Source organism: Chanodichthys erythropterus, chromosome 13 (assembly GCF_024489055.1).
Source record: "Chanodichthys erythropterus isolate Z2021 chromosome 13, ASM2448905v1, whole genome shotgun sequence".
NCBI lineage: Eukaryota > Metazoa > Chordata > Actinopteri > Cypriniformes > Xenocyprididae > Chanodichthys > Chanodichthys erythropterus.
Genome location: NC_090233.1, coordinates 15,473,787 through 15,617,965, shown reverse-complemented (window position 1 = coordinate 15,617,965; position 144,179 = coordinate 15,473,787). Strand labels below are relative to the sequence as shown.

Here is a 144,179-nt window from a genome sequence, read left to right as displayed (position 1 = left end):
AAGTGTTTAAAACAAATCCTTAAATCTTCCAGTATCAGGACTCTCGTGGTCCGTGATATACGTCACATAGATTTATTTTTATTTATAGATAGTGTGGGATTAGGTTCCACTGGTAACATTGTTGCTTTTTTGCTTTTTATGTTTCCCAGTTCTAATCTGCCACATATAACTGATGTTAATAAAACAAAATGTAATTCTTTGGATGTATATTAATAGAGGGGGTTATATTTGTTAGCATTCTTCTATTTGACTTGCTGCAGAATAAATCAGACTGAAGCATGAATCTGTGTGACTGAACACAAGAGAGCATCACGTGCTTGCCTTCGGCCACAAAATAAAACATTAAAAATATACAAAATCCAAAAATGAAAACTCTGCTCATTCACCATGATGCTTGTGCAGACGTCCCACTGTTCTGATAATAACACCAGGGTTATTAATGCTAGTGAAACATTTCTGTTATTTGAAATATGTATATATATATATATATACTCTAAAAAATGCTGGGTTAAAAACAACCCAAGTTGGGTTGAAAATGGACAAACCCAGCGATTGGGTTGTTTTAACCCAGCGGTTGGGTTAAATGTTTGCCTAACCTGCTGGGTAGTTTTATTTAACTCAACTATTGTTTAAAAATTACTGTATTGCTTAATTAAAATTAACCCAAAGTATGTTGGAAATGAACATTTATTAATGTTAAATGAATAATTATTAAACAATAAACATTTATTAAATTGCTTATTAATACATTTATATTAATAAACCATTAAACTATTACATTTATATTAATAAAATATTAAAGCTTATTAATAAACATTCACCTTTTGTCTATTATTGTTGTCTCTAATTGCATCTGGTTTTTAATTTCCCAACTATTTTGGGTTCATTTTAAGCTAGCCATATAGCAATTTTCAAACAATAGTTGGTTTAAATAAAACTACCCAGCAGATTGGGCAAACATTTAACCCAACCACAACCCAATCGCTGGGTTTGTCCATTTTCAACCCAACTTGGGTTGTTTTTAACCCAGCATTTTTTAGAGTGTATATATATATATATATATATTAGTTGAAAATCGTAAATTAAATAAAAAATATATATTGCATTGGCACTGAACTAAGTTGAAGCACTAAATTATTATCTGGTAATAAATGAAAACTAAAACTAAAGTTGAAATAAAAATAAATTAAACATAATAACAGTATATATAAAAAAACTCTTAAAATAACAAAAGCACATAACAAAATGACTAATTATCTAATTCAAAACATTAGTAAAACTAAAACAAAAATAACACTGGATCACACAGAACAGAATAAAATAAACTGAAAATGAAATTAAACTATAATAGGACAAAGAAATGCTTCACTGTCAAAAATTTACACCAATTTTAACTTTAAAGCTCAATTTTGCTGCCTTAAATTTTTAAGTATATAATCAATTTTGTTGTACAAGTCATTTAAACTTAATTATATTAAACTGACTTAAGAAAAATCAAGTTGAATCTCGTATAACTTATTAAAAAACTTGAAATTGCTTAAATGATATTGATGAGTATTAAAGTAATGTAAAAACAGGCAACAAGAGAATGTAGGCAGGACTAAACATGAGAGAGAGAGAGAGAGAGAGAGAATGGAGGAAGGGAGGGAGTCAGACAAGCCAAACATCAAGAATCACACACACACACACACACACACTCCCGCTGTAGCGTTCGCTCAGACAGACAGCAGCAACAACACATGCTGAAACTGTTTGAGGGAATATTCCACACTCTCCACATCTGTCTGAACATCAGCGCTGATCAGGTGAGCATCCGTCTGTGTCTCTCTGAGTCTTTATATGCCTCAAGATCAACGGCACTTTTATTTTGGTGAGCTGGAAGATTGTCTTTGTCATTGTATTTTAACCCCCTTGGATGAATTAATTGGAATATAAATTATATTAAGGCTATTTAACTATTATTATTTTTTAAAAATGTGTTTATTACATTTTCTCTGGCTGTGTTTGAGATAACAGGACTCAACAACTCCTGGTGTCAGTGTGACTTTAACTGTGTAGATTAACATGAAGAATGTAATCATTAATACATTCATAAGCATCTGTCATTCACGCGGTTTGTCTGTCGCTCGTGTTTTCTGATTCGTCGCTCTGTCAAATTTTCAAGTTACCTAAGCATTTTTGAATTGTTGATACCCTTCTGAGCAGAAGTGGGCCACGCTTCTCTTTAATGCATGTTTTAGTGTGGGTAGATTGCATAATGCTTGCACACAGCGAGTGTATGTGTGGGTCAGGTTTTACATACGTAGGCTTGCCTGAAGTTATCTACATAGACAGAACCAGCCAACCTTCTTAAGACACCTTAAACATCTTATTAAAAATTCAAAAAGATCAACATGAATATATACACATGGCGTCAACGTGACGAAGAGGGTTTCTGCGAAGAAAACTGGCCAACCAATAAAATTTGTGCTTTTGAAGTCCATGCAGTTACATAACAATTATGACTTGGTGGCGCTCACAAACAAACTGCTTTACCAAGTGACAATAGCTGAAGAAATCAGAACATTCCATTCCACAAACATTATGGGAATGTTACTTTTTAATGTTCTCTGAACGTTCTGAAACAAGTAGTAACATTTAAAAGATGTTAGATGAACATTTGTTCATAACTTTGAGACAACCTTGCCAGAACATTAAAGGGGTGGTTGATTATGATTGGAATTTTTTATCTTTAGTTAGTGTGTAATGTTGATGTTTGATCATAAACAACATCTGCAAAGTTACGACACTCAAAGTTCAATGCAAAGGGAGATATTTTCTTTTAAAGAAATCGATTTTTAAGAACTGCAACACACGGCTGGTAGGGGCTACAACGAACTTCTTCCCGGTTTGGTGACATCACTAACCCTAAAATTTACATAAACCCCGCCCCCGAGAACACACAACAAAGGGGGCAGGGCCATGTTGGGCTGCTTTAGAGAAGAGGAAGAGTTGTTGTAGTCGAGTGTTGTTCATTTTACGCCGGACTGCTTCACAAACGAGGTTCAATTCAACACAAAAGATGAACATGACGGCACATGCTAGTGGATGAGTTGAATCAACTCCACAGCAACTACATCAATTTATCCACTAACCATTCAGAAACGTCTAAAAGTTGTAACTTCTTCCTGAGTCTCTCCATCAGTGTCGACTCCGGTTTGAACAATGTAAGGCTGAACACTTTCCTCATTTTGGCTGCGTGAGATTCTCCAGCTTTGTTGTTGCTGAGCTGTTAAAGCTCCGCCCTCTTCTGGAGCAGCAGCTCATTTGCATTTAAAGGGACACACACAAAAACGGCGTGTTTTTGCTCACACCCAAATAGGGGCAAATTTGACAAGCTATAATAAATGATCTGTGGGGGATTTTGAGCTGAAACTTCACACACACATTCTGGAGACACCAGAGACTGATATTGTGAAAAATAGGTCCCCTTTAACCAAAGTTCTGAGAATGTTCCCTGGTTTACAGGAAAATAATGATCTGCTGAAAAAAAAGAAGAGATTTTGTAGTTTGATGATCTCCAAGCAATACGAAAATCTCAATAGGATTGACTAAATGGGTTGAATGGCTGTTTGGAAGCAATAATAATGCTTGGCTTCTTTTATTTCTCTGCACGAAAAGCAGCTGTCAACCGAATTTTGCATAGTGCTGAATTATGTGAAAAAGTTTTTTTTTTTGGCAGAAAACAGAAAACAAGAATGCATGATTAAACTTTCAAAGAGAACTGTGAGGAACTTGAAAAACTCGCCCTACACAGATTTGTTAGTTTTCTGTAGCAAGTGTGTGTGTGAAAGAGACACAGCCCACGACTCATTGGTTTTTATCTCTTCAGAAGCTGCTACAGCAAACCATGCTGCTGTCTCCAGCTCCGCAAACCCGGAGAATATGCAATGCTTAACGGTGAGTGCCGACATCCTTCTTCTGTTAATTGTGACTCATGGTCTGAGAATCACCTGACATTACATTAAAAACCAACTAAACCAATAGAATTCCCTCAAATCTTATTACAATTGTTGATTGTAGATTTGTGTTGAGTTCTACAGCCTTTTAAAACTATATCACAGATATCTTTGCTGTCACTCATTTACTCACCCTCATGCTTTTCCAAACAAATTTTCTCTTTTTTCCTTTGGAACACAAATGAAGCTATTCACACTGCTTCTTTTCCAGACAATGACATGTACGGCACAGTGATCAGTGCAGTCAAGCACCACAAAGGAAGCCCATGTGACTCATATGTTGTGACGAACAGGCCAACATTTTTTGTTAATATTCTCTGATAACCTTGGCCTCCATTAGCTCTCATATCTCATTCGCACCACCATATGTCACAATCTCCAGTCACCTCAGCATTATGTTTCCCAGAATCCCTCGTGGCCCACACCTGCACACAGCTCAGCTCATTCTCTCGTCCATCACTCTCACCCTGCATCCCGATGTGCATACTATACACCCTAAATAATACTGAATATTACTAGTGTCACATACTATTTAGGATGGATATGCACATTGAGACGCAGGCTCAGTGTAAGTGCACACACTTCAGCTACACTCTTAACTTGGACCTCAGAGATCTTCTCATGCCTATATCTAGTATCACCTGTGTTTATCCTCTTACCTTGATACTGGATTACCTGCTCCTGAGATCCTTCTCCAGCGCCTCTCCAACATACTCTCCATTCCCTGTAAGACAAAGACATTTCAGTTACTATTCAAGTTCATCGCCAACTATAAGCTGTGTGTGTTAGTGATGGGAAACCGAGGCTTTCTGAAGCGTTTGAGGCTTTCATCAAATTGTGCCGGAAAATGGTTCATTACTCGAAGCTTTTATCACAATGCACATTAGCGACATCTGGTGAGACAACAGTGCGTTGAAAACTGCATCTCAACCGTCCATCACTAGTGTGTGTGGCTGCACTCACCATTTGAGGCCCCGTTCCACTCCAACTTCAGACACGCACTTGCGAACTTCCCTAAGCACTTCCCCTCAGGGGAATCCCTGCCGCCATTTTTAAGTGCGTTCCACGTCATGAAGTGGACGAGGGAAGTTTATATGGACAGAGTCTACTCTGATGTACACTTCAAGCAGCTCTATATCCCACAATTCAACTTGATTGTGACGTCACAGCAGATCACGCTTAACTGAAGTGTAGGATATATTCATTATTTTGAGAATTAATCGCATAATTAGTGTATAATATATAATTTTGTTGAGATTCAATCGCATAATACATGTTTATGCTCACAATCAAAGTTTATATTATTTGATACTTTTGTTTCATTTGTGTAATTTGATTTTTATAAGCATACACTCTAAAAAATGCTGGGTTAAAAACAACCCAAGTTGGGTTGAAAATGGACAAACCCAGCGATTGGGTTGTTTTAACCAAACAGTTGGGTTAAATGTTTGCCCAACCTGCTGGGTAGTTTTATTTAACTCAACTATTGTTTGAAAATGACTATATGGCTGACTTAAAATTAACCTAAAATGAAATTAAAATGTTTTGGGTTCATTTTAAGTCAGCAATACTGTAATTTTTAAACAATAGTTGAGTTAACTAAAACTACCCAGCAGGTTGGGCAAACATTTAACCCAACTGCTTGGTTAAAACAACCCAATCGCTGGGTTTGTCCATTTTCAACCCAAATTGGGTTGTTTTTAACCCAGCATTTTTTAGAGTGTATAGAATGGTGCATAAAACAAAATCATAAGTACAAAGGGGGTATAAACAATAAATCAGCTCCATAGTGAGTTTCAAGTGATCAAGGGCTCAGTGCGTGTCATTTAAGCCTTATGCACCACTTCTGCCAGTAGTGGGCACTCATGCAACGTAAGCAATGACGCACATCCGAGTCCCCGAGATGGAGGGAAGTTAGTGAGTGAAGGGCATAAAAATCTGGAGTGGAACAGAGCCCAAGTCTCTGGTTGTTCCATTGCCTATCATCGACTACAGTGTTTAACTCAACCATTACCGTTCACTTACCTGCATGATAATCACTTGCAAATAAAGCACTGTGTTGAACTTACCTCATCTCTCTCTGCAAGATCCTGACCCTGTATATTCAAATATTGTAAATGATTTGTATATATATATATATACCCTTTCCCTTTCATGTAAACGGTATTCGCTGGTGGCTGTGGCCTCTTTCAGCAGGATAATGCTCCTGCCACGGATCTGCTGCTAACATGCAGTCTGCATTTACAAACATCTGTGAAAAAAATGGGTCGTTTTAAGGAGCTCAGAGAATTCAAGAGTGGTACTGTGATGGGATGCCACCTTTACAATGAGTCAGTTCATGATTCAACAGCTGAAGAGTTACAAAGTTCCTCTGGCATTAATATCAGCGCAGGAACTGTGCGGCGGAGCTTGATGGCCGAGCAGCTGCAGGAAAGCCTCACGTCAGCAGGCGTCGGATGGAGTGACTGGAGCAGTGGAAAGATGAATCACACTCCTCTGTTCGTCAGTCTGATGGGCGAGTCTGGGTTTGGAGGACGCCAGGAGAACGTTCCCTGCATTACTGTAAAGTGCTGGAGGAGGGATGATGATGATGATGATGATGGGGCTGTTTTTCAGGGATTGAAGGGAAATCTTAACGCTTCAGCATTCCAACAGATTTTGGACAATGCTATGCTTCCAACTTAGTGGGAACAGTTTGGGGAAGGCCATTTTTATCCCAGCATGACTCTCCCAGTGCACAAAGAAAGGTCCATAAAGAGTTTGGTGTGGAGGAACTTGACTGACCCGCACTGAGTCCTGACCATATACTTTTAAATAACTTAGAAAAAAGGGTAGTTTGGTTGGGTAGGGTAAACATGTAAGACAATCTGCTTCTGGATCTGTCTAATCGTTTAATATATTTAAGTTAAGACAACTCTCAAAGTAGATTTAAAGAGGATTTGTGGAGATAATGACCGTGGAGGAGGTGCTGTGCTCCTGTTGCTCCGAGATGAGGACATACTACAGCTACAGCACAACTAGAAAACCTTCAACGTAAGGCAGATCTAGACCTGTGGTGGAGTGATAGAGGATAGACACTGCACTGCTGAACAGGTACCAGTCTTCAGTGTTTTGACAGAAGGATATGAGATTATGATTGCGTTGCATAGAGGTGTGTACCTGCAACCCTCCAGCCTGACCTGACTGAACTTAATGTTTTCAAAAACTAACTTATGAGAGTGTGCAGATTATACATTTGTACTCATTTGAAAATAAATCATTTCGTCCCCAAATGAAAATCCCAAAGTAGAAAAACTTGTAATATTTGTTTACAAATCTATTCATTTTTTAGAGATCCAAGTAAAATCTACTTTTGTGTACCATGAATAATTAATAAGGCTGCACTTTTCACTGTTTGCCCATTTTATTTGCAATGTATTATTGATTGTTTTCAAGTTGAACTGTTTTAGGAAGTCTGGAGTTCTTCTCAAAATGTCTCATTCATACTCAGAAATAATCATTGATCGTTACGGTGTTTTGTGTACCAAGTATTGTGGGATGTGTGTACAACTCGGTCTCTAGTCTTCAAAATATATAAATAATATGTACCACTATAACATTTTGTCTTTGCATATAATGCCACATGCATTCAGCTTTCCACCAGGGCTGTGCTGGAAAACACATTTTGTTGAGCTTGCTGGTTCAGTTAGACATTGTGACACGACTGAAGTACAAAGCTTTGTTACTAAATGTTTTATCGACAATATGGTAACATTTGGATTTGTGCTGAATGACTAAAACGCATGCTGGCTTTGTATTGTCTTACGATCTGGTCACCTAATTTGATATGAATTATATAATATTCTAAAGCGGTAGGCCATAGCATATGTGGCGGGGCGGTGTAATTTTGAGACACAAGCCCAAGGTTTTGTTCACTAATAATGAAGTCCGACTACGCCACCCTAAGGATTAACCCCAGGGAAAATACTCAAACCACCCAAATTGGGGAATATAGCACACAGGTTCGGTTCCCTCAAAATGAGGCCAGAGACATGAGTATAAAAAAATACAAAAATGTTTATTAATACAAAAGTTAATTAAAATACAAAACAATGAATCACAGAAAAATACACGAAACCCCACTTCAAACACAAGAACACAAATTACAAAAAGAAAAAGATATCAAACAAAACCAACTTGAGGTAGTATGTATTTGTGTATGTATATGTAAAACAAAGACGGAGTAATACCAGCAGGGGCTGAGGTTCCCAACGGCTGGGATCAATGTAGAGTTTGGTTTCACAAGAGCACACTTCCACGCGCACACACACCCGTGCACTCTAATCACACTATCAAACACTCAAGGTGTACACCGCACACGATGAAGGAGAACCACCACCACAAGGAGGAAGATCAAACCACCCGTGGGACCCCAGCTCCTGCAATAAATCAGAAAGAAAATAAATAACTATAAAAACAAACTGGGCAGAAATGGCAATATAATCATCAATGCAGCAACTCCTCACATAAGTGGTATCAACAAACAGAAGTGAGGAGAAGCAACAATGTAACCAGAAAATCAGATAGTTAATCACCTGAAATTGTTACAAACACCAACTTCTATACAGTAGGTCACCACACGATTTGAATTGCATTCATAGATTAAACATGCACATATCGACAGATTGTAGTTTCACAAAAAAAAAGAAAAATCAAAGCAATACCATCAAACAAATGTCCACAAACTTAAAGAAAAAGAAAAAGGTTAACTGATTTAACCATGATAACTAATAATAAAATAAACCAAAACGTGAAGCAGGGCACTAGAAAGGCACGTAACAGAATCAAACCAGCAGTCCCCTTTAATAAACTTTGATGACTTCGTCGGCGCGGCTGTATGGACCGCCGCTCTGTTAACAGCGCGAAGACAGCAGCAAGTGCTCACGGCAGCAAACAATCACGGCATAAACGATCACGGCAGCAAACAATCACAACATAGAACGAGAGGAGAATCCATCAGGATATCACGCCGAATAGAATGCTTCATAGGCATGGGCTTGTCACCGTCATACCCACCGCTAACACCATGGGGTACAGGAAGTCATGTATACTGAGAGGCAAACAGTCATCAAAACCCACTAAGCAGCACAAAAAGGGCAGCAGCACCAGAATATAGAAACTGCACTCCACAGCCACCGTCAACACAGCCAAAACAAGAGAGGAAAACGGACGTGACGCATCCCAGGTAACAGCCAATCGGCCTTTAAATAGGAGGTACTATTCACTGATAGGCAAACACTGCTGTCAATCACCTAATCCTGTTACATTCCATCCCCAGTTTCTGCAACGTCGTCCCGACGGTGAATCAAACAAAATCCCACCTAGGAACTCAGTTCCAAGGCCGGAACAGGGTACCAGCTGTACTACTCACTATACTGGCCACTGAACCTGCCCCCACTGTTCGAGGGAGGTGGTGCAAATTAGAGTGCTGACCTGCCGTCCTCCTCCCAGTCCTTCTTACCGTAACCTCACCTACCTCTAATGAGTTGGAAGGCAATACAACTGGCTGTGAGCCCACCTCAACCTCTGTTACCCTAGGGGTTTCCACAGCTTGCCGGACACCAGAGGTCTGAGGAAGAGAAGGACCAATGTCCTGTAGCCTCGTCCTACCTCCAAGTTGTGGTGTCTCTGGCACTAAGACAAACAAATCCTCCTCATCATCATACCCCTCTTCCGGAGGCTGCAAAGACTCAGCCACCGGACTATCAGGCAACCCAGTAGGCAGATCCTGACAGATCTGGGCCTTCAGCAAGGACCGGTGCACATGCTTTACTTTTCCCAAATCCATGGTAGGAGCAATGGTATATACTGCCCCACCTTCCTTGGGTGCTCTCATGATCTGGTACACCACTGAACTCCACAGGTCTTGGATTTTACATCTACCCCTCACACTATGATCACGGAGGTATACCAATTGACCCTCCTTCAGTGGTGCTCCCTTACCTGCTGGTCATGCCGAGCCTTTCGCCGATCGGCTGCAGCACCCAAACGTTCACGAGCACTCTCAAACGCAACTTGCAACCGATCCTGCTGCTCCAGAATCCACCTATTAACGCTGCCGGCCAACGGCTCTTGGACTCTGCCCAGCAAGAAGTCAACCGGAAGTCTGGGTTCCTGCCCGAACATTAAAAAATACGGGGATTCCCCCGTTGTCTGATGGGGAGTGGTGTTATATGCAAAAGAGTACTTGTGGGAGGCAAAGTGGCCAATCACCCTTTTGGAAAGCGGCAAAGTGCGCAACAGATCATGCAACGTTCTATTGAAACGTTCGCACTGACCGTTTCCGGCCGGGTGATATGGGGTCGTACGTGACTTCTCGACTCCATACAAACTGCAAAGCTGTTGAAGTAGGACGGATTCAAAATTCCGACCTTGGTCGGAGTGAATACGACCCGGCACACCGAATTTACAAAACCACTCTACCACAAGAACCTGAGCTACAGTCTCTGCCCGTTGGTCTCTAGTGGGTACTGCCAAGGTGTATTTTGTAAAAACATCGGTCATAACTAACACGTTTTCAAGGCCAGACCTTGAGGGCTCTAACACTGTGAAATCCAAGGCCAAAATTTCATTTGGCCGAGCAGCCAACAAATGTCCCATGAAACTACCAGGTGCAGAGGGGACGCCTTTGGCACACTGGCACCGCTCACACTCCTGGCACCAGCGGGTAATGTCTGCAGACATGCCAGGCCAATAGCACCGCTGCCGCACTAGCTGAAATGTGCGTTCTACCCCCTGATGCCCATGCTGTTGGTGAAGCTGGATCAAGACATCCTGTTTCATGGCTGCAGGCAATAATACCTGGAAGATTTCCTCTCCACCATCTGAGCGCAATACACGCCGATAGAGCACTCCATCAGTCTCCACTAGGCGGTCCCATTGACGGAGCAGAATAACTGCCAATCTGGAGAGTTTCTTACGCTCTTCAGGAGTTGGGGGCAACTTGCGCCTCCAAAAAAACCAACAACTCACCTATGACTGAGTCTGCTACCTGCTGAGCACTCATGTCACTAATTGAAGTACAAGGAAATGAGGTAACCTGATTGACCGAGGTCACCAATCCACCTTGGGCAGCTTGCTGCAATGCCACTGGAACAGCCACAGCAGGACAAAACTCATGTACCACCCCTGTACCTGAAAAGTTTTGACGCGACAAGGCATCCGCATTGCGGTTGCTTCTCCCTGACCTATATTTGATCTCAAAATCAAATGATGCCAATTGGGAAGCCCAACGCTGCTCCATGGCACCCAACTTTGCAGAAGTCAGGTAGCTGAGGGGGTTGTTGTCAGTAAAAACCACACATTTATGGCCCAGCAAGTATTCCCTAAATTTTTCAGTCATGGCCCACTTGAGCGCCAAAAACTCCAGTTTCATTGAACTGTAATTGGATGTATTGCGCTCAGTGGGCCTAAGACTGCGGCTACCATAAGCTATAGGGCGTACTTTACCTTGTTGCTCCTGTGAGAGGACTGCCCCTAGTCCTCCATGACTGGCATCTACCTCTAAAATAAAAGGTAGCGAAAAGTCAGCATAAGCAAGCACTGGAGCTGTGGTTAACTTACCTTTCAACCCCTCAAAGCTACACTGACATTCCGCTGACCAGGCTTCAGCAAACTCCTGAACACCCTGCTTCGGCCGCTTGGGATTTGCTAGCTGAGCCACCAACCTATGAAGAGGGGCAGCCAACTTGGCAAGCCCTCCACAAACCGTCGGTAGTAGCTAGCAAATCCCAAAAATGAGCGCAACTCCGCAACACTGGTGGGACAACGCCATTGTGCAACCGCCTCCACCTTCCCTGGATCAGTGGAAACTCCATCTGAAGAGATGACATGCCCCAAATAATGCACTTCCCTTTTGAAAAAAGCACACTTCGATAATTTGGCCTTCAACCCTTCACTTTGCAAGCGGCTCAGGACTACCTCCATCCGGGCAAGATGTTGATCTACCGAGGAGGAAAAGACAACAATATCATCAAGATAAAGGAGGAGGGACTGGCACTGCTGATCCCCAAACAACCGTTCCATCAATCGTTGGAAGGTGCTTGGGGCATTGCACAGCCCAAAGGGCATCCTATTCCACTCAAAGAGGCCAAACGGGGTGCAAAAAGCAGTTTTAGATTTGTCCCCCTCAGCTACAGGTACCTGATTGTACCCGCTGGCCAGGTCCATGGTAGAAAACCAACGGGCCCCAGCCAGCGAGTCCAGAGTCTCCTCTATACGTGGTAGAGGGAACGCATCCTTCCTAGTCTTTGAATTTAGCGACGGTAGTCCACGCACATGCGCAGACTACCGTCCTTCTTTTTGACCAGAACAATGGGCGACGCATAGGGACTGCAGCTCTCTCTAATTACCTGAGTTTCCAACAATTGATTGATATGTGCCTTGACCACCTCATACTCGGATGGAGGAATACGCCTGAACCGCTGCCTAACAGGGATGTCATCCAACAAGGGGATCTCATGGGATATCAAATTTGTGCATCCCAAATCCCCATCGTTTGCAGAGAACACAGGCACATACTTCTCCAGTAGTGCCCTGACCTTACCCTGTTCTTCTTCTGACAACACAGATAAGTCTAACATGGCTATCTGTTCTTGCACAGTAGGGAAACCTGCACAAACTGTGTACTCACCTTAGCTGTAACGGTCTTAACTTCTGCGACCTCCGGGGGCAAACTAATCACATCAACCTTATTCACAGTGCCAATAACAGTGCTAGCGTACAATACCACATCTACAGTACCCACATTAACTACTGGCACATAAACTGTACCACCGTCCACCCTTAAGAGAGCAGGAGAGGCTAGCAAACCTGCCGGTAGACCAGAAACTGGTGGCTCAAACAGTACTGTACCACTCGAATATTGCACTGAACAGGTTGCAGCAACCAATTTCATGGTGCCACCCAAGATGCGCCACGCCCGACGTCCCCGCACTCTAACTCGCCCTCCGCCATCTGAAACTGGCTGAACGTCAACCTGGTGGCAATGCTGTAAGGCCTGAAAAACAAAATTAGGGGCCTGTGATACCACTGGTAAGTCAAAGAGAGCTGTGCCATGCTGGCCAAAGAGCTCCCGGTAGCAGCGGCTCAGGATGTTCATACCTAACACCCCAGGAACTTCTGCACACACACCACCGGGAGGATCTCTGACCACCAGTATGCCGCAGCCTGAAATTACTCGCCCACAGAGTTCCACATCTAATTCCAAATAACCAACATAAGGAATTGAAAGACCGTTTGCAGCTCGAAGTTGTAACCAATGACACGATCTAAGCTGTTCCTGACCCCACGACCCAAAATTTGTCACAAACCAACTCTCAGTAATGGTGGACACCATAGAACCAGTGTCCACCAGGCAAGGTATCTGAGCCCCACCCATAGATACAATAAGCTGTGGACAAGTAGACATAAGGCGTGACATAAAATCAAAATCAGTTACAGTTTTAGAGCCTATCCTTTTCCCAACCAAATTGTGGCCCTGCAACTCGGTGGGAACTAGTTTTCCGACGGCTGCGCGGATGACTGTCCACCCTTCATTACGGCAGAATTCACACGGGCTGATGGTGAAGCAGATCTCCGCTCCCCATCGCAATCTCTGGCAAAATGGCCAGGTTGCTGACACCTTCTGCAAATTAAGTTAGCCTTAAATGGTCGTGAACGTGACTGAGAATTTTGAAGCTGAGCCATACTTTGGGTTAACTGATTTAATTGTTGTTGCTGCTTTCTGAGCATGTCCCGTAGTTCACTCATTTCTGACGTTACTGAACCACTACTACTATTAACATGCTGATGTCCCTGTACCCCATATTGGATGCCATAAGCGGATGGAACAGACTGGCTCCGACCACGTACCCCCCCAGGCATACCCTCTCTTTCCCAACGAAGAGCTTCGCTGCGAATGTCAAACAATGTAGCAGTAGGTTGACGACGCACAAATTGCTTAAGTTCACGCCGAAGAGCACAATCGTTAACATACTCAACAAACTGATCTCTTAATAACACTTCGGCGTTAGGCATGCCGTGAGGTGACTGACTTTTAACCTTTTCCAGGAGACTCATCAGGGCCAGGGAGAACTCCACCAGCGTCTCCCCATCCTGTTGTCTTCTGGAAAAGAACGACTCCTGAAGTGCTACATAAGACTTTGTACAACCGTACAATTCACGCAATACCTGAATAATTTGATCTGGATCCTCCCTCTCGTTCCTCGATCGATAACGAATTTCTTCCCTCGCCTCTCCTTCCAGATGATCAAACAAGAAAAATGCCTGATCAGCTGTAGACAGATGGCGAAGCCGCATACAGGCCTGAGCCTCCTCCACCCACTCATTGATGCCAATGCCCGACCGACCGCTAAACTTTGGGCACTTGCGATCCCGAGGAATGAAAACAAACCGCTCCGCTGTCGATGCACCAGCACCAATAAGTGGGGGATTTTCAGCCACAGGAATAGCAACATTAGATGGACCTGGCTGCGCAACAGACACTGGCTCTTGCCGCAGCCTTTCATTATCAGCTTTCAGTTGAGCTACCAAATCTCTTAACTCACGCAATTCGTCCTCCATATCTGCAACTGCACACGCAAAGAGGGACTGCTGTTGTCTGGTTCCTACCAGAAGAGAGAGAGAGAGAGAGAGAGAGAGAAAAAAAAAAAAAAAAAGCAAATATACAAACAAAACCCACGTCTCTGGACTACACAAGAGGGGACCCTGCCGACTACGCCAGAATTTGGCGGGGCGGTGTAATTTTTATACACAACCCCACTGTTTTGTTCACTAATAATGAAGTCCGACTACGCCACCCTAAGGATTAACCCCAGGAAAATACTCAAACCACCCAAATTGGGGAATATAGCACACAGGTTCGGTTCCCTCAAAATGAGGCCAGAGACATGAGTATAAAAAAATACAAAAATGTTTATTAATACAAAAGTTAATTAAAATACAAAACAATGAATCACAGAAAAATACACGAAACCCCACTTCAAACACAAGAACACAAATTACAAAAAGAAAAAGATATCAAACAAAACCAACTTGAGGTAGTATGTATTTGTGTATGTATATGTAAAACAAAGACGGAGTAATACCAGCAGGGGCTGAGGTTCCCAACGGCTGGGATCAATGTAGAGTTTGGTTTCACAAGAGCACACTTCCACGCGCACACACACCCGTGCACTCTAATCACACTATCAAACACTCAAGGTGTACACCGCACACGATGAAGGAGAACCACCACCACAAGGAGGAAGATCAAACCACCCGTGGGACCCCAGCTCCTGCAATAAATCAGAAAGAAAATAAATAACTATAAAAACAAACTGGGCAGAAATGGCAATATAATCATCAATGCAGCAACTCCTCACATAAGTGGTATCAACAAACAGAAGTGAGGAGAAGCAACAATGTAACCAGAAAATCAGATAGTTAATCACCTGAAATTGTTACAAACACCAACTTCTATACAGTAGGTCACCACACGATTTGAATTGCATTCATAGATTAAACATGCACATATCGACAGATTGTAGTTTCACAAAAAAAAAGAAAAATCAAAGCAATACCATCAAACAAATGTCCACAAACTTAAAGAAAAAGAAAAAGGTTAACTGATTTAACCATGATAACTAATAATAAAATAAACCAAAACGTGAAGCAGGGCACTAGAAAGGCACGTAACAGAATCAAACCAGCAGTCCCCTTTAATAAACTTTGATGACTTCGTCGGCGCGGCTGTATGGACCGCCGCTCTGTTAACAGCGCGAAGACAGCAGCAAGTGCTCACGGCAGCAAACAATCACGGCATAAACGATCACGGCAGCAAACAATCACAACATAGAACGAGAGGGAGAATCCATCAGGATATCACGCCGAATAGAATGCTTCATAGGCATGGGCTTGTCACCGTCATACCCACCGCTAACACCATGGGGTACAGGAAGTCATGTATACTGAGAGGCAAACAGTCATCAAAACCCACTAAGCAGCACAAAAAGGGCAGCAGCACCAGAATATAGAAACTGCACTCCACAGCCACCGTCAACACAGCCAAAACAAGAGAGGAAAACGGACGTGACGCATCCCAGGTAACAGCCAATCGGCCTTTAAATAGGAGGTACTATTCACTGATAGGCAAACACTGCTGTCAATCACCTAATCCTGTTACACATACATTGATGTAGTTTGTCTGCATGGAAATAAAAGGCCGGTTGATTGGACAACAGCAATGAGAACTCTTTCTCCACTGAAGCGTCAGGACACGGCTGATTCTCTGGCTGCTCAAACACAAATCCCTGTAGGCTCTCTTTGTTTTTGTGCCGCCATCTTCATGGCTTTTGTGCATATGTTGAGTGACAGCATTGAATACTTCTGACTATAACGGATTCTGACTCCGGTCAGCATTTGTCCTGTTGAACTCGGCATCTCATATGCAGCTGCACATCAAAACCAGACATCAAGAGCCTCAGGTGTATTCGGTTCAGTGCTTGATTTTCTGAAAGTCCACCTCCGTTAACACCATTGTGGCAAGATGTTTTTCTCTTCTCCAATGAAAACGTTGTTGCTGGTGATACATTTGGGATCTTTTAACAGACCCCAGGATTGCGTTTATGCCCAGCAATTGCTTATGATCGACTATTGATTTATTACAGCTGTTTTATTTATGGTGATTTTATTTTAATATCTTTTAGATGGTTTATAAAGTGCATATTTTAGAGCTGCTGGAAGTCATAAAGACATTTCAAAATAAGATTCCTGGTGTATTTCAGCTTATAATTAAAAGTCCTGAACCCCCCCCGGGTTATTATTATTATTATTTGAAGTACAAAAACTTCAACATTACAGAAACTGTTTTAAATGTCAAACATAACAGCATTAACGGGTCTTTCCCTTCACTAAAAACAAATGAATTAACACTTCACTACAACATTTATTCTCCTTATCCAGTCCTATGCAAAGCATGCTGGGAACCAGAGATCCTAATTTACGAAGTTATCAAGACAATTTCATTAAGTTACTACAACTTATTTTTTTAAAAGTCAATTAATGCAGAAATTTGAGTTTAAATTACAGACAATTTTAAGTTGATGTAATGATCAACATTATTGTGTCAACAGAACTCTACAAAATAATGTTTGCAACTTAAAAGGTTTAAATAAAACAATAAATTATAATTTTTACCTTGCAACCTTTCATTTATTTAAGTTGTGGTAACAGGTGCCCTGAATTATTTTTTAGAGAGGCAGATCTCTTCCCAGGCGCGCCGCTGGCCCCGCAGTTTTGAAGAGACAGAAATCGACCCCCGCACCTTTGATAAGGGCTGCTTCAATCAGTCTCAATATATCATCTTTTAGCTTAGGATATTTTTTTTCAAATGAGACCATTTTCACGTTTCTGTGAACTTTTGTTTGTACATAATAATCTGTTTTGTCGCAGATGTGAACAGGAAATGCGCTCTCGAACAGAGAAACACGCGATCTCCAAGCAATCGATCACAGCGTGCTAAAGTTTTAGGTCAGGTCGATGGTAATCAATCGTGGCCGAACGTTAGCGTTTGTCAATCAAGCCAAACCGTCCAAAAGCGAGAAATTTGACACTTTAAGGTAAGGAGGCTGATCTCTCAGATTGACGCGCGAGCTGGCTTGACTGAAGTTTTCGTGAGGATTTGTAGTTTATGGACTGTTTTGATTTCGGTAATTACATCTAGAAAGTTAAAAGCATTGATGGCATCTATAAAAGAGATATCTGAAAGCGAAACGAAAGTTATTGCCTCGACCGGCGACACAGTGGGGAGGACGCACGAGAGGAGACCTGCGCGTTTAATTGGTATATATATACTGTAATACTGCATTTACAAAGCTTATCAGTGGCATGCACTTTGATCGCGAAAGTGAAAGTGCCCTTTTGCATCGCGGTGCCGCCGCGTTCCCATTTCTCTCGATGTGAACCGTGAGCTCCAGTCCATTACAATTTAGGGCCCTGGTATACTTCATTTCCCGCATTCCGCTCAGTCTCGCGCGCGAGCCTTTCAAAGAAACTCCTTTGCCCATGAGCGCGGTATGCACACGTGCACCGTCCGTGGTCATAACAATAACAATAACAATCTCAACCAACAAAATTACAGTTTCAGTGGAGCTTCAACGAGCTTTAAACGATACCAGACGAGGAATAAAAGTCTTATCTAGAGAAACGATTGGTCATTTTCTAAAAAAAATTTAAATGTAAATGCTTTATATAAACAAATGATCGCCTTGCATGTGCTTCCGCCAAAACTGCACTTCCTATTCCTCAAAAAGCTTGAAGAATACAAAGAACTGGCAGTGCCAATTCCGTTTTTTTCTATAAGTAGAATAGGGAAGGAGTAGGACATACAGCTTTTTTGAAGAATACGGAAAGCAGAAGCACGTGCAAGGCGATCATTTGTTTATATAAAGCACTTACATTTACATTTTTTTTTGGGAAAATGACCGATCGTTTCGCTAGATAAGACTTTTATTCCTCGTCTGGTATCGTTTAAAGCTCTTTGAAGCTGCACTGAAACTGTAATTTTGATCTTCAACCGTTTGGAGGCCAGTGAAGTCCACTTTAAGGAGAAAAATGCTGGAATGTTTTCATTAATAACCTTCATTTCTTTTCGACTGAAGAAAGAAAGACATGAACATCTTGGATGACATGGAGGAGAGTAAATTATCAGCAAAAAGTTTTTTGAAAGTGAACTAATCCTTTAACTACTTGGCACAAGCTGATTGGTTCATGTAGCATTAGCAGCACACTATCAGAGTTCCTCCAGCTCCACCTGGATAGATCTGCTGTGGGTCATTTTATATATGCTATTTGTGCAGCAGCGTATCAGCGTATGTATTGACAGTTTCAAGTTCCTGTACTTGTTCTGCAGCAGCAATAATATACAACTACAGCAATAACCAACAGATTTATTCCACCAAGACCAAACACATTAACACTGTCATATCCATTACCATGTTAAAATCTTCTGAGAGTTCTCATGATAGTAATATCATTATCATGAAATAAAACTACTCATATTGTGAAATAAGAATTTGGTCCCCCCAACTCTAGGTAATGTGCTGTACTTGGACTGTACTTTAGGTGTGGTATAAAGCGTCCACTCAAATGTGCTCCAAAATATTTTTCTCACATTCACACACATTTTTTACCCCTCTTGGGACACTCTAGCGGGACAAAACTGAATGCAGAGACATTCTGGTGAATGTCAGGGATGAACTACTTTTAAACTATTTAAACTTATAAACAGATAGTTTAAACTTCCATTGGTGAGTACTCATTGGGAAAACTAATGGCCAAATAAAATTAATGATATGAATGATTCATTTTTATCACCTTTAACTTGACTTTCATCAGGCCATTCCCTGCTATAGTTTTCCCTGAGAAGCGAGGCAGTGCCTGATCACTCTTTTCAGAGTTTTAGGTGCTTCTTCATGCAGGACTAACAGGAGGCAGTCCTCCTCCTCTAATCCCACTTTTTAAACAAAGAAGAGAGGGAAAAAACCTTCTGAATTCCCAGTGGAGGTGAAGTGACGGAGTGAATAGACTTCAGTGCCCGGTCGATGCCCCTCTGAGAGCTTGTTCTGTGTGCTTTTTATGGTCTCGGCTTTGTGTTGTAATGTGCAGCTTTAAAAAGAACGCAGCTATGAACTTGTCAGGGTCGCCAGGGTTTCCATGCATGCAGAAGTTTTGTCTTTCCTGCTTTTGTTTTTTTCTTTTTAAATCGACCTCCCATTTGGTTGTGAAAAGTCCCATTCTATAGAGTTGTTGAATAGGTTGGCACAGAGGGTGGCGTCAGAGTCCTAAAGCAGAAAAAGGTTGGTTTTATCCTAGTAGTAATCTGGCAAACATCCCTGATGCTGCTGTGAAGATAATGGTGTTGTTGAAGTGAGTGCATTCATCTTTCAGCATTTCTGCCCTTACAAATAAGTATACTTAAAAATATACTGTACTTGAACTTTACTTATGTATTAAAGTCCCCCTGTGCTGAAAATCAAGATGTTAATGTTGTTTATATGGTGTTTATAACATGCTTTAAGCATGTGCAAATTCATATTGCTGAGTGTTTTCTCTTTAAACGGCAGTGATCTAAAGACCGTCTCAAAAACACGGTTTGAAATCGCTGGCGTTTCTGACGTCCCAGACTGCCTCGTAACCAATCACGTCAGAGTGTGGGCGGGCTTTAGCATATCATTACCTGACCGCACAAGGGAGTGTCAAAAGAAGGTTATCCCGGTATATTTTTCTGTTGATATGAAAAATCATGTAGATTTATCAATATAGCGTGAGTATGATGAATATTACGATGTTATGATGAACTATAAGCCTTTCTCCGCTGACGTTCTGAGTTGATCAAAGCGTTTCTAAAGATACTGATAGTTAGAAAGCAGCTGTCTGACTCTGAGATGAAGAACGTTTGATAATGATCATTTTGCTGTTTGATAACGTAGTCAAGCAAAATGCTAATCATATTAATTACAGTTATGTGTCCGACATTGTAAAAAGTGATATCATTTACCTCAGTAAGTTGACCGAGTGGATCTAGTCTGAGCTTGTGCAAGTGAGTGGAGGCGGGGCTAATTATCATATTCATAGATACGCGTATATTAAATGAAGCAAGAGTATAGAGTTACATTCAAGCTATTTAAAGGCATGATTTTTTTCACAGGAAAAAATGTTTAAATATGTAATTTTGGTGATCAAAGATGAGTTTTAAGGGGTAAAATTATTGACTATACAGGGGCAGGGAGACTTCAAGTATACTAATATTAATGTTCTAGTAGTAGTATACTTGTAAGTGTTCTGTAAGTAGTGACATTTTCTTTAACATTTTAACACCACTCACTGGACATTTCATTTTTCCAACTGTTTTGAATATTTAATTTCTGAACAACCACGATACATACAACAACCAACATAATAAAAGCCAGATTCACTTTCATCTTTTAGTGCCTTTTGCTTTGAAAGTGTCACAAAACGTGCAAGTCAATGTAAGGTAATTTTGCAGAAATGTTTCCAGTGAGTCTGGGTTGTGTGTGGAAGAGCTTCACTGCGAGAGACGATAGCTCAGAATACAAAAGTTTTCTCTTCAGATGTTAACTCAATCTAATCATTCACTTACATGGAGAAAGTGCATGATCCGATGAAGAGAAAGTTCTTGTCAACTTCTCATATCCTGTCATTTTCTCCTCTTTACTCCTCTCATTCTTTCCTCTCCTCTTCACCCCTCCATCCCCCTTTCTATCTCTCTCTGTTTAATCCAGATTTCTGCTGTAATCCCTTCATTTCATGTAAGGATCAGTCATCGCACAGAGAGGCTTAAACACCCTCTGCAGATGTGCTGGATCGGCCGTCTCTAAAACTCTCACACTCAGGCCGGCCCTCACATTTAGGGGCCCTAAACAGCACTGAAAAAAAAGATGTGTTGGATTTACTTAAAATACATATGCACCATTTTTGCATCACACTTATTAAGTAAATCCAACTTGAAGCAAATTTATGTAAAACTAACAAGAAATCCTTTGTTATAGGCACTTAAATATATTTGTTTACTCAACATTTTTTACTTAAAAACACAAGTTGAATTTACCAAGTAATAGCAAGTTGTGTTAACTTAACATTTAAGCTAATTTACATCAAAAGACAGTTGATTGAGTTGAACAAACTTAAAATTTTAATAAATTTTAGACCTTGAGCTATTGAATAAAACTTACTGTACTGCTCTAGAACATTCAATGTCAACACATACAATTAACAACAGCATTTTACTTCATTTTTGGACAGCATTTCAACAAAAGGGTTTCACACAATTAGTACAATTAGTAAAATCAGTACAAAAATAAAGCATTTTAGGTTTTCTGACAGAGACGGCAATATTACTCTGGAAACAGCAACTTAAAAAGTCTAAAACCAAAAATCATGACTGTAGTACTTCTGAAAAAAGTGACAATTTCACCAAAAGGTCGTTAAAGTATCGTCCATGAAGCCACCTTCGTGACAATCCTCAGTGTGTGTGCTGTTCCAGTTCCTTTAGGTCCCCATAGCAAATGTGTATTTACTTACAACATCCCATGGTAGTTTCAGATTGTTTTACAGTGGGAAAAATATAATGTATTTATATAACACAAAATGAGATAAATAACAAGAAATCACCTTTATAACTCTTATTTTACTCTTTTACTCTAAACTTTTACTTTTTACTCTAAAGTCACGGGTGGTTGCAGGCAAACAAACGAAGATCCACAACGTTTTAATAACAATAATCCAAATGACAGGCAAACAGGATGCAACACGCTTAACTTAGGGGCTGTTTACACAACACCGTTTTCAACTAAAAATGGAAAACTTTTTTAGCCGTTATGGCCGTTCATTTACACTACAGCATTTTGGTGGCCTGAAAACACAAACTTTTGAAAATTGGTTTTAAAAAGCAAGTTTTTGAAAATGATACAATTGTCATCTGCGTATAAACTGCAAAAACATGAATCTGTGAAAACAGTGATAGCACGCACATGCGTATTACCTGTTTAGTCTATCCACCTTATGTTTCAACACAGAGGTGAGGTGTTTTCTGCGAGTGCTCTGTAAAAGAATGCGTATGGAGTTTCTTTACAAAGAATTACTTTGCATTATTACAAGAATTTCTTTACATTATTGCCAACTACTTGTCTGGTATACAGGTATACAAACCCGATTGCAAAAAAGTTGGGACACTGTAATGATGTGAAAGTTTCAAATGTCAATATTTTATTCAGAATACAACATAGATGACATATCAAATGTTTAAACTGAGAAAATGTATCATTTTAAGGGAAAAAAATAAGTTAATGTTAAATTTCATGGCATCAACACATCTCAAAAAAGTTGGGACAAGGCCATGTTTCCCACTGTGTGGCATCCCCTCTTTTTTTTATAACAGTCTGCAAACGTCTGGGGACTGAGGAGACAAGTTGCTCAAGTTTAGGAATAGGAATGTTGTCCCATTCTTGTCTAATACAGGCTTCAAGTTGCTCAACTGTCTTAGGTCTTCTTTGTCGCATCTTCCTCTTTATGATGGGCCAAATGTTTTCTATGGGTGAAAGATCTGGACTGCAGGCTGGCCATTTCAGTACCCGGATCCTTCTTCTACGCAGCCATGATGTTGTAATTGATGCAGTATGTGGTCTGGCATTGTCATGTTGGAAAATGCAAGGTCTTCCCTGAAAGAGACGACGTCTGGATGGGAGCATATGTTGTTCTAGAACTTGGATATACCTTTCAGCATTGATGGTGCCTTTCCAGATGTGTCCATGCCACATGCACTCATGCAACCCCATACCATCAGAGATGCAGCTTCTGAACTGAGCGCTGATAACAACTTGGGTTGTCCTTGTCCTCTTTAGTCCGGATGACACGGCGTCACAGTTTTCCAAAAAGAACTTCAAATTTTGATTCGTCTGACCACAGAACAGTTTTCCACTTTGCCACAGTCCATTTTAAATGAGCCTTGGCCCAGAGAAAACGCCTGCGCTTCTGGATCATGTTTAGATATGGCTTCTTTTTTGACCTATAGAGTTTTAGCCAGCAACGGCAAATGACACGGTGGATTGTGTTACTATATAGGGCTTATGTCTCTCTTAGTTAATGAAGCTCTCTCCTAACATGCTGAAGATCTGAATCAGGGGTCTTAAATAAGGGAGAGAAGCGGGTCCTCGAGACCAGGTTTAAAGACCACTGCCATATGTATTGCGTTCAATGTATTCCAGACACTCACCTGGTAATGCTTGATGAGATTATCAGCATTGTCAGAGATGTGCACCATTAAACACTGAATCAACTTCTCTGTGTATTTCCACAGACAGCATTGGACTGAAAAGAACATGAAACAAAAAAGTAGATTTTAATGGTGCTTACACACACTTTTGTACTGTATCTTAACTGACTGAGAAATTATAATGCCTTTAAAAGCAGACAAATCACCCAAAACGCAGAAAATATGCCACGTTCACCTTTTATTTTGGCAAACCAATTTATCAAAAACAATTAATAGTCAAGTGTGAAATTAACAAAAATTGTATACCTCCAAAAACAGGATGCACCATATCCTTCTGTTGTTCGCACTGGAAAGAGAGAAAAACAACAGTATTAAACAACATAAAAAATAATTAGGCTAGCTTTTTCAATTTTCATTATGTATTATTGTTGGAGCTGTGTGAAAATTCAATGCATTAATGCCTATGCATTAGTATTCATAAGTAACATGTTTCTGATTGTTGAATAATTAATATCAATTAAAAATACAAGTTTAACAAATCCCCATTGACTACAAATGCAATAAACGAGTGGACATTAAACAACACATTATTTCAAGCTTTATCTTACCTCTTTTCACCATCGTCACCACAATGCGCTTCTGTAAACGTTGTGAATAAAATTTGTGAATTTGTGAATAAATACTGCTGAAATATACAGTTTTATATTTTCAATTCTGTTTAAATCACACACTTAATGAATTTTCTAAATAAAATAATGTAAAGTGACTTTTTTCTTTTAATATTTCATAAATGTTTCAAAAATGTTTCATAAATGCAATGCCATAATATATCACACTATATGCGATGCAATACTATATTGTAAATATAGTCACTCTGTGTCGAACCTTATATGTACTACAGAGCACAAGCTTTTGTACTTTACTGCTTAAGTAAATCTCTGTAACACAGACACAAATAAACTTCTCTGACAGACAGCTGCAGTGTCTTACCTGTTCCAGCAGATGGCAGTGTTTTGTACTCATGAGTGTGTGTGTGTGTGTGTGTGTGTGCTTTAGGTGACCATTCTACGAGGAAAGGGCGGCTTCGGCTTCACCATCTGCTCTGACTCGCCTGTTCGTATACAAGCAGTCGATCCAGGCAAGATCTGCTCTATGTGTTTGGTGTGTGTGTGTGTGTGTGTGTGTGTGTGTGAGTGTGTGTGCCAGAGGATGCTGCTGAACTGAAGGCTGGGAATGTGTGTTATTTCTGAGTCATGGATTATTAAGCATCACAGTCAAACATGGGTCACTGTGTGTGAGTTTTAGGCTACATGATTCACAGCTGATTAAAATTCACTGTTATGTGTGTGTGTGTGTGTGTGTGTGTGTGTGTGTGTGTGTGTGTGTGTGTGTGTGTGTGTCCAGATGTCCCTACAAAGATGGCAATATCCAAAATCCATGTCCTTGTGGGGACATTTTTTGGTCAGCTCATAAATCATACTAATTGATGTTTTTGGAAAATGTGAAAATGCAGAAAGTATCTGTGATGGTAGAGGTTATGTTTTGTGGACAGAATATAGTTTATACAGTATAAGAATCATTATGCCCATGGAAACCCAGCATGTGTGTTTCTTCTCTCAGGCGGTCCAGCGGATCAGGCTGGTTTGCAGCAGTTGGACACTGTTTTGCAGTTAAACGGTGAAACGGTCAAACACTGGAAGTGTGTACAACTCGCACATGCTATTAGGTACATATAACACACTGTTACACTATAACACATTATCATTATTTTCTAACAATTCAACAGCCTGTCGTCAATTATTCCTTATGCCATGATTTAAAATGTATCTTCATCAGTCTTTTAATTTGAAATTATTGCACTTTTTAAAAGTGCTTTTACTTTTCTCTTTAAGTACTAATTCATTAATATATTTTCTGCAGGTTGTAAAATGTTTTCAAAAATATACTTTTAAGATTTTAAGTGCTCATTTGAAATAATCAAGCTGTTAAAGGTCTCTTACATTAATATTACACTATGTCAAGTACAAAAACACTCTTCTTTATATCTGCTTCTTTTGTTCTTGTATCTCTCGCTCGCTCCAGAAACAGTGTAAGTGAGATCACAGTGGTAGTTTGGCGTCCGGGACCGTCTGCTAAGTCCTGCTTTGAGGGGCTGATCCATCATCCTTCTTACAAGTCCTCGAACTACTATGATACTCCAGTTTCCCCGGCTAAAAGCAAGAGAGGGGACAAAACGCCACTGCTTCCACCTCTGCCCGACCACCGGACCAGCCGTCGGGTTCTAGTCAACGGCTCAGACGGAGGGAGTGGAGCGGGAATCCTGTGGGGAGGACGGAGGAGCGCGGTGGACGGCAAGACCGGCACTCAGACGCTGAGAGGGACGCGTGTGAAAGCGTCAAACGGAGACGACTATATCATCCTGTCACCTGTTAACCCCGGAAGCCAGGTAGAGCGGAGCACTGTCCATCAGTCCGGTGTCTCAGTATGATGTGCAGATCTGAGCAGACATGAGATCTAACCCTACAACAGCTTAGAAGTCCTAAATCACAATGTGAAGCATATTGTTCCCATGCTTCCTTTTTCATTTAATATTATGTTTCTTTATTTGTAAGTAGTCTTTTTTAAAATCATTTTCTGCAGATTTTACGCTCTGTTAGTGAATGAGACCCACTGTTTCCATTGAAAAATGTCTTTGTAACCAACTTTGTATCAGTAACTTATTTTACGCTACTATTATATTTTCAATTAAATCCATAAATGACAAAACATCATTCATGTTACACATAAAAAAGTACATTTCCGTTTGTTATAATGAAGTGAGCGTAAGGCCTATGACACTCCGCACATGTAAGCAGCACCACACCGATCTCACTGGGAAATGTGAATATTTCAGGAGGAGGCGATTTCACATGAATCCGTACAGCACATGAAGCCGAAGGTCCATTTATTTAACAGTTTATGGCTAAAGCTTGGGGTTTAGGTTCAGTTCTGTGTAGATTGATTATCATTTGGATGTAAATGAGGTCAAACTCCTCATGTGAATTGCGAGCTCTGAGCACTAAATTTATCACTATATTTTATCCATGAAGGAAAACGCTGCCATTGTAAAAGCACAACGTTGTTTCCTTTGCTTACATGCTGCTTATGCGTATTGTGTGAAAAAGGCCTAATAATATTGTAATAAACTTCTTGATCTTGATTCATTACAGAACTCCACAGAGTATCTTTACATGTACTCTGACTCTTCTACATTTTCAGGTATTGGGCTCTGTCTATGGAGACAAACACAGAACATTAAGTAAGTTCCCTAATGACTGTTTTCTAGTGCATGGTGTGGTGAAGTGGTCAAGGCTCAGGGTTTGGAAAGTTTCTAGTTTGAGTCCTACAAAAAGTGAGCCACAAGGCATCAGCATTGAACCCTTCAGAATGAAAATTTCCTGATAATTTACTCTCCTCCATGTCATCCAAGATGTTCATGTCTTTCTTTCTTCAGTGGAAAAGAAATGAAGGTTCAGGATTTTTCTCCATATAGTGGACTTCACTGGGGTTCAACGGGTTGAAGGTCCAAATGTCAGTTTCAGTGCAGCTTCAAAGAGCTCTACATGATCCCAGACGAGGAATAATCTAATGAATCATTAGATCATCATTCAAAAATGTTATTTTCTAAAAAAAAAAAACCAAAAAACGTTTTAACCACAAATGCTCGTCTTGCTCTGTGATGCGTAACGAATGACGTAATCACATTGGAAAGGTCACACGTGCTGACATTTGGACCTTCAACCCGTTGAACCCCAGTGAAGTCCACTATATGGAGCAAAATCCTGGAATGTTTTCCTCAAAAACCTTCATTTCTTTTCCACTGAAGAAAGAAAGACATGAACATCTTGGATGACATGGAGGAGAGTAAATTATCAGGGAACACATTAGATTGCAAAAAAAGAGAGACATGTTAGATGATGTGACATGATTCCCAGGTTCTTGCCGCAGGAAGAATTGCCTCATCACGGAGGAGGCTGGGATACTGTCCGAATGGTTTTACTGGGGCACAGCCGTGTTTCGCTGGGGCTCGTGTCCTGGTAAAAAGGGACTAGCGACGCCCCAGTTATAAGTGTGTTGCAAAATATGTCTCTGACTAAAATCTCACCTACAATATTTACTTTCTCGCAGCTGGCCGGATGTACCCCACACCTCAGACGTCTGCTCCACCCCCTCCGGCAGCTGGTTCCCAGTCAGCGCCTGGATTGGCCAGCAGAACGTGCTTTCTGCGTCGTTCTGGCAACAGCAAATCCAAAACGCAGCAAAGCGAACATTACCAACAGCCAACTACCAACTCGAACTTTGCCAACTATCAGAACTGCACCATTGTGAGGTCACATGTGCCTCACGCCAACTATGGTACCTACATGAAAGTGACACCTAAAATCCTTATCTTCCCCATCTTTGTGCAGGTAAGTCATCTTTATCTTCAGAATAAGCACAAACATTATAGAAAGATCTACTGGGCTCTAGTAGTGATCTCTTCTGAGATTCTTGTAACATATTAACATTGAATACCAAAGTCCCTTTAAGACTTCCATCTAGAAACGCCTCTCGGATGTGCAAGCGCAGCTCCTATCTCACTGAATGGGGACACATCCAATTCTCCAAAGCTGTTCAAAACTGTTCAATCCATCCATCCTGTTCAAAATTGCATATTTGAAATCACCAATGAAATCTGACAACAACTGTCTCAAATTTTGTTTCTAAGCGCTAGAATCATGACAAAAACTGCATTTTTCAGGCTGGACCAAGCTTATGCACATGCGCAGTCCCAAGTGTGCGTCTCTATAGGAAGTGCATGTCTGACTGTTTCTATGGGAACCGGAGCTTCTAACAGCCGCTGCAGTGACGCGATGACTTTACCAATCGACGATTGGCTCTTACTTAGAAGGCGGGACTTATTCTGCCATATTACCTGTTATACTATCTTCCATTAATAATATATGATACAAAATTGTATCATTTTATCATATTATGAGTGCATCGTCTTTATATATGAAGTCTTTGGAAATACAACAGATAGCAGGTTGTCGGTGGGTTTGGCTAATGTTCTGGCAAGGTTCTCTCAAAGTTATGTACAATTTTTTTTCTAGTAATGCTAATAGAATGTTTGTTAAACGTTATCTGGTCTTTAATTTTGCTCTCAAAACTTTAGCACAGAAATATTATTTTTTACATTGTTTAAATGTTTTTTTTTTCTGAAATTTTAAAAATGTTTCTACTTGTTTCAGAATGTTCAGAGAATATTCAAAAGTAACGTTCCCGTAACGTTTGCAGATTTATAAAACGGAATGTTCCCTTAATGATTGCATAACATGAATGTAATATTATTTATTATGTATTATTTTGAACGATCAGAGAAATAACTTAACTGGAACATCAGCAAAACGTTCTTAGACCATAATTTTGTTAGCTGGGTGGTGCAGATTTCAAACACAGTTTTTGCATGTAACAGTGTACTAGTTTAGAGAATAGTGTGGTGAGATATAAGAGGTTTGCTGTGGGGTTGAGTACTCTGTGAAAATCAGTACTGCTAGTTCAGCACTTTCTTCAGTCATGTAGATAATAACAGTGAATATTAAAAGCTGGCTTACCATAACTGATTCGGAGTCTGTCTTTTCTGAAGCCTGTAGATCTGTGCAGCCCAACTCGATCTCTGGTGATCTCTGAAGAAATGATTCTACATGAGAGCAAGCACTTCTCTATCAAGGTAAGAGATACTCTGCATATATTGTGCATGTGGATTTACGGCATTTCACACTTGAGTGTGAAGTTTTATAACTTTATTAATGTGGGGTCAGTTTTTTTTTTTTAATTCTCGCCTGAACTAACTTTTTCATGTAGAAATTACATTTGTTTTTTTCTGTAGTATTTACTTCACCAGTATCATTTTTTTATCAGTGTTCATTTTTGCAAAACGCAAGAAAAATGTACCAATATGAATCACTTCCATTTCAAACAGAAAAGAACAAGATTTGTAAACTAATACATTTTGAAGTTTGCATCACATGACCAGCTCCATATGTGTGGCTTTTCTGATGTAGTAAACTTGATGTCGGGAAACACGAGTCATAAAAGAGCTCAAAGACTCGTAGAAGCAGTTAGAATGGCCTGCTTCAGCAATTGCAGTTGCTTTCGTTAACACTATCGGGAAGGTTTAGGGCAGGGATGGACAACTCCGGTCCTGGAGGGCCAGTGTCCAGCAGAGTTTAGCTCCAACCCTAATCAAACACACCTGAACCAGCTAATCAAGGTCTTTAGGATTAGTAGAAAGTTATAGGCAAGTGAGTTTTTATCAGGGATGGAGATAAACTCTGCAGGACACTGGCCCTCCAGGACCGGACTTGTCCATCCCTGGTTTAGGGTTTAGTGTAGGAGTATGTTATTTTAAAACTCACAGGACATTTCACTTTAAAATGTTGTGAAATGTGAAAGACGCAACGTAATATCATTTTGCAGAAATGTCGCCACAGGCACGTTTTTCTAATGAGCCTGGGCTGGTGAAAAGATATCCATCTTGGGATAAATTTGGACCAAATCAGACCCAACTATTTTCGGGCTAAATAAAGAGCTTGACGGGCCGACCTGATTTATTCTTGCACACTGGAAGCTAGTTTCAACATGCTGTTACTTTCTTACTTTCCAGTTCAAGCACTGGCCGCATGTATCTGACTCTATCTGAAACATCTGCGCTCTCTCTGTTTAGGTAATGATCTTCATATACTCCGATCTGATGTTGGTGACCAGAGAGGATGAACTGGGACGATGTAATGTCCTGCAAAACCCGCTGTACCTCAGACAGCTGCAGCTGCAGGATGGTGAGTGACGACTGCATACATTCACACACACAAATCAGTGTTCAAATCCATGTTCTCAGAGTCCACAGTCCCGTCCCTTTGAGGCAGCATTCATTCATGCCACTGTCAATTTCTTTTTTAGGCAAAAGAAAAGAAAAAGTACCTCATGACATGCCCAATTTTACACTCTTTTCAGCAATATCAATAAGATCATTCATGAAATGGCTAAAATGGAAAAGATCACACCATTATAAAACCACTGTTTTGCCCAATAGATATTATTGCAATTAACTCAATAATTGATTAGATTAATTGATAAATAATTGAAAGAAGTCGTTTGTTATATTATCTGAGATGATTGTTGCTGTGTCTTTGCTCTGGAGACGTAGCAGAGCTATAAAGTGAACGATTGTGTAGATGTCCTGACTGATTTAGTGAGATCAGTGCGTGTGTGATCATGTGACAGGATGACCGTCACAGACTGTACAACTGTCTCCTCTGATAACTGTTGAAATAATGGCATTAGAGAATATGAAATATTTGATCAGCCATGTTGGTTTTATAGTAATGAATATTCCAGTAAGATTCTTGAAAGTCAGTATTGGTTTATGCACTGTATAGTTGAAATTAGTAAAAAGGTTACAACACAATAGCATTTTAATATTATAGTATTGCAAGAATCTTCTGTGAATGATGAATTTTGGGTTAAATGGAGAGAACCTACACCTGATCATGATGCATTGGTGGAAAGTGAGAAAGGCATAAATCGGAGTCATTTGTCATAATTATTCAGCTCATACAAAAAAGTATGGATAAAAAGTAGAGTTGTCAAAAGTATTGATTTTCGGTACTGAAATGTGCTCTGATTCACAAACATCTCTGATTGGCCATTGAGTGGACCGTGGACCGGTCCGTGACAGACTCCTGCTTCCAAACGCTCCCGTGTGTGTCTGTGTAAGCGCTCAGTGAAGAGAGTCATTGAGGAATATTTACAACGTTTTTGAAGCCTTGATCATTGAAGCCAATCACACACATATCTGATGAGTGCGTCAACACAACACGAATGAACATGTTATGTTGAAAAATGTTGCCCTTCCTAAATAATTTTATGACCTTATCATGTTTGTTTCCTCAGATCACACTGAAGATCTGCAATTCTACTTGATCCACATGACAGAGGTGAGTTACAGAAATATGTGGTGTAACTAATTAAAAAAACGCTTTGTTTATATGTTTATGGGTGATAATAAACAAACATTTCTGTCCCTTAGTATGATTTTCACAACCCAGCCTTATTGGAAATATACAACCGTAGTTGCGACCGTAGTTAGCTAACGATGCTTTTGGGAAACGCACCTCAGGGCATCTGCTGTGATGGACACTAGCAGGCTCCATCCTTGAGTAATGTAATGCAGGAATAATTCGATTCTTCTTTCTCCTTTGTCTCGATGGACACTCGTAGTAGCTGGAGATGTCACTGGCCAGAATCTCATTAGAGCAATATCTTTTGTGTTTGCATGTTTTTCTCTCACTCCCGTCTTCCTTGTGCAATCCGTGTCCAAGCATATGCCATCTCTCTTTCTTTTGACAAGTATAATGACATCGAGTCTGTGCATCGTGGTGCTGACTAGCAGATTCGTATGTAGAAACCAGGACAATTTCTTACTAGAGAGTTTAATTTATTTTGTTTGGTATGGAAGTGGATTTCCAATCTCTGGTATGCATTAGCCCAACTTTGCCTGAACTTATCGCTCTGTTGCTGGACGTAGATGTGATTTTATGTGGGACAATTTACATACAATGTAAATGTTGATTTAGTCGGTTAGACCATTTGCCATCATGTTGGATGAAAGCATGTTTTAAATCTCCAATAAGCATTGTTAACTGTGACCGGCTCTGTGATTGGCTCTGAATTTGTACAGGTTTGTTAGATACAATATAATTTTGTACAATGCAATAGTTGTTTTCATTGATGTGCAATCTTTACACATCTGTTAACATCTAAAAATGTGTTTCATGACACTTTAGCAACAGCAACAGACTGTAAAATATATATAGATATTTTACATGAATATTGAACCACTGAAGGTATATTGATGCACACTGATAATAAAATGACAGTGCTTTTTTTTTTTTATCGCTTTGAGAAGCAAAGGAGGATTTGAGGATACTCGACTGTTTTGGTCTTCAAAGTGAGCAGAAAAAAGGTTCATCAGGGAGGAAAGGGTCATTACTAATCAGTGGGGGAAAGTCTTAATGGTCATTAACAGCTTTTATCCCGTACCGCATGTTACAGGATTTTCTATATGCCTTTTTATACTTATGCTTCGTCTCTCTGATGCTTGATCTAAAGCATCCCGTTCTTTACACAGAAAGTGTACCTTCCCATCATGGCTTCTGGTTAGGGAAAACTTTAATGGTTTTTGTTAAATTTAATTATTTGTTCATTTCACCTACTTAGATACAATATATAATGGCAGCCGTGCACGAGAGAAACGTCGTCTTGCACACACTAACCAAACATACATTCAAATTTGAGAGTTAAGAGTCAAATTTGCCCCTATTTGGGTGTGAGCAAAAACACGCCGTTTTTGTGTGTGTCCCTTTAAATGCAAATGAGCTGCTGCTCCAGAAGAGGGCGGAGCTTTAACAGCTCAACAACAACAAAGCTGGAGAATCTCACGCAGCCAAAATGAGGAAAGTGTTCAGCCTTACATTGTTCAAACCGGAGTCGACACTGATGGAGAGACTCAGGAAGAAGTTACAACTTTTAGACGTTTCTGAATGGTTAGTGGATAAATTGATGTAGTTGCTGTGGAGTTGATTCAACTCATCCACTAGCATGTGCCGTCATGTTCATCTTTTGTGTTGAATTGATCTTCGTTTGTGAAGCAGTCCGGCGTAAAATGAACAACACTCGACTACAACAACTCTTCCTCTTCTCTAAAGCAGCCCAACATGGCCCCGCCCCCTTTGCTGTGTGTTCTCGGGGGCGGGGTTTATGTAAATGTTAGGGTTTGTGATGTCACTAACCCGGGAAGAAGCTCGTTGTAGTCCCTACCAGCCGTGTGTTGTAGTCCTTAAAAAGCGATTTCTGTAAAAGAAAATATCTCCTTTGCATTGAACTTTGAGTGTCGTAACTTTGCAGATGTTGTTTATGATCAAACAGCAACATTACACACTAACTAGAGTTAAAGAAGTGAAATCATAATCAACCACCCCTTTAAAGTACTCATTACTAGTCAAGTAAAGAAAGAAACAGAGATAAATGTATTATTTTTCAGTTAATTCTCACCCAGAATGATATAAGCGTTTCTTTCTGTGGACATTGAGAAAAATACTTTACAGGTTGATATTGCAAAGTATTTTTAAGATAAGCTGCTGTTAATCCTAACAAAGATGTGCAAATAAATATATATATGTCTGTCATGACAACTCTCTGAGTGTTTGGCATGGTAATGGATGGTAATGTTGAGATGTTTGGTCTTGGTGGAATAGGTCTGCTACGCTGCTGTTATTTCTGTTATTAGCATACATGAATTACCTGTAGCAGATCTATACAGGTGGAGCTGGGGAGGGTGGAGGGTTTCTGAAAGCGCTGCAGCTGTTAAAGCAGATACTGAACAAATATTTGAATGTTGAGCAGCGAGCTCATTGGCTGCTGATACAGCAGGAACCAATCAGCTGTGCCCAATAGAGAATGATGTGATTGCAAGTAGATTGAGTTAAGGACCCATCAGCCTGCGCCATCTAGAGTTTCACGACAGAACTTGTTATTCCAATGAAATTCATGCCTGGTTTTTAGTGAAGGCCATTTAACAGTTGAGTACAAAAGACAATGATTAACTTTATATTAATTTAATAGTGCATGATTTAAAAAAAAAAAAACGGCTTTCAAAGGCAGCTTTGGGTGTTTTTGTCAATCAACTGCAACATCGTAGATTTTTTTTTTTTTTTTTAGCTGACATTGTTAGAACAGACCTTTTTGGATTAAAAAAGGCGGGACTTTAATTTGGGCTAAGATCCTTCTTTAACAGCCTTCAAATAAACCCTGGCTGTGATATCGAAAGAGTTTGTCATGAGTTGGATTAACATGGATTACATAATCCAGAAGATCATCAGATGAAAATGTGCTCTGGTTTCCTCTGGCATGGACTGCAGATGTTTGAATGGAAACATATTTACATCAGCTTGGCTAGTCATTTGCCTCTCAAGGCCTGGAAAAAGTGTGCATGCAGGCAGCGAGTGGGAGCGCCTCATCCCCACCCCCTGCTGGTCCAGAGCGCCTGTGCCTGCGCTGATCCCGTCACACCAGCCTGACCGCTGAGGATCTGCAGACGGGAGGTAAGACACATCCTGTTGGTTTTCACGTGTCGAGGACCTGTTTTCCCAGGAAACGTTTGGACTGCTGACTGTGTGGAGGTTGATTTGGTTTACAGTTCAGAAATGGGAGCAATTTCTGTGCAGTTTCTGTGGCGTCTGATTATTGAGAGTGATTTGTAGTGTGACAGATGATATGGTTTACTGCTGTTTTATGCTATTTTATGCACAACACTTTGGTCCATTTTGATTGTTTTGAAAGTTGGTTTTTATGGTTTTGTAGATATATTTGAGTTGAGCATTTATGCATTTGTAAAATCTAGACTTAATAAATGTTTGGTTAAAGAAGTTATGCTAGTAAAAATAACCAGAAGGGGTTTTGTTTTTGGAGTGGGCTGCACATGAGCAAAAACATACCCTTACGGATGATAACTGTAATGATAACGATGAAGTTGTAGTTAAAAGAAATTGTTCTAAATATAAAAGAATAGCAGCTGTAATTATATAAAATCACTTTCAGAAAGGTCCCCCCCCCAACTGGTTTAATGATAAAAACAATGACAGCCAATCCGAACCCACCATACTTTAAAGAGACGGAGCATTTAAAGTGCAAATAAAGATGGTCATTTCTTCCCTATTGTGACGTACATTTAAGTGAAACAGCTTCTGGAACAAGAACAAATGTGGGGCGGGGCTTGATTTTGTCTGTAAGGAAATGATTGGATGGTTGTGGTTTGCTATTGGTGGATCTCAAGTGAGTGACAGGTTGCCCCGCCCTCATCATCAGAGAAGAGATGCTGCAAGACGAAGATATTCTGATTCAAGATTACGAAGAACATGAATAATTAAATTCAATTCAATTCACATTTATTTGTATAGCGCTTTTCACATTACATATCGTTTCAAAGCAGCTTTACAGAGAATGCATGTCAAAATTACACTATTAGAAGAATGCAGTTAGCAAATAATGTAATAATTTGTGCAATTAATTTACAAATGCTGTTAGCATTTAATTTTAAGGTAGAAGCAATGAATGAATGGAAAAATGAAGTACATCAACAATAATTAGGATATATAGAAATTTGGGAATGAGCATGATGCATCTTCTGAGGTCTTCGCAGGAGTTGACGCCGTCTCTCCATAAAAAAAAAAAGATGTGCACTGTAACTCATTTATAATAATAATTACGTCAATATTCCAGCATTGATGCCATGGTGATCTTAAGGCTTAAACATGTTCCAGGGCTCTTTTGCTTTTCTCTGTGCTTTGCTCAGAAGCATTCGTCTAATAAATGGATTTGATGGGCGTCTCTTATCTCACAATCGCTGGACACCCCACATGTGTGCTGGCAAGCAGTCGGGATATTTTCTCATCAGGCATTGGAGTCGTAACCGAGTTGGAGCGCAGGAAGAGTGAGAGTGCAGGAGTGACATCGGATATAAAGTAAATTCTCTCATTTTCTCAGTGTAATTAGCTAAATTACATTCAGTAGTGTGACAGTAACTCAGCTCTTTTCAACACGTAGAGGTTTAGTATCAAATGCTGCACTGCTGTTTTTTTATGTATGTAGTTTACAGTCAAACTGAATGAAGAACATTTTTTTTTGTTTATTTGAGCTAACTGATTGGTTCATCCTGGGTGATAGCAGTTAACCTTACTGGTTGATGTAATAACTAATATGCAGAAAATAAATAAATAAATAGTGAGTCGCTTGACCAACATTGATGCACTTGTAACATTCATTCTCAACATGAAGCACTTTATGACTGAAAGTAACAGATTATGAGGCCCTGATTGCTCAGCGGTAAAAGGCAACAGTGCGCAGCTCTGCAGCGTCAGTTAATGGTGGTCATAAATGTAATCTTGGTAAGATGAGTGTTTGACAGCATCAATTATTCATTGTGTTCTGAGACTGTAATCCATCCATAACATCTAAGCATAGTTCGATAAACAGCTCTATTCTCCGGGGCATCTTTGTGCAGTTCAGTCAGCCTTTAGTGCACTGATATATTACAGATGCCTCTGTGTTTTTTTTGTTTTTTATGCTTGGTTGTGTTTTCAGGGAAGTGTGTGGTTATTAGATTCTATGGCCTTGTCAGCAAATTTGCCAGGTTGATGGTTGCCATCTGTAGTGCTGTAGCGTCTTCTCTGCTCCGCTTGGAATGTTATGAGAACCCTTTACCCCTGCTTGATCCCACAGGCTTCGGAAGTTTGTCATTTTGGGAAATATACAAGACTAATAATCATATTACATAATATTCTGCCTTGGACACACTAAAACGCTGTTCCAAAACCTAGTAAGCTACACTCTAAAAAAATGCTGGGTGAAAAACAACCAAATTTGGGTTATTGGGGTTATTTGGCAAACCAGTGCAGGGTCAGAATTGGACAAACCCAGCATTGGGTTGTTTTTACCCAGCTGAATGGGTTAAATGTTGGACCCAACATGCTGGGTTGTCTTATTGAACTCAATTATTGATTAAAAATTACTATATTGCCAGCTTAAAATGAACCAAAATAGGCTGAAAAATAAAAATAAAATCACACACAGAATTACTTGAGTAACAACACGGGCAACAATAATAATCAATCATTTATTAATAAGCAAGACACCCAGCAGGAATGCACAAAAATATAGGTGAGATAAAATGTGTACATGTGTATGTGAGTGAAAAAGTGCTCAATTATACAGCTAATGGAGTTAAACAACACTTTTTTTTTTTTAAAGTAAAAAAAAAAAAAAATTGATTGATTGACCAGCATCTAACCCAACCCTTTGAAAAATAACCCAACAAAATGACCCAACAGGCTCAACCCAGCGCTTGGGTAGAAAAAACAACCCAGCATTATTTAGAGCGTACCTATACAGCATACATTCTGAACTGAAATGGAACTTCATAATTCTATTGAGTTGTGTTGAGCAAAACAAGACACAGTCACTATAAACAGTCTACACACCCTTGTTAAAATGGCTGGTTTTTAAAATGTGAGAATGAATGCATGATAAAAAAGGTCTCAACTAATACCCGGAAGCACCATTTGCTTCTATCACCACAGCCAGTCTTTGAACAGGAATCTGTCAGCTTAACACAAGTCAAGCTGTCAAGAAGACTCCAGCATAGGACAAGCAGTTTGGAGGATGGATTTGTCAATTTTTTCCCACTCTTCCCTGTAAAAGAGCTCCAGATCGATCAAATATCCTGTCTACAGCCCAAGCCATTCCACAAGTTTTTTTCCCAATGGATTTACATCTGGGATCTTACTCAGCCATTATCCTTCTTAAGCCATTCCTTTGTTGACGTATAGATGTGTGTTATGAAGCTGAAAGATGAAATTCATATTCATTTTCAACTTTGAAATGGAGGCTGGCAGAATTTGTGGCATAATGGTCTGGTGTTTGGCCTATGATTCCTTCTCTCTTGACTATATGCTCCAGTCTCAGCTGAAGAAAAGCTGTAACTACTAACATTTTGATTCTTATTGTGTACATACATGCTTTTACATTTAAAAAATGCCTGCATCTAAAATTGTCGACCTTCCCTTACTCCTTATGCTGACTTTAAAATGGGTTCAACTCCAGCAGAGGCGACTTTCAAATATACTTGTGTGATGACCTTGTTTCTAAAAGAGTAGATGCCTCAGAGACCAACAGCTTTAGCTTTCTGGTGAAATAGCCCACCACAAAAGACCAAAGTTCATTTGTTTCATATTAAATGCTGTTGATAAGGAGGTTTCTTGGTGGCCAGTGCTACAGACCAGGATTCTTTCAAAATAAATGCAAAACTGCCAACAACTATTGCAGATTGATTTTCTTAAGGCTGTGAAACACCAAAACACCAAAGTCGGGCCGCCGTTGACCGTCAGTCATGGTGTGTCTTAGATGTTTCCGTTTCCAAAATCCTTCGATAAAGACGCGTTAGCCACACAGGTCCTTAAAATAGACAGATCCGCAGTAATAAAGAACAATACTGAATGATTTCTGCAATCACGAGTTGTGAATGTGCCACAGCCGGTCTTCCCGTTCCAGGACTCTGGTCTGGGGCTGGATGAAGAGACCAGCAGCAGCTGGGAAATGTTGGATCAGAAGTCTCTCGGTCCCCGAGGCAGCCAGATGCAACCCATATCTGAGCTGCGGATCTGGCTGATGGTTGTCCAGGAGCACTTTTCTGGGATAGGACGTCCCCAGTTACTCTGTTTTGTGATGAAGGCTGTGTGAATCTGCTAATCTTTTGTCATCTCAGTGGAATAGTTGGACGTTGGATGACATTTTAGAGTCCTGTTTCATAAACTCCATTTAATGTAAAAGCATGTGATTATTTTATTAAAGTGTCAAAGCATCATGACATGAGTTCAGATGTTTCTCATGTGATGGGACAGGAAGAGATCATCCAGAAATCTATACATCTACTTTCATTGCATGGAAAACTGACATTCTTCCTTTTGCGAAAATGAAGAAAATGATACAGGGATGGAATGACATTTGTAAATGATGACAAAATTTCCATTTTGGGGAACTGGTCCTTCTCGAAGATGATGTCATCAGCACTGGCTATATGGAGCTTCATAGGGAGCCGCTTTATTAAGTTGAGAAGATGGATGGAGGAGAATGACTTGTATTGATTTCAGTGCTGGGCTGAGAAGCCACATCATTCTTCAGACAATAACAGAGCAGCTTCCTCTAGCATCTGTGCTTTCCCTTCCCTTCCATCTGACGCTGGGGAAATGTAAATATATCAAAACTTCACCTGTGATCTGTGACACATGATCTGGTATTAAGAACAAGATCAGATGATCTGAAGATAACTGCAGTGTTTACATCTGTAAACAAACAAAAAAAAAAAAAACAAATAACAGGTTTACACTGAAGCGTCTCTTAACGTTAAAACTACGATCTGACTTGTGATCAGAGGATCTCTGATTTCTTGACTTGACATGCAGATTGAAAAAAGAAACCTGTTCAGTGAATCATTTCTAAATATCAATGTTTTGAGCATTATTAATATGTGTGTTAAATGATCTGTTCTTCCTGCCAAACCAAAGTACTGCAAGCTGCTTCTGGCCGGCCGCTCAGACAGCACAACTAAGCCTCTGCAGATGATCCCGAACGTGGCAGCGTGTCTGATCTCCAATAAACCGGAGAGGAACCGCGTCTCTTGTGCTGCGTCCCGATTCCCCTTCCTATTCTATGCCCTAAAAATATGTACTCTTTTTGTGAAGAACAAGTAGATACTTTTGAGTGTGTAGCAGGAGAGTAGGCACGTTTTGGGATATATGACCACGTCATAAAATTAAAAAAAGAAGAACCATGTTTGGTTCCCCAAAAGATCTTAAAAGAACCATTTTTTTTTTTTTTTTTTAATTTGTGTGAAGAACATTTTAACAATCTAAAGAACATTTTGTTCACTGTAAACATCCTTTTGTGGAATGGAAAGTTTCCATGGAGGTTAAAGGTTCTTCATGGAACCATCAATGCCAATAAACAAGCTTGAGCGAAACGCTGCGCTCATCACTGTCACTTTTTAGCCAGCCGTCCAATCAGAGTGGAGGAGGGGCGGGACAAATACAACACTGAACAATGTACAATATCAACAGATGACGACAACAAGGAGAATAACAGAATTTAAATCAAGAGCCAGAGTAACACTTAAAGTACTAGTAACACTTCTCTGGATATTCATAGCAAGCAATGCATCTCAACTGGAAAAAAATAAAAAGCTGCGCTGATGTAAAACACCAGTCTTCCTTGGATAAACCCTTATTAAAGCTACTAAAGTTACTCAGTCAAGAGCGGTGGACGATTTCCTCTTTATCTTTTGTTGTTTGAATTAACAGTAAAGTCAGACAGCAGCTGGTTTAGGCTACTGTCACTTTAAGAACTAGTGTACAGATCCAAATATGATTTTCTTGCGTTTCCTTTCACTGAAGACTTAACTGACCGTTTACACGAATACTCACCAAAATGGGCAGTTTGATATATTTGTTTACAGTATAAAAATTATGTCTATGTCCCCATAAAATATGGAAACCCTTTGTGTGTGTGTGTGCGTGTGTGTGTGTGTGCGTGTGTGTGTGTGTGTGTGTGCGTGTGTGTGTGTGCGTGTGTGTGTGTGTGTGTGCGTGTGTGTGTGTGTGTGTGTGCGTGCGTGTGTGTGTGTGTGTGTGCACGTGTGTGTGTGTGTGTGTGCGTGTGTGTGTGTGTAAAGTGCACAGTTGGGGTCTCAAGATGGCTTTCATGAACTAAATGGATCATACCCATTTCTCTAATCAGTCCTGGCAGTGCTTGAAAGCTGTTAATGAGACAAACAAACAAATAAGAGCTTCTCCATTTCTTTCTGCTTCTCTGCACTACACTGGTTTGATTTTTCACTTCACCAAACCGCATAAGCATTTGCATACTGCAATATTCATCTCTGTCTCTCTCTGTCTGTGTCTCTGCAGAAATGTGATTGTCTTCTGAGTCTGAAAGCGACTTCTCTGGAGCAAAAAGCAAGAGTGTGTCAGTGTTTGAGCGAGAACATCCAGAAACAGCTCCAGCCGCACGGAAGACAGACGTTCTGCCCGCCTCAGCAGGTACATGCGTGATGTTTCTCTGGACATGATCAGCCATAAGGATTTGATGGAGTTGCTCTTCATTGCCGTATTCTTACTGTATCTCACATTTGATGATCATGAACAAACTAATTTATGACATGCGGGTGAGGGCATTTTCACACACTCCATGACTCCAAGAGTCAACATACTGAAAACTGCAAGAAAATTGCTCTGAAGTGCTGAAATCTGTCAAGTCAGGTCAAGAGACCTTTATTTATAGTACAGATTGTTCCAGAGCAGCTTCACAGTGACAAACAGGAAAATAACAGAATTCTGCAGAAGACAACAGCGTCATTATTCAGTAACAGTGCCGATGTTGCCAAATTCATCAATTACGAAACTAATTTGGTTCAGCTATAGAGCAACACGTCACAGTCTGTGGCACAAGAATTCTGCACGAACAAACAGGCAGATAATCTCACTGAGGATTGCGTCGCTCATCCAATCATCTCCAGATTGTAGGTACAGTGTGTTTCGACATAAGCTTGCACAGCATCAACAAGAACCACTTTAATTTTGCTCTGTTTATCACGCAAAGTGATTGTGTTCTGCAGAAGACTTTTGTGGAGATGTCTGATGTGAGAGCATGTTTTGATGCTGGATCTGTGTGGCAAATGTTTGTAGGAGAACAAAGGTGATGTCGGGCCGTCGGTGAGCATCTGTCGGGCTACTTTTCATGGTTCCACACGTCGTCTGTAGTCGCTCTGCGGAGCGTTTGGTCGTAAGTTCCGTCGAATCCAATAGAGTTCAGTGGGACCTACGAACATAGTTTGCTTTCGGGAAACGCACCTCTGATTGGCTGTTCAGTTTAGCCAATGAGAATTAAAGTGAAAGCGAGGAAAGAAGTCGAGACGGCACAGACAGAAGGCTGTCACCTGAGCTTTGCAATATGTGAACATTTCATAACAACATGAGCCTCTTTGATTTTCCTGTTGTAGGTCTTCTGTGTTTCAGCCAACAGAACAGAAATATATGGTTGCAAGCCTGAGATGTCTAGTGTAATGTTCCACAGAGACTGGAACACAGAATGAGTCTAATAGGCTTTCATTCAGTTCTCACACCTGCCATCATTTATTCCTCTGCTCTCCATTCACATGAAAGAGAAGGTGTGTGTTGATCACAGATGCTTTTATCAGCCTTTGAATCAGCTTTCACACTTTTTCACTCATTTTCTCTTCTCCTCTTTTGCTTTATGCCTCTCTTCACCTCTGTGTTCCGTCCTTCTGTCTGTCTGTTTGTTTGTTCCGGCCGTGTCTTTCACTGCAGCTGTGCCATGTGCCGGATCCATTTAAACGTCTCTGTGTGTGTGTGTCTTGGGTATGATTTAGGGCCGCGGTTCTCGGATTGACCCAAAATAGGTTGCAGGTTTTGTCAGATTGAGTCGCAGACAGCAAGGAAAAACAATGGAAAAAGAAAATAATAAAATTGAGCTAGCCATATAATTTATTGCAAATAAATTGACTAATCAACTTTTAAAAGGGAGGATAAAACATTGACATCGAAAGTAGTGCATCCAGTCAAACTGCGTCTGTCGTGTGATGATCTCTCATTGAAAACTGAGGAAACTCACATCATTACATTGTGTGCAACTACAAGAAACATGGTTTGCAGCACAATTTGTTTTGTGCAATAAATTATTGGCATCAAACCATTAAAATTCAAAAGATATTTATAAAACAAAAATCAAAATATTCAGCCTGCATCAGTAACAGTGTGGGTCATAGTTTTCCAATTATTTTGGGCCTGCTTTTAAGGACATTTGACTGTGAGAATCAGTGTTGGGACTGTGTTGGGTTGTCCAGAGCGGTGTGGTTTTTATAATTTTCATTGAAATAAAATATAAATATTAGATGAAAACCTTAAAAAAGCATCTGAAATAAATAAGTTAAATAAATAAAATACTAAAATTACTAACACTAAAACTATAAAAAAAATAGTTAAAAAACATGACAAAATTACTAAAACAATAAATAATATTAAAAACACTTTTTATTCCAGTAAATATTTCTTTTTTTTTTTTTTTTTTTTTTTGAAAGTCAGTTTCTATATAGGCACATGCAATTCTTGGCTACAACCAACAAACAAACAAACAAACAAACCAACCAACCAACCAACCAACCACCAACCAACAAACAAACAAACAAACAAACAAACAAACAAACAAACAAACAAACAAACAAACAAACAAACAAACAAACAAACAAACAAAATCCACCATTATTGTCCAAGAAATAAAATTCTAATATTGAGGCATGTTGTCACACCATATGGTGTAAGTTATGACAATGGGAACATGCCAGTTAAATAGCATATTATATACAGTTCAGCTAAATTACAAACCGTGAATAAAAAAAAAAAAAAAAAAAATCAAATTCAAAAGACATTTATAAAACGATGAACAATAACAAGCTCAGTTTAGAACAATTAATGAAACATCAACAAGCATTTTTTGTCCAACTGAAAATGCAGTTAATAAACTGAATAAAATTACAATAGTGTTTCCAGACAGGACTAAAACTCTTGTAGCTCATGGCTGGGGTCTGTTTGCCCCGTCACAAAAAAGACATAGATTAGGAAACATTCTTGCAAGTTTAGCCTGGGAAAGGACTTTAAACCATATAAAAGTACGTTTTGAGCAGATTCCCACTGCTCTGTAATATGGGAAACAGAGGGATCATGTCTACCCATAATCCCTGTATAAATGATTGAGACTCATCCCTTATTAGTCCAGGCATGATGATGAGGAGAAAATGAGCAAACTTGAATTAAGTCTTTAATAGTTCAGATTCGGTTGTCATACCAAACGTGAAAGCCTTTGTTTAATAAAGATGGCTGGAAATGATGATTGCCTACTTTACACTCTTAGAAGAAAAGTAGAAACTTCATGCGCTTCATATAGAGAACCGTTAAAAGGGCTCCCATCATGGGGTCATTTTATGGATTTAGTTTTAAAGGGGTCAAGACATGGATTTTTTTATTTTTTATTTTATTTTAAAGTCCCCCTGTGCTGAAAATCAAGATGTTAATGTTGTTTATATGGTGTTTATAACATGCTTTAAGCATGTGCAAATTCATATTGCTGAGTGTTTTCTCTTTAAACGGCAGTGATCTAAAGACCGTCTCAAAAACACGGTTTGAAATCGCTGGCGTTTCTGACGTCCCAGACTGCCTCGTAACCAATCAGGTCAGAGTGTGGGCGGGCTTTAGCATATCATTACCTGACCGCACAAGGGAGTGTCAAAAGAAGGTTATCCCGGTATATTTTTCTGTTGATATGAAAAATCATGTAGATTTATCAATATAGCGTGAGTATGATGAATATTACGATGTTCTGATGAACTATAAGCCTTTCTCCACTGACGTTCTGAGTTGATCAAAGCGTTTCTAAGGATACTGGTAGATAGAAAGCAGCTGTCTGATTCGCTAACGGAAACATGGTTTGTGTAACATTAGCAACATATTATTAGCTGTTTGATGATGTAGTCAAGGAAACGGCTAATCATAGTAATAACCGTTATGTGTCCGACATTGTAAAAAGTGATATCATTTACCTCAGTAAGTTGACCGAGTGGATCTAGTCTGAGCTCGTGCGAGTGAGTGGAGGCGGGGCTAATTATCATATTCATAGATATGCGTATATTAAATGAGGCAACGGTGTAGAGTTACATTCAAGCTATTTAAAGGCATTAAGAATTTTTTATTTATTTTTTTCACAGGAAAACATTCTTTAATATGTTCATTGAGGTTCATTTATAATGTTAATAAAGTTTTTTTGCACAAAAAACAAAAACAAACAAACAATATATATATATATATATATATATATATATATATATATATATATATATATATATGGTGCGATGATGTATAACTATTGGTCGATGCTCTGGAGGCAGTCATTGGCATATGCCCGTGTGATGTCACAGGTCACCCAATATCAAAACAAGCCATTTTTGAAACGTGATAAAATAAATGCTTTGCTTTTCTAATGAGGACGATCATTAGATTTTGATAGGCAATTTTGATTTCTCATGTCATGACCCATTTAAATAATTAATTAATTTTTGTTTCAATTCATTTTTAATTTTAATTAAATGTTATGAATTAAACACTTTATCACAAAAAAAAAGGGTTTAAACTTAAACTTAAATGTATCATGTAATAATTTAAGACATTTCTCCTTATATAGAACCCTTTTGACATAAATTTGACATTTATTTGAGTCTAGGAACCCATTCAACAATCCCCAAGTCTGTAGGCTAATAAGTGAAGTATTCAGAAAAATGCCATATTTTCCAGAATATAAGTTGCATTTTTTTTTTTTTTTTTGATAGAAAATATATGCTACATTCTGGGATCCTGGAAAACCTGTAAACATTAAACTACTGTTTCACTGAAACAAATAAAAACATAATATCAAAAGTCATGTGACATTCAAATCTGAACATTGATTGTTCAGTAGGTGTGGAAGCTGTACTATAGTCAGAGATGGGCATAAATACATGGAAATGTATTTAAAATACAAATACAAAATACTGTGTGGGAAAATGTATTTAAATACAAATACAGTATTTAGTATTTTGAAAATACACAAAATACATGTGAAATTGAAGATTCAGTGCAGGTATCCCTGATAGGCTGAAATCTATCTGGGCCTATTCTGAATGCCAAAAAGCATTTAGATGTGTGCAACTACTTAGAAACTTTTGTTTTAATTTTATAAACCTCTTCCGTTCCCCTGCCCTGTAGGAAATAAAAAACTATAAAAAACCCCCCAAAAATAATTTTTAACTTTTATTATATTTTATCACCATCATTAAAAGCCAATGTGACAATGTGTAATTTGTTAAGCTAATTATAAATAGTGACAGTGAATTAAGAAACTACATAGGCCTACTGACTTTTAATTCCTTACCTCATTTCTGCACTCTCTGTCATTCTCTCTCTGTCATTCTCTCTCTCTCTCTCTTAAGTGCTTGCTTCCTTGCTGGTAATTACAAATAAACTTATGTAGTGCAAAATAGCAGCCATTTATATACTTACTTCTGACAAGGTTACAATGTAGTCTATTACTTATGGTAAACACTATTAAAAAAAACTGTAAAACTGTGGGAACCTTTTCTGCTATATAGCAAAGAATAGGGATGGGTGATATGACAATATATGGCATGGTTTCACAATTATCAATATCCGTTATGATACCACAGCAAAAACTGAATTTCAAACTCTTTTGATGCTTTTTTTTTACGCAAGTAGTATAGTAACTTTTATATTTATTTAATTTAAAGTTTATTTGTTTCTATATACATAATTAGAAAATATAAAATTTATCTAAAATAAAAAAAAAAATTAATTAGAAATCATTTGGCACTTTTTTGGTGAACAATAAAACTAAAAGTGTAGTGTATCTTTCATCATTGTCATCACAAATGCACACAATCACTACACTAAACTGATGGAGACAGACAATGATTAACCTAATTATTTCGTCTCTACATAAACAAACATTTGCATAGATGGGTAAACACAATCACAATTTGGAAATGTGTCCAGTTACATTTTCATAAAGCACCATGTTTTTAAAATTTAAAATGATTACATTTACAAAATGAGCCTGCATAGCAGAAATAATGAATAAAGTAATGGTCGGTGTTTAATACAATCGTTAATTGAAATAAAATAATTAATGAATTAAAAAACATATATAACACAGTATTGTTCAATTTAGTGTTATACATATGTTATCATATTAATATGTTTTGTTCTAATGTCTCAAGTCAAAATTTCAAGTTTACTTGGTTTAACTTGATTATTTGGGTAGGGTTTAAGAAGTGTACTAAAAAACTTTTTCACATGTGTCGTCAAAATGACCTACAACCTAATCAGTTTACATGTGAAGAAATCCATTTATTCACAAACTTCTTTTTGGGGGGCGTGTCTGGTCTGAACCTGGTCTGAACTAGTTGATGCATGAAAACAACACCCTGATAAAGAGGTTGACTGTCTCAAAGTATTTTGAGTATTTTGAAAATACAAAAATACTCATATTAAATGTATTTAAATACAAATTACATTTGATTTTTTCCAAAGGCTTATACAAAATACAAAATAGTATTTTGTATTTCAAATACGTATTTTAAATACATGTATCTGAAATACTGCCCATCCCTGACTATAGTTTGTACATGTTTGTGTCAGGTATACGTGTGTGTGTCTGTGATATAAGAGGAAATGATGAGGCCTCATGAATCACGCAGGCAGAGAGAGCAGCGTGACACACAGACGCGCTCTGACAGCTGGATCGGCGGCCATGTGGCGACTCACGGGAAATGTCATCTAACTGTCATTTCCTTTCATAAACGTTTCGTTTCATTGTGCTGTGTAATGATGCTGTCTGTGTGCAACCTACAGTACAAGCCCAGATCTCTGTTACCCGTTCATTTCATTCTTTATTTCCCTCGCCATTGCAGACAAAGATATTAAGAAAGAAATGCTGCACTTAAATTCCATTCAACAGACACTGCATGGAGTTCAGTAGGTAATAAATGTTGCGTTTTTGCAACTCTAAACTTTCTAACATTATTAGAATGAATTATTTCATTTCTGTTTCAGACATGCAACAGGTAAAGAGAAGTAATGTAGCAGGGAAAAGCATGCATGAAACGAGAGTATATTTTTCTGTGGTCAACACACTTACTTGAACTAAAGGGATGTAAATGTCTCTTTTCATTGTTATTTCGTTGTAATTTTAGTGGTCACTTGCCGTTAGAGGTGCTGTAAGACTTGTATAACAATGTATACTCACCAAATTGTTCACAAAAATGCCAGTTACGTTATACTTAGTACTGCATGCAGACTTGCTGGATGTGTTTAGAAAAGCTTCTACAGTATCACTGAACTGTCAGTCGATCTTTTTATATGGTGAGTATTTGTAATTTGGCTGCCTCTTCCAAGGCAAGTATATCACATGATGGACGGTGATGTTCTGAACTTAATTTAACACAACGGTTCCCTGTCCTTTCCAAACTCGGACCTCTCTGATGAATTCAGATAACGCCACAGTCTCTGCAGACAGCTCTAGAGAAAACACTGCAAAATAATGGAAATGCATGCTGACTTCTGTCCAGAAGACATTCAAGCATGAAAGCCTGTTCTAGTAGAGCCCAAAAACAACATCAAGACTTTGTAAAAGGGCAGAATATGGCCTCTTTAATGTTTAATGTGTGTTTTTGTGTTTAATGAAGCCCGATAGTCTGTGGCTGAACAGCAGCATGAGGTCATGAGCAATTCATAAACATGCTGCAGTCTTTTCGACGTGTGATGTCCCACGTTTGACACGAGGAGTTTATGTCCAGGGATTAGAGAAACATTGTTTTCTGCAGTCGCTGCCCTGTGACACTCCTGGAAGAGGCTAAAAATAAGCCCTGACCGCTCGACGGACCTGCGTCACACTGGACACTCAGGGACTATCTTTACCTCACACTGGACACACACACACACACACACTCCTACTGTCTATCATTAGTGCGTGTGTGATAAGATGGGTAAAAGCAGCTTGTGACGGCAGATATAAATGATGTTCATGTTATCATCAGAAAAAACAAACATTTATTATGAAGTGAGTGACGTGAAGGTTAAGTTCGGTGACCCATTCTCAGAATCTGTCCTCTGCATTTAACCCATCCAAGTTAGTGCACACGCATTAGGAGGAGTGAGTAGTGAACACACACACACACACACACACACACACACTGCAAACCGTGACACACACACCCAGAGGCAGGCCATTCATTGCGGCGCCCGCGGAGCGATTAGGGGTTCGGTGCCTTACTCAAGGTCGTTTCCTGCTGGTGTTGAGAATCGAACCTGCGACCTTTGGGTTACAAAACCATTGGGCCACAACTGCCCCTAATTAGAAGTATTAGTATCAGTACTGAACCAATATTGGTAACATTTTTTAATAAGTATACAGTAATAAAGTACTTACAAATTTAATTTGCAAACTATTATTTTATTATTAGTTTATAGTTAATTCATAGTTAACCCTAAAATCTATTCGAAATGCATTTATTTTATGCTAAGAGTACTACAATTGCATTTACATTTACATGTATAAATACCATGCAATTGTAATTTTTTTGTTGAGGTTCAACTAAAGATATATTTAAGTATATTTGATTGTGCTAAAGTCAAACTATTGCAAATATTATTAGAATGAATTATTTCATTTCTGTTTCAGAAGTAATATATCTTGCATCCAAATTATACAGTGATCATACTATCCTTACTAATAGTGATATTAAACACATTGTAGGCTTAATATTTAGAAATATGCATTGTGCAATAAAGAAGAACTAAAAAATGAAGTTTAATTGTAAAATTAATGTCAGTATATCTGTAAATAGTCAACATTTGAAGCGGATCAAAACCCTTCATCAAAGTTGTCCTAAAATCAACTTTGATTAACTTTTTTGATCTACTTCACATGCTGACTACTGTATATTAATGGGTTTTTATTTCGTGTGAAATTATGTAGGCCTATTTTAAATATATTTTAGTAGGTTTTTTTCACTTGGACAGACTCTGCATCCATTGCCTCCGACATGTTTTCTCACCGTCACGTACTTAACTCTGAAACTCTTAAGGAAATCCAGAGTTACCTAAACTCATGAGTTGTGCTGATGATCATGTGCATTTCAAATACATTATTTCTGACATGACTTACTGAAGCTAAACCTTGACCTCTATTGGCCTGCCCCAACGTCCAGCTATTGGTTGATCCAGAATGATTGACATGTTTTGAACACGCCATAAAGCCAGTGCCATCACACTCACTGACAATCGGTTTGCTGTACTAATCGGTCACTATTGGGAATCTGTGTTGCAGATTTTGGCACATTTGTCAGAAGAAAACTTTAGAGTCTAGAAAGTCATTGTAGCTAAAGACACAATCTCGCCATGTGTTTCAAATCCGAGAATAATCAAATTATTTTTAGATGATGCTATGTAATTTTTTAGATGAGACTTTCTTTTTGTGCAAACCACAGAAAACATGAGGTATGAACTGAAACATCGAGTTTGTTTCTGCTTGTTTTGGTTGTAAAGGCAGAATTTTCAAACCCAACTTTTGCCTCCAGCTCAGACCTAACCATGAGAAATTTGCAAATAAATTTATTTAATTTGTTACATTTTTACTTCAGTAATTTATTTTTGTTGAACACTATGTTGTCCTGTTATGATTAAATGTCCAATTCAGTGAACAGTATTTGAGTTCTACTTGTTTAGTACAAAAAATAGTAATGGCCTAGATAAAGGTTTACAGGAAATGTGTTTTGAGCTGCAAAAAATAATCATAAATAAGTTTTATAATTATTACATTTACCTTTTTTAATAATTTGCTCACACTTTGAATGTCAGGCTATTGTTTAATTTAATTCAATAGCACTTTTCAACAGCTTAAAGTGCATGTTGGTGTTGTATAGCAACAGGCCATTTCACGTTTATTTTCACGCTCCACTTGCTGAGTGTATATTAATCATTTTGTCGGCGATTCACAGTCTTTTAATCCATATAATTATTGCTGTCATTAATAGTTGTCATTAATAAAGTCTGTGTGCTTATAGCTGTACTTGTAACAGTATAGAGAGAACACAAAGTAACACCAGTTTAGCGTAGTCTTTAAATGTGTGGTGGGGCAACAGGTAAGCCGAGTGCTCTTGTGCGACAGCGGCCCGCGTGACCCGGGTTCGATTCCAGCCCGTACTGATCCCTGCATACAATATACATATAAATCTGTTCCCATCGTCTCACTGATGTTCACTGGATCAGTAAGTTACTGGTATACTGGAGCTGTCTGTAAAGGGTATATTCTAAAACTGTAAGGATTACTTTATTGTAGTCTATTTGAAGCACACTATAATGATGCCATTAGCACACTACAAGTTCACTTGGAATGCCATTGCAATGTGTTTTTAAAATCACTAAAAGTTTGTTATCAGTATAATATTAATGTGTGTTCAACACTCTTATAATGTAATTGTATTGCAATTCTAATGTCACCAAAATTCTGCATTTCAAAACTTAAACACGAGTATATTTACAGTGTACTTAAGTATACTTGGAATAGTTCCACTTTAGCGCAAACAAGTATATTTAATACAACTTTAGTTGAACTTCAGCACTGCTTTTGGACAACTAAAATTTCATTTAATACAAAATTAGTTTTTCCAATTTAGCAGACTTTAAGTATACCAATATATAGCGTGCCACAAGTACATTGTTATACTAAAGTACATACAAATAAATTGTGCTTAAGTATACTAATTTTTCACTAAGGGTGTACTAAATAATAATATGGGATTTAATGGTTATTTTATAGTTTTTTGACTTCTAAAGCCATTTGGGTTTTAAAGCCTGTCTATAGACATACTGTTAAAACTACTCATGACCACCCTTACACAAACTGATCACATATTATTGTAGTAACATGTTGTAGCCTACAGTATTTTCTGGGCTATTTTTCATAGGTCATGAACTGTTGTTTTATTGTTTTTTAATGTTTCTTGGGATGCACTAATAATGTAAGTATGATTTTTACATCAAAATTGTCATAATTTAGAAATAAAAGGCATTTTTCTTACCCTGATTTTAGCCTCTGATTTAAACGCTCTGTTTTAAGGGGCGTGTCTCTGTGAGACTTCAGTGTAAACGCCCACTGCTGTGATTGGCTGACATATTTGTCTGTGAAACAGCTAAGTATTACTCTCTCAAACTTTTGGCACGTTTTTACTATCACAGCTCTCAAGGTGAACTAATCATGCAAAGTGTTGATTACAGCATTATATTTAGATCTATGGCATTATATTTAGATCTATAGCATTATATTTAGATCGTGGCATGAAAGGTTGCAGTGATGAACATTGTAGTCGATCACAGACATGTTGTTGAGCTCATGAAAGCAGTGAAATCGTCACTGAAACTCAGTTTCTGCACACTAACGAATGCTTTCATCATAACTAACAGTGCAAACACCATATAAATAAGAGATTTGTTGAATAAAACGTGAGTTTTGGCTCGAGTCCAGAACTCAGTCACGGATAAACACACTCTGTTTGATTGACAGCTCCAGAGATTGTAAAGGGAGCGTTCTTTGATCACTTTCTATATATAATTTAATCACACTTTAAATAGATTATTTTCATCCTACTAAGAGAAACAAGGTGAAGTTGAGCGTTTAGTCGCTGATTTGATTTACTGACACACACACAAAGATCATCTGGCTGTACATGAATCATTAATATCAGATCAGGCATCAGAATGAACACAGTTACTGACATGTTGTTGCATTACTGTCGAGTTCATATCGTAAAAGTCTGTTTGTGCCGAAATGAGATTGATTTACCAAAGAATCCACAGTGAAATGAACCGAACACAAATAAATAAAGCTCAACTGAGACATTCACATTGTTGAAAATAAATAACCATATTCCTGCATTAGGATCCTTTGAAAGGTAATGTTATTTTAGTCCTGTATCGCTCTTCTCTCCTCCTCATCTCACTCACACACCAGTGGGCGGGGCTAACGCTGCAATGATGAAGTAGGCGGAGTTTCAACATCTATAGACACATTCCAGGATCAGTCGTTCGCTGGATCTGGTGTCAATAAAAGGAGGAAGTTTTCAGTTCTGAAACTTACAGGATATTTTTTTTTTTTAGTACGATGACCTCCTAAAAGTTGATTTCTCAACTCATGACCCCTTTAAGATCCAGACCTTCATGAATGATAGACCAAGCTAGTTTTCTCTGTGTAAAATGTGTTCTGCTCTAATAGAATTTAAAATAAATAAATAAATTCTTGCAAGATTTAAACAGGAATATTCAGCGTTTGATGGATCTTGTTTGGTTTTCTTTAAAGAAAGGACAGTCTATAACTAATTATAACTTTAATGTGATGTCAGTCCTGCATGGCAGATGTGTTTTATGGTAATGAAACGGGTCCTGAGACTCATTTATTGCTTTCTGATGAATGAATTCATTTCAGCAGAGGGTCTATGAGACTTTAATGAGAATGATGTACTGCAGACATTTGATTTATATACTGTACGCATATAGAGTTTCTAAGTTTGCAATTTGATCAAGTCTCTTTTCAGTCTGTTTTAACTGTATGTGATGAATGTGATGTGTCTGATGTTGAAGTGAAGGTTTCACATGACCTTGACCTGTGATCCGTCACATATCTGTAGATCAGGTGGCTTCATTATTGCTCAAGCTGAATTGCAATAGCAAATATGTCTTGATTTCTCAGAGTAATGCAGTGAAGCTCAGTTTATGAGAACACAATGTACAGCCTCCTTCAGTAATGACCTCACAGAAAACAACTTGCAGTTTTTTATGCACCAGGGCTGATGAAATTTGCAAACAGATGCCTGTGCGGACCCTGCGTGTGTGTGTGTGTGTGTGACAGAGATCTGCTGGCGTATGACATGTGCCTGTTTCTTTTGTGAGCTTTTGATTCACGACTCGGCCGCTTCTAAAAATAACAGCAAGCAGAGCGGGACAGCGGCCTGTCTCCGGAGAGAGAGAGAGAGAGAGAGAGAGGGGAGAGAGACAGGACATGTGCAGCACTCCTCTGTTTCTCTCTCTCTCTCCAGTCATTTTGTTCAGCAGCACAGTCGCGCCTCAGACACACACACACTCACACACACACACACACACACACACACACACACACACACACTGAGTCTGCAGCAAATTGAGAGTGAGGCAAATCCACACCGAGAGAGCCAAAGAAACAGGTAGAACAAGACAGACGCAAAAAAGGGAACTTGCATTTCTAGAAGTACAGAAGGAGACGTGAACCGGACAGGATTGAGGATCAGCTCATGTGAGAGAGACGCTCAGAGCGGCCAGATGCCTGTATTCAAGGTACACCTGCTTTACTGCTAATGACCAGAGCTTTACACCTGTGTGTGTGTGTGTGTGTGTGTGTGTGGCCGGGATGACAGCAATACATGTTTCTAAAGCTGCACTGTTTACATTGTATCTATTAAATGTGTAGCTGACATTGACATTAACATGCAGTTACACTGAATATCACAATGGGTTTACATTGTATTTTTATTTTTCATATTCATATTATATATTTTATTAGTGTATATATACAGTATATATCAATTTTTTAAATTTTAGACTTAAAATATATATTTTTTAATTGCATAAAGTTTTTCTAATATAGATTTATGTTGCAGTTTAGCTGAATATGACGAGGTTTCAGTACATTTGACATTTTTCGATAATTAGAGAATTTAACATGTTTGGTTTGTTTTTAATTGCTTTAAGGTTTTCTAATGCATATTTTATGTTCGTATGAGCTTCATGTTTATGGACAGTATAGCCTACATATACTTTTGTGGATTTATTTCCTTTTTAGGAGGCAATATTTTATGATGAGTGAGGAACATCATATATGAAATGTTTAACATGCTCATATTTTATGTGTGTTTGTGTGTGTTTTATTGGTTATAAATGGTGTTTGCTGAGATAAGCAAGTGGAAAATTGTTAAATAAAGTTTCTTGCTCTGGTTTTCACATGCAGCAAAGCATACAGAGAGAGAGAGAGGAGACTTACATGATGATAGATTGCTTTATGAAGTTTATATGACTGGCCAGTCGCTGACATGCACATTTCCCACAATGCTCGTGGAGGCGAGACAGACGTGAGTGTCGGTGCAGGAAGATAAGAAGAGGAGATTTCTCAACTTGTTGTTCTTAAACACTTCCTGCTGTTGTGGTATTTGAGAAAAGTTGTGTCACAAAAGCTGAGTTTAAAATATCTCAACTTTACTTTCTGCAATTCATTAGTTTCACCCACATAATCTGTCATCATGTGTGTACGCTCATGTCGTTTCAAACTTGTTTTGATGTATTCTGTGAAACACAAAAAGTGTTCATACTGCTCTTCTCCAGACAAAGAAAGGGCTGTAAACGTGCTCCATATGACTGGTGTGATATATTTGAAGCCATTCGGCAGGTGACGTGTGAGCAACAAATCCAATATTCAAGTCCCAACTGATTCGAAATCTTCCCTTTTAATACTTTATTACACATTCAGATCTGTGCTGTCAGACATGTCAGGCCAGTAAGACGCTCTCAGTCAATGATGTTTGATGTCAGTGATGTTAAATGTGTCTCAGTGTGTCCTGAATGTACACTTGACATTAGATTGAAGAGCTGCTTGTGGTGCTTTCTGTCATTTTTGGACACATTTCATGTGTTGCATGGACAAGATTTGCTTTTGTGTTCCATGGAAGAAACGAAAACAAGCATCCAGAACGAAAGACCAGGGTTGTTCCAACTGACTTGACTTCAGTAGGTTAAATTTTTATGCGAATATATTTTTATAAAATAATTTCAAAACAATGATGAATGGCAAAATGAGTGATGTCTTTGTGCTTCCCTTACACAGTAAATCCAGCGTTAGCGTCAGTTCTGGCAGGTCACGTCAGTCAAGCTCGTGTCAGCTGACTCGCGTCAGCCTGTAGGAATACGACGCCTATCACAGCATCAGTGTATGAACTCCTCAGTATTATCAGCAGCTATTGCATTCTCAGGAGCTCCATCCCCAGCTCCTCCTCTCGTCAGTCAGGATTGGCCTCATGATTCCCCTGAATCAGACTAATTCTTGAAATATGTGTACGTGAAATCATTACATTAATGATATCTGCATATGTTGTTTGTGTTCTGTTTACCCTGGGGGTGTTAAAGCTGCTCTCCCTGCCCAGAACACAACCATTCTGCCAATACAAACTCTGTGCAATTTTCAATTATACTTGATGATTGTGTCGTTCGCTTTTGTGTGTTTGCGTCACGTCCGTGAACACAGAAAAGAAGGTCTAAGTTCTATATTGTGGCTCGTTGCTGCATTAAATAGTGTTGTTGCGTTAGTGTTGGTGCAGCATGACAGATCACCATCAGATATAAATCAACATCCTCCAATTCTATTCAAATTCCATCTTCATAAGTCCACTGGAACTGAGGAATCTGCTATCAGTATATTTCCTTTAAACTAAAATTAAGAAAGTACACTCTAAAAAATGCTGGGTTAAAAACAACCCAAGTTGGGTTGAAAATGGACAAACCCAATAATTGGGTTGTTTTAACCCAGCGGTTGGGTTAAATGTTTGCCCAACCTGCTGGGTAGTTTTATTTAACTCAACTATTGTTTAAAAATTACTTTATTGCTTAATTAAAATGAACCCAAAGTATGTTGGAAATTTTAATATGTTTAATAAATTAGCATTTATTAATAAGATAATGAATAATAAACAATAAACATTTATTAAATTGCTTATTAATAAACGTACACCTTTTGATTATTATTATTGCCTCTGGTAATTATGTGTCTGATTTTTAATTTCTCACCTATTTGGATTCATTTTAAGCCAGACATATAGTCATTTTTAATCAGTAGTTGGGTTAAATAAAACTACCCAGCAGGTTGGGCAATCATTTAACCCAACCCAACTTGGGTTGTTTTTAACCAAACATTTTTTAGAGTGTATACTTTCAGTCTACTTTTTATGTACTTTTCAGAAATATACTTAAAATTGCACTTGCGTATACTTGACTTATACTGACAGAAAGGTCTTAGTATATTTGGACTATACTTTAATCAATCTTTTGACCAAGATGTACTTAAAAGTATAATTAAGTATTCTAATTATACTTGACTTGTAGTTTTGATTGAGTTGACTATTAAATGATTTTTTACATGCTGTCTTATAAACTTTGTACATTGTTTGAAAACATCTGTTTTCTTTATAAATCTATATGTCCGGATCGGATACCGCGACAGAAAACATTCCTCTCGGAACATCAAAGTTATTAACACAAGCACAGAATAATAAAAGCACATTTCAACATAACACTCAGGCCTGCAAACATAAATCCCCCTAAGTATACTAATACATGAAGCAAAATAAATGATACCCAGGATAACAGAGGTCCACACGGGTTACCGAAGAGAACCAAAACCCTTTTATAATTCTCTGCAGGTGTTTAGCATTACGATCACCTCAAAGTCACGTCACAGAACGATAAGTGTGATGATATGCTCACTTAAAGAAAAGTATAGCCTACTTGCAGGATAAAACTGCTAGTTTACTGAGACTCATAAACTAAAAAAATATACAAGTATTAAAATAGTAAACTACTAGTATACTTTAAGTTCATTAGTACAGATGCAGAACAAATGAGAAACGTAGTTGTGCACTTAAACACAAAAGTGGGCCAGTTTAGTCCCAAGCTGTACTGAAATAGTACACTTAGTAGTTTACTACTAGTAGGGTGAATTCAGGGTGATTGGGACACTGTTTGCCATTGAGATGAATTGGAAAATGTGCCCCAATCAACCTGAACCGTGGATATTAGTATACTTACTTACTTAAAAACTATATTTTTAAGTATACTTCATAAAATGAACTTCTTCGTAAGGCCTGTACTGTGCTTTACTTCATAGCTGTAGCTTTTAGTAGCATTTCAACAAGTTTGCGCTTTTGTTTCCGTACTTAAGTTTCTGCTTTTCAGGCCATTTCCAGCAGTGCAAACAGAGCAGATAGGGCTACCGTTAATGATTGTGTATTCAGTCGGACATAGAAGTCCAGCCAAGTGGCATGATGTCTTGAGTAAGGCTGGGGTGAGCGATCAGCGCTTAATGGTGTGTTTGTGAAGGGCTCTCTCTCTCTCTCTCTCTCTCTCTCTTCCTCTCACTCATGATGTGTTTATGTGAAGAGGGTGTCGCCCGTCCAACCACTAGGTTTCTTCCTGTCTCTATTCTTTCTTGCACTTCTTGTGATCTTGCAGAAGAAGCTTGAATCTGCACTCTAACCCGGTCTGACACACACTGATGCACATGTGACCGGGGTCTGATTCTCGTGTCTCGGCTGTGTGTTCGTCCTCACGGTGAGTGTGTTGATGGTGCGGCTGATTTCTTTCTTTGTAGTGTTTCTGAGTGTGTACAAGTATTATTCCTTGTTTGTGAGGAAATTGTTTTTGCTCGTTCAAATCTCAGGAGGCATCAACTTTGTCTTGGCTAAACTGAGACAGCATACAGAACTGTAAAATATAGGTGGTGTCGAAAGAATGAACTTTAAATGAGTTTCTATTGAGATCTCTGGCTTCTGTCAGACTTTGGTTGTCTTGGCAAATCTGAACACCGTTTGAGGCGTTAAGATCTATTCAGACACGTGTGAGATACCGGGGAGATGCAGAAAACTTTAGTTCAATTACTTGCTTATGTTACTTAAGACAAAGATATTTGTAGGTCACCAATGATACATTTGTGGCATTTGACCATGTGAGACGGTAAGATTTTCTTGCCTCCGTCGAATAATGGATCGTCAGGTTTCTTGTGGAGTCCATGAAAGCTCAAGTTCTCATACTCTTGTAGGCTACACTGACAGAAGAAGTAAAAAAACATGTTTGAATTAGTGCGTTTTTACGTATTATAAATCAAGATTTCACATTAGCAGCCTGAAAAACAAAATGGTGATTCAAACTAGGAATAAATTTCATACAGAAAGGGAGCAAATAACGTTCGTCATCAGTGAAGTGGTGGATGATTTCAGTTCTGCACTCTCACGAACATCACTGAAGCTGTCTAATTGAATTTGTGACATTTTTTGCCCCAAACATTTCCAGTTCATTTCCAACTCATATCATACATGGCATCTCTGCTGTCCAATTGATGGAAATCCGTCGTTGCGATGGAGAATGGTAATCCCTGCGATAGTTGTTTTGACCATGGTCAAAGTAAAATTTAACACATAATTGAAAGCACCAGAGCAAAATCATTAGGGAACATTCCTTCATATTAACACAGTACATGTACATTCCATGCATTTAAAGAGATAATTCACATTATTCCCTTTTGTGAATTCTATTTACTGCAGCATGAGAAAGTATGGAGTCCCCCTAGGGTCACATACAGTGGCAGAATGTTTCCCCCAATAATCTGTGCCTTGAGTTTGCGATCGGTGCTCTCTGCTTATGAACTGTACTCGTGGATTATAACAATATGTGGCCACAAATTTGTAAAGTGAGCTTGTAGCCTCATATGTGACAACTCTACTCTTATGCCAGGTTCAGACTACACAATCTTTTTGTCTGTTACTATTTGTGTGATGTTGGAATTAGTATCAATTGATACAACTTATGGGTTGCATCATTGCACTTCCCTTCTTTCATTTAGCAGCCATAACCATGTTTGTTTGTGGAGAGCAGAAGTGCACACACATCGGTGTGATGGGGCATGAGGGATCAAGAGAATGAGGCTTCCTCGCGGCGGCCATGTTAATGACTGCAGCGGGCGTCTTTATTGGGCCGAATGTCTTTGTGATGGTTTGTGTGACCTTAATCAAGTATTGTGTGTCCCTGACCTTCTGTGTTTGATTAATCTTGCCTCCGTGTCCTTCTTTCTCTCTCTCTCTCTCTCTGAGAGCGGAGCCCCAGTAGCAGAAAGACTGACTCTAATAGCCATAAAAATGGTAAAGGTTGTTTTCTGTACTCTGTTAAATATTTTATGGCTCTATTTGTGGGTTTCCACAATCTAAAAGTGAGAAAAACTGCCTGATTCGACTACAATTTCTATGATAAAAGCAATTGCTGGCAACTGTTCAACAATTACCTCATATTTCACAGTGATGTGAATTTTTGGTTGTTCATAGGATAAAATATAGGAGAAAGAAACAGAAGAAAGAGAGGGCAAGTTATTCCACAGTCTGAAAAGCCTCCATCTGCTCCGTGTTTCAGCCTTCAGCTATGGCCTGTCCATAAATTAAGGTTACCAGCTTCTGGAGGGTTGTAGGGACAGTGCAGTCGGACAGGTAGTTTGTGGCAAGGTTATGTAAGGATTTATACACAAATAGAAGAATTCATAGTCGATCCTAAACTGGACTGGAAGCCGATGGAGAGCTCGTAAAATGGGAATGGCGTGATCATATTTGCGACTATTCTTGAGAAATTTGGCTGCAGCATTTTGAGTTGGAGTCGAGATACCTGGACTCAGAGATACCGTAGGACTGCAATAACCCACACACGAGGATATAAAAGAGTGGATAGCTATCTCAAGAGACTTTTCAGACAGAAAATGTTTTATTTTAGGGTACGTTTACACGACAACGATATGCTTAAAATGTAGAAGTTTTTCCTTTCAGTTTTCCACGCACAGACGACACCATTGTCAAAACGATCCCCATTCATACGAATCCGTGAAAACGACTAAAAACGCTGTATTCTGCTGACAGGCCATTAGATGGCGATGAAACACTATAGACTGAACATGTAATACACGTGTGCATGACGTCATCGTTTTCACAGATTCACGTTTTTAAAAGTTTGCATTTTCAGGCACCCAAAATGCTGTTGTCGTGTAAATGAACGGCCAAACGCATAAAAAGTTTTAGTTGAAAACAGTTTTGTGTAAACGACCCCTTAGCTAGAGTTTTTGTCTAATGTTAGGAAAACACCAAGGTTCTGTACACAGATTGACTTAAAAACAGACAAATGTTATTGTGCCGCAGTGACAAGCTGTTGTACCTCTGTGTTGATTCTCTCTGTTTTATTATTATTTATTTATTTCATTAATTAGAGTCAATCCTGACATTAGCATCATGCCCACATCCTAAGCACAAGTGCCACTTACTCCATAATGGTAACCACAAAACTCATAAACATTGCTGAAACTCCTCTAAATGTCCATTAAACACTAACATGAATACCAACATCTTTCCCTTTACTGAAAAACACATAACATATCACTTAATCCCTAAATTTCCTCTCCTAATGGAGGCTCTTGCAAAGCATCCTGGGAACTAAAGATACACTGCCAACAAAAATGTTTCATATATTTCAACACGTATAAATGAACTAACTTCAGTTTTAAATATATATTAGGTGAACTGAACACAATAAAATTAAATTGTGATGAAATGTAAAAAAAAATCATGCTACTTTCTTTAGCTCATTTTAATGAAATAAACTGAACAAGAGGGACATTATTTGCACATTTTTTCCCTCTGAGAGTGTGTGTGTGTGTGTCTCAGTATCTTCATTGCTCTTGTTAACTGTGGCGGATCTGGAGGTGTTTTGGTGTGCGAGGCACGTTCCCGCTCCATGTGTCCTCGTGGAGGTGTTTGCCCCAGCACATTCACTTACGCCTTTAATCTGCTGTTTCTAATGCTGTGCCGAAGCCACTGTAAAGACGCGTCTCTCCCAATGATTTCCCTCATTCTGTGAGCACGGACGCACCGGGACAGCAGCCAATTAACTTCAGTGTCCCATTGATTTATCAATCATCCCAACATTAATGTTCACCAACATTATTCACTGGTCGATTCCCGGTGACAGGATTCTTCCAAAACAGAAAGAAACGGTTTTATGATATTGTGATTAGAACAGATATTTCATCAAGATGATTGATTTAATGTCATTGATGCCTAAACATTCAGTCCTGTCAATCATCGTTACGAGCGTATATAAGCAGCAGTCGCTGCGTCACGCAGTGCAATTCTTCCAGCATCCCTCCTCCTCTATTTCTCATATTCCTCCTCTACGCAGTGCTGTTATAGTGGGGTTTAACTCAGAGCTCGAGCCGAGGACAGAAAGCCAAGTTTGTTTTACCATATTCAGACTGAATGGAAAGGCGAACTTGTGAATGTGTTTATGTTCAGTTCCTGCCAATCTCTCGCCGTCACCACAAAATCACCTGATGGCCTCTGTCTGACGTGGCCGACAAGACAACTTTGGCATCAATACTGTATCAATATTTGTATGATCATGAAGCCAGTTTATCAAAATATCATAATAATTTTGTTGGCTAAAATGTTTCTATGCTTGTTTGTATTTTTAAGAAATATGTAGGATATTATATATTGATTAGGATAATGTTTACTGTAAAAATAATTGTTGGTTTAACTTAAAGTAAGTTAGTGGTTGCCTTAAAATATTGAGTTAATTGAAATTAAAATAATCAACAGAAACTCAAAAAATGATGTTATCTGAACCACATTAATTATTGAAGTTGATTTGACTAAAGTAAAAATGTTGTGTTATCAAATCATGAAAATATATATTTTTACAGTGTAGGATATGATATTATCAATTAATTACATGCATTTAATCCAGTTCCTATATCTGGAAAAGTAGGAAATTATAATTTACCAATATATTTTTCAATATGCTGCAGACAAAGAAACAGAACTTAGTCTAACTTTGCTTTTTTTCAGTGTTTTGTTATTTTTGCACGTTTAATTCAAAGTCATGCAACATAATCATGTGTTTAGATAATGAATTATGTGAATGAGATGAGATGAGTCTGTAGAATAAAACAGATTCAGTGTGTTTGAATGTTAGGAAGGCTAGAGTTTTTGGCAAGTAAGGAAATGTGACCGAGTATACTATACTGTGATGATCAACTGCGGTAAACGACAGCTCTTGCTTGACCTGCGAGGTCAAGATCGCATGTTTGAGCTTCTGTTACCGTATTTGATGTGCTGCTATCATATGTGTGTGCGCTATCAGTGTTTCTATAGGCGAATAACATCATATAACATGATCGTGTCTCTTCAGAAGACTCATATGCGTTACTTTTACAACGGCTTTATGCTATTTTTGAAGCTTGAAAATGTTGATTGCATAGACTTTCATTGGATGGACAAAAATGATGAGAGAACATTACAAAATCTTAATTTTTGTTCTGAAGAAGAATGAAAGATGCTGGAACTACAGAGGGTGAATAAATGATGAGAGAGTTTTCATTTTAGCGTGAGCTCGCTCTGCTCTGGTGCTCTATGAATAGCAAATGGTGCAGAAAGCCAGTTTAGTGTTGATGTGGTTAACACTTTATTTCCATAGTTGGGTTTAGACATGTTTCCATGTTCACAGGTTATAAGTAACTTGTGAACATGGAAACTAGCAAGAGTATTAGTAGACTGTCTGCGTAATATCTGCTAACACTTTATTTTGATGTTCCCAAGCAGACGTTCTACTGACTATTAGTAACTTTGTAACTACATGTCAACCTGAACCCTAAACTATTTAATACACTAATGAGAGTTGGTCGACATGTAGTTCACAAGTTGTAGTTAGAAGAATGCACTTCGGTGTGGACTATTGAAATGAAGTGTAACCTTGGGTATTATGACATGTTTTGGAATCAAGCATGTCTTTAGGCCGGTCATGTTAGTCAAGCACTGAATCAGCTGCCGCTCAGATGATCACGATGTCTGTCAGTACAGTTGAGACTCGTATCAGAGCGGCTCCAGCCTTCACCCTCATGTCCTCTTCATATCAGTGTGTCCGGTACAAAACCATCATATTATTGCTTCAGCTGTAACTGTCTGTGATTATCATTTGATGAAAGATTCTTAACTTCAACGCCTGGCACATGCCAAACTCAGCAGAAAACATGTGGAAATGCACTATAAACCCATCAACACATTCTTTGAAATATGGGATTTTATGAGTCGATTTCTCACCCAGACATCTGTTCTGTTGGGCCTGATGCAATTAACATGCAGTTATGCACAAATATGTTTTCAGTAAATCTGTTCTTCTAAGCAGTTTATATTCTGTACTTGAGATTCTGTAACTTAATATTGTAGTTTTGTTTAACACATATTTTAATCAAACAATAATTGGAGTATTCCCCGCGGTGCCTCCACAGACACCGGAAAATATCACAAAGCAGAACATATTAATGGTCCTAAAAATAGCCGTCATTTTCTTTGAAGAAAATCGAAATGCTTTTTTCTTGTGTTTGATTCTTGACAAGTTTAGTGAGATTTTTCCATTTAGTTTACTTGATAAAATGTCTTTGAAAGGTTTAATGCCATCCTTGCCTGTGCACTCATGGAAATTGTATAAAGTTTGCCATTTTAAAAAAGATTTTGACATTTTTTTGTGCATTATATGGTACTTGAAAGGTTTGAGAAGGTGTCGTCTGAGACTCGGAGCTGAGAGACGTCTGAAAATTTCACAAAAACTGCCACTTAACATAACAAAACCTTGATTTTTCAGTATTTTTGTCTTGTTTTACAATATAAATATTTAAACATTCTTAAATCGATACATTTATTTGAGAAGAAAAATTAATTAAGTCATTATTAAGTGTTGTTTATTGAAAATTCTATCAAAATAAATTTGTATAGATAAAGGATTTTTTTTTCTTGTTTTAAGCACTCGTTTAATTTAGATTATTTTTCTTTATATCTTCAGTCATTTTGCTTCTCCAGTAAATGTATCTTGACTTAAGATTTAGATATTTGTGCTGGAAAACAAGAAATTCTGAGCAAGAATTTTTTTTGCTTTTTTTTAGTTATTTTAGTACATCAAGTTAAACTAAATGAAAATGTAAAATGTTTAAGTTTTTATATTTTATTTTATTTTATTTCAGTCAACATTTATTGAAAGTAACCATTTTTATATGGTTTTAGTTGAGTAGTTTCTGCGATCTATAATAACCCTGCTACTGGTTTAGACAATATTCAAGCACCATTATGATTATTGCACCAACTATAACACATATTGTTAATTATTATTATTATTATTGATTGTAAAAGGCAGTGTTTCCTTTGAAGTCGTTCAGTTTAGCAGCTGGTGTAGGAAACATGCAGGAGTGACGCTCTCTGAAGCTTGATGCTCCTCCTGTATGCGAGTGTCCTCATTAATATATAACAAGAGAGAGGCACAATTTTGTCAGAGTTTTGTTTCAGAGTCCTGATAACATCTCGTCTTTGTTTCAGCCTGACTCGTGACGCATTGCGAACATATGAAGCTAAAAATGCTTGACTCCCAGATTGCTTTCTTTAAAAAGAAACACTCCAACCTCCGTGGTGCCTGAGGTTACACACGAGCTACGCAAGCGACAGCAAGACGTGAATCACAAGGTCTCCAATGATGAAATATTGTAGTATGATATAACCAGTGTCTCATCTTCCCTAAAGAGATGTTGAACTTTCACTCTGCCCGTGACGATATGAACTCAGGAGGTTCACTGTGTCCGGTCGTGTTCGATGTGAAGATGAGAGAATCAATACTTGTTGTAAACTTCCAGTCCTGCTGAAAAATCCAGCATTAATTCCATGTTGGTTTATGGGCAAACCAGCCACCAGCATCACATGATGGTCCCAGCGTGCCAAACACATCTTATGCCGGTGACCAGCGATGCTGGATTATTCATCAGGGAACAACAAGAGCTTGTCGCTCTCAAATGAGACACAACGTTCTTCCCAGAGCTAAACCAGCAGCTTGAGACGACCTTGAAAACATACGCTGCTCAACTGCAGGTTTTACCGCGTTGAATTTTCAGCATCATCACTCCAGTCTTCAGTGTCACATGATCCTTCATTTTATGCATTTTATTGATGCTTCAGTCTATGACCAGGATTGGCAAATCTGCTCCTCTCACAAATTCCAACCCCAATTAATCTAATCAAAGTCGAATTGGAATTGAATAGATTGATTAGAATTACTTGAAAGTTAATTCTTGATAACATCTACAGGACAGTTGCCCATCCTTGATCTATATCTTTCATTCAATATATATTTCATTCACTATCATATTGTGTGTCGAGAATGAAAGCTATGTGCAATTCAAGACAGTTTCTGTAAAATCTGGCCTGGACTTTTCCTATTCTTGCTATACTTCATACTTTTGTGCAAAAAAAAAAAAAAAGTTTTAAATTTGTTAGAATATTCATTTTTGAATAAATCCAAAAGCAAAACAAGCGAAAAGAACTATAAAAGGGATTGGAACTGGCAAATGAGCTAATGAGTGGTCCTCTGCCGCCATCTACTGGTTATAGTGATAATTTCATGTCATTTTCATGTTAAAAGTGTTTGTTTTCCACCAGGTGACAGAAATCTTCCATTTTCCATCTTATCTCCATGAATGAAAATGATAAATTTAGATCGGAGCTAATTTAGTTAATTTTACTGCACAGATTAAAATTAATAGTATTTAAAACATAACATGTGTTGAAAAAATATTAAATTTTTTTAATCTAGACAATTACAGTAATATAAAAGTTTGTCTATACTCTTAATTAGCTGTTTATTTACAATATTCAGGGATTGACTTCATATGTAGTGTAGAATGCCTACCCTAGTATACAAACAATATATTAAATTATTAAATAAAATAATTTTTTTCATTTGGGGTTGAGTCCACTAATATTAAACTCCTCGAATTGCTCCTGGTGCTGGTTGTGTGGAGTAAAATCGTGCTGTAGCTCTTTCCGGCTCATTCGACAGTGGCTTTGACTCTTGTGTGAACACTAACTCTACACACTTTTGACATCACAGCTCAACACCAGACCGGTTCCTGAAGCCAGAACCACGCGGATACAAACGCTTGGCTAATGCTTGAGTTGCTCTGGCCGATTCAACGTTTACTTTAAGTAGCTTGCTTCAAACGGTTGCTTCCGCTGAGAACCCTGGAAATGTGGTTCATGGTGAAGTCGGAATTCTGACATTTTTTCTTTTGTGATATAATCTTAAAAAATAGTTGCCAATAATAAAATTCACAATCGGAAGATAAAATCTCACAATTGTGAGAAAGAGTCAGAATTGTGAGATTCAAATGTTATATGTGAAGTGTTTTATTATAAGCTGTAACTGTAGGGCTAATAAATCATTCCCCCGTGAACTGCATTCGTAAACACTACGTATATCTATTGTTTACATCAAATTCATGCTTTAATAGTTGACTAATTATCCCAGGATTCATCAGTCCAGTCTGTCTGTTTAATGGCTTACAACCATAAATGTCAGCGTTTATCTTCAAAGACCGTCTTTGATGATGTTGTTCTATAAAAATGAAGACATTTTTTCCCTCTTATTCCTTGGATCTCACCTGTTTTCCTCCACTTGTCATCACCATTTTTCCGCCACCAGCTGTGACGGCTATTCCCAAATGGCCTATGACTTTCCAAAAGAGAGAGAAAAAATATCTAGAGATTGATTACGGTGGTGAGAAGAGAGAAAGATGTCAAATTTGCTGTCACTCCCTCGGCCGTTTGTATTAGAAACACTCATGCAACCAGTTTTCTGTCATTTTATGCCAAGGTAAGACAACACAAAGTTTAATATAAACATAAAAATCTTTGCTGTATTTACAATGTTAGTAACTGTGGAAATGCACCACAGTCTGTGAAAAGGGTTCATTGCAGCGGTTGATCTGACAGAGAGAACTATATCCGCAGAAACAGTTTGTGTTGATGTGCGCAATAAAAACACGTCATTCCTGACTTCCACATCATCACCTGCATTAAGAACGGTTCTGGTTTCACATGCAGATATAAGTGTTCATCAAAGTCCCTTTCAAGGAGAGTCTGTTCACATATCTGAGACGCAGAATTTCGGGCATTGAGGACCAGGTCCCATCATGAAATCTCGAAAACTGCTTGCTGAACTCACATTTAAATGACGTATTTCAAACCAGCAACCAAATCTGATATGATCCGTCCTGTTGTTTCTTATGCTCAAATAGCATTAAAATCTTATTTTTTAGGCTAGGTATGATATGAGTGCACCATCTAAAGTCTTTGATGTTCATGTTCACAGGCACTTTCTGCATATAAAAGTTATCTCTGTTCAAAATATGTTTTCCAGTCATCAGCTTAATGCTTTGAATGAATAATAGATGAGATGATTTCCTGGGAGCGACTAAAAAGGTTGTACAAGCAGCTAGAATAAAGCAATACTGCACCCTTATTGATTAAATAATTAGTGGTGTTTGCCAAAGCAAGCATCACATCACCATTTCTCATTTCACAGGCAAAAAATATCTAATATCTGTCTTTGTATAGTCTGTTTCTCTCAAAGCTGTAGTTCATGTCACTCTCTTATTGTATACACTTCTTTTTCTCCCCCAAACACTTTTTTTCACTTCTTTCACATTACGCAACTATTCTATTTTCCTCTTCTGCGTCACGATGGGAGAGCGATCCACGTGGGACTCGGCGAACACTGACTGAACCATCCCGTCACGGATAACGGAGCAGAAAAGAGAGTTTAAGGGAAATCATCTGTCTTCGGTTCTTGTGCCCTAATTTCCTCCGTGTCGCTCTGTTCAGTAGTAACCTTTTACACAACCTAAAAATACCACAGGCGAGATAAGAGGCTCATTCTTAGCGGAGCTCCAGTTATGGATGGGAGAGAGCTAATATGCCGTTCATCATGTGAGCAGCGGTTCTATGAATTCCATCTTATGACTTCTGCTTTTGGCTGCATCAGCTGAGCTTGTTTTCTGTTGCAGGAAAAGAGGCACCAGAGGAGTTTATTTCTCAGCAGCTTAGAGAAACTCTCTGTTGGAGTGAGTGATAAGCAGCAGGAGCTGAGTTTTGTGAAACACATTAAATGGCTTCCAGTATCTCTCTGTCTGTCTTCTGGTCGTGCGTTTCATTCCCAAAGAGGACACATTTTAACATTTTAAATGCATTTTAAATAATGCTTTATAGATTCTTCTTTTCAGCTTTGCACGATATTACGGCTTGCCCTGAAGTGAGGTGGAATGAATATACTCCAAATATGTCTACGAACGATTATCTGCTTTGTTAATTCAGTTAACACACTCATTTTCTGTATTTTTACAGCTGATTTGATATGAATGACACTGCGTTTCTACATTGTCTACATTTCTACAACAGATCACACCCAGCATCTGTGGAACCGGAAACAAAGACAAAGACAGAAAATAAGCTCTATTCAGACGGGACTAGATTTCCTGAAAGAAATTAACGCATTTTTTCGCAGTATGTTGCGATTGTAATTCTGTCCCGTATCTGCCAAGTCTGTATTTTTCTAACACAACCTCTGCACACATTCCAGAGCAAATTACTTTTTGTTTTTCAACTTTCTCCTCAAGGAAAATCTAATCCCATCTGAATGTGAATGTCTGTTATTGCTGATATTATATTTTCACACCTCTTTTTCTTATATGCATTGACCAACATGTACAGCTGTAGATGATTCTTTTCAACCATACAACCATAATTCTGACCCTTCAGTGTTTGAATTCACTCACTTTTTTTTGTTTTGTTTTTAAAATATTTCTGCATTTTTTTTTTTTTTTATCGTGACAAAATGTGTGACAAAATATGCAGTGATGTGAGTTCTCAGGACCAGGATCGAAAATATGCATATTTATATTTATATTTTATATATGATGGACTGCCCATTCGTCCAGGGTAGTTTCAACACATTCTCACTCCTAACATGTCACATACGGACGCTTGGTCAGGACCTCTTGGCATCACTTTTTAACGCACAGTTGCAGTGACAACCTCAGTCAGGATTGTTTTTCTTGTGTGATTTTATTGCTCTGAGGGCATGAAAAAATAAGATTTGAAATGTAATTTTTTTTAACCTTTTTTTCAGAGAGATTTCCAGATGTCCACTTGAGTGAACAGTGTGTGTTTATGGTTAGAGATACTGAAGACTGAAGAGATACTGTATTAAACACAATACAGTAATAACACAGCAATATTGTGTGTATTTAACAAACCAATAAAATTATATAAAATCATGTGGTAAAATATATACAAAAAACATAAATGAGAAATATTGCAAAATTGAACTTCATAGAAGTTGAACTTTGCATATCTTCAGATTACTTTATGATCTAACGAGTAAACAAATGCATTACAAGTAACATGAATTATGTAATCAGATTACTTTTTTGATGTTACAAGTAATGCATTACATAATCAATTACTTTTTCATGTAAGGAATAAAGTAGCGCATTGCAAGAAACATGCATTATGTAATCACATTACTTTTTTGATATTAATGCAAATTACATTCTAATAACACAAATACATTTATTTACAGTAAAAACAGTGACTGCAGATATTTTCAAAAACAACAGTCACAGTAATAGTAGGAATTGTATCTGAAATATAGCTAGTGATGCATGATGTGGACAGATGACAGATGATTAATCAGAATTTTCTCCCAATCTAAAATCAATACTTGGAACATTTAAATGTGATATGATTTATCACAGACATTGTTTGATGCACTATATATACATACATATTTTTAAACCTGTAAGAGTCTTTTAGGATAGAAGGAATGGATGGATATTCCAGAGCAACTTGGTTTAGAGGGGGAAAAAAAATTGCTTGCCACTTGGTGGCAGTGTATAGGATGATGCACTAGGGTCCACTGTAGAGGTTGATGTGCAACTATGCCATCCAAACCCATGAATATACAATAAAATGCTTTGTGAATTTATACATTTTGATGTTTGCATCACACAAGCAGCTCCATATGTGTTCCAAATTTGCTCATTAGTTTATCTGGTACATCGTTGAACTTGCTTGGGTAAGAGTCCCATGAAACATGAATCATGATAAAAGAGATCAAAGACTTGAAGAAGCAAGTTAAAATGGCAAGGTGGTTTCAGCAAATGCATTTGTTTTTTTTTAACAATAAAGTGTAGGTTTAGGGTCGGGCTAGACGTCAATACAAAACATGGTTTTGGTGAGCGCTTTGTAATATGTATTCACATTAGATTTTAAAGCAACACAATTCGTTTGCAATAAGACAAACCAGATTCAAATTGCCCGGCAAATTCGTAAAGCAAAGAACAATCATTTGTAGCTGATCAACATTATGAAAACTGGTAAAACCTTTAGGAACTTCAAAAGATAAAACAGCGAAATTCCTAATATTACTTCCAATATTTCCAAATTATTTTCATTTTCATAGAGCGGGCCAATATCGTGACGATTATTTAAAATCAATCGAGAGAAGCAGATATCGTTATCGTGATAAAATACGATTAATCGTGCAGCCCTAATTTAATTTAATTTGACTTGACATTTATTCAACAGTGCTTTTGATCTGCCTGCATTGACAATATTCTTTAAAATGAAAAATTATATACCAATTATCACTGTAAAGCTGCTTTGACACAATCTGCATTGTAAAAAGCGCTATATAAATGAAGGTGACTTGACTGACTGACTTGACGTCAGTGCATGAAGTGTCCAATGTTCCAATGAGTGCATCATCTGAGTATTTAAAATACACTTGTTCTTTGTACAGTTTTCAGTGTGAACACTCTATTCACACAAAATTAGCGCATAAGAATGAGAACTGGGACACACCGATTGTAATATTGCATATCTCTTAGATTTGGTAATGAGACGGTGTTGCAACACTGTGTTCTTCTGTTGTCAGATGCTGGAACCCAAGCAGGATGAGCCATGTGACCCCAGGGGCCGGAGAATGACCTCTGAGGATGACCAATCCCTGGGAAACCTGTCCGACGCGTCGGCCACCACTGCGAGCAGCCCTCAGTCCAGGAGTCTCGCCCTGCTGGAGGATGTGTGCACCTCTCTGGAGGAGAACTGCCACCTGGTTCCACCAACACCTCCGCCTTCTACTGAAGGAGAAGATGAGAAAAGCACGGAGAGCAGCGTGAACGAGATATGGAGGGAGGATGAAGGCAAAGAGAAAGAGGAGGAGATGAGGAGCTCAGAGGAGAAAGAAGAGCATGATTTCTTACATGCACATCCCAGAGACTGTGAAGATGACAAACAGCTGCTCGTTGATGAGGACAATGCTTCAGAGGCGGTGGACACCAACGCTCCTCCTTCATCATCTTCTTCATCGTTTGTCATCCCCGAGCTGCGATTAGATCGCTCCTTCAGTGCGGACGCCCTCTCCACTCCCGGCACCGATGAAGAGTACGAGGAGGATGAGGAGGATGATGAGGAGGAAGAGGAAGACAGTGACGATAACTACCTGGAACGCAGTGACAGTAAACGGAGGAGCATGGTAGAGGCCTCTTCTTGCGAAAAGCACCCGGGTGGACTCAGCGTGCAGAATTCACTGCGCAGACGCACACACAGCGAGGGCAGTCTTCTCCAGGACCCCCGCACATCCTGCTTCACATCTGATAATGCCATCAACTGCATGGAGGGGTCAGGGACACACAAGGGCGGCTGGACGCTTCCGTCACCCAAAACCCTGAAGAAAGAGCTGACTAAGAACGGAGGGTCCATGCACCAGCTGTGTATGCTGTTCTCCGGAAGAAAAGTAAGTCCTTCTTGTTCTTACTCTGACAATCTCATTAAATGAGTCTGCACAAACAGTTTATTAATAATTTCCCTTTGTCATGCTGGCTGCTTTGGCTGATATATTAGTGGGCCCAAAGCAAGCATCACTATTACAAACATCATACTCAACGTTTGGGATTTGCACCAACTTTTTTTCAAGACAGATGACATTATATTACCTGTTCGAACCGCCTGCTCTAAGTGGGACTCAAACCCGGGTCTGCTGGCATGGAAGTCGGGCCCTTTAACAAGGAGGCTAAAGACCACAGTCTCTCGCATCAGTCGCTAGAGCGCTTCTTGAGATCAGGGGAGTGAGGTTTTGCCAAGTAAGACATGTTCCTGGATCTACATCTTTGTTGATCCTGGAACAACATTCCAATCAACCAATCAGATTTGAGGGACCGGGGTTAGGTGCTTCTACATCAATGTTATTCACCTATCTTTCCCCTCTGATTTTAGGGATAAGTTATGGGTAGGATTAGCTTTAGGGGTAGGAATAGGGTTAAGACTAAATTTTCAGACTGGAATGTTGTTCCAGGATCAACAAAATATGTTGATCCAGGAACATGTCTTACTTGGCAAAATCACGGTGACCGTTTACACACACAGCTCTCTCCGACCTACATCCATTACAATTACATATCTATTTGGTGAGACCTACGATTTTTTAGATGGAGAATGAAACTGGCATGAAATTCCCAAGACTTGGGTATCTTTACACATCAACGGTGTAGTAAAAATGGAAATGTTTTTCCTTTTGTGTTTCCTCAACATTTTCAAAACGATCCCCGTTCACACGAATCCACGAAAAAGACTAAAAATGCTGTAGTCTGCTGTCAGACCAGTAGATGGCAATACCACTTTGTAAAGAAACTCTACACACCTATAGACTGAACAGGTAGTGGGCATGACGTCACCGTTTTCACGTTTTTGTAGTTTACACAGAGACAATAACGGTATTGATTCAAAAGTTTACATTTTCAGGCCCTCAAAACGTCGTCAATGATCGGCCAAAATGCATAGATTTGAACAGAATTTGAACAAAAATAGTAAAAACAGAAATATTGTGAAATATTATTACAAAATGGGAATGAACAGTTTTCTATTTTATTATATTTTAGAATGTGATTTATTCCTGTGATGCAAAGCTGAATTTTCAGCATCATTACTCCGGTCAGATAAGCACCACTCACTTTCTTTAGAAAAACACAAGCACAGCACAAGACAAAGACATGAAACGTCTGAAAGGAATAGTTCATCCAAACATTCTGTGTTCATTTACATTTACATCATCCTCACATCTTTCCAAACCTATGATATTCTGATCAATGTAAGTCTATAGGATGTTTTTTTTTTCGTTTCACCATATGCCAAGTGAAAATCAAAAGTCTCACAGTCATTGTGTCTGCTAGAGTGATATAATTAATACAGTTAAATTAATTTGTAATAATGTGTCTACACTTCAACTTTCAAATCCTGCTGATATTTTCATCCTTCCATATGTAATTTGATCCTTGATATTTGTGGATATGGCTCAGAATCAGGCTGTGCTCTCTGTTTTGTCCACTAAGTGGTGTTCTGACGATTTATTTTTGCTCTTTAACCAGATTGAAGAGTGTTTGAAGATGTTATCTATTTTAAGAACACATTTATGTGCATGCCCGTGAATACATGGTAGACTGAGCTCTGTTTCTATTTGTGTAAGCAAGTGTGATTTCTGTTGACCCTATTTAAATATAAACAAGTACATTATATTGCCAAAAGTATTGGGACACTCCTCCAACTCATTGAATTCAGGTGTTCCAATCACTTCCATGGCCACAGGTGTATAAATCAAGCACTTGGACATGCAGACTGCTTCTACAAACATTTGTGAAAGAGTGGGTCGCTCTCAGGAGCTCAGTGAATTCAAGCGTGGTACTGTGATAGGTTGCCACCTGTGCAATATGTCCATTTGTGAAATTTCCTCACTACTAAATATTCCACGGTCAACTGTTAGTGGAATCATAACAAAGTGGAAGCAATTGGGAACAACAGCAGCTCAGGCATGAAGTGGTCGGCCATGTAAAATCACAGAGCGGGGTCAGCGCATGCTGAGGCTCACAGTGCGCAGAAGTCGCCAGAGTCAAGAGCTACAGACCTCCAAACTTCATGTGGCCTTCAGATTAGCTCAAGAACAGTGCGTAGAGAGCTTCATGGAATGGGTTTCCATGGCGAGCAGCTGCATCCAAGCCTTACATCACCAAGTGCAATGCAAAGCGTGGGATGCAGTGGTGTAAAGCACGCCGTCACTGGACTCTAGAGACGTGGAGACGTGTCCTCTGGAGTGACCAATCACGCTTCTCTGTCTGGCAATCCGATGGACGAGTCTGGGTTTGGCAGTTGTCAGGAGAACGGTACTTGCCTGACTGCATTGTGCCGAGTGTAAAGTTTGGTGGAGGGGGATTATGGTGTGGGGTTGTTTTTCAGGGGTTGGGCTTGAACCCTTAGTTCCAGCGAAAGGAACTCTTAATGCTTCAGCATACCAAGATATTTTGGACAATTTCATGCTTCCAACTTTGTGGGAACAGTTTGGGGATGTTCCTGTTCCAACATGACTGCGCACCAGTGAACAAAGCAAGGTCCATAAAGACATGGATGAGTGCGTTTGGTGTGGAGGAACTTGACTGGCCTGCACGGAGTCCTGACCTCAACCCGACAGACCACCTTTAGGATGAATTAGAGCGGAGACTGTGAGCCAGGCCTTCTCGCCAACATCACTGCCTGACCTCACAAATGTGCTTCTAGAAGAATGGTTAAAAATTACCATAAACACACTCCTAAACCTTGTGGAAAGCCTTCCCAGAAGAGTTGAAGCTGTTATAGCTGCAAAGGGTGGGCCAACTCCATATTAAACCATATGGATTAAGAATGGGATGTCATTAAAGTTCACGTGCACATAAAGGCAGGCGTTCCAAAACTTTTGGCAATATAGTGTATATACCATATCTAGCTTTTCTACACCCTACACACCTTATACATCACTTAAGACCTCATGAAAGCCACTGTACAGGTTGATGTTTCTCTAGCTTTCATCTCCTCATCATCTCTTATTTTTTCTGTCATGCCTTTTTATTATTTTCACCTTTTTTAAGGCTTTTTATGAGCCACATAAGGTTGCACACATGCAGCAGGTGCAAACTGATCATAGGTCAAGGGTCAAGAGAGAATTTTTTTTGGTCAAACGGATTAGCAAAATGGTCTGGATAAGAATCATTTGGACAGTTTACTCATCAGTTGAATCGTTTGGAGTGCTTTCACACTCTTTAAAACTGTAGCACAATACTGAGAACAGAAAGATAACTGTGGTTAAAGTGAATTTCTAGCTACAGTTGACTAAAACAAACCTGCAATCCATTCTATAGTGTTTACAATGCAAAAGGAGTATCATTCATTGCCATGGCAGGTATATATTAATGTACATTGGCATTACATGATACTGCCACAGAGGGCTACTATATGAAGTCCTTTAGAGATGGTTTTTAGTCAATAGTGACATTAATGCTACACAAAAGTTCTCAGAAAAATTTTAAAATGGTGCTCTCGACAAATGTTTTGATGCTGATTTTGATTAATTGAAAAAAGAAAAAAAATCTCAGGGACAGGGGGACATGAAACGGACACCTCTGGATGATAGGAAGAGTGCATGATGGGAGCAGGGGCGGCGCCAGCCGATTTTGCCGGGCCTTCAGCCCCGAATGTTTTGAGTCAAGCCCCGAATGTAATGACTGTCACTGAGCAAATATGAAACTGGACAATAGCCTATGTAAACCTCTGAAATCATAAGTTGCTTTATTTCATTGGCTTTGCATATACTGCATACAGCCTGTAAAAATAGACCTTAAAAATAATCTAGCCTATAGAATAGATTTCTTTGCTGTCAGTAGCCTATGGGCTATCCGACCATACACCTGCAGCGCTTTCTCTAGCCACCTTTCCACTGCACACGACATTCGCATCCGATTGTCGCGTTTCGCCCCCTAGCGGCAGTCGCACGGAACTTTGAAATTGGTAGTGAAGCAACCGTTACCCTCGGCTTATTCCAACCCAGCAACCACCATGGTAAACTGAACGATTTTAATGATTGTAATGTTAATGCATGTATGAATATATCCATACAAAGCAAATGACCCTCAATAAATCTAAAATAAAAAAACATACTAGTAGATTTTATAGAGCTAATACGTAAAAAATTGATTTAATCATAATAACCACCATTTGAAAGAAATAGTGTTTACAGAATAACATTAAAGTGTTAAAATAATGGTAATTATTAACTTCGCGCTCATAGTTTTGATTAGAATACAACATATCCGGTCGGCCAGTCGCATACGGTCTAGCCTCAGAAGTTCAAATATTTCAACGCATCCGAAGCTCAAATCGGATCCGAAATTTCCGCATTCGCATATGATCGGAACTCCACGCAGCCCCCGTACTACTCTCCATTGGAAATTAATGACTTCCGGTCCAACGGCTGTCGTTTGTCGTGTGCAGTGGAAAGGCGGCTTCTCCTCTCCAACGCGAGTTCACGCACACCGCAGTTGTACAGAGCCACGCCTCCTGTCACTCACTCAGAGCAGCGGCAGGCCTCGAGAATCTCTTTCGGTCCGGTGGAAGGGTTTTTGTAATATAACAACCGATATGACAACTTCAGCACATTTATCAGCTATACATTCATTCAGTGTTTCCCATTAATGACCCTCTACTGCCGCCACCATTTCATAATGAACTGAAAATGTAAAACATAGCCTACTACGTTTGCCAACGAGCTAAAAATCAAAAGTGTGATATGGCTTTGTGCCTTTATAAAACAGCAAAAGACAGCGATTAAATATACAGTCTGTCTGTGCTGCGTGTTTTAAAGAGAATTCTCTTTAAAACACGCAGCACAGACAGACTGTATATTTATATATCACCAGCTGATCGCATGCGCAAATGTGCGCACACATTTGCGCACGCGATCAGCTGGTGATCTGGTGATCAAAATAAAAGCTCAAGGATTTGTCTTTTAAAAAGAAATGCGTACAAAAGTATTGTAAAAAAGATGTTTGAACTCTGTCCAGGTACAAGTCAATGCTGTTTCTTTGTTGAATTTGCACACTGTTCATGGGTTGAAGCTCTTAATTTTGAGTTTCCAGAGTGCACCAGATTGATGCATTTAACCTTAAAATGTACAAAATTTTCCTCCGGGGGGGGGATGCCCCCGGACCCCCCTAGAGGAGGTACATCCAACAAAGTTTTACAAATTACAGTGTCAAATAATGTACATTTTCTGAATAAATACGACAACAAAAGCTCCTTTCATGTCAGTAAAGCTGTTAATAGAAAATTACATTGTATTTGGACAAACATAGATTTGGGCTAAGCCCCGAATGTTTATAATGTCTGGCTCCGCCCCTGGATGGGAGGTCTCTGTTCTAGTAGCTACTAACGAAAGGTGTGTGTGATTGATTCAAAGTGAGTGAATGAGGTGAAGGATTCAACGACTCACTCATAATGCTTCTTGTTGCCGACTGGCGTAACAATGTAACTTGCACAAATGATCATTGAAAAAAATCCTTGCTGACAGCCTGTCTTGAACATACAAACACAGACAAGTGATACCAACAGTTTGGGATGCCATGTGACCAATCAAATTTTTAGGAAATATCAGAGGAGGAGAACTGTGTGCCATTAGATGCTTTTGATTTAATTTGCTCACTTACATCAGGTAAAACATCAGTGGGGTTACAACTTGAACCATGAATTATGTTGCGGTTCCGTAAAGTGATATATATATATATATATATATATATATATATATATGGACTGTTAGGCAATGAATCCTCTGTAAACAGGGTGTTTTGAGGGTCACAGAGATGCCAAAAATCTGAAAGGTCTCTAAGAACTGACTTACGGATCATTCCTGTGACGAGCAACACAAATCATGTTTCTCCTCTGTCTCACACGGTGTACCCCAAGTATCAGTTGTTGGACCGCTTCTTTTTGTAATGTCCATCCTTAGATCATCCGTCAGATCCTCCATTGCCATGATCTGCTGCAGCCTGTTCAACATTTGTGAGATTTAGTCAGTTAGTTAGACAGTTTTAAGGTTAATTAATCTAATTTCTTGTCTCCAGATAAATAGTTTTGAAGTTAATTAATCTAATTTCATGTCTCCAGAAAATAGTGATCTACAACATTGTATTATGTTGAATATCAAAGTTTTTTTGTGTCTATTTGTTAATTATCAATTTATATATATATATATTGGTGGAGTAAAAGCATTGTTCATTTTGAAGTGAATCTTCACTTTTCATTCAAATCTATAGGCTGAGTGAAATCATTCTATGTAAATAGTTGCTATTATGTCATATCTTAAATTAAATTAAAAATCTGGGCAACTAAATATACAGGAATTATAGTAAATGTTCATAAATGTTCATATAAAAGTCATAGAATAAATTTCCCTTTCAGATAGATCTCTTTTACTATTCTGATTTGGTTTCCATTGGTTATTCAAGTTTTCAAATTAATTGTCAAAAACACAATTTAAATAGAAAAGCTGATTAGCGAGTTAAATTAATCACACACACACACACACACACACACACACACACACACACACACACACACACACACACACACACACACACACACACACACACACACACACACACACACACACACACACTCACACACTCACACACACACACACAGACACACACACACACAGACACACACACACACACACACACACACAGACACACACACACAGACACACACACACACACACACACACACACACACACACACACACACAGACACAGACACAGACACACACACACACACACACACACACACACACACACACACACACACACACACACACACACACAGACACACACACACACACACACACACACACACACAGACACACACACACACACACACACACACACACAGACACACACACAGACACACACACACACACACACACACACACACACACACACACACACACAGACACAGACACACACACACACACACACACACACACACACTCACACAGACACACACACACAGACACACACACGCACACACACAGACACACACAGACACAGACACACACACACACACACACACACACACACAGACACACACACAGACATACACACACAGACACACACACACACACACACACACACAGACACACACACAGACATACACACACAGACACAGACACAGACACAGACACACACACAGACACACACACACACACACACACACACAGACACACACACACACACACACACACACACACACACACACACACAGACATACACACACAGACACACACACACACACACACACACACACACACACACACACACACACACACACACACACACACACACACACACACACACACACACACACACACACAGACACACACACACACACAGACACACACACAGACACACACACACACACACAGACACACACAGACACACACACACACACACACACACACAGACACAGACACACACACACACACACACACACACACACACACTCACACAGACACACACACACAGACACACACACGCACACACACAGACATACACACACACACACACACACACACACACACACACACACACACACACACACACACACACACACACACACACACACACACAATTGGTCATCATCCTGAATGATTATATTGAATTGAAAAGTATCTTCCCCATTTTACTATTAAATCCAAGTCATATCAAAATGTGCTTTTTTGTTATTACTAACTCCGCTATTATTATTTATAATAATTATTAATAGTCACTTTTGCAGGCACTCTCTTGTCTTATACACGTCTCCAAGTATCTCAGACGGCTCATTAAAAATGAAAATCTCAACTAACGCAGTGGCTCATAACTCACTTCCAGCTTTGCAGAAAATATGAAACAAAAGCCATAAAGTCAGCGCTCCAGCGACGACAGTCAACTCTCAGCAGTTTGTGTAGGCCTGAGTCTGGTGTTTAATGAGACTATAAATATCCTGAACGGGCACATGATCCTGTGTGTCTGCGCATGCATGTGGAGGAAATGTGTGTAAATGAATGCCTTCCTGGGAGAAGATGATGATTAGCAGTGGAGTACGGAGAAATTACAAGCAATTTCATCATGTCTCGAAAGACAACGCTTTCCTTATATTTATGGTTAACAAGGATATTTTTGGATATATACCTAGCATATCGATTTTTTTAATTTGTAAGATTATTTATTTGGTTTACTTGTCTTCATCCGCTCTTTCCTCGTAGCTGTAATTCTTTTGTCATGCCATATATCCTCATCCTGGTGGAGGCGGCTCAGGACCAGTGTTTACACCAGGGACCGGCTGATGAGTCTCAGACAGTGTGTTTAATGGCCAGATCCTGGAAATCCACAAGGAGTTGAGGAGGGGATATTTGGCATGTTGGACCGGAAGAGACGATGCCTAAAGAAACGAGGCTATAAACCGTATCTTCCATCTGTTTTCATGGGGAATGTGAGATCGCTTGCTAAGAGTAAGAGGATTTTATGAGGGTTGTTCTGTTTAACTGGAAAAAATGTCTGTTTTTTTATAATAGTTACATACTGGCTAGCTTTATTGACTTTAAGACGCTGTAAGAGCTGCGCTGATTTAATCTCAGATTTTACAGTATTTAATATGATTATTATCTAACAACACATGACTCAGAATATGATTTCAAATTAATATCTCGTAACACTTTACTTAAAGCCTTTACTGGATGCATAATGCATTATAAAAGTATTTTAAATTCATTAATGATGCCTTGTCATGCACATTATGTATATTCTCATTAATAATTGTTACCACAGTTATAATACTCATCTATTCATTGTTTCACCTTTAGAAACTGTAATGCATTAAAACATGACAAACATCCAGTTTCAGATGCAACAGGAATCTGCAACTATTATAATGCATTTTAACTTTGGTTACAATTATTTATGAAAAGCTTTAATGCATTATAACATACATTATGAATACCTTATAATGCATAGTGCATAAATTCTTCAAATAAAGTGTTACCGAAACTTTTTAAATCAGCTGTACTTGCAGCGGTGAAATTACATTATCAAACTATGACATAAAGCAATTGTTTGGCCTCAGAAGACTTGAAATGCAAAATGCTTATTAATAGTTAGCAAGGTAGTTGTTAAGTTTAAGATTATGGGATGTAGAATATGGTCTTGCAGAATAAGGCATTACTATGTGCTTTATAAGTACAGCCAATATAGTAATATGCATGATAATTGAGAATAAGTGAGAATTGAACTCTAACATAAAGTGTTTGAATTCATACACCAACATGTGTCATGATCACCAAATTATATTATATTATATATAATATTATCATTATATTTTAACTTAATGTATAGATTCAGTTAGTATAATTCAAATAATTACATTAGTTTAAGTAAATATGTTTTAAACATAATTCTGCATATTTCACTCTTATTTATTTTGCTGTTTTTTTCTGGCCTGTTCCTGGCAGTGTCCTCAATTTCAGCTCATCAAGTAGAAAATTACTTCGAGCCTACGGGTTACAGCCTCAGTCATGAGGAGTTTGTTTTGACCCACAGAGGGAGCTGTTGTCGTGTTCTTCCTCCGATTATTGTCCTGCAATCAACAAACGTGAGCAGAGGCGGACTGAATGACCTTCATAATGGTTTGAGCTTTAGTTTGAGCAATGTGATGAGATACTGTAGTTTATCACAGTAGCATTATTGGAGAGTTGTGTTTCATGTACTTCGTTCACACTCTGATTCTGTCAAGACAACAAGAAAGATCTGCTCCTCAAAAGGAAAAGTGATGATAAAAGTGACTTTGTCTGTGATGCACCAGTTTGCTCAGCTGAAGAACAGTGTGTCCGGTGCGTTGTGTTTGTCCTGCCGCACATCTCTCTACATTATTCAGCACAGTACTGGAAAAGCTGCAGGAGTCAGTGGTTGAGGTTAAATCACTGCAGCCGTCAGTCGTCAGACGCAGGGTTATTTACTGCCGTGTGTTTTACCCCCGCTGTGGTTGCCGCAGCAGAGCCGGTGCCAGTGTCACTGCACAGATGCAGTTCAAGTGTTTGTAGAAGAGTTAAACCCACTGAGTAACAGCCAGTTACCGTACGTTTTGGGCTCTGTTGTCATGGTGTCAACATTTCTGGCTGGCATGGCACTGTTTTATAAGTGTGAAGAGGAGGATTTTTATTAGCTGTTTTTATAAATGTACAAGTTTGTTCCTTAAAGTTATAGTTCACCCAAAAATGAAAATTCTAATGTTACCTTTATATATATATATATATATCAAATGAATGTATAATATTTTAGTTTGATCATGTTTTTTTATTAACATTTTGTATTTTTAGGGGATGTTATGGCACTAAATGTTCCATTTATTCCCTTGTTGAGCACAGACCTACAAGTGAAATTTCCAACTTAAACAGTCATAAATCTTGAATCTCTGGAGCACAGACTTCAAGACATTTGACAGATTATTGCTAAGGTGAAAAAAATTAAAAAGGGTTAAGAAGTTTTAGAATTTTCAGTTTATTGTTATTAAAAATGTTCAATGTTTATATATGAAATATATATTTTCCAAAACACATTTTACTCCAAAACTGAGAGAAAATCATAAATCTAAACAGGTTTGGCTGTCTGTGCTGAGAGTTCAGGGCCGAGAGCGGTTTGTAATCATGCCGAACTGAACCGGGCTCAAGTGGAAATATAACTGGAACTGTTTCTTTCTGTTCTTAGAAGCGTTCGGCTGACAGTGGAAAAGTGGCTTTTTGATATAGTGTGAATATATATATGTCTAAATGCAAAACCTAATTTTTAATACAGTAAGTAAGTATGTCTGAAAACACTGTTTTCAGCAACTAGGGAATGCACAGGCCTGTATATGTTTATAAAGGCATCTAGTGGCTAAACAATGGTATTACAGATCATTTTTCTTTATTTCTTTCCACTTTTTATTTCATCCTTTCATCGGATTTTACATAGGTTTGCTCTATTTTTGATTCAAATACTGCATAAATTGGGAAAAATTAATATTAATAGTCACTACTGTTTGAACCACTCGCTCTAAGCGGGACTCGAACCCGGGTCTGTCGGCATGGGAATCGGGTGCTCTGACAAGGAGGCTGAAGACCGCAGTCCCTAGTGTCAGTCGCTAGAGCGCCTATATCCGTTACACATGCAACTAACAACATTGTGATTTTTTAAAAACACTAATTTACTTTCAGAGTAAGTAAAAAGAGTGCCTAATTTCTCATTTAGCATTTCATAGGAGAGTAAAGCCATTTTTATTTTTGTGTGAACTGTCCCTCGATTCATTAGTGCATCTGCTGTTCTTTTCCTCTTGGCTGTGTCAGTGTCTGAGTATTCAACATCCAGAGGTCAGCATGTTTGACCCCAGACTCCAGGACTCCACACACCTCTGCTCCAGTTCATGAATTATTGTTTGTCTGACAGGAAGCCCAAATTATTCACGTGCTTTTTGGCTTTTATGAGGCCTTGATGAGTTTGACCCTTTTTCCTTTTGTAAAATCCCAAATCCTGTACAGATGCTTTTCAAACATAAGTGAAAGAGTTTCCATGTATGTTTTTCTTTATTCTCAAATTTATATAAACAAACAAACAAAAACAACAACAACAAAAAACAACATAGTTTTATACTCTATCTTACTCTTACCCTGGGTGCTGCCCTGTTGTTGGCTCTTCTACCATAAACTGCTTGTGAAGTTCTTTATTTCTAAGTCACTGTGGATAAAAGTGCTGCATGTAAATGAAGATTGAGTGTTTCCTGGAGAAACCGCGTCACACTCTGAGCTTCAGGAATGCTGGACGATATCAACGGATTCACACTGGTAGTGTTCCAGAGCTTTGATGATGGCTCTTCAAAGAGTGTATCAGTGATTCTTAAAACATGGAGCACTTAGGAACACATCCCTGCTGGATTTGACCCATGTAGTCTTGAGAGAGGAAGTGACCCACACAGTACAGTATTCTCAAACATCCTTCATCACAGGATGCCATCACACAGACAGGAAGTGCCTATGTTCTGCTTTAACAGAGATCAATAACAGCAGGAAAGGTAGTTCTCACACACACACACACACGCACACACACACACACACACACACACACACACACACACACACACACACACACACACACACACACACACACACACACACACACACACACACACACACACACACACACACACACACACACACGCACACACACACACACACACACACACACACACACACTTCATTCCCAGCGCTATCTATCTATCTATCTGTCTGTCTGTCTGTCCGTCCTAAATTTGCATGACCAAATTGAACCCGATGCATAATCTGTGTGTAGCAAATTAGCTCAAAATAAATATGAATAATTAATCATAACTAGTTATAATTAATTATTAATATTTTAATCAGTCAATAAAATTAACTTAATGTAATAAAATTAATATTACAATCAATTAACCTGTTGTTCAATGAACACACAGTGTTAATTGTTTATTAACTAAGAAATGTTCATTTCCAGGTTATGGGAAATAACAATCTTATTCTACTAAAAGCCTGTAGTCAGGACCGACATGAATAGGGACTCCCGTACATGAGCGCAAAACACGGACAACCTTACGTGTGACATGAACAAGACTTTATTAACTAAACACTTAAACTACTCTAACATTCACACACATACATGCATACAGTTTACCAAGAGAGAGAGAGAAAGCAGAGTACAGGAAGCAAGAAGTTACAGCATAGTTGGACATTCAGCAGATCAACAGCCTTGAGCAAACCATCAGTTTAGTTTTAACAGGCCCTTCTTTAAAAGGGGTAAGGATACTCAATGTATCCGATAATGAGACTAAGTTTGATACTTGCATGTCTCTCCAAGTTGAATTAAAACTGTCCTGATGCAATTTGTGGAGGCTCCCGTTGAATCTTTGCTGATATTTTCTTGACGAAAGAGAACCGGCTGGATTCAGAGGATCTTTGGTGAATGGAAGGTCTAGGCCGAGGCCTGGCACAAGCTTGGGGTTCCTTAGAAGCTTCTAGCTTCTTAAAGCATCATCTTGACGTCAACATTCATCAGTAAAAGAGAAGAAGAGGAGGAAGAGCAGGAAGAGAAGAGTTTGATCTTGTGTTCAGTGAATATAAGAGGTGAAGAGGTCACACCCTCTTAAGGTGTCTGAGCCAATAAGGAGTTGCCCCCTCGGAGGGAAGTTTTACGAGTCTTTGTTCTGTAGCAAGATATTAGCATAAGACACTGGATTGGATGAATGAGAAAAGAACCCTCTAAATTCTTATAATACTAATGTGTCACAGAGTTAGTAACATGTAACATAAATTACCAAATAGGAAATTAAAGTTGGAGTCCGTAGATACCAAACATGCTGCCAATGTGATCTCAGTCAACTATACATTTGCAACTATGGAACATTAATACCAAAATAGTTCAAAAGAGAGAATTAATACATAGAATAAAGCCTATAAAAGGAAAGTCGTGATATGGGAAAATTGGATACATGTTTATACATTTCCCAAGTGGTTATATAGAGAATACATAGGATTAAGAGAGTTTATTTGTCCCTCTCAGAAAGAATGAGTCACTGGTCTCTGCAAAATTGTTCCTGATCGTAAAAGGTCCAAGTATCTGTAACAGGACACCTAGTTCTTCCTGTAGTTTAGCTAGTTTGGGATGCTAGTTGCAGTTTTAGGGGGATGGGTTCACAGAGCTTTGATAAAGTGAGTTCATAGGTAATTCATTAACTATATTGAATCATTTTGTGTGGCTGATTAGTCCAGACGCTACATATATCCCCCCTTTTGATCGTTGTTGTTCTTTCTGTGGACAACAGCGAGCGACATTGAAGGTGCAGAAAGATCAGGCACACCACTAGCACACAAGGCTGGAAGGCTGTGATGGACTCTGGTTGTATGTGTCTCCTGGAGTGGTGATCGTTCCATGGCGGTTGATGTAGCCAGTAGGCAAGCTCAGGTCTCTGAGCTGGTGCTGCAGGAATCAAGGCAGCCAGTGCCTTGACCGTGTGTCACCTGTCAGTTAGTGTTGGTACAGTTAATGCGGGCAAGATGTTTGCTGGTGGCAAGGTTCAGGTCTCTGAGCTTGCTCAGCAGGTGTCGAAGTAGCAGGTGCCTTGACAGTGTCACCTGTCGTCTGGACGCCTGTGGAGCAGGTGGTTGTAGGAGGAGGTTACAGGAGTTGTAGTGTGAAGAGGGTTTCAGACTCACCTAGGTCTGATGGCAGAGGAGCAACCGGTGATTGTAGCCTCTGCTCTCAGTCAGAAGCAGTCTGAAGTTTGCAGTGTCACTCTGCTCTTGTGGTGTGGCTGGCTTGAGCAGGGCTGCATGGTGTTGTGTGAGTGGTCAGAATCTTGTGCTTCTGAGTACTTCTCAGGTAAGACCTGTTCAAGAAGCTCTTTTACTAGCATTAGAAGCTCCTGTGGGTCCAATGCAGGCATGTCCATTCGTCCTTGTGCAGCATCTGGATGGCTGCTGTGTGGATGAGGAGGTGGTTGCTGCCTGCTGTTGGAGGTCCTGCGGGGTCTGCAGGATGAGGATGCTCCCATCCATGGCTTCTTCCTGTGGTAGGTCTGGTACCTGGGTCTGTCTGAATTAATCCTTCTCCTTCTGAAGCTGCAGAGGATTTCAGGAAATTGTCTGATAAGGTGTCAAGCAGAAGGCTTTGGCTCCCCCCCTCTGTACCTCTGTGCTTGGCTGGGGGAGGTTCTTCTGCTGACTCCATGTGGTGAAGTGAGATGTTTCTCCTGCAGTGGTTCTGTTTGCTGCAGGTAAGAGAGTCTCAGTTCTCTTTTCTTCTGTGTCTCTATTCTGTCAGGGTCCTTGTGTCTGTCCCGAGCCTCCATCTCTAGCTGGTCTATGTGGCTTTTAGCATGCATCAGCTCCTAGTGAGTCTCTGTGATCTGGAGTTTGAGGTTGTTCACCTCCTGTTTCAAAACAGTGAGGATGTGGGCCAGGAAGAAGTTGACTTCAGTCAGATCATTGTGACCATACCTCTGGTTTGAGTCATCTGCCTTTACTTCTCTTCCATCTTTGTCCAGTTGCTTTTGGCTCTGGTGCTGTAATTGATCAGCAGCACTGGTTAGGAGGGTGTTCCTCACGACACCTAGCCAGTCCTTTTGGTCTGCCATCTGGGCAGTTAGGCTGAGCATCTGCAACATTTAGGCACGCTTGTGGTGAGAGTAAGGGCAAGAGACTACTGCAAGATCAAACAGAATTTAGGGCTAAAGGCACAGTGAGCAGCCAGGTGTATAAAATACAGCTAGGTTTAACAAATGACTTAAGATGGTTCTTGTGGTCAAATTATTTCTTAGTATTTCTTACTGATGGCTCACGACAGGCTTGACCTCTGAACAAATAGGAAAGAAAAAGGGAGAGGAAGAAGAGAGCTTTCCTATTAGATTCTGCTTATTAGTGGTGCTCAAAATTATGCCCTAGTAATTGTTCAGATTACTTTTGTAGCTGGTTCATAAAATTGAAGCAACTGTTGTAAATAAACAAAATCAAGAAGGAGAGTATGTCTAGTTGCTTGTGGTTATATTGGGAAATTAAACCACAGAAGGAAAAAGGAAGATGTAAGTAAATCACAAAGATGAAAGAAATAATACTAGTAAAAATTAATAGCTGACTGCTATTATAATTAAAATCAATAAAAAGATTTAAAGAAGTGACTAAAACAGCAGAATGGGTTTAGATCAGTTCACACTGCATACACACAAGCTGTAGTTAAAGGCTTCACATAAATGATGCTAACCACTAACTGTAGAAGCTATTATTTAGCTTAGCCTGAGGTGCAGGGCTGCTAGGTGAGGTTAGCTTAGCCACCTAGCCTGGTTTGTTTACAATATGGCATCACAGGGTGATGAGTTAGCACTTCCTGTGACAAGTCGTTGTCATGGGAACCAATGCACATCTGAGCAATTCAAACAGTTTATTGAGACTGTCTGCTCATTTCAAACAAGTTACGTATAGAGTTAAAATGTGACGCTTATACTTTCAGATTTTCAAAAACTTGATTTTACATTCAGTAAAATGCAAATATGTTTTGCCATTTGCAAATTTTACTCATGTAAACTCTTCTCTCTACTTTAAACAACGTCTTGTACTTGTTTAAAGGGTAATTACACAGTTTGCTGTAAGTCAAAGCTTGTTTAAGCATGTATAGTTAAGTCCGTCTTGTGCATGAATACTGATGTTCCTTTCAGCGAGTGAAACACAGTTTTGGTCAAAAGGTAGCTATGCTTGTAGGTGCAGGCAAAGTTTAGATGAATGACATCAATCTTAACTATAACAGGGGAGCATTACCCAAATCTACATTTATATAACACTGTACTGAGATTCATTCATCAGAAACAGGTTAAGCAATACTGCAATTGGTATTTCTCCAACCAAAGCAGAATAATCAATTCTGGTACAGTTTACATGCCGCTGAGCTGAGATTCCTTCGTCAACACAGGCTTACGCTCTAATACTGAGATTAGGATTTCTTCGCTAAAATCAGATTAACTTTACACTGATACCATTTGAACATATGCTAAAATGTGTCAAGAGTAGACTCTTTCAGTTACAGTAGAGATGTCAATTCAAGCCATCACTTTATCAGCATCCAACAAACCAGCAATTAGTGACCAAAATGCGCATCGTCTGACATATTCTGACTGGAATTATCAAATGCACACTTTTAAATTGACAGTGGTTTAAGCTCATAACCTTTGTTTATTCATGCCCGCATTCTCCACCATTACTGTAGGGAAAACACCCTAGGAAGTAAAATTAGCTCAAATGAAATATTTAGGGAATTATAAAGAGTTGTTTAGATTACGACCGAGCAACTGATTCGTCCAGCGTTCATTTGCTCGAGCCGTAATAAGCTCTTGTAACGGATATAAATATCCAACAATCGTGAAAACACTGATTAGAGCACGGTAACTTGATCACAGTTTAAGACATTAAATCATAAAGCACATAATACAAGACACTTTCCTTTTAAAATCTACAAGAGATTTTATTTATTCTAACACAAACTAATCTAACACAAAGGCACGCACATACACACACACACACACATTCATACGCGTTGCAGTAAGAAGGAAATGAGAGAGAAAGAGTTTTGAAAGAGAGAGAGAGAGAGAGTGATCTGATTAACCGAATTCCTATCAATGCATTTCAAGGACCAGAACGAACCATGAATCATTCATTTATGCACCAGTTCAGTTTTGGTCTGGAGGTACTTGCTTGCGTTGACTTAAAGGTGAATTTCCCTCGTCGTGCAGAGAGGGGTTTCCCAAGTCGATGATTGGTCCAGATCAGGTCCGTGTGGAACAATGAAGGAAGTCTCTTTGTCGCTGGAGTTGAAGCGGCAAAAGTCGTTGGTTGAACTTTGCGGCGAAACGTAGGACACGAGACTTTCAGCGGTAAAGGAAAATTAAGTAAAGAAAAGAAAAGTGAGTGAAGGTTGGATGGCTTGAATGGGCGGCTGGTCTGTTCTTCTTGTTACTCCATTGTTTTTGGTACTCTGGTCATGGTTTCTCTTACCAGAACTAACCAACTCCAGTTCGTTTACTAACCAACTTCTCTCCATTCACTATCTTGCAATATGATCATTTAAACTTAGTTGTTTGTCACACCTCTGAGGAGTCTTGGCCAATCAGACATTGTCCTGTTTCAAGAGGGCCTTCCTCTGCCCCCAATAAAACATAAGTGTCACATCCTGGTCTGTCTCTGCTTTAGCAGATTGCCATTTTAACATAATTGCTGTTAAATGGGATACAATACATTTTAAACAGATTTCATTCAAGTCAGGATATAGGAAAGGGGGAAAGAATCAAATTAAGTCCAAATAAGGCATACTTTCAGTCATTCAGTCAAGAGTTAACACATTTACATGAATTGTGAGTGTTTCTAAAGCCTAACTGTTTACAGGTAGTACTTGTGGACACATAATGCAAAATGTATGTAGTTAAAAGATGTTTGATAAGTCCGTTAAAATTGTTGGAACAATTTTGAAGCAGATTTATTTGTTCAACAGTCTCTTTGGCTCTCCTGTGAAGTAAGGAAACAAAAGGGTCTGGATCGTCTCTCTGTCTTCTTGGGTGACCCTTTGGTATGTCGCTTCTGCTATCAGGAAGCATGTGTCGTAAAAGTAATCAGCCTGGCTTTATCTGCAGACGGTCCGGAGCCGGAACCTCAATTCTGAATTAGAATTATGTTTTGAAAGAATCATCATTCATTTGTCTGGTTCGTCCACAGTTGCTACATGTGTCAGGAAATTCATTCTAAAGTAAAATTCCCAATCCCGTGGACTCCTATTGAAATGTTGTTTTTTACTGTCAAAATGAGCTGAACAGGTTGAACTTTTCTAAGGTTGTTTTTACAATGGGCACATTAAATCTGTGTGTGATTTTCAGTTCTCCTCTGGTCTGGTTTCAATCTCACTTGATTCTTTCTTATGCATTTCCATTCATCTATATATATATATATATATCATTATATATATGTAAATGACATTTGTTTCTATGCCTGTCAAATATTATGCATAATTTGAAGAAAATCACAAAAATTTAACAAAAATCAAAAGTGGAAATAAAGAGCAGTGCACTACAAATGTGAAAAAAGACAACAAAAAAGCATATTATTGTGAGATAAAACCACAGCTTTACTGAGGAACGGCAAATGTTTCTGTCACAGCATGACCTTTAGGCACAGAAGAAGGTCATTTGTGACTGAAATAGTTCCTCAGTAAAGCTCTGGTTTTTATATCATATTTGTGTTTTTGTTATCTTTTCACCTTTAGTGTGCTGGTCTTTTTCACAACTTTTCACATATCACAATTCAACAGATGAATTATCCTCAGTCTGCAAGGAGCTTTTACAATACCCATTTTTTTAATGCAAACCATACTCTGTGTGAAAAGTCATCACACCTGAAGGACGAATAAACTCTTGAAGATTGACTTCAGTTTAAGTCTTTTCACAACCCTTCACCCGAGCCATGTCTAGATCAGAAATTCAGCCTAGAGCTGATGGCAGGTTTGCATGGGCAAACATCACTCACATTTGCGTCAGAAAATCAAGTATCATGCAGTTTGAGAATCTAACAGATGTGTGAACTGTGTTTGTGTGTTGGTTTTCATGAATGCACATGACACCTGCTCGCTCAGACCACAGGTTCTTATTTCTAGCTCTGCTAGGCCTTTCCTCTTCCTGCCTTTCTTCAGCTATGTCACGCTCCATTGTGAAACGGGAACCCTCGGGAGCATGTCTTCGTGGTTCTTATCCACATCAGTCTCACCCAGAATCAGCACAATGCAAGGAAACTCAGATCCCGAGCTCTCACAGAGACCAGCACGGATTGATACTGGAGAGGGGCTTTAGAAACTGCATTGTGCATGTTTGAATTGTGATTCTGATTAAGCTAAAGAGAGGAGGGAAGTAATAACAAAAATGTGAAGGAACATCTGCAGTCTGAAGATACTGTGATTGCTCAAAAAGAAATGGCAGGACTAACCAGTCTTTAGTTTGTCAAAGACAGCTAGAGGTGGATCTGTGCACGGTACGGAGCTAATACTCCTCTGGAAGTGTGGGAGGATGAACAGAATGAGAAAAGATGTTACAACAGCTGGCTTCTGAAAGTATGTTTTGCACACTTGGGATGCTCTCCAGCAGTGTTGTGGAAAGTTACTTTTAAAACTAATGTGTTACATTATTGCATTACTTCCTAAAAAAGTAACTAATTGCATACTTAGTAAAATAAAGAGGGATGCACACTTGCTGTGTCGTGTCTTTAAACTCTGAATGCATTGATCCTTCCATAGCAGATCTGTACAGGTGGAGCTGGGGAAGGTGGAGGGTTTCTGAAGCGCGGCGCACTGCTAAGGCAATGCAAACAAAGTATTTTGAAGGTTGAGCACACGAGATCATTGGCTACTGATGCAGCAGGAACCAATCAGCTGTGCCCTATAGATAACGATGCCATTTTGAGCAGGTTCAGTTGAAGGACCTATTAGCCTGCGCCATCTAGAGTTTCACGACAGAACTTTGTATTTGTTCCGTATATGAAAAGTTCAGATGCAAAAACCTCTAAGTCCGTCTGACATGTTTTCTTCTAAATGAGCATTTTTTTAATCAGGCTCGTATGTTTAGGTTCAGTAATTTCACTTTAATGGCAATGAAAAGGTTATTGGAATGCCTTATTTTCAGAAATGTCACTTAGTCAAATTCATTGGTATTTAACAAATTTTACTGTCTTTTTTTGTAAAACCAGCTAAGACCATGTGCTTTATTTTTTTTTGCAAAAACTTCTAAGTGCACCTCTTTGGACAACAAGACAAAATAAAACGTCCATTTCTGTCAGTTTTATCATGAAATAAAAGATTTCATCAAAGACTCGTGAAATCCTGTCATTGCCACTGTAACGATGGACAAAACATGATCAAAAATTACAGCCTGACAATTGAAAGCGGCTCATACACACTCCGTCACTCATCTTGAAATCATATGATTTGATTCGCATCTTCTGATTGGTTCGTTTGTGGATTTTTGCTGACGAAGGGAAGTGGCGTTTAGCAGTTTCTGCCAACAAACCAGTATTTCTGAATGAGCCGATGCGAGCGGATTTGAAGCGAAAGTATTTGCCGAATATATACTATGTGCGGAAAGGATTATTATCATTATATTATTATCGCAATATCATTATCTAATTTTTGACGGAGGTTTTGCATCTGAACTCTTCATATGTAAATTATGCCTGTTGTGTGGCGCCACCTACTGGAGGTACCAGGTCACAACACACTTTGACTTTGATAGTGTGGAGTAGTGGAGCGATAACAAAAAAAGGAGGACAAAAAACTCAAAGCTGGGAAATATCCTGAATTATATGGCACGGACCACAGACTCTTTAAAGTCAGCTGCGCGGAGGAAGATTGCGCTTCTCATCCGGTGTGCGACCGCCTTAATGCGTTACTTTTGTGTTTTGTTTTTTTCTCACCTGGGCTGAGCTTGCTTATTTCTTTTTTAATGGCGAAACAAACGAACAGCACCAACAAAAGTTCTGTTTTGGGATATTTTGTGTGGGAAAGCGCATCATTATTGCTCATAATGATCTCTCGAACCTGACGGAGGAAAGTGAATCATGCTGGCTCTCTCTGGGTTTGATGATCTGTTTATCTGCAGCTCCCATGAGCCACCTGCTCTTATCAGCTCAAGTGACCTTTATTTCTATAGTGCTTTAATACTGCACAGATTGTTTCAAAGCAGCTTTACGGTAATAAACAGGAAAATAATGATTCAGTGATGCAAACAGAATCCAGCTCTCCAAAAAAGACAATTAAATTCTAAAATAAATTCTTTAAATCTAGCTTTCTAGACATGTTTCTTATTTCCTTACACATTTCCCTCTTTGTTTGTCCTGATTTGTCTCCCTCTCTGTGTCTCCGCGGAGCGGCCCGTGTGGGGAGGTTATTTATAGCTCAGGGCCAGCGCTCACGCTGGGAGAGATGCAGACAGAGCGGTTCGGAGCATGTGTTTTGTGGAATGCAGGGAGAAGATGAGCCATCAGTGTTTTCTCAGAGACTTCATGGGATTCAGTGTCTTTCACAGTGTCAACGGCATTAGATTAATTTTACTGTTATTAAAGACATAACTGCCCCCGTGAAGAAGTATTTTTAGCATACTTTTAAAAAGAGAATACGGTAACACTTTAGTATGGGGAACAATTCTCAGTTTGTTTATTAGCACTTATAAAGCACATATTAACGTCTTATTCCGCATGACCTTATTCTACATCCCTTTATCCTAAACTTAACAACTACCTTACCAACTATTAATAAGCAGTAATTAGTAGTTTAATGAGGGAAAAGTCATAGTTAATAGTGAATATGTGTTACTGACTAATGTGCGAACTGAACGTAATGTTTACGGAAAACTAATTGTATGTTTCTTTGCAATTAAATTAAAATTATTATGGTTTAAATTTATTTTAAATGCAAGTAGTTGAACTTAAGAGTGTAAAGTAGGACTTAAATATATGTTTATGTAATTATAATAATGTTATAATGTAATTTCATAATTCTATTGTCTAAAGTGTACTGCTGAATGTACTGACAATCAACTAAAATGTAATGTTATTTCTATTGAAATATGTATGTCATGTATTTAAATATATTTGTAACGATGAAGCTGCAATTTAGTACATTTCAATATATTAACTTTAAATCTAATATCGAACAACACACTACAGTTGATAAAATTAAAATCAAGTACTTTACACGTGCTTTAGTGTGTTAGTCGACACATCGAAATAAGTGCCCTTCTTTAAAGCATGGGAAAAGATTATTAAAATACATAATGATTTAAAATGCACTTTAAAGTAAAAGTGTACTCTCTTTAGTGCAGATTCAGTACTATTAAGCACACATTTTCTCAAAAGTGAAAAAGAAGTGTAGACTGACTCAAAATTGAACTTTGTTGAAAATTGACACACACACATTTATAGAAAATAATGTAGAAATTTAAACTTGGCTGCATGATTTGGTAACACTTTCTATGAAGACCATGCTTATATTGATTTATAGGCCCATTTATACTTATAAATAAGTAATTTTTACTGTTCTATAAATATATTTATAAAGCCTCATTAAGACCTATGCCGCATTATAAGAACAGTTATAGTTATAGATGTCTTTAATGGCTAGTGTTTGCATTAGAGGTCATGAATGGAGATTTTGATTTGTTCAAATCTCCTCATGCATGATATTGCTTATAGCAGTTTGGAATTATACTTTAAAAATATTGTTGCAGTGTTTTGCTAATATGTAACATTTAAAAAAAGATACCATTTTTCAACTGTTTGTTTTAATGATTTTTTTTTTCTCCCCCCCCCCATTATTTTATTACAGGAATTGTTGTTCATTAGTTACATTTACAAGTAAGCAACTTAAAATGTATAATGAAAACATCTTCACAATTTCTGAACATTTTTCTTTAGGAAAATTGCATTCTGTGTTTTCACTTTACTTAAAGCCATCAATGATGCGTTTATAGAGATTAGTAACTATTATTACTCACAATAAGTATTTATAAGAACACAATATACAGCAATTAACAATAATTCACTTATTTTGACAGAAATAAATCTGAATAAAATGTCATTGTAACTTAATATAATAACATTATAGCAATGCAGGTAACATCTTTATAAATACATTCATGGGATCATATGACTGACTAATTATTACTTATAAATCAGTGTATAATAGATTAGGAGCATGAACATTGAAAAAGCAAATGCATGACTTATAATTAATTATATAAATAATATAAATGTATCTATAACTGTTATTATAATGCAGTATAGGTCTTAGTAAGTCTTTATAAATACAGTACAGTCCAAAAGTTTGGAACCACTAAGATTTTTAAAGTTTTTAAAAGAAGTTTCGTCTGCTCACCAAGGCTACATTTATTTAATTAAAAATACAGTAAAAACAGTAATATTGTGAATTATTATTACAATTTAAAATAACTGTGTACTATTTGAATATATTTCACAAAGTAATTTATTCCTGTGATCAGAGCTGAATTTTCAGCATCATTACTCCAGTCTTCAGTGTCACATGATCCTTCAGAAATCATTCTGATATGCTGATCTGCTGCACAAGAAACATTTAATGTGTACAATTGTACAAAATATTTGTGTATAATAATTTTTTTCAGGATTATTTGATGAATAGAAAGTTCAAAAGAACAGTGTTTATCTGAAATCTAATATTTTGTAACATTATAAATGTCTTTACTGCCACTTTTGATTGATTTCATGCATCCTTGCTGAATAAAAGTATTCATTTCTTTAATTTCTTTTCAAAAAAATAAAAATACAAATTCTTCCTGACCCCAAACTTTTGAACGGTAGTGTATAATGCTACAGAAGCTTTGTATTTCAGATAAATGCTGTTCTTTTGAACTTTATATTCATCAAGGAATCCTGAAAAAAAAAAAGTACACAACTGTTTTCAACATTGAAAATAATCATAAATGTTTATTGAGCAGCAGATCATCATATTAGAATGATTTCTGAAGGATCATGTGACCCTGAAGACTGGAGTAATGATGCTGAATATTCAGCTTTGATCACAGGAATAAATTACTTTGTGAAATATATTCAAATAGAAAACAGTTATTTTAAATTGTAAAAATATTTCACAATATTACAGTTTTTTTACTGTATTTTTAATTAAATAAATGTAGCCTTGGTGAGCAGACGAAACTTCTTTTAAAAACATTAAAAATCTTAGTGGTTCCAAACTTTTGGACTGTACTGTGTGTGTATATAAAATAGTAATACTTGCTTATAAATAAGTATAAATATAGCTATAATTCACAATTAACTCACAGCCTATTATATATATTATTATTATTACATTATATAGCTCGATCATCATTGACGGGTCCATACAGTATGAAGCTTTGATTGAGGATCAGCATTATAAGATTCTAGCAGCTGCAGAGGAGCGTGTTAAAGCACTCTGAGCTCCTCAAACAAGCAGAAACAGTCCTGTTAATGAACAGCTGTGACGTTCTCTGTATTGGAACATAACTATGGCCACCCTTTAGTGCGCCGCTACACACACGTCACCATAGTTAGGAATACGGCCCACCTGCTCTGGAATAAATAAATACACACAAATGGTTGTAGCAACATGAACTGTGTTTACTTCAATCTGACACCACAATCTGTACCAGCCAGAGGTTTAGGATGGACCTCAACAACTATAAATTAATCCTTATTCTTGATGTTTAAACATTATCCTTACAAGAGTAGTATTACACACGTTTGACATTTATTGTGATGTGTGCATTGCTCCTCTCAAGTTTTTCCTAACAATGTTATGTATTTATTTATGCTGCTTTTGGCTTGTTCACTTACGATAGTTTTCTGTAAAGTTCACGTGAAACAGTATTCATTTGTAAAAAATGTACATGACGACTTGACATAAACATCACCAGAGTAAATATTGCTCCATCTGTATTCCTCCTGAAGATTGTTTTACAGAAGCTGCTCGTCACACTCCTCTGACGTCATTTCACACGTGTGTGTTCACGTCAGTATCAGCCTGATGTTTGACATTTAGTGGGTTCTCACTGACAAACAACACTTTAGCTGCAGGTGAACATCTCTCTTTAGTGTTTTCTGCCAGTTTCTGAGTCACCTTTACTTTTGGGACAGAGTCCAGAGCATTAAAGGAAAGGCTCAACCATGACCTAAATTAAACTCTGTTAACATTTACTCCAGCTAATGCAAAATAAATGTTTTTTGACTCTGCTCTTTTATATATAATGGAAGCATAAAATGACCAGGGGCAATCAAATTCTTTTAAAAAAGGACACAAATATTTAAAAGTCTATAACTGGATCATTACTGCTGTGATTATTATGTTTCTAGCATGTTTGAAAACTATCCCTAATTAATGGAGTGTGTAGCTTTTTATTCCTTAAACACATCATGGCCATATTCCAGGATTCATCAGGCTCAAACAACGACTTTTTTAAAACTTTTTTTTAGTTTGAAAGTCTTTAGTTCATGTTTTCTATGGTTACGTCATTATGAGATGGTTTGTTTCAGCTCTGTTTGATTAATTACCTCGTTCTGCATTCACAGTCGTTCAGTGTCCGGACACGTTTGCATTACGGTGTGTCTCTCTGCCCTGTTTTTGGATTATATTTTGGATTTTTATTAAAGATTGCATGTGAACTTCATCATCTGCCTCTTCAGTCTGTTCCTGATATTTTGTAAGAAACAGCAGAATTTCAGTAGTCGTGTCTGAAAATCTTCCTCTCTATCACAGCTCTGAAACACCATTCTCCATCATTTTGCTATTACTTTAACTCTTAAATTCGCAGACATGAGGGTTTAATATAGTGCCATTCCAATGCAATGGATTCCCATCTATACTCATACTGTATATGAAAGCTTACATCATCTTAAATGCGATCCCAAATGCATCTTCTATGTGAAAATAGAAATACATACTAATATGAAACATGCAACATTTCTGTTATGATGAATAACTAAGTGATTAAAAGATGACCTGATTTCCAAAAGGCACAAAGATTACACATTTCTTTAATGTTATTTATTTATTATTATTTTTCCTATAATAATTTTACAATTCCATACTGTACTCTGCATTGGTCCATACTCAGAAACCTTTGGCAAGTGTCACAGCTTGTAAATGCCTTTTGTAGCCAGCTAAGAGTTTTTCCTTGTTCCAAAAGGAATCTAGTTCTGTGAATTCTTGGGCCGTCCTCCACAGATTTTCGATGATGCTCAGGTCGATGGACAGTGAGGGTCAGGGAAAAAGCTTCAACTTGCACATCTTGAGCCCTATTGAGGATTTCATTATACTGTTGTAGAAGCATCCTCTTTTCATCTTCTGCTTTTTTACAGAAAACTCGCTGGTTCTTAATTAAATCCATTCTTTGCTCGACCAGTGAAATGTTGTCTGTGACACTGGCTGCAACACAAGCCCACAGATCCACATCTGTGCTTAACAATTGAAGATGTGATCTTTTCATGACATTTTTCTCCAATCATACCTTTGCTCATTCCAGTGCAAAAGTTCTGTTTTCTCTTTCAAACTTCATGAGGGTGCAGGAAAGGTTTTCTTTGCATGATTCATATATGTGCGGAGCAGAACAGTGCACCATCAGTCCATTTCTCTCTCAGAAAGTTTTTTTGGGGCTTCCAGACCTCAAATTGACCTCCACCGCTCCTGTTTACTGGCAGGTCTTAATTGCATTATGAACTGAGGAAATGGCTGCTTAGGAGAGCACATGGATGTTGATTGTTGGGACTTTTGAGAAGTCACAGTATTTATAAAGCTTTGAAATTTGCATCACCTGGCCTTTCCGAACAATGATTGTGAACAAGCTGTAGACCTAAAAAAACTGAAGTCTGAGACTTTGGTAAAGGTTAGCTGAGATCTTATCTGAGAGGGTGCCTGAAATGTTGAATGGTGCTCCTTTCCTTCTTTCACATACAACAAAAATAACACACCAGTCTTGCTTGAAAAAGTTTCAGAATGTTTCAGCTTTATACCTATTGGAGATCAGTTCATCTTCTACACACTTAAAAAGCCTCATGTCTTAAAGCGTGTAACATTACAATAATAAAGAACGTAAACAACATAGAGAGCTTGTACCTGACTGCTGCAGATTCATTTGGGTGTTGATACGGTTGACAGGATCATTCCAGGTCTGAGGATCTGAACAGCTCCGAATGCCACGGGTTGCCATCTCTTAAAGCAGTCCTTGATTATGATTTCACTTCTTTAACTTTCGTTTGTGTGTAATGTTGCTGTTTGATCATAAACAACATCTGGAAAGTTACGACGCTCAAAGTTCAATGCAAAGGAGATATTTTATTTTAAGGACTACAACAATCAGATGGTAGGGACTACAACGAGCTTCTTCCCGGGTTCTTCCCGATCTCCATCAGTGTCGACTCCGGTTTGAACAATGTAAGGCTGAACACTTTCGTCATTTTGGCTGCGTGAGATTCTCCAGCTTTGTTGTTGTGGAGCTGTTGTTGTTGGCTGGAGCAGCAGCTCATTTGCATTTAAAGGGACACACACAAAAACGGCGTGTTTTTGCTCACACCCAAATATGGGCAAATTTGACAAGCTATAATAAATATTGCACCTTTAACTTCAGATTAATCAAAACAATGTTTTTTCTATGACATTCCTTTTGGACCCTTCAGTTTTAAGAGTGTACTCGCTTATATATTCACAGAAAATCAGTTTTGACCATGAGTACCCAAACGTTTGCATTCCACTACAGGTGCACAATCAGAGTTTTTACTATTAATATTATTATTATTATTTATGCACTCTCCAGAAGATCAGAGTAAAAAGAATGAGACATTTATTTGAACTGGTATATTTTTTAAAGCTCTGTGTTTCATTGTAAAGTCAGTAGTATGTGAAGCATTTTACAACCGAGAGGTAATGAGAAAAATTCATCAATAACATAGTACAACCTCTCCTGCCCTTGGCATCAGATCTTACAGAAATTGTTCCTCTGGGAATCTGGGAATCTGGGTTTCCTGCTTCCCACATTCTAGGTCCTAAGATTAGTACTTTATTGTGATGCCAGTGCTGACTGTTCTGACCCCTGTGGGATTATGGGTGGGTTCTGATAACTGTTTTCTCAGAACCATCTAACCTCTAAATTCTGTATTAATAATAATAATAATAATAATAATCATTGTTATGACCCAGTTGTTGTGTTGTGTTCTGGATGAGGTCTGATTGAGCACACCTGGATGCTTCCTTATGTAAAGATCGTGCAGTTGTTATTCGCTGCTGCTGCTTAGGCATTTTGCCAGTGCTGCGCTCCAGTTTTGAGAATATTTGTTTTGTTTCACATCCATGCATACATTCCGACAACACTCCCCAATTATTCACCAACTTTACTGAGTACTGGTATTTTGATTATGTTGTTTCATTAATTTTTGATGTAAGTTAATTTTGCCATGTCGTCTCCCCTTAACATTGCATCTTTGAGCCAGATGTGACATAATAACTTGTTTTATCACTGCTGAGGTGAGATAAAACACTAACAGACATGATGGAAATTATATTAAAGTCAGTATGCAAAAATCTTTCATCTTTTATTTTTGCACCTTGTTATCTTTATTCAAAATATCCACAACTCGATAGACTTCTCTCTAGCGCAACATCCAATCAATATCCTACATTGTTTTTTCTCGTTCAATAATCTGTTGCTCTCTGATGTGCATTTCAGTATGGAAGAAAGGATCATTTGCCTCTTCTGTTTCATTGCAACTTTAAATTTTGCCCAAACATTCGGTTTGTTAAGACACTAAATTGTTTGTAGCCGTGAGTGTGAATGCGTGTTCAAAATGGATGGATTTATTTTGTTAATCAGCCCTCTATCAACCCATTCCTCCAACCCAGGGTTATTGCCATTAACTAAAACTAAAACTATATTAAAAAAATAAATAATAGCTATGAAATTAACTGAAATAAAATCAAATATTAAAAAAAAATTAAACTTAATTTATTTAATCAAATTGCCAAGATAACATTTCTCATTTCCTTTTAGTTTAAGTTGAAGTACTAAAATAGCTAAATAAAACTTGGCAACACTTTATTTTGATGGTCCATTTGAGACATTCTTCTTATTAATAAGTAACTTTGCAACTACATGTTAACTTACAATGAGAGTTAGCTGACATGTATTTGCAAAGTTAATTATAATAAGTAGAATGTCTAAAGTGGACCATCAAAATAAAGTGTAACCTAAAACTTTAAAAAGTTTTCAAAAATATATATAAAATGACAAAATCACATGACAAAATTATAAAAAAAATTAGCTGAAATTAAAATAAAAACAGAAAAAAATAAAGTGATTCAAAATATTAACAAAAACTATAATAATGATGATAAAATCACACTGACTTTACTGCATATCTATTATTTTAAACACTATAGTTTAAAACATTGAACAATCTAGGAAAAAGGTATTGAACAAATATATAAAACATTGCATTTTAGCCATGATATTTCTAGTTGTTTTTTGTAACGTGAGTGAATTTTATTTTTAAATATTTAATGGTTAAACCGACGATGTTAAACTAACCCTCACTCTAAAAAATGCTGGGTTGTTTTTGTTAAATATGGACAAACCCAACCGTTGGTTTCAATTTTTCAATGACATTTTTAAACCCAACGTTTGGGTTTGTCCATATTTGCCCCAAAACAACTGAGCATTTTTCGTCCACGATCTCTCAATCTTCATTATTCCTCCAAAACACGGTTCACCACAATGAAGTAGAAACCTTCCAAGTCTCGAGAATAATGCGCTATTGTCAGAAGAGTTTGTCGAAACAATGCTTTTGCACGATAAGGCCTAATTTTCAGAGGTGTGACAAATCCCGAGGGAGCTCAGACTTGATACAAAACATGATATACAGTAGGGGAAATATTTGTCTAACTGAGAGGGCCAAGAAAAGCTGTTTATCGTCCAGTTGCAACATGAGAGGTCTGTGCCATGAGTGGCCAGAGCCAGACCACAGGTCAAGACGGTGCGCACACACACAATGGCTCATTCTTCTGCACTCAGAGTGGTCTCAAACCTCAGACTGAGAGCCCGGTTTCTCCTCCCCTCCCCCCGGTCCGGTCAGCCTATAATATCGCTGCGAGGGCAGGAAGTGTAATGTGACTCCCGGTCTGAGCCCCTCGCTGTAATCCTGGGCATGGCTGGAGGCCAGCTGAACCTATCACATATGCACACAGTCTCTCACACTCGCTGCTGAGGATTACAGGTCACTCACTCACACACACACTATGGCCTGTACCAGGCGGTGAGGATTAACTTGTCGTGGTTTAGCTACTTTTGGAGCTGGAATTCTGCATTGCTTTCCTCACTGGATGATGCCGACTCTTTCTCTCTCCACAGCTGAGCGCCGGCTCCGAATGCAGCTGTGACGTGGGTCCTGACGGGACCAAGAAGAAGAAATCCAAAAACCTGTAAGTTTCCAGTTTCCAGTTTCTCTGCGTTGCGTGTTGGTCATTGGTGTTGTGTTTTCAGTCTCCACAAGCTTACGTTATTAAATGTTGAAATGTTCTCAGAAAATTGTTGGTATTTAGTTCTAATTTCCTTGGTTTTGTGACATGCGGAAACATGCGGCGTTTTTGCATTTTGGAGAGTTATTGGAGTTATTAATGCATTAACTGATATTAACTAACAACGTTTGTGACAGTAATTGTTAATGTTAAATAAACTGTTCATTGTTCGTTCATGTCAGCTCAGATCCATTAATTAATATTAATGCATTCAACGTTTTTTATTTTAATAATAGTAAATGTTGGATTTGAAATGAACTATAATTAATAAATGCTTTAGAAGTGTTTTTTATTCTTAGTACATGTTAAATAATGCAGGAACTTTCTTGTAAAGTGTTGCCAATAATGGAAACCGAAGCAATAGTTGATTTTAATAATGCATTAGTAAATGTTGGAATTAAGTTTAACTAAGATGAATAAATGCTGTAGAAGTATTTTTCATTTTAACTAATGCTAACAAATGGACCCTTATTGAAAAGTGTTAGCAAGAGGTTAAATTCATAGCAGCACTTCATAAAATCATTCTGAATAAATTCTACAGCAGCATTACATATATCACAGTGACAGAAATGTCAACTATAAATATACTTTATTATACATTAAACTCTTTTAAAAAAATCAATAAGTATTAAATAACAATTGTGTACACTTTATTTATGCACTTTGTACTAATTAGACTATTGTGATGGAGTCATTTTGTGTTGGATCACATGAAGATCAACACTTGTGTATTGAATGGAGCAGCAGCCAAACTCCACTCTTAAAAATAAAGCTTCTTTATTGGCGTTTACGTTTCAACGAAGAACCTTTAACGTCAGTGGACTTTACAGTGGAAAAGAGCTCTTTGGAACGTTAAAATGTTCTTCACACTTTTAGGAACGGATCGCTGAAAGGTTCTTTGGGGAACTAAAAACGTTCTTCTGTGGCATTGTCATTTTGGGACCTTTATTTAGATGTCGAGCTTCTCAGACTTCTTCACATGTCCTCTCGTGAGGGATACTGCATGAAGATCATCACGGATCGTTAATCAGAGCCTTTGTTTTGTGAGGTGTCAGTTGTGCCAAAGTGTCTCGCACCTTCAGAACAACAGAATCAGAACGGCTCTGAACGGCTTCAGCTCTTTGTGCTCTACATCCACTGTGAATTTTGAGATCAACACAATAAGGGAAAGGTTTTTACTGTCTGGTGAACTGGGACTGTCTGGAATAATGTCTGGAGTCGCTAAATCTGAGCTTGAAGAAAGTTCAGTGAATGCTTCTGTTGATACAGTGACTCCCAATTTGATTTGCTGAAATGTTTTTTCCACAAAGAGACGTTTCTAGTCTCCTTCAAACCTAGAGCTTCAGGCAGATCTGTGGTGAAATGATCTGGAACGTTTACCAGCCACTGCTCTCTCAGATCTGATGGGGATTACACTGGTAATGTTTAGAATATCTCTTCTGTCTCTGTAATGTTTTAATCTTCTTGCAGACACTTATTTTAAGTGGTGTTCAGTAAACTAGGTGACTACAGCACATGAAAACACACATGAATAACACATTATTTGAAATCAGTAGTACTCATAGTTCAGTGCAGGTTTTGGGAGTGAGTTATTTCACACACACACACACACACACACACACACACACACACACACACACACACACACACACACACACACACACACACACACACACACACACACACACACACACACACACACACACTACTATTTTGCAGCTGTTCTGATTCTGTTGTTTCAGCTGCATCAAGTCTTGGAAACACTAGACTTTGCACCGGATTTACTTACATACACGTGTGAAAGTGGGAGACTGGAAACACAATTCAGAGAACAAACTGAAAAGCATGGATTGTGTCAGTATTGTGGGGTCTGGAGTAATTTTGCACACTCAAAGTGTGTTGTGACCAGGACTTTAGACGTGTATGCAATGTATATGTGAATGCAAAGTTTGTGGAGTTAATTGGCCATGGCTTGATTTGTGTTAAGTGTTAACAATAAGTACAAATAAGTTATTTGCATAGCTCCGCCCACCATTGTTTGGTTGAGCCAGACAAAATGACAATAGAAACCATCTGGGACAGTGTCAGAATATAAGAATGGTGGATTTTGCTTTTGACCATTGACCGAAACCACATTTGAATCCACATTTTTCTGATCCTATTCTCCTCCCTTTCTCATCATATATCAGCTCAGAGAGGTGTTTATGATTAATAAAATTGGAAGAAAATATTCAACAAGTGGAAATAAAGTGGCTAATGGGTATTTAAGAGTGGGAATAAAGTGTTTAACATCTATTTAATAGGCCTATAATAGATATTGCATGTGTCCTAGCATTGATCGAACGGGCCAGAACAGTGTGTGCATAAAAGTGTATTTGCATCTACCACTTTTTGGTAATAATATAATTTGCCTTTGTTTTGTTGTGTTTTGATTTACTAAGTTTAATATTAGCTAAACTGTCTATACCCAGATCAAAATGGCCTAGTTGAACACACACACACACACACACACACACACACACACACACACACACACACACACACACACACACACACACACACACACACACACACACACACACACACACACACACACACACACACACACACACACACACACACACACACACACACACACACACACACACACACACACACACACACACACACACACACACACACACACACACACACTCACACACACACACACACACACACACACACACACACACACACACACACACACACACACACACACACACACACACACACACACACACACACACACACACACACACACACACACACACACACACACACTCACACACACCAACACACACACACACACACACACACACACACACACACACACACACACACACACACACACACACACACACACACACACACACACACACACACACACACACACACACACACACACACACACACACACACACACACACACACACACACACACACACACACACACACACACACACACACACACACACACACACACACACACACACACACACACACACACACACACACAAATATGCATTCATTTTTTCAGTATGACTCAGTGAATGTCCAGAATGCAGCATATGTAATTACAGAAGTGTTGTTCTAGCGAGTGTGGGATGTGGGTAGCGCTGTGCTGTGAAATTGAGCCACATTTAGATGAATGACATCGAAACAGTAAACAGGAATGTGACAGCACTCTTCTCTCCTTGAATCCTCGGCTGTATGTAGACGTTCAGAATCTACCAGCATTGACTCACTGGAAAAATGTGCCTCTACTGACATTCCTGCAAAACTCTAAAAACATGCTTATATACATATAATTCACTGCAGCGTCCAGATTAAATAAACACTAGAGGCAGTAAAATCCCTTCTTCCTTTTTTTAAAAACACAATTATGATTACAGGGGCAGGTTATTGATTAATAAAGACTTATTTTTGCAGTGTTCCTTGCACAATTATGGAAGCTTGTTTCCGCCATGAAATAAAAATTAAAAAAGGTAATTCCGACTTTTTATCCCACAATTCTGACTTTTTTCTCAAAATTGTGAGATATGAAGTCAGAATTGTGAGGGGAAAAAACATCAGAATTGTGAGTTTATACTTGTTACTTTATATCATGCAATTTGCATTCTGACTTTTTTCTCTTGTCTCGTGTAATAATGTCCAGTTGTGAGGGGAAAAAGATGTTTTTTCTCAGAATTGTGAGTTAAAATCATGCTATTTTGACATTATAACACCATTGTGAGTTTATATCTCACAATTCTGAGAAAAAAGTCAGAATTGTGAGTTATAAAGTAGTATTGCATGATTAAATTCGCAATTGCGAGAACAAAAGTCTGAATTGCAACTTTATATCTTGTAATTTTGACATTATTACTCATTTGCAATTTTAAATCTTGCAATTGTGAGAAAAACCATCAGAATTGTGAGTTTATACTTGTTACTTTATATCATGCAATTGCATTCTGACTTTTTTTCTCATGTTTCGTGTTATAATGTCCAGTTGTGAGGGGAAAAAGACGTTTTTTCTCAGAACTGTGAGTTAAAAAGTCTGAACTGCAACTTTATATCTTGCAATTTTGACATTATTACTCACATTTGCGAGTTTAAATCATGCAATTCTGAGAAAAAAACATCAGAATTGTGAGATGACAATGACTGCTTCACGTAAGCGACTAAACATTATATTTAGAAAGACTAGATCCAGCATTTAGTTGCTTATATGATACGGGTTAAAATGATATAGAATTAAAATATTCAAGAGACACTTTTTTATATGGGACAAGTATCATTTTTCAATCTCAGCTGACCCTATACCAACACATGAAAGGATTCGTGATCTCATTTTATTAGCCGTGTGTCTTCTCAAACTCAGAATGGAGGATCAGGTGAAGCGTCTCACTGAGAAGGGAATATCTGCGGCGTATGTGAGTTTTTACATTCAGTAATGTATTCGGATCACCTGAATTGCTCCGAACAGATGTGTGCTGACTTGAAAACACAATGGCATGCGAAATTGACCTGAAGTAGCTGGAAGCTTTTTCAGGTTTGATATAAAAGTTCTTTATAGGCGCAAAAAGTCATCCCTCACAGATCAGTAGATGTGATAGCGGCTGCACCTGGTTTGGCTCTAACAGAGGGAAGCTGTTTTCTGGCACCTGGTTTATGACAGCAGACGCTCTTCTGAGATCAGTGTATAGCTGCAGACCTCTGCTGAAAGAGAAAGAGCAGTCATGTTCAGCTGAGTTATGGGCTCACCCGAGGGCAGGGCACAGCTGCTTTCTTCTAACCGTCTCTGTCAACATGTGCTCGCGACCACAGTTCCCAGGTGTGGAGACCGGCTGTCCCACGCTTCCTGGAGAGGCTGTCATCACATCACCTCATTATGAGTGTCACATTCACAGAGAAACCCAGCAGAGAGCAGGACTCTGATCATGACCAGCGTCAGAATCAGTGATTCAGAGGTTCATTTAAATCCTTTCAAACGGATGACATTTGATCAGCAGGATTTAATGGATAAATCAAGAGTCCGTGCGGGTGTGCTTGTCACAATACTTTTAGATGTACAGTATATCTATGTCTGTTTATTTTACAATAATATTTGATTGTTTATTCTTTGTGTGTGTGAATATATAGTAAAGTGTAATTTATATCCAGTGATCAAAGCTGAATTTTCAGCATCATTACTCCAGTCTTCAGTGTCACATGATCCTTCAGAAATCATTCTAATATGATGATTTGATGCTCAAGACACATTTATGATTATTATCGGTGTTCAACACAGTTGTGCTGCTTCAGATTTCTGTGGAAACTGATACATTTTATTTTTCAGGATTCTTTGATGATGGAAAGTTGAAAGATTGTTTATTTGAAATAGGCTTTTTTTTGTAACAATGTAACAGTTTTCACTGTCTCATTTGATCTATTAAATGCGTCCTTGCTATGGATATATCTTAATTTGTGTTAAAAAATATGAATTTTTTTAAAAAAATAACCTTAAGGGTTAGTTCACCCAAAAATGTACATTTCTGTCATTAATTACTCTCCCTCATGTCGTTTCACACCCGTAAGACCTTCATTCATCTTCAGAACACAAATTAAGATATTTTTGATGAAATCCGAGAGGTTTATGACTCGTCCAATATAATCAACACTTTCAAGGTCCAGAAAGGAACTAAAGACATCGTTAAAACAGTCATGTGACTGCAGTGGATCAACCTTAATGTTATGAAGAGACGAGAATACTTTTTGTGTGCAAAAACAAACCTTGAAAGTGTTGATTATATTGCTGTCTATGGACGAGTCATAAACCTCTTGGATTTCATCAAAAATATCTTAATTTGTGTTCTGAAGATGAACGAAGGTCTTACAGGTGTGGAACGACACGAGGGAGAGTAATTAATGACAGAAACTTCATTTTTGGGTGAACTAACCCTTTAAGGCTATACACTTTCATTCAATAGTCCAGTTTAGACATTCTAACAACTATGAGTAACTTATCAACTACATGTCAGCTAACTCTCATTAGAGTATTAGTAGACTGTCAGGTCAGGGTTCGGGTTAGTAGAATAAGTTAACATGTAGACAAAGTTACTTAAAGCCAGTAGAATGTCTAAAGTGGACCATGGGAATGAAGTGTAACCCAATCTTACTGACCCCAAACTTTTGAACAGTATAAATGAGCATCACACCGTTCATCAGATGAAGATAGATAGATGATAGATAGATAGATAGATAGATAGATAGATAGATAGATGATAGATAGATAGATAGATAGATAGATAGATAGATAGATAGATAGATAGATAGATAGATAGATAGATAGATAGATAGATAGATAGATAGATAGATAGATAGATAGATAGATAGATAGATAGATAGATAGATGATAGATAGATAGATAGATAGATAGATAGATAGATAGATAGATAGATAGATAGATAGATAGATAGATAGATAGATAGATAGATAGATAGATAGATAGATAGATAGATAGATAGATAGATAGATAGATAGATAGATAGATAGATAGATAGATAGATAGATAGATAGATAGATAGATAGATAGATAGATAGATAGATAGATAGATAGATAGATAGATAGATAGATAGATAGATAGATAGATAGATAGATAGATAGATAGATAGATAGATAGATAGATAGATAGATAGATAGATAGATAGATAGATAGATAGATAGATAGATAGATAGATAGATAGATAGATAGATAGATAGATAGATAGATAGATAGATAGATAGATAGATAGATAGATAGATAGATAGATAGATAGATAGATAGATAGATAGATAGATAGATAGATAGATAGATAGATAGATAGATAGATAGATAGATAGATAGATAGATAGATAGATAGATAGATAGATAGATAGATAGATAGATAGATAGATAGATAGATAGATAGATAGATAGATAGATAGATAGATAGATAGATAGATAGATAGATAGATAGATAGATAGATAGATAGATAGATAGATAGATAGATAGATAGATAGATAGATAGATAGATAGATAGATAGATAGATAGATAGATAGATAGATAGATAGATAGATAGATAGATAGATAGATAGATAGATAGATAGATAGATAGATAGATAGATAGATAGATAGATAGATAGATAGATAGATAGATAGATAGATAGATAGATAGATAGATAGATAGATAGATAGATAGATAGATAGATAGATAGATAGATAGATAGATAGATAGATAGATAGATAGATAGATAGATAGATAGATAGATAGATAGATAGATAGATAGATAGATAGATAGATAGATAGATAGATAGATAGATAGATAGATAGATAGATAGATAGATAGATAGATAGATAGATAGATAGATAGATAGATAGATAGATAGATAGATAGATAGATAGATAGATAGATAGATAGATAGATAGATAGATAGATAGATAGATAGATAGATAGATAGATAGATAGATAGATAGATAGATAGATAGATAGATAGATAGATAGATAGATAGATAGATAGATAGATAGATAGATAGATAGATAGATAGATAGATAGATAGATAGATAGATAGATAGATAGATAGATAGATAGATAGATAGATAGATAGATAGATAGATAGATAGATAGATAGATAGATAGATAGATAGATAGATAGATAGATAGATAGATAGATAGATAGATAGATAGATAGATAGATAGATAGATAGATAGATAGATAGATAGATAGATAGATAGATAGATAGATAGATAGATAGATAGATAGATAGATAGATAGATAGATAGATAGATAGATAGATAGATAGATAGATAGATAGATAGATAGATAGATAGATAGATAGATAGATAGATAGATAGATAGATAGATAGATAGATAGATAGATAGATAGATAGATAGATAGATAGATAGATAGATAGATAGATAGATAGATAGATAGATAGATAGATAGATAGATAGATAGATAGATAGATAGATAGATAGATAGATAGATAGATAGATAGATAGATAGATAGATAGATAGATAGATAGATAGATAGATAGATAGATAGATAGATAGATAGATAGATAGATAGATAGATAGATAGATAGATAGATAGATAGATAGATAGATAGATAGATAGATAGATAGATAGATAGATAGATAGATAGATGATAGACAGATAGACAGATAGATAGACACACTGACACACAATACAGCAGTCTGTGTTGGTGGAGATCTGGCCTGTGATTGGCTCACGGTCGTTCTGCCTCTCACAGATCCAGAGCTATATAAAGACACAGAAGCTCTCTGCGGTTGGAGGAATGTGACCGTTCGACCGCCCCGTCCCAGACACACGTTACACACAATGGTGGATTTCTCTGAGAAGTACCTGGAAAGGTAGGGACCCAATGCTCCTACAAGTGTTCTCCTCTGCTGCTCCGAGTCCTCAGTAATGAGAAGAGGGACGGTAAAAATAGAAAGCAAAAATAGAAGGATAGCTTAGAAAATGGAGAAGATGAGGGTGACTGGAGTTCACGTCTCCTGTGGTTTGTCTGACAGGGAGTTTGGGAGAGCTGACACGTGAAGGGTTCGTGTTTTAGCTTTTACTTCTCTTTGGACTGATGAAACTCTGTGCCATATTATGTGCCTACGATTTAGTGTTGTTTAAATCTGCTGGTGTACTTCAGTGTGTCCTCTTTGAGGAAGAGATTTGAAAGTGTTTCTTTTGACTGATTCAAATATGAATCTCATGGCAGCTATCAAAAACATGTCAGATTCATATTTTACTCCAAAATCATATATATGGTACTATCTGCCTTATTTGATATTTTCAATATTTTAATAAAAACCTTTTAATAATTTAAGCAATACGTATATAATTGCAATCATAATGGAGAACAATGGTAGATTAGAAAAAAAAAAAAAAAAAAAAATCACAACAATGAGCTTGATGAGTTAATAAGGAATAAGCTTTTTAATGCAAAATATAGCTTTTTTTTTTAAGTAAAATTATTTTGCAAGTTTAAAAAAATTGAACATGAATTTCCAGAGGACGTTTGTGACATTATTGTGAGGAGATTTCATATGACTTCTCTTAAGTGTCTGGTCTTTGATTGTGAATCCATGAATCTCCTCTGGTGCTCTTCAGTCATTTTTGACTGTATATTTTTTTTAAATAATGTTTTACTTCATTGGAATGGTATGAAACTTAGTAAAGGTATTGGCACTCTCTGTGTGAACACAAAAAATGGACTTGACTCATGATTGTGACTCAAAAAGATGAACTGGTGCTGAAAAATAGTCACACTTGTGCTCCTTACGGTCGGCAGTGAGCGCATTGGGAATGAATGGGAAAGGAATTTCATCTAGTGGAAACATTTGGTACTAAAATTTGGAACGCAACTTGTTTAGATTTACGGCTATGATTTTCTCACAGTTTTACATACATGTTTCATATAGAATTTGAAAATGGTATTTTTGTGCAATTTTCATAACAATAAACTTAAACCTCAAAAGGTCATCCTTTTTTTTCCCTCTTCAGCAATAATGTCAAGTGTTTCCTTTAAAAAGAGATCAAACTTCAGTCTGTTGCTCCAAAACATTCAAGATTTATGACAGTTTAAAGCTGGAAATTTCATTTTCATGTCTTTGCTCATACAGCGGTTAGCAGGTCATAAATGTTTTATAGCTCAGTGATAAAGATATGACTAATATCATGCAAAGCAAATCAGTGTTTTGTTGAAGAAATCCAGTGCTGTAGAAACTCCTGTTGGGACCTGAACCCATCACACTGCTTCTAAACTGAAGTCCTACTGCAAGACGCACAATGGCTGTCACGTTGTAAATGTCTTTCCCACAGCAAGTGTCCTGGTTTCACAGCCTGGAATAGCGCTGAGCTCTATTATGGGCAGTAATGTGAGCCGGGCAGAGTGGGAATTGGCAAAGCCTAGAGATAATTGTGGCTTGCGACCATCTCCTCTCTGGCTCTCCCTGCAGGGCTCACCGTGGGGAAATGTCTGTCGACGGCTCAGAAGAGCTGGATCAGAGCATCCTAATTTGATGAATTCCAGCGAGGGCGTGTCCTTCCTGTCGAGAGATTACAAGCCTGAGCCGTGAGGCGGCGCGGGAGCAGCTGCTTCTGCCTGATAATTAGCCCGGTGTTTCTCTAAATGAGGGGTCATGAAGCACGATCGACGCTTAACTGCTCCGCTCGAGAAATGCCGACACTTTCTTATGTCTTTTCCCGCAACATATACTGTATGTCCATGCTGAGAAAAGGGGACAGTGCAAACAATCAAATATAATTTTTGTTCAGTTTTCTCTAAAAGTCGTCCCCAAAAGAGTTTCGTGGTTCAGAAGTTGAATTGTGTAAATTAGTGTGTGAGACCAACAGCCTTTAGAGGCGTGTAAAAATATGAAGCTTTTACATGACAAAAGTAAAATTTGAGGGAAAAAATACATTTTACATCTTATTAAAAAGATATTTGTTCATGTTCATAGATGTTAAAGGGTTAGTTCACCCAAAAATGAAAATTATGTCATTAATACGTTCCAAACCCGTAAGACCTCCGTTCATCTTCAGAACACAGTTTAAGATATTTTATTCCATTGAACTGATTCCATTGAATTGATTCCATTGAACTGATTCCATTGAACTGATTTAATTGAACTGATTCCATTGAATTGATTCCATTGAACTGATTCCATTGAATCCTTTCATCTGTCGGCGTTGGTTATGCACTTTTACGTTGCCGTGGTTGTTTTTGGCGATTAGGACATCCGCAACATTTTGAAGCATTGAAAATACATTTTGGTCCAAAAATTATAAAAAGTACGACTTTATTCAGCATTACCTTCTCTTTCGGGTCTGTTGTCAATCCGCGTTCACGATTCCTCTTCTTCTTCTTCTTCTTCTTTTCTATTTTATGGTGTTTGGCATCCAGCTTATTCTTCCATTAGCGCCCCCTTCTGCTCCGGAGTGTGGTTCACGTCTCCGCAGTGACGCTGCTGACGTGTTATCTGGTGCGCCTGAGCTTCGTTTACAGTCTGAGGGAGACGCACGCTGTATTCAAGCTATTCTACATTGTTTGTATTTTCGTATTGCTATATTTTTTAAAATGGCGCGTAAGTGTGCATGTCGCGGATGTCCTAATCGCCAAAAACAACCACGGCGATGTAAAAGTGCATTACCAACGACGACAGATGAAAGGATTCAATGGAATCAATTCAATGGAATCAATTCAGTGGAATCAATTCAATGGAATCAATTCAATGGAATCAATTCAATGGAAAGGATTCTGGAAGAGAATACAATGCTGAATAAAGTCATAGTTTTTGTTATTTTTGGACCAAAATGTATTTTCAATGTTTCAAAAACTTCTAACTAACCCACTGATGTCACATGGACTACTTTGATGATGTTTTTATTACCTTACATCATTACTATGCTTGATTATAGCCAGAAGGCCGAGTGTGCCGTTGAGTACTTAAATATGATTTTTCAGTTCTCTTTCCGTAGCTCAGCTATTAATCTGTAACATATTTTCACTGGTGTGGCTTTTTCTCGCTGACTGATGCCACATGGCCATTACTAACACTGTTGCAGAGCAGTGTGGAATCTCAACACTGTGGCACTGAATGGACACACACACACACACACACACACACACACACACACACACATATAAAACAGTAATGAACGAAACTTTCATGCACAGTTGATTGACAGATAAACTGCACACTCTTATTTTAGTGTTGTTAAATTGTGGATATTTTCACCATATGTACATCATTCAACTGAAGTACATATGCATTTAATTGTAAACACATTATGTTCTTCGTTCATGCATATTATGGGTAGACTTCTTTCTGTGACCAACCCCCAAGTCAGGGTCAAGACTTCTTTAGGGGCGTCAGACCCCCCCCATTATCCGCACTCTAAATATACTCAAGTAGGCTACATAAATAACTTAATATAAATTGTTTTAATACCAACATGATATCAAAAATATTTTTGTACATCCTTTATATTTTTTTTTACATAGTTCTCGTTCATCTCAAGAGGCTGGTGGTGATATAAATATAGTGTTGATCATGAACATATCCAGTAGGTGGCAGCATTGCATTTAATGTCACTTGAAGATCCATAACAAGCCTGTAGATTTCTGTGCTGAATGAGGACAAACTCAGCCTTATGTCACAGTCTACTACAGTACATTAGCTGTAGGACTGTTCTTAGGTCAGGTTTTGTCTGTTGCATCTGTTTTCACCAAAGCTACACATCCTCCGAGATCTCAGTGAAACCTGACCTGGACCACAAACTGTTTCATTACTCTTCTAAATATTTTCCAGAGCCCATAAATTGGCGAGAATCTTTCCTTTTGTGTGTGCGATCCAACACCAGACCCTCACATTTTAATCCAGATCTTCCCACTGGAAGTTAAAAATACTTTCCTATTGGCCAACATTCATTTATTCCTTGTAAAAGCACTATTTTTGTAGCTCTGGAATTAAATATGTCGTGATTGATTTGTTTCCTCAGCTCCGTTTCTTTTCCAAGTGGGCAAACTTTGATATCCAAGCTAGCAACCGGAATCAAAATCCATCCAAGATACTGCATTTTTTGGCATTTACCTTGTTTTGAGAGCTGTTTGAGATCTAAGTCATGTGTGTGAGTCAGTTTATCTCCCAAAAAACCCTGATGATTCCAGCAGTTATTGTGTTATCTTATCAGACTCTCGGGGTTTCGATCCTGAGCTCTTTCGCATTCTTATGTCTCACTAGAGAATCCTAAATAAAGATGTTTACGTGTAAATGCCTTTGGCCAACGTCAGAGAGCTGAATATGAAGCTGATTTGACTTTAATATTTCAGATAATAGGTTAAATATCTTACAAAATGACTTCTCAGAAGAAGATTGATGTTTTGCCACAGAACTGACAATGATTGTGAGTGTTTCCAGTTATCTGAAACCAGCAAACCCCTCCTTTGGAGGGTAAACACCAAACTTCACTTTACAAATAATACTGTAGAACTATAGAAGTGCTCATTTATATAGATAGGTAAATGTGTGTATAGCATTTGGACTCATTAATTATTGACAGTTGATCTTGGATTTGTCGCTTTCGTTCTGAAGCATCTGGGGTGAGGAACTTCCTCTGAGTTCTCTGACGCCGCGGCTGACTAATGTTTCATCATCTCATTTCCCAGCTTGATGAACAGATTAGATTCTCAGACTCGAAACGTGGTTTTAATTAAACAACTTTGCTAATGAATCTTGAAATCTTCTATCCTTTTATTGTAGCTCAAGGCTTTTCCCTGGAAAGAGAAGACCCTGGTGTTGTGTTTTGAATGGAATAGGTCAGTCCGAAGGGGGGAAATTCTTAGCAGCTCCAACCTACCGGACATCATAATATGTCATAAATAGATGCAGACTTCCTTTTTCCGGTCGAGGCTCATCTACGCTTTCCGTCATCATACCCAGAGGGATGAAAATGATTATTAACCAGTGGTTACTACAGAACCTGGCTTAATTATTTCTGCTTCTGTGTTAACATTGCTGACGCAAAATGCGGTATAACCGTTTAATAGTGCCATAAGTGCTGTAGTATGTATGATACTGTACAAGGCCCATGTTTGCTTGTTGTCACTATCATACAGTTATTATATATAAACCTTAGTTCAAAAGTTTGGGGTCAATGAGACCTTTTTGTTGTTGTTGATGTTGAAAATAAATGATTTTATTTTTTCAAAGGCGCATTAAATTGATCAAAAGTGACAGTAAAGACATTTATAATGTTACAAAAGATTATATCTCAAACTTTCTATTCATCAAAGAATCCTGAAAGATAAAATGTATTGCGTTTTCCACAAAAATATTGATTGATAATAATCATAAATGTTTCTTGATCATATCAGAATGATTTCTGAAGGATCATGTGACACTGAAGACTGGAGTAATGATGCTGAAAATTCAGCTTTGATCACAGGAATAAATTACACTTTACTATATATTCACATGGAAAACAGCTGATTTACATTGTAAAAATATTTCACAATTTGTACTGTATTTTTGATCAAATAAATGCAGCTTTGGTGAGCAGAAAAAACTTCTTTCAAAACCATGAATACATCTTACCATCCCCAAACTTTCGAACGGTTGTGTGTATAAGCAAATCAATAAATAGTGTCAGATCACAAAATTAGTTCTTAATTCAAAGCTGTTATACAACACTCCATATATAAGAGCTAGACGTACAATATTTAATCAAAATTATATTTTGCTCAGTATTATTTTCACCAGTTGTGAGGGTTGAAACTTCAACAACACCTCATGTCTACAATCACGGAGCGCAGGAACTCACGGCGTGTGCTTTATGTAGGAACGCTGGCCTTGGGAGGGCCAAAAATGGGATTCGGCTTCTTTTTTTGGTGCTGTCATCAGCGTGTGCCTGCGGTGCGAGAGGCCAAATGGAGCTGATGAGGGCAGAGGATCCGCAAAGCCACAGTGGAAATCAGTGGGCGGAAATTGTGCTCCTCTGGAAGAGGTACGTGAGGTCAGGCAGAGGGAGGACGGGCATCTGGAGGTTCCCGAGCCCAGCGGTCGTCTCATGAGACGTGGATCCAGGGGTGAAGAGTCAGCTTTTTGGAGATTCGGAGATGCAGCTGCACTCCACAGCGGTCCCCGGGGCCCATCGGCCCTAGGTTAGGGCTCGCGGGACTCCCGGTGGCACCTGAACAGCGAAGCGAAGGTGTGGAGAGTGGCAGAACCCTCCCTTCACTCATCCGCTCGCTCAGACACAGAACTGGCAAGAAGGAAGAGAGATTGACAGAAGAGGCTCCAGGAACTTCAAACGGCGTCTCAGCTTCCATTACTGTGGATTGAGGAGAACATGTATGGGTTTCTGCGCTTGGATTTACGCGCTTGCGTTTTCCGTGACTGAGATCGAGTTGTTGAGTGGTTTTGTTGTGACCTGCAGAACTCAACTCTTACCCTTCTGTGCGTTTTTCTGCAGGGCCAAAGACATGAAGAACCGACTCGCTTTCCTGAGGAGGAGGAATGAGTCTCCCGGAAGCACGCCAGCCGGCAAGCTCGACAAAACCTTGAAGTCTGTCAAGTAAGTGTGTGTGTGTGTGTGTGTGTGTGTGATGTCCACCTGCTTCCTGGGTAATGATCCAGCTGGTGTCTCTGCTCATGTGTGTGGGATGAAAGAGAAAGGGTCTGAAAGGATGTATTTTAGATCAATTCATTTGCAATTTGTGATGTTAACTTATTTCGATGGTCCATTCTACAAACTACAAGTAATTTTGCAACTACATGTCAACGAACTCACATGAGAGTAGACTGTTAGGATAGGGTTTGGGTTAGTGGAATAAATTGACATGTAGCTGCAGATATTAAGCAGACCGATACTCTAATTGACATGTAGTTGCAAAATTACTTGTAGTTAGTCGAAGTGAACCATTGAAATAAAGTGTTACCCGACGCAGACATGTAACAAAAAACAATAAGAGTATATCAATGATATTAAAACAACACTGCTTTGTCACCCACTTAGAATTTATTTTACGTTTATAATAATTGTAGTTAAGATAACGATAATTGCCTATGGTGGTTGAAATGACTCTAATGTAGTGGATGTCATGCATCACAGGGTTAAATTATGATGATATTAAGGCCAGGTGCTGCAAAGTTGAACATTTCTATCGCCGAGATGTTTTAATGAGTGACATTGCTAAGTGTGTTCATAAAATATGCAAATGTTGCATGGAACAGATCTCGATAAATCAATGCACAGAAGTTGTAAGGAGGTCAGAATAATCACAGGTGTGATGCTTCGGCACCTTATGATCTGATTTATGATTTTATCTGGAATAACACTCCCCTGTTAGATAAAGTTCCCTTATTAGGCAGCGTCAATGGAGGTGTTAAAGCTGATCTTAGACAGACGATGAAGGCAAGAATGAGTCTTTGAGAGGAGCTGTGGGCGGAGCACGCCATCCTATTGGTGCAGCCTGATCCCACCCCCTCCTCTTCACAGAGGGAAATATAAAAGAGGCCGTCCAACAGAGACTTACTCAGACACTCAGGCTCACACAAACACACATACTCGAGCGAGAGAAGGGCACAGCTTCGAATGGGTCATACAATGAGAAACCTGACAGAGATGGGCTTGCTGAAAAACCGTTCTGCCTTTATTTGCAGGCCCACTCCAGAAGAGGCAATGAAGTGGGGTGAATCGTTGGACAAGCTGCTGGTCCACAAATGTAAGATATTTTTACCCCTCTGTAACTTGTTGTATTTGCTGAATTCCTTTGGCTTGGCTTGAATCCACAGGGATGGCGGCTGCATTGTTGCATTGTTTCAGGCTTTCATGCTTCCTCTCCACTTCCTGCTCTGAGTCACTGAATGAACGCTCTGTTGAACATGCTTTCATAGTAATCCCAGATGAGTCCTAGATCCGTATGGAGTCGTGGCTTTCCATTTTTAATCAAACTCAATCGTTTTGTGACGCTGAAAGTGCTTGTGGCGCTGAGATGTAGGGCAGGAGATGTCTTTTTCCGCAGCAATTGTTTGAAAGGCTGAGTGCATCCACATGCTGTTATCAGCAGGCTCTTATGGGAACGGAAAGGTGATTGCGTGCTTTGGGATGGGGCCACACTTCCTTCTATTTTAATACTGGCCGCCTTTAGATCTGAAAGGAAATGTCAGTGTGCAGTGCGACTGTAAAAACTGCAAAACAATCACAGCCTACATTAAATCTTGTCTTGTAGCACTGGCACATTTGTTTTAGGCATGGAAATTAACATAAAATGTTTTATGCAGAAAATTTCCATTTTGCATTTATATTCAGAGCCACTTCATTGGTTATGCAAAGATGTTTTAAAATCAGTCTATCATTTTGCTGCAGTGCTTACATTCACGTGCATTTAAACTACATTCTAGCTGTAGCAAATAATGCAGTGATTTAATAAATAACAGAATTATGCATAGCAGCGAGAGCTTTGGATGAGAACAAATGCAATTAAGAGTCGTGTTCTCGACTCGAAGTGACTCAGGGTTTGGCGCTCGGCGCTGGCTTTTCAGTGGAGGCTGCCGTTGCCATGGTTCTCTGTTTATCCGTCCAATAACATCTCCCCTTTTTCTGCCTCTTTATTCTCTCCTTCATCAGATGGGCTGGCGGCGTTTAGAGCTTTCTTGCGCACAGAGTTTAGTGAAGAGAATCTGGATTTCTGGCTGGCCTGCGAGGATTACAAGAAGATTAAATCGCAGTCCAAGATGACATCGAAAGCTAAGAAAATCTTTGCGGAGTTCATCGCCATCCAGTCCTGTAAAGAGGTGAGCATGAAGTCTCATATTGATTTGAACTTTTACAGACCGCCTGACGTTAAAAGTCATCCCAGATGTTCATTGGGAATCGAAAAAGTCTAAACAATGCCGCTCTGTATTATTTAGCAGCTTAAAAAAATGGCTGGAAATATTCTTAAAATACTTCACTTTGTGTCATGAAACTAAAAGATTGGTCAGAGCCGTGGAGGATATGATGTCATGCCTGACTAATGGACTCCCTTTTGGCCGCACAACACTCAGCAGACAGTTTGAGAGCATGTTTTCATTTTCCAAACTTGGAAAGCAGTTTGGAAATTCAAAATGAGACGAGCAGCAGGAGCTCGAGGCACTTTCCAGCAGTGAAGCTGGGCTTTGTGTAGATTCACGCTGCCAGATCTTTGACTTCCAGCATAAAGTCCAGTCCAGATTGATCATTTCACTGAAATGTTAAGGGACCAAACACAGTTTGATTTTCATGTGCCAATTAGGAGCAGGTTTATATAGAAAAAGGATCAATTTCTCAGCTGGTTTTGAGCTTCAGAAACCAGATTTTAAAATGACACCAAGCTAACCTAACACAATCAAACTTTACCGAAATATATGGGAAGTGTTTTCTTCTCCCTTTTAAAAGTCAAATAAACCTGTCTATGTTGTGTGCCAATCTCCATAAGCTGTTGTAAACTAGTACTGAAGTCTACATGACTTTTTGTACATCCACAAAGGGTTCGTACAAGGTGCTTAAAGTACTTGAATTTGACTTTTTGAAATATAATTCCTCGAAAACCCCTAACAAAAAGCCATATTAATGAAGAGGTACTTGACTAGACAATTTATATGAAATTAGTGAAATTAGTTAAAAAATATATATATTTCACGCAAATTTAACGCCTGTCTGATATAGCTATGAGCTTGATATTGCTCATAAAATTCCAAGTATATGATACAGCTTTCGTATTTCAGGTCAACCACAAAAAAATCAGTCTGAAAGAGGAAAGCGATATCTTTGTCCAGGTATCGTTTCAGTGGTTAAGGGGATTTCCCATCACTGTTCAACGCATCGATCTCTTTAAAGACAAGCGTCAGATTCAGCTTCACCGCGGAGCCGCTTTGCTTGTCGGTTGCGCCTCATAAAAGTTGTTGTTCAAAGTTAAAATAATTTCCTTGTTTTCAACATTTCTTCGTTCCAGAATGAATCAGCATTTTTTTTTATTGATTGGTCTACTAACTCACTCTTAAAGTCAGTCACTTGGCGCCACCTACTGGCGTAACTATGTAACCTGCACTGAAGTCGTTGATAAACCCTGATCAGACCGTTTCTCAATACCAAGTATGTAAACATTATAATATAAAATGTTATTTGTTGAACAATAATACACATTATAAACTTTGTATTAAACATATATTATTAAATAAGTTGTAATTTGTATATTGGATACCTTGTATCAGTAATTTGAGTCCTTTAGTTTAGTGTAAACAAGACATTATAATGCAATAAAATGACTTTGCAATGATTTACAATGAAATGCTCTACATTTTACAAATGAACTCCTTTGTTTTCCTTCTGTTATTACATCTTTCAATAATAATCGTGTAAGAAGTTTATGCCCACTTTCTATTTGCTCTTCCACGCAATGAAATTTCTAGGGCTTTTGTTAATGTTCCAGTATTTAAAATTGCATGTGCTGCAGTTTATGTGTACCATTGTACCATTTTAGAATTTGAAAGATAATAAAGATATCTCTGATTGTTGTCCTTGAAAACCAAAAACGTAGTGCTTGAAAATCCTGGAATTTCAATTTACAGTATCTGTACGAACCCTGGATGTACTGATTTTTCACAGTCATTGTAATCATGACTTTGTTTCCATATGGATCATAAAAAATATTGTGCAGCCAACTCCCAGATGTTGCGTAAAGTCAGTTAAAGCAGCAGTTTGTCATTTGTATGCAAAATACATGTCCAGTCCTGCTCCTAGAGGGCAACTTTCCTGCAGAGTTGAACCTGCCCGGACATTTCTAGTGATCCTGAAGACCTTGATCAGCAGGTTCAGGTGTGTTTAATTAGGGATTCAGCTGAACGCTGGCCCTGTTAAAACAGGACTGCACCCTTTTCACACAGTTCTAGAAGTGGAAGTCTTCTATAGTGGTGAACTGCAACAAATATAATTGTTCGCATTCCCATTTGCACCCCAAACAAGCCATGATAGTGTTTCCAAAAGAGGGGAAAAAAATATCAAGAGATTGATTACATTGGTCAGAAGAGAGAAAGATGTCAAATTTGCCGTCAGTCCCTCGGATACTGTACTCAACGTTAACTAGTTTTCTTTAATTTAATGCCAAGGTAATTAAGCACAAACGTAAAGTGATATAAATGTACATTACATTAGAAATTGAAAACAGACTGTCCATTGGAAGCACCCCATTGGTCCATTGGATTTCTGACTAAAGCATGAAGCAAAACGACTACGGACTTGGAAGTAATGGCTCTTTGTTTGTCCCGCAGGTGAATCTGGATTCCTACACCAGGGAACACACTAAAGAGAACCTGCAAGACATCAATCGCTCTTGCTTCGACCTGGCCCAGAGGAGGATATACGGCCTGATGGAGAAAGACTCGTATCCTCGATTTCTGCGCTCGGAGCTCTACATGGACTTAGTGAACCAAAAGAAACCAAGCACCACGTCGACATCCTCGTCCTCCTCTTAAGACGACAGAGAGAGAGAGAGAGAGAGACACTATAAAGAGTAGCATCCGCGAGGTTTCTTTCACTTAGCGTTTCATTGTCATCAGCCATTCTATCTGTTAATGTGGCAAAAAGAGTGGAGAAATGCACGAGGCATCGTTTACAAATGGTGAAAGATAGAGGGAAAGGTAGCGTGACCCGACCCGATGGCGCTGGACGAGTGGGGCACCACCACGCTGAATAATGCTGGTTATTCCCATTTGAATGTTATTTAATTTGTGTACTGGAGAAACGGAGGCCGTTATGGCCTCTTCAACACTATGCCAACTGGGTACTGTTTCGCCTCTTCCCGTTCTTCTGATGGAGCACTGCTGGTGCCACCGACCTCTCCTTGTTCTCCATTTCATGATGACGTTCGAAAATGTCTCGTCCCTTCGCGGTTGGATGTCTGGATGGTGGAGAACGTCGACGATCATGCACTTACTGCTCAATTGTGTTCCTGTGAACCTTCCTCCATGTCTTTCGACTCCATGTCACATGATGAAGTTGCTGGCACAAAATATAATTTAAACAAATAAATGTAGAGGAATGGACCAAACTGCAGCTGAAGACTGGAGCGTTTCGCTCCGGGCTGGAAACGGACTGTCGTTGGTCTCTAAAGACTGTAGAAAACACGCTTCGCTGCCAATAAGCCATTCGTTGTAGCTTGACATATTCAGAATGGAAGAGACAGTATTCTCAGGACATTACGGCACTCGACTATGAAGCTTCCAGACTTATTTAACCGTTTGTTTCCTCCCTTTTCTGACTTTAGGTTTAATCATGCACTCTATATTTAATAGGGCACAAGGTCAGTTAGGATCTGTCCCTGTGTTTGTTAATAAGACGACATGTTTTACCAGTACAGAAACGTAGTTATTTATTTAGAAGTCTCACTGGTTGCTTTGTACATTGCACTCAGACGAATTTCCCTTTTCCACTTTGATCCAGGTCCACAGCTGTCCTGATGTAAGTGCAATATGTTTATTATTTGTTGACTTATCTTATGGATGAGTTTACCTTTTTTATGAAAAAGACAATGGATTGAGCTCTGCATTAATATTATTGTATAAGTTACAGGTAATGTAAGAATTACATTAGTACACAAATTATTCTAACTGTGTTTCCCTGGCAGCAGGCAGCCGGGTTAATGGATGTATATATGATTCTTAAGAAAAAAACGATTAAAAAAAGATAAAAACACACCACAAAGTGTTTGCTGTACCTATGTAAATATGTGAACCTAAAAGCTATAAAATGGCATGTATTGTTATAAATCTGGGCGGAGCAGGTGTGGGCGTCCTCTGGTGCGGACCTACACTGCTTGTAAGTAGTTATATTTTATCATTTTCACTGTTTACAATTCCGACGCACCTCCTAAGATAGCAAGTGCAAAAGAAAACAGAGGTTTTAAAAAAGCCAGTGTCATTGCAAAACACAAAATAAAACATTTAGATGGTAAAATCGGACAATATTGCCTCCTGCCTCTCTTTTATTGTTAGCATTTTTGCATTGAATTGCATTATTCTGCATTGCTGAAAATAATAAAGATGTCCAGGGCCAGTATTTACCAAAAAAAAAGAAGTCCATTAGTTGTTTTCAGGACAATTTAGGCACATTTGATTTCATTACTGAACATTTCACCACTGAGAATAATACTCATCTGGGAATGGCAACTCAAACATAAACAATCTGGATGTATTACAATGATTTTTTTTTTTTTTAAGTAGCGACAGTTTAGGATGGGGAATAAACTCAGCTGTCATGAAAACATAAATAATGCCACATTGTCACAGGATAAAACCCTGGTAAATGTTCTGGTTTTTGTTACTTCTGGAGTAAAATCAACTGTGGCACTCTCACATGAACTGAAAAAGTCAACTATGATGAATAGCTTTGAGTAATTTTGTAATTATTTTGAAGAAAAAATAAGAAAATCCTCCACTGATGTATATACAATATACTTGAGCTAGAACAGTCTGGGATAATGAAACATTTCACACATTTATTTTTATTTTATTTGTTTTCACTCTTTGTTTAATAACATTCCTCATTGTTATATTCATCACACCCTTTCCCAGGATTTCCCATCATTTAGAACTGAGGATCAAACAAATCCCAGCGGAATGGGTTGTTTTTGGAGAAAATGTTGCATACGTCTCAAATGTGTGCACGTGTGATTCAGAGAAAACATACACACTAAATAAAATAAACATGATAACGCCTCTCTTCCAGATGTGAAATGTGTTTCTGCGGTATAGGCCATTTTACAGCCTATAGATTGAGTGAAATAATTTACACGTCTGGAACCATGCATACTAAATATTTGAACTTTAATGCTGTCTAATTATTTTATTATTATTATCGCTGCTTAGATTTCCAAATATGTGCCTGCAGTACTCCGACTCTGCCACAAGGAAAAGTGCGTGCACCAGTTTAGAGCCTGACAAGGTCACATAGTCAATGATTTTTACATATTTGTAGCATACGCACACTCTAAAAGATCGAATCCGTGCATGTTTTGTAAATGAGGCCGAGATCTCTCTGAATGAGCTTTATTTTAAGGCTTGCCTCTCTTGAAATCAAAACACTGCAAATAGCAGCAATTGCGTGCCCTCTTCAGTGAGTTGCTAAGGAAATATTGCCTCTCCTGCCAGCCGCTGATGAGAACCCGTGGCCCTTGATCACTTCAAGCAGCCCTGGCAACCCAACAAGGGCTCTTCATCAGGATAAGCTTCACAATAGTCATGGCAGATGAATCTGATCGCACTCATGAGCAGCTGTCCACTCTTCAGTCACACAAGAAAACTGATCAATTTACTCAATCATACACACAACAAAACTGTTTCTCTTCTGAACTTCATTTCTTTGCTTTTGATTAATGCAATTAATGCAATGTGCAATCTACTAGAATAAATTATGCAGGGTGAATATTAACCAATTAATTACACAAAAATGATCAATACAGCTCATATGAAACTGGAATCATATAAAATCACTTTGAGACTACTTATCATAATATTGAAGGTGCGAGAACAAATTATGGTTGTGTAACTTAACTGATTCATGTGGAACTCATGTACATGTTTAAATCATGTAACTCCAACACACTTTCTTCATTGAAAAATGGAGAAAAATGCAAACAAGTTCCTGAAGGCTTGAACTTATGGTTCCTCACGATAATTAAATTAAAGTCTTTACAATGGCGAGCCATTCCAAGATCATGTAATTTCCACTTTCAAATAGGTATGCTGTTAAACTACACTCTAAAAAATGCTGGCTTAAAAACAACCCAAGTTGGGTTGAAAATGGACAAACCCAGCAATTGGGTTGTTTTAACCCAGCAGTTGGGTTAAAAGTTTTATTTAACCCAACTACTGATTAAAATGACTACATGTCTGGCTTAAAATGAATCCAAAATAGGTTAGAAATTAAAAATCAGACCCATAATTACTAGAGGAAACAATAATAGTCAAAAGGTGTACGTTTATTAATAAGCAATTTAATAAATGTTTATTGTTTATTATTCATTATCTTATTAATAAATGCTCATTTATTAAACATATTAATAAATGTTAATTTCCAGCATATTTTAGGTTCATTTTAAGCAAGCAATACAGTAATTTTTAAACAACAGTTGAGTTAAATAAAACTACCCAGCAGGTTGGGCAAACATTTAACCCAACCGCTGGGTTAAAACAACCCAATTGCTGGGTTTGTCCATTTTCAACCCAACTTGGGTTGTTTTTAACCCAGCATTTTTTAGAGTGTACTGTACAATCCCTCAAAGCCTCGTTTTCATTCCTGTCAAAAATTAAATATGGCACTATACCCTGTTTACGGTCAATAGGAAGATGAATGATGTCATTTCCCTTAACCCAATGCCCATTGGGTGGACGACCTGAGCGACTAGGTAAGTTTCAGCACATCTCCAACCTAGACTGTTGTCAGGTCCAGCTGATGCCAGAGCCAGTCTTTAGCATCTCCTCTGGTCACTGGCAGTGTCAGGTCCTTCCCTTTTGGGCTTCATGGGTCTCTGGCCACCTTTCAAACTAATTTGACAATGCAAAATGTGTTAAAGCAGCTTTACATTGATAGAGGGAACATTATTTTGGCTGTACATCAGCTCTAGAAGAAAATAGTGTCATTGTCCATCAGTAAAATTTGTTATTAATTTAGTTAATCTATATATCAGCACTGAAAAAAACAGGGATGTCATCTTCCAGCTTAGTTCAGTTCGCATACAATGGTGTCAATGCAGGCTGATCAAAAACATTGGCTTGCTTAGTTGGGGACACTTGATATTCAACAAAGGCAAGGAACCCAAACAGGTGACAAAGATGGAGAAAAAAGCCTTGGGAGAAACCAGACTCAGTTCTCCTCTGGGAACAGTGTGTGATTATGATTCAGACAGCGTTACAGGTCAGAAGTCAGATTGGGATCCGGACAGTCAAAATATTGAATCCAGTTCCATCTGGTTGACGTCAATACCATACAGCATGTTCAGAAAGACAAATATACCCGTTTATAATGCTTACTTTAATGTGTCCAGTGTAGACAGACCCAAACAGTTGTGCGTTAGATGGATTTACGCTCTCTTTCGCTCTGGACAGTGTTGCTCCTTCATGACACATTGCAATAAAGCAAAAAGTATTCCTAATATGTTGGACCTTTTATTGAAAGCAGCCTACCTGATAAGACATGCCTTCAGCAGCACAGTAAGAGCAGTGTCTGCGACGCTTGGGTTGGGGAAAGGAGAGTTTGTGAAGTTGTGCTTCATTTTTGTAATTCCTCTTGACTAGTGCTGCTGAAACGACAAACTCCACATTCACAGTTTAACTGGAAACATAACCACTGATGTCAAGTGTGAATATGCACATGGACAAAAAATGAAAATATTGGAGAGTTGTGCTCCACAGCTGTGCTGGAAGTGAAGGACATTGTTTTCATTTTTGGGTGAACTACATCAGGAATTTATTTATTTATTTTTTGGGGGATGAGGTAGTTTCCTGAGGCTCAAATAATAAACACAGGATCTACTGAACATGCAGCTGTTGTTAAACCTCCTCCCGATCACTTCATCATCCACAGTGTCACAATAACGTTCAGTTTTCTTCATCACGTGTTTCTTTGTTCTATTTTCCTGCCACAATCAGCGACCGTGGACATTATCTAATCATCACAGCTGTCCGTCGTTTGAGTTAATCGTCGGTGTATTTCAGTTCCTGCTTTTCATCAGTTCAGTGTCCAGTGTTGTTTGTGTCAAGTGCACTCTGTCTCACATGTTGGCTTGTTATCTCGTTTAGAATAATTATTCTGTTATTGAATCTTTTCTTCGTCTTCATTACAGAAACACGTGTTCCTGAGCAAAGCTCCGTCCAGCTGTTATATTAGAGAGAGAGAAATCAGGAGGGATTGCAGGACATTTTGTGCTAAAATACATCATAAGCATGAAGAGCAACACAAGTGTGACGATTTACATACTGCTTAATTTGAGAATGTATTCATAGCTGTGATGACTTTGTTATGACTGTGAACACCTAACAAAAGAGGAAGTTGTCAAGACTGGACATTCGTCATGTTCAGAATGGCCTTTAAATATCTTTATTAGTCTGCCAGCTTGCACTGAAAGGGAATCTGACTGGTCTGTAATTTGTGTTTTTGTGCAAGACTAAAAAAAGAAAGAAAAGTAATCTCCCACACTGCAGAGGTTGTGTCCTCATAAATCCAGCCGACGCTTGAGAATCGCAGTTTTTTATTATAACCAATGTGCAGAACATGTGATATTTAATAATATTAATAACTTTAGACCACAACAATAAACATGTAATACACATGTAAGAACCTCTTAAAAGGGTGACAGCTTTTGCACCATTTGTTTTTTCTGAGCGTGTACAAATACTGCCAGATGTAAACAGCGCAGCCTCGAGCCAAGTCACCTGCTGCTATAAAGAGCTTGTCAGCCTTGCAAGATGCCAAGAATACAGATGGAGCGATGAAGAGTCTACTCACATCAGCCTGCTAGACTCACGCTGGGCACGAAGCCCGGCCTGGATGACAGATTCATGCCTTGATTAAAATCAGCATTAATCTGAAGACTTTATTACCATATTGTGACTGATAATCAAGTGAAATAGATTATCAAAGAAGAACAAAAGCAAAAGCTGAGAATTGCAGATGTGAATATGAGAAGTCTTATCTAACTCTAATACATTAGGTATTATTAGTCATTATAATCAAACATTACATTTTATAAAATTGTATAATAAAATAAAAGTCAGCTGTAGGCTGTTCATTCTTCACATCAACTAAAGTAACAGTTACAACAGTATACTAAATAACAACAAGATTATGTTGCTTTTCTCTCGTTCACACACACAAACACACTATATCATCAACTGTAGTACTCGTATTGATTATTTCTTAGGCGGCTGTTGTAGGATCTGGGCTCAAAATACTGTCTGATTATTTTTCGTAGGATAAAATTAATCATAAAGCAATTAATCAGGCATTGAGCATGTCACACAAAGCTTTTGGACTCAACAAAGTGTTGAATTTGCATGAAAAGATCTTTTTAAGATTCTCAAAATTTCTCTCAGAGCGCTTAAAACTTCAAACACGGCACTCCAGTGTGTTTAAAAAACCTGAAACCTAAGTCTAACTTAAATTTTGCCCACACACAAAGCATAAAGTCCTTCAAAACCCACAGATAAATAAAACATCCAATTTTGACACCATTACATTGTCTTTTGAACTTCCTCTTTTATTGCTTCATTATTTGTCATACATTATAAATTTCCATTTGCAATGTGACATAAACCAGCTCGACCACACCAGTGTGCGTCATCAGGGTGGAAAGTTAAGACAAAGGCTATTTGAATAACAGCAAATGGACTAAAATAACCAGCTTAAGTTGACATGACGCAGATGAGTAGATGTCTGCATCATTATTTTACCAAAAGAGCCACCTCTGCTGCTTTAATGCAGTGTATGAGCTCCTTTGCAAAAGGCAATGAAACAATACATCTTTTATGTGAAAACACTTGTAAAATTATTAACATTTTAAGATGTCTGGTCATTTAATTTAATCCAACTACAAAGAAGTCCATTTTAGGAAGATCTATAGAAGGTCATTTGTCCCTGCTGCCTTAAAAGACCCTTAAACTCATTCACAGCGTATCTAATAACGCTTCTCCCAATTTTCTCCTAACACTGTACATATGCAAAAATACATATAAAAGCTAATATAAAAGGCTTCATGTACAATAAATTCCCTCACATAATGATGATAAACAGGACACTCTCTATATGACTCTTACAGACCATTAACAAAAGTGTTTTGCTAACATTACAACTCTGTTGGATAAAGATCAGTCTTTGACTCGCCTTCTCACAGATAAGGAAGGTCCCGAGGACGGTTCTGTGTTTAGAAACCAGTTCCTTTGAAAGCATGCCACATAAGCAAGTCTTTGATCCAGTTACTCCTCATACTCAGGTTCGAAGCGGCATATTGTTAGAAGTGGAGCCAAAAAAATAAATAAATAGATATCTGAAATTTGTGTTTACAGTACTGAAATATAAAAATATTAATGTGAGTTTAGCAATGTCCTGCTCTGACACCTGAACCAATCTTTGTTTTTGAAAAAAGACATGAAAGATGTTAAATTAAGTGACTTCAGTAGGGTTCAAAAGTTTGGAGACTGTAAGATTATTATTATTTTTTACACCATGGCTGCATTTATTTGATCAAAAATACAGTAAAAACATTAATATTGTGAAATATTATTACAATGAAAACAATCTATTGTAATATATAATTTATTCCTGTGATCAAAGCTGAATTTTCAGCATCGTTACTCCAGTCTTCAAGTTTCACATGATCCTTCAGAAATCATTCTGATATGATGATTTGATTCTCGAGACACATTTCAAATCACGGATATCTCAGATTTCCAGTGGCGTGCCTCAGGGCTCAGTCTTGGGTCCTCTTCTATTGCCTTTTTACAATTTGTTCACAAAACCAGTATAAACTTTCATTGTTATGTCTAATTCAATGTTAGCACCTTCCTCTCTTTTGCTTTATTTATCTGAAAGGAAATGTGCTGCATTTATTGACCTCATTCCTTTATTTCACTACAAAGAAAGTGTTAATGATTGCTAATAAATATAAATACAATACTGACACCGACACTCGAGTCATGCACTTAATTCCCTTTGATTTCAGCAGAATGTCTTGTTAAAGCCATCACATGCAAAGCCCCGCACAGACACCGAACGATGTCTTCATCTCGTGAGGCCGGTCTCGCCAAACACTGACACACAACAGCTTTGTTTTTAAATGTTTCTCGAGAATGACTGAAAGCATTTCTTCAGGTGAGCTCCAATAATAGAGCTCAGTGTTTGGAAATGTGTTCCAGTTCTATTCTGGGAAACTCTGTATCTTTTGGCTCACAGTCCCTTGAGCTGTGTGTAAACCAGTAATAGATGAAGCGTGACTCTTTAATCATCCCTCAGTGTCTCCGAAAGTAATTTATCACAAACCATCCACACAGACTTCCCAGTGTATAGCAAAAGGACAAATAACACGTTAGAAGTTGTGTGTGCATTGTTGATTAATATTCCTCACACATTATTAATCATGCGTTCTGCTTTAAATTAGACCCATCTAGTGTTTGGATAATGATTTGAAACATTTGATCATCAAAATAATTAAAAAACTATGACTTGCATCATTCATCCCAATTATTTTTCACAACTTATTCTACACTCTAAAAAATGCTGGGTTGTTTCAAACCAAATTTGGGTCAAATATGGACAAACCCAACTGTTGGGTTAAAAAATGCATTTAAAAATTTAACCCAATGGTTGGGTTTGTCCATTTTTGACCCAAATTTGGGTTGAAACAACCCAGCATTTTTAGAGTGTACTGTGGTGTGTAAGATTTTTGCAAAATAAACAGACCATTTGATGACAGGGCAAATAGAAAACTTTGTAACAAAAACATAAATAATTGGTGGTTATATTAATTCAATTAAATGAATTTTGCTTCAAGCAAACATGAATATAAAGCCTACAGGACCATGGCATATGTGTTTTAAACTAGATTTTAAATAGTATTTTCCTTTTCATCATCTCAGACATCTTTTTTTGTCATTGAAACATGAACAAAGACATAACCTGAAATCCTGCAGCAGTTAATAATATACAGCGTCTGTTCATGCCCTCTGTGAAACGCCTGCAGAAATAAAGTTTCCGAGTACACCCACACATCGCAGGACAATAACCATTTAAAGATGTGTGCCTCTGGATCAGAGCCGCTGACTCAGAGGCGAATGAGGATCTTTTATATTCTGCAGGAATGGAAACCTGTGATATTGAATCATGCTGATGATGTCAGACTGGACGTGGTTTCTCTGGTATCCAAACATTCGGCAAAATTATATGAAGCTCAGAAAGAAAGGGTGGCAATTCATATCTAGAGTTAGACGGTGGAAACGAGAACAAGACTTTTGTTCACCTAAAAATAAAAAGTGTGTATATTTTAGAGAAGTTTTGTACACTTCCTATAGTGAGTCATCTCACCCAAGATATCACATTGTTCACTATGTGAAAGCCATGAACTAAATTTATATTTATGCATTTAATAGATGCTTTTATTCTTAGCAAATAACAGTGCAATATATATATTTTCTGAGAAACACACATTGGTCATATATGAGCTAAAGGAACATGCATGCATTTCGAATTATGGGTTGCACTACGGTTTGGGGAACTTTCATTTAAAAAGACTGAAATAAGGTTGCCCTACAAATAAAGCTTATCCGTCAGTTTGACTGAATGAGCTGTCAATTTTTCTTTCATGTTTTATTTTTTAGACATCATGAGAATAACGTAACGCTTGTTATTTCAACATGACATGATATAACAAGAATATCTATGACATGTTGCTGCTTTCTATCCTCGTGATTATTTTCTTTTTTCTCTTTGCATACCGCTGTAATATTATGAAAAAGGTCAACACATACTGCATATTTGTGGTCTGTTCTCCCGATATAATTTATGCAATATCTCCTTAATAATATATGCATGAAGAATCTGTCATTTTTTTCTCTTACCTGGTTTGTTTTCACATGTAAATACAATTTATTATCTGTAAAAATCACTTTGAAATAGTATCACGCAATGCGGAAGTTCATGAACATTTTTTAGGGCAACATATATTACATAATACAGATATATATCACTATAGTTATATTTAACCCGTCTGTTATTGCTGTGGAAAGAATCACACTTTTTCCCAATAGGTTGTGGAAAGTACCTTGTTGATGCTTTTACACTTTTAAATGTCATTTTAGTGTTCGTTGGTTGAATAATGTCATCTCATTGTACAATGTATTATTGCATTCATTATTTGTGCAAAGTGTCATGGGGCGTAGGAATAAGGTGGATATCTTAATTTCTCTTTAATACAGTAATACTTCATAAATTGCCCTCTTATATTTTGCCTATATTTTGGATCAAATGTCCTCATAAGGATAGTCAACTCTGAAATCCCCAACATGGTCCTCCACATGCAAACTGGCACTATATAAAAATATTCAATAATGTCTTGAAGGTTTTTGTGAGGTCCACGCAGGGGTAAGGGATACAAAGCAAACGTGTCTGTGTGTAATACACATTCATTTAAAATGCTTTTTCAATTTAAAGTAGGATCACACTTTTTTTTGTTTCTGAAGATAGTTTAGGACTCGTGAAATGTCCTCATATTTCATGTTTATGTCGTAATACCAGTGTAATATCCATGTCATTATACAAATTTGTGTCCTCATAAATCATGGAAACAAGCGCGCACACACACACACACACACACACACACACACAAGATATACATGAATAATCCTTGACAGCAGTAGCCGTTGAACTTTAAACATGTTTTGAAGGAAACTGGGGTCCATAGCAACTAAACTCACGGATAGTTTACAGAAGAACAGTGCAGGAGGCTGATCCTGGATGAGTGTCTGCTGTGTGTCATGTTCCACAGAAGAGGAAAATAAAATGTTATGTGGATGAGAGAATGTTTTTTTCTTTTTTGATGTTGAGTATAAGCATCACTTATTGTGCCTTTCAGTATACAGGGGTTATTATTATTGAAAATGTTCCTTGAGATTCACTAGACTAATGTTTATAATGTTTTACTTCATGTTTTTCTGTCATTAATTCCTCACCCTCATTCCACATCCGTACGACTTACGTTCATCTTCAGAACACAAATGAAGATCTTTTTGATGAAATCGGATGAACCAACACTTTTAAGGTAGCTACAGTTGTTATGTGGTTACGTGTCAAAACATTGTTCTGCTGGTTGGCGTTGTCTGTCAGTCTTGTTTGCCTCATAGCAGGCGTGTCCAATCCTGCTGTTAAATGAACTCCGCTCGGTGTTCATATGGGAACCACCAGCAGGGTGTTAAAGTGACACAGAAGCAGTGTTAGAGTTAATTAGATGCTTAAGTGATTAATTGAGTGATGATTGTTCGATTATAGACACCTGATGGTAACGTGCAGAATCACTGAAGGAAAGAGAAAGCACTGACTTCCAGCCACAGCCTTACATGAAATCAGCTGAAAAAGACATTAAAGCTCTCTGATTACAAACCACACTGACTTTATTTCTGTCATTTGTCAACAGTTCTTTTCGAGAATTAACAAAGGTTTAGATGTTGAAAATGCTGGGTCACCATTATGGTGATCATTATTTTCATATTTCCTTCAGTTGGCCAGTTTGACTCTTTGCTTGTATGTCAGTTTGTGGTTTTTGCAACAGTGTTTACCAAAACACATTATTTGTTGCAAAAAAGGACTTTAGGATTACCACTAGAATCTTCCAGGTATGATGGAGCTAAACAAGGCGGAAACCTTGTCTGTACAGAACCGCTACTCTTCAGGAAATGGGAAAACAGTTTAATGCGTGTTGATATTGTGGCATTATATATATTGTCAGACACTTGAATGTGTTATATTATTAACTTTGAACCAAATCAAGCTCAAATGGGGTTATACGTTTTTTGACCAGTGATTTTCAGACATGTGTTTTGTCCTTTATCAGAACGGCCACATGTGACAGAAGATGAAGTGATAGAAGATGAAGTGACAGAAGATGAAGTGATAGAAGATAAAGTGATAGAAGATGAAGTGATAGAAGATGAAGTGATAGAAGATGAAGTGATAGAAGATGAAGTGCTTCATGCATTCTATCTAAGACAGCATTGGCTGTGACTCAATGACAAATGCTAGACTAACCCTGCGTTCCATTCGGAAGGGCTCATCCCTATGCCCTAATCCCTTCAAAGGGTTTACTCTCCGGAGTGAGAGCTTTGAAGGGATGAAGGGTGTAGGGGTCAAAAAAAAATTGTTAAAAGCACTTCTTAATGAGACAATCAATGAGGCGCCTTCGTGGCACACTTTGTACATTGGTTGACACCCCAAAAAACTCGTTCTGAACGATGAGTCGATTGTGCAAGCTGTGCCTTTTGTTTAACGTGTATTTATTTATTTATTTTTGGTTTATCGCACCATATTGTAAATTGTGTCTATGTATTTAAAACATTTGAATGGACTAATAAAAGTATTTTTGTTGAAGTACAGTGTTGTTTTGAACATGATAATGTACCAAATCTAACTCGTATAAATATTACAGTAGTATAGGAAAATACTATACCTGTAGGTAAAATCGAACTGACCCATTCTGTGATGCCAAACAACTTCCCTGTGCAAAGGATCATGGGGGCCCGAAGTGTCCATCAGTTGTACCTTCGAAATCCTTCATTCCGAAGGGCCCTTTGAAGTGGCCAGTGTTGAGCACTTCGGTTTGGAACGACCCTTCAATATGGCGGCCATGATTGTTTTCACTCCCAAGTGCCCTTCGGAAGGTGACATATCCCGTTTGGTACCGTAAGTCACTGCTCCTCAAATACACAAACATTAGCCTTAAAAATGGCTATTAGCAGATGCAGTCAGCATCATCCAAATGAACCCATTCACCGAATCTCAACAAATTTATGAAGAGTTTGCTCACAGATTATATTTGTTTTCGGATGAATGGACTGGCTGTGAGTTATGTAACATGAACCCCATTCATCTTCACTGTCTTTACTCTCTCTAAATACACATGCTTCATTGCATTTTTGCATCTTTGTACAGTGACTATTCTTTATCCTGATTATTTTGTGAGAGTATTTGCCTGCAGACAGGCAAGCAACGGAAGCATTAAGGCTTGTTTGATGGCGTGATTCACATGGATCCTCCAGCACAAGATAATCACTGGCTTCATTTCAGAACCGTTCTTTGTGCTTGTAAAAGTGAGCTGCCAAACTAGATGCTATTTTAAGGCAGATGAGAGAAATGCCAAAAGTGATGTCTGGCCTAAGAAAACTGACATTTTCATCCTTTATTCAAATATTATTACAAAGGTGTTAAAGATCTTGTGAGCATATTGCGTATTTGTGCTTGGAGTCGATTGTTTTGTTTGTGGTAACTCATTGAAACATGACAAATTGTGTGCCAGACTGTCATGTGTCTCCTGTCACTCCTCCTGTTCAACTGCAAAAAGACAGAATAGAATAGAATAGAATAGAATAGAATAGAATAGAATAGAATAGAATAGAATAGAATAGAATAGAATAGAATAGAATAGAATAGATCTATGAAAACTGCCATTGCTACAGGTACAATATATATAAGACACATTGTTTGTGTGCTTTACTTGAATGGACTGTCACTCAATTAGTTGCTATGCAACATTCTCTTTGCTTCCTTCTCTCAGTTTTCCTCTCTCTCTCTCTCTCTTTTTCTTCTTGGGTGGAATATCTGAATCATTGTATCCAAGACTTTTAACATTATGTCATGGTAATGGACAAAATATGAATTAACTTTGTCTCAGTAACAAAATTTTCCACAACGTGTCCTAGTTCTGGAGAGCAGTGTTACAGACAGAAAGGTTTCTGTTCTGGTCTGTGTAAGGTTTGGTGTACTCTTACATTTTCCTCTGCTCCCCTGTTCTAAAGTGATTTTTGTTTTCATTTAATAAATATACAGCTTCACGAATATATTCATGCTTCTCCTCTCCCTGCCAGTGCTCTGCTGGTGCAAGAGTTCTCATTTTACTCATTTTCATTCATGAAGTTTAGTCCTATTGGCCGGAATGTAACCAGAAACGGAAACTAAATCAAATTTAATCATTCTGAACAGAAAAGCTCATTTGAAATGGTCATTAACCGGTTAATAATGTTATTTTATCGTTTTGTTTAATATTTTGATTTGGCAGTTAACCAATCACGAATTAAAATAGTATGCAAATGTGACACTGATGGATCCAACGTGAGTGAAATGCCCGCGCTGATGCGCGTCAAGTCATCATAGGTTAGGTAAGTCACAATGGCAATGCCATTCGTTTTTCCGATGATGTACTTCACCAACTGTCAAGCGTTAGGCCTACAAATGAAAATGAATGTCAAGTAATATGCAGATTGTTGTGCGTTTTGAAACCAGCGAAAATTGCAGGATAGTACAATTTTCAACGTCACATCACGCATCTGCAGCTTCTGTGAACGGAGAAAACTAGGCCTACCTACATAACACATATAAAATAAAAGGCAATATTTAGGCATATAGGCTATGCGAAATATTTCACTTAAATAATTAGGTCTACCGATTAACAAAACGAAAGTGGTTATTTGTGGCACACTCCAAAGATCTAGAAAAGGAAACAGACATTCTGCTGGTTTTCGTTATCAGTGTCTTTTGTAAATGTATGAATGTTGTCTTGCTTTTACCTGTATGACCATAAATTACGGAGACAGTTTACTGTCTTATAGAAGGAAAACAAATCCAGTGGTCGCGCCGGCGCCTCACACGCGCGCACATTCATTCTTGCATTGCTTACTTTATATCGCTGCCTGTTAAATATTAAAATAAAATACAATCAACCAAACGTTATACTGCTCAATTTAATTCTGTAATAAAGTCTGCCGTTTACCACCCGTGACCACCGCCTCACCGTGCTGTTATATGATGTTTTACGATATATCTTGAAAAAATACTTTAATTTATAAACCATTGTTTTTCCTTTCGTTTAATTACATTTGGACAGAATCTTGTTATAAAAGATATTTTTTAGGCCTATTGGCTAAGACGGCAAATACACTCTCTTTGTTTTTTAATAAATAAAATGCTGTACATATTATTATTATTAATATTATTATTACTATTATTAAGTAGGCTACATGCAAAAATAAAAAAAAAATAAAAACAAAAATAATGTTATTAACTGTTTATAATACAGAAGGAACGCTGGAACAGAAACGTTAAAATACTGATTCTGCTTGGAGTGGAACGATTTAATTTTTTTCCCCGTTTTTAAGCCTTGGCACTGATTGGTCGGCTGGAGCAGTGTGTTGTGATTGGTGTTTGGGAAATGTCCCGCCCCTTACCATAATCGCCAGTTTCAACCAGGTGTGTCTCATACATCCTGAAAAGTGAAGCTGATCGCCCCCTGGAGGTTGGATGCAGTACAGGTCATAAACCCCGCCCTCTCAATGCAGTCGAATTAGACTTCAGTGAAAATTGAAAAATAAATTCTGCTTCAAATAAAACTTTCTGATAGATGGTTTTGGTCATTTAAGGTAGTTGTTATCACGCTGATATATATTCAATTGTTCGTTTTTTTGATAATTTCGATTTTAGCTAGCAATTTGATTCTATAAAAACGGGGCGTGTCGTCATAATTTGAAGTTGATTGACAGCTTGTCTGAGGACTGTCGGAGCTTCGAGGGGAGATTGAAGATGTATTAACTGTTAATTTTTGATTTCTTTGTTATTTAACACCAACAAAATGAGTTGTTCAGCAGTAAACTGTACTAACCGACCTACAGGATCTGACGGATCACTGAACTTTTTTTCTGTAACATCAAATGTGGGCGTTATAAGCTAATTAATAAATGTTATTAGTTAAGATAACACACCTAATGTTAACCATGTCGGGAAAAAGCAGGTGATCGTTATCTGGCAGTTACTTATTATTTTTATGGGTATAAAATAATAATTATCAGGACAAAACTAATGATAGCTTACTCTAATTACAGCAGTCGATCTCCTGTAACGTTAGTTGAACTTGATTTAAAATGGCAGGACCGTTTCTGACGATTTAGAGTTGTTTCTAGTGGCATATTATATTGATTTGCTGTTTCAAAAATATTATTGCTCTAGAAACAGAATAGCCTATTATTTTATAGGTAGAATTTTAAATTGTGTATAATTTTTATAGTCTATTTAAAATACATGAATGATGACGCAGTCGTCTGGGCAGAAGTTTGATATCGCGGCTCCGCCTCCGGTTCCACGGACGATACCTTCTGCACATGCCCAGGTTGCAAACTTTTTTTTTTATGACGTTTTTGCGTAATGTCAGCGCCCATCGCCAGCCATTTTGACCTCAGTTCATTACAATGGAAGGAAGTGGCGTCGCGTCGTCCATCTTTTTTTTACAGTCTATGGTTTCAACACACTACTAACTAACTCAACCAGGCCCCGCCCCTTTATTCTGCGCATGAATTATTTAAATGAGGAATATTGTGAAGAAAAGTCAAGATGGAGTTCAGAAACACTGACACTGATGTAGAGAAGAACTCAAACAGCAACATCGCACACTAAAGAAAGATGAACGTGGAAAAGCATAATAGGTCCTCTTTAAAACAACAGATTAAGGCGGAAGCATTATTTCAATTTCAATTTAAGATGAAATGGCACAAACAGAAGCGCCCGGTCACCAGTATATTTACATAAAAATCTTGTGTATTAAGATGTTAGAAGTCTCTGGGATGAGCCACTGCTAGTGTACATTTTTGAACTCCAAAAATGATGGCTGTCTTTTTCTTCACATTCTCTGTTGACCGCCTCAGCTAGTATCCTCTTTTAGCTGTCACAAGGCAAAGGAATGACCACATGCTGCATTCACATGTTAGCATGGTTTCTAAGAATACTGTATGTCTCTACCTAGGATGATCTTTACTCGCCCTATGAATGAATCTTCCCACTGAACAGAAACATTGTGTGAGGTCACAGTGGAACTAAGCAGTTTCTCATCCTCACAAACCAGTTAATTCAGTAACAATTTACTGTGCTAAAGTGCATGTCATGGGATTGCTATAATTATCATGCTCTGGTTATAAATATACACACATTACGAGCAAGTCAGGTGACAGATATGGGGCGAAACCAGCTCCACTCCAAGCGTCTGTGAGGGAGTTGGATGTGTGACTACAGCAGTTCCCATCCACTGGATGTTTGTCTGTGATAGCAAGATAGCTAGTATACAGAAGACAGGGATTTTCCTTTTCAGCTCCTAATCTTTTCGTCGCTAGTCTGATCCCAGGCTTAGTGCTGTATTGTAATGAACATATCTGTTCTTTTCCACTGTTAATCGTAGCTCCACCATGAATCGATCTCAGTTCACACACCCACATGATCTTATTCCTAAATGACAGTGATTCGTCTGTCTATGAAATCTTTGACAAGTCTGATCACAGCGAACGTTCAGGTCTGATCCAGAGAGAGCTGTTGTCATGTGTAGATATGAAACAGCTTCAACCTCACATTATCATTATTTCTGTCTTACAATCATTCAAATGATCACAGAAGTTCTGGGATGAAAGTTTATAGTTCAGATATAAACACTGATGTCTACAGTAGTGATCAAAACAGAGGAAATCACCTTTTGAAAGAATCTTGATGCTTCAAATAAAGACTGTATCAATTACATCGTTACACCAGTAGGTGGAGACAAGCGACTGTTAAAATATGAGTCATTGAATCATTCACCCAAACTGTTTTTTTTTCTATTAACATTTTTTCAGAACCATTAGCAAATGACATATTTTGTTTATTTGTCTGTGTAAATGCAAGCAAATGTATTTTGTAACACAACTGCAAAAATGCAAATCTGCTTTGAAATAAAACTGAAATTAATTGAAATTAAAATTAAATATTGAATTGGTCATGATTTACTTTCATCTGCAAAACACAAAAGAAGAAATCTGGAGAATGTTTCAGCTGTTTTATCCATACACTGAATATCAATAGAGTCCAAAACTATAAATGTAGCATTAAAATTAGGAATGCATATATCGATATATCGGCCACCATATCGATATCGGTTTGTTCATTTTTATTGTTATCGTTATTGGCCTGATAAGAAAATTTTGCTGATATATTAAAGCTGGCTTTTAATGGTGTGACTTTTGTTTTTTGTAATCAGGCTCTCAAAAATGATATAAAAATTTAGATTTAAATTTATCGGCCAATATATCGGTTATCTGCTTTCAAATATAAAGAATTATCGTATCAGCCAAAATGTTCATATCGGTGCATCCCTAATTAAAACAACTACATTCACTTAGTGCTGTATTGTAATGAAATTATCTGTTCTACTGCACTGTATAAAATATTTGTGTGAATGTAAAGTATATTTACATCCAATGACTCAATTCAAAATATACAGATCGTTTTTTATTTATTTATTTACAAAATGCCTAGTTTTAGAGATAGGTTTATTTACTTTTTTTCCTTTTGAAATATTGACTGTTTACATAATCATACAATACAATATTCTGGCGGCCACTAAATTTTTGTGAATATGAAAGAAAAAAAAAGAAGCTGGCACTGACTGGGCATTTTTTTAGTAAACACTAAGAGAGGGAGAGAGTTAATCACATTTACAGAAGTCTTTATATAAAGGCAATAGGCGTGTAAGGTCTCCATTAGCTGTAAGTGTGTGTTGTGTAATGCTGGTCTCATGAGGGGAGATCATCTGCAGAGAAGAGCAAACACAGCCATCCGAGTCCCAAACCAGACGCTCCCCGCAAAATGCAAACGTTATTTCCTTCCTCTGAGCTCACAGCATTACCTGTGATTTTCTTAGATCAGGAAAACATTCTTTACATAAGGCTGTGTCACATTTCTCAGCTGCATTTTGAAGACCGTCACCATAAGAGAAAGTCTCTGTTTGCTCCATCTCTATTTATATAAAAGAAGAATAAAAGAAGGGCTTTTAATAGAGAGCTGGTAAACACTCTAAAGAGAAGTGAGAAAATCAACAGCACTTGTGGCATAATGTTGATTAAATACATAAAGAAAATATAAGGTAAATACATGTGTTAAGATAAGGTTTAGGGTAGGTTCAGGGCTAGTATCTAGTTATTACCCAGTTAATCTAATTACTACAGTAAGTATATAGTATGCACATGAGAAACAGGACTGTAAAGTAAAGTGCTACCAAAAAATAGGAAAAGATCATTCTTAATTCATTATATCATGTATACTGGCAGATTTGTAAAACTTCTGTAAAAAACAATGCGTAAAATGTACTTAATTTTTCTTTCGCAAGTTTTTGCATGCATATTTTTTCAGTAAATATCAAATATGGAATTAACTCTACTTAACTAAGATAAGTAAAATTAACTTGGCCAGTAAAAGTTCTACTTTGTTGAAGTTTCTTTTGCAATACCTTTTACTCAAACAAAATAACACTGAATGAAATCATGCTTTTAAAGTGTATGCTTTACTTAGAAACAAGTCAGTAATAAAACAGATATTGTGTAGACATCATATCTTCATATTAGAAGTAATGCGTCACCTGAACACAGAGACCTCAGTACTTGGTACACAATACACAACGATGGATCGTTTTGAGTGTGAATGTGGCATTTTGAGTAGAAATGAACTCCAAACATCACAAAAAGTTACTAAACATAACCACAAAAGCAATGATAAAACAGTGCATGTTGGGAACACCAGTATCAGAAAAGTTCTGCTTAATTCTATAATGTTGATATTTACGCTTTAATTTCTACAACCTTGAACCTGTTTATTTCATCTAAGAAATTTGAGCAACATTATTAAATAAGTAGCCTATAAGGGTCAACAGTGTAACTACCCTACAGATGCAGGTAAATGTATGAATGCAGCGACATGTAGTTAAAGATAACCAATAGAGTTCTGTTTCACAAGCATAATCCCAAAGCTCCTCCGACTGCAGAGCTGAAGCTGGGGAATCGGAGGTTATTTGGATGTCACTTTCACACAAGGAGAGACTTGCATAATGAGTAAATGGGTCAGTAGCCAACAGCCCTAGGAAGTAAACTTCCATTACCGAGAAAAAATGGAGCGGTGCTTTCTGATTCATTCATGAGTGTCTCTACAGGATAGTGTTTTGGAGGCATCGTGCCTCTGGAGACATGCAATGACTTCCGGACTCTGGAACAACATTTGTTGTTGAGTCAGACGACAATTAGCAATTTCTAAGTAATCCGTTTCGTAATCTCTGACGGATACACATTCAATTCTATTAAAGTCTTTGTCCCAGTCCAATTTTCTTTTAAAATATAATGTCATCAGATCCTAGACAAAATGTATAAATGCGTAAAAGTTATGTAACAACAAGTGCCCCTGTGTGAAAAAGCAGTCGATATCACATTAGCAGCAAACAACTGCAACCAAATGCTGTGATTTCTGCCTTGCAAATCTGACAATTTGCCCAGTGTTTGTCTAATGCTGAAGCTACACACAATCAAAGCCGAGGCGAGAGAGGCCTGAAGATCTGAAGAGGGTCTTCCAGGATAAT

The 144,179-nt window shown here is 38.1% G+C and overlaps 2 protein-coding genes across 8 annotated transcripts; one reads left to right on the top strand and one right to left on the bottom strand.

Annotated features, from left to right (window-relative positions):
- Positions 1 to 7,877: 7,877 nt before the first annotated feature.
- Positions 7,878 to 16,177, bottom strand: LOC137034900 (uncharacterized). 2 transcript variants are annotated; one of them, XR_010897007.1, is made up of 3 exons: positions 15,125 to 16,177; positions 14,585 to 14,644; positions 7,878 to 8,416 (listed from the first exon to the last, which is right to left on the bottom strand). XR_010897007.1 is itself a non-coding variant. In XM_067408136.1 (2 exons), exon 2 carries the CDS (start codon positions 14,598 to 14,600, stop codon positions 13,533 to 13,535), a length of 1,068 nt encoding a protein of 355 aa, XP_067264237.1. In that variant the 5' UTR covers positions 14,601 to 14,644; positions 15,125 to 16,175; the 3' UTR covers positions 12,648 to 13,532. The 2 variants fall into 2 exon arrangements, 1 of the variants encoding a protein (XP_067264237.1); XM_067408136.1 differs by lacking the exon at positions 7,878 to 8,416 and having other exon boundaries at positions 12,648 to 14,644; positions 15,125 to 16,175.
- An 18,806-nt stretch (positions 16,178 to 34,983) lies between these two features.
- On the top strand, positions 34,984 to 125,425 carry rgs3a (regulator of G protein signaling 3a). Of its 6 annotated transcripts, XM_067405732.1 has the most exons (8): positions 34,984 to 34,988; positions 41,403 to 41,534; positions 71,799 to 72,659; positions 103,289 to 103,359; positions 118,472 to 118,573; positions 119,662 to 119,723; positions 120,629 to 120,795; positions 123,289 to 125,425. In XM_067405732.1, exons 3-8 carry the CDS (start codon positions 71,799 to 71,801, stop codon positions 123,490 to 123,492), a joined length of 1,467 nt encoding a protein of 488 aa, XP_067261833.1. In that variant the 5' UTR covers positions 34,984 to 34,988; positions 41,403 to 41,534; the 3' UTR covers positions 123,493 to 125,425. The 6 variants fall into 6 exon arrangements, with proteins under 6 accessions (XP_067261833.1, XP_067261834.1, XP_067261831.1 ...); XM_067405733.1 differs by lacking the exon at positions 34,984 to 34,988 and having other exon boundaries at positions 41,389 to 41,534; XM_067405730.1 differs by lacking the exons at positions 34,984 to 34,988; positions 41,403 to 41,534 and adding an exon at positions 54,004 to 54,479 and having other exon boundaries at positions 123,289 to 125,422.
- The last annotated feature ends 18,754 nt before the right edge of the window (positions 125,426 to 144,179 follow it).

Coding starts and splice junctions, on each gene's coding strand:
- LOC137034900 (XM_067408136.1), bottom strand. CDS start 14,600: ATGGAGGACGAATTGCGTGAGTTAAGAGATTTGGTAGCTCAACTGAAA.
- rgs3a (XM_067405730.1), top strand. Junction 72,660..103,288: donor TGCTGTTCTCCGGAAGAAAA/GTAAGTCCTTCT, acceptor CTCTCTCCACAG/CTGAGCGCCGGCTCCGAATG. Junction 118,574..119,661: donor AAAACCTTGAAGTCTGTCAA/GTAAGTGTGTGT, acceptor CTTTATTTGCAG/GCCCACTCCAGAAGAGGCAA.